Consider the following 144179-nt stretch of genomic DNA (forward strand, 5'->3'; position numbering starts at 1 on the left):
ATAAAAACTGTTTGTGCACAGGTTACTTGTGAAATGTGTGTATTGTTTTCTCGATCTTGAAGTGCAGGTAAATGGGGGGGAAAAAAAGATAGTCCCAGGAGGCCTTGATCTCTGCTTGATGCTCACAAACAACAGCAGCCAATTCCCCTTCCTTAGTACAAGCAGAAGAACTTGTATTACTTCATATTTACATAACCAAATACCAAACCGTTTAAGTAAATGTGTTTTTTTTCTTATTTTGAATCACAAATAATTTTCTAGGAGACTGGATGGTGAGGTTGTTTTCACCTTCCACAAGGTGACCCTTTGTCAATGGAGCATTCAGTCATTGAAAAGTCAGACACCATCGATATACTGTTTTGGGACTTAACTTACCTGTTGGTTTATGCTGCTTTATTTCTTCAACCAGCATAAACCAACAGGTAAGTTAAGTCCCAAAACAGTACCATTGACTAGGAACTATAGTGTCTATAATCACATGCTGGGCAAAAGTAACCTGCCTTCACTCCAAAAATATTGTGCAAAACACAAAACTGGAGAGAAAGTAATGAGAAACAGAGCAGTCAAGGCCCACATCACTGTTCAAACAATTATACATTTGCTACAAAACGTAACTATGTGCCATATTCTTGACCAGTAAGTTGCACCATTTACTGCATTGCAGAAACAATATCAATAAGGATTCAGAGGCCTTACACTCAACCACCTTCTTATGTATAAGAAGAAATGTTGACAGAAGCCTCAGAAATGTTGGCCAAGGATTGTGTTGGATTGTTATTGTTGTTTCATGCTGTTTAACCAGCCAGACAGATCACAAAGGTATTTTGCTTGACTTTGCACTTGCTTACATTCCTCCCTTATTGCAAGGGAGAAATGGCAAGGAGAAGCTAAAAACTTAGTAAATAGAGGTGAATTAACAGTTTGTCTAGTGACTGGGCTGTCCTGTGCTAATGAAATAAATTGGGGGTGAAAATCTTTCGGAATAGAATTTTCTTTATCTTTAGCAGATAATCACAAATAAATCAAAATATGACTCACATGAACCATCTTGATTTTGCAATGTTTCAGATGTCAGTCCGCCTAGTCATTTGAACATTCCTACATCATAAGTTCTTGAGAAATTCCTCATTAATTCAAGGTTCCAATTGCACTTCATGAGATACACAATATAATGTATATGACTGAAATATGCATAAAAAACCTTTACATCAGACAGAGATATAAAAACAAAGTTTATAGAAAATATTTGATGGCCTTATCTTCAGACTAATCTAGAGCCAGGAAATGTTGCTTCTTGGGATTGTGACTAAGATCAAGATGAATTTTAATTGATTACTGGTTACAGCAAGCAGTCAATCTTATGGGAGAGATCATATTGAGACAAACACTGTTGTTATTGACTTGGAACTTGTGCAGAATGATTTTGTTGCTTTTAATACAGTGGAGCAGTGTTGAGACAACAGGCTCGGTAACTGGGTATTTATGACTTTTCCATGATTCTAACAAAAAAAGTCTGTACATGGGCCATGAATGTAGGTCTAAGGATTATGAGGAGTTTGATAGAGTAGATAGGGAGAAATGATTTCCTCTAGCAGGTGGGTCAGTAACCAGAGGACACAGATTTAAGATAATTGGTAAAAGAACCAAAGGGGAGACAACGAGAATGTTGTTTACCCAGAGAGTTGTTACAGTCTGGAATGCACTGCCTGAAAGGTGGTGAAAGCAGATTCGATAGTAGCTTTCAGAAGAGAATTGGATAGGTACTTAAAAAGGAAACATTGCAGGGCTATTGGGATAAGTGCAGGGAGTGGGACTAGTCGGATAACTCTTTCAAAGAGCCAGCACAGGCACGATGGGTTGAGTGGCCTCTTTCTGTGCTGTAAGATTCTGTGATTATAGAATTCGACCTGTCACAATGTGACTCTTGTGGAAGAACCAAATGATTAACTATGGCTCTCATAAAATAAAGACTTTTATCCTGATAACAATATCACTTTAAGACCAAACTGAATTATGACACCATATGCTTGCTTACATGCCGGTCTCCCATTGCTAACACAATCAGTTGACTTTTGGATTCTGGTTAAAAGTACCCAGTAACTCCAGTGGCGAAACTCTGGACACCTGCTTACAATGTTAGATTATGAGTCTCAGTCGCACCTGACATTAACTCAATTATCAGCAATGAGTAAGCTTTACGAGTTACAAGTTGGAGGACAGATGATGTCACCGTGTCAGGACACTCCCTCATCAGAGAGTTCTGTGCCAAGCCACAGCTCTAGCTATCAGGCAGACAGCTAGATCTCAAGAGGACAGCATAGCGGGAACAAAACTGGATCCAGACAATGCAACAGCCTTACATTTGTATCGCGGCTTTCACCTCGGGAGGATGTCCCAAGGTGCTAGACAGACAGAGTTTTGGACCCGAGCTAGGGGTCAGGATTGGGGAGGGTGGAGATTACGGGGGGGGAAAGCAGGGTAACCGAAAGCACAGTCGAAGAGGAGGGTCTTGCGATCTGTCTTGAAGGAGGAAAGGGAGGAGGCGAAGGGACTGCGGGATGGAGTTCCATAGGGTGGGGGCAGAATGGCAGAAGGCCACTCAGCACCTATTATAATACCATTGTAATAATACAATGGTATATTAAAAAAAAAAATTCTCTTCAAACAGCAGTGTTTGTCTATTTTAAAAAGTTCTTTTTATTCAATCTATGCTTTTACTGCTACAGGATTAAGATTTTTTCTCTCAGTTATTGTTGAATTGGATTAACCTTTAATTCAAAAGGTGTTACTTGCATAAATGTTTTCATTTATCAAAGAATTCATTTAGTAAAATGATTGTTTTCATTAATAAAAGTGAGTTGGATTGCCAGTCAGCACTTAAACTCCCACGGGTGTATCTAGTGTTCGCACACTGAGAAATACCCGTACACTTGCTTTCTTTATTAACCTCTTTTGTTGTTAGGCAAGGATCACTGTGATACATTATCCTTTCCTCTTATATCCTTCCGCTATCATACACCATTCCCCAACCTAAAGAATGTGGTGGTATTGCAATAACAGGTATCCTGAATTACATGCTCCTCCTTAGCCCAGAGGTGGGTTCCACAAGGCTAGTTTTAGTGCCTCTACGTTTGAGATCAGCCGGGCAGGAATTCAATCTGGTGATCTTCTGGTCTGTTGTTTTATCTCATCTTTACTTAATAAGCTGTTGGAGGAAACCAGTTTCTATGCTTTTGCTAAACATATTTACCAATTGCACATTTATGATGCTCACATGAACAATGAGTCAGTGTTTCCATCAAAAGACAAATAGAAATTTCACGCAAGTGAAGCCTTTTATTTACATATAAGCAGTTCCTGTGTGATTCTGAAGAGCAGACCTGAGTGGCATTCATAGGTTCTGAGAAACCAAACAAAATCCCAAAGCTGGATTTGTGTTACCTGGAGATGAGAGGTGGTTGCATGACACAAACAACAACAAGATTACATTTGTATAGCCTTTCACGTCGAGAGAACAAACAGACTCTTACTAATGCATGATGTACTGAGGAAAGACAAGCCACGACACGTAAAGTAAGAGAGCATTGCTAACCTTTTGTCAAGGGCCACACTCTTGCTGCACGACCAAGATCCATGAAGGGATGAGTTGCAGTCTAGATCTGTGATTCCTCATCCAGTGAACTCCTGTGGGCAGTTGCCAAATGCACTGACTCACAATAAGCACAGGAGAAAAAACCTAAGGACCAAATTTATTAAGGCCTTGCTTCATGCCGACTTCCCCAACCATTGTATTCTCTCACTGGATATTGCAAAGAAGTGATTGCCAATTGAGTCAGTAATTCACACCCAGCAGCTCATGAACAGAGGCAAATGGAGCAGAAAGTGTATCGAGAGTCAGGGCTACAAATGAGTCTTTAGGCACATAATCAGTCCCATTTCTAAAAGTTATTGAGTGAATTGACTAAGATTTAATGATAGGAATCCAATGTCAAAGAGTTACAAACTAATCTGCCAAGAGTAGTGAACCACCTTGCTGGACTCAAACTACAGCAAATTGTAGTTAATAAAAAGCCTTTAGTTGTGAGAAAGACACAGGGAGGATAGGTGTTACTTTTACTAACTAGGGCACCAGAGGATCTCAAGCTATTTTTCCAACTAAAGGAATCATGAAATACATTCAAATTCATAAAATGCATTCACAACATCTCCAAACCGTGTGAAAAACAAAACGCACTATGATCATTTTTTTTTAATGCAGTTATTTTCTTCTGCAGATAATTTAGCAATGGTCAGCATATGTTGTGGAGTACGTGGGTGCAGTTTAAGGAAATGGGCTGGAATAGAAGGCAGCAGCTGTTGTTTTCATGCATGTAGTTCACTGAACTCTTCATGTGAGTGTGGAAAGGACAAAGAGAAAGTTGCCTCAGCTTACCATGTTATATTTTCACTTTACACCAATTTACTGTAACCGCAAATGGCAAAATATACAAGTCGATTAATTATTTGTTTTTGGGAAAGTGAAATGGGAACATGAAAGCCTCAAATATGTGCAGTTATTAACATTTAATGCAACATTGTTTTAATAATTACAACAAGACCTTCAGTTTAACAGGAAAAAAACACTCTACTATCCAGGTATTTGTGCCACATAATTAATCACAGACTATCACAAGATGAACATGTCAGAATCAGTATTAACATGTACAACTGTGGCGCTTGTTATATGGGTACTATCCCAGTCTATTGCAGGGGCACCAGTTCTCATTGTACCAGATGAAGAAAATTAAAACAACAACAAAATTACATTCATGTCAGCAGGACAGTTAGTGTTTTGGAGCTAAGCTGGGGGTAGGAATTGGGGAGGGCGGAGAGCAGGAGGGGAAGGAGGTTGATCAAAAGTATGGTTGAAGAGGAGGGTCTTGAGATGGGTCTTGAAGGTGGCAAGGGAGAGGGTGAGGCAGAAGGCCTGAGGGTGGTGGTGGGGGCAGAGTGGCAGAAGGCCCGCCCGCCAATGGTGGGGCTTGAGAGGCGGGGGACATGAATCAGGCTGGAGCATGCTGAGCGGAAGCAGCGAGCAGGATGATAGGGGGTAGGAGGTTGCAGAGATCGGGGGGGGATGAGGTCATGGAAGGCTTTGAAGGTGAGGACCAGAATCTTGAACTGTATCTTCTTTGTGATGGGAAACCAGTGGAGTCGGGTGAGGATGGGTATGATAGGGTCACGGATCCTGGTGCAGGAGAGGGCACTGGTTGCAGAGTTCTGGATGATCTGCAGCCTATGGCAAGAGGAATTGGGCTGGCCGACAAGCAATGAGTTTGCGTAGTCAGGCCTGCATGTTATGAATGCGTGCATGAGAGTTTGGCCGGCTGCGGTATGAGACAGTGGCGGAGCTGGGCGATATTGCGGAGATGAGGGAAGGCAGAGCGGGTCATGCCACGGATGTGGGGTAGAAACGATAGTTGAATGTCAAACAAGACGCCAAGCTTCCGGACTGGCTTAGTAAGGTGGAGTGTGCATCCATGGATGGTGATGTTGTCAGCGTCTGAGGTGTGGAGGCGCTGACTGGAGCCAATCTGGAGAGCCTCAGTCTTGTTGACGTCCAACTTAAAAAAGTTGGCTCTCATCCAGGACTTGATATCTGACAGACATTCTGTCAGCACAGCAGTGGTCCTGGAGTCGAGGGTGGAGGTAAAGAGAGAGTTCGGTGTCATCCGCATACATGTAGAAGTTGACCCTATGTCTGTAGATGATGTCAGCAAGAGGGAGCATATAGATATTGAAGAGGAGGGAAGCAAGGACAGAGCCCTGAGGAATGCCGCACGAGACGGTGCAGGGGCTAGAGGAGAAACCATTTGTGGAGATGAAGTGGAGGCGTTGTGAGAGGTACGATCTGAACCAGTCAAGGACAGAACAACAACAAAATTACATTTTAAAATTATAAATTATAAAATTAACAAAATTACAGAACCGTGAAGGTTGAGGTGAGAGGAGAGGCGGTGGATGAGGATAGAGTGGTCAATGGTGTTAAGGCAGCAGAAAGGTCAAGGAGGACGAGGAGGCAGAGGGAGCCCTGGTCGCAGATGGACAGAATGTCATTTGTCACTTTGACCAGGGCTGTTTCTGTGCTGTGGGTGACACAGAAACCTGATTGGAGGGGTTCGTGAAGAGAGTGGCTATTTATTATACACAAAATAGCTAGGAAAAGGATGTTTGTGAGGCCAGCCCCAAACCAACTGTAGTCGCTCACACTAAAGGTTTCTATTTGTGTGAACCAGCAGTTAGAGAGGAATAGCTAAAGCTAGACTGATAGTGGCACACTTCTCCTTTCATAGAATCGTACAGCACAAAAAGAGGCCATTCGGCCCATCGAATCTGTGCCGGCTCTTTGAAAAGAGCAATGTAATGTCACTCCCACTCCCCAGCTCTTTCCCCATAACCCTGCAAACCCGTCCTCCAACGCATATATCCATCCAACGCAAATATCCATCCAACGCATTTTTAAAAATTGTTATCGAATCGGCCTCCACCACCCTTTCAGGCATTTGGCTGAATGGGATTTGGGGAAAGGGTCAAGATTAGGTTTCTCCACTTACCTCTGATCTCAGATGAAGTACAGAATTGGACAAATTTCAGGGTAATTCAAAGGTTCTGTGTTAGTAAAACAATCCCAGAAAACATCCAAGCAAATGAAAAGAAGGTGGCAAAAGAATAAGGCAGAATTCAACATAGCTTTTCATATGCTGTTTGTAACATCAACAATCATTCATGCTCAACTGCAGGTGTTTGCATGGCTGGCTGTTTGTATTATATGTTAAATATGAGGTAGTTGAAGGTAGGTGTGTCCTGGAAAAAACTTTTGTTACACAGGCTCAGTTGTGGGCTAAAACCAGATCAATTTGAAATATAGAGTTTTATGGAGCACGTGTTTGGCAGTTCCTTCCAAAGTTCTTACAATAGATTTTTTCAAACTTTTTTTGTTGATGAGACAATTAAGCAATGGGATCTTTAAAAATATATATTTTTTAAAAAAGCACCTCAGGTATGCATGCCAAAATGCTGCTAAAATAGGTGTTTGGTTTTTAAGGTCTTGAGCGAGTTCCACATTGCTTGATTCCATTCTTATGACCACAACATTGTCCATTATTTTTGTACATGTTCTATGCCATCTGGTGGTCTATACATATACAAAAATGCATTCAGCTTTCATTGCAGCTGAATATATTTTTGTATATGTACAGCTGAAACCTTTCCAAAGCACCCTCCTTTTCAGTTAATACGCTAAACTGTTTTGGGGGAAGAAAAACACCAAAGATACAACCCATTAGTGAAACGAGATTTCTATCTTTAAAGTTTTAGGAACTGTAACCGGTTGAACAAAGCACAGTCTTCCAGCCACGGTGTGACATGAAGGTCACCTGCATGATTTGTGTCTTAAGACTGTTCCAGGTCAACTCTGGCCTAATGCCCAGTGTAAATGAAACACTGCCAATGATTTCCATGAAACACTTCACAGATCGCTCTCCGTCACACCTTAGCAGATGTGCACCCATATTTGAACAGGTGCTTTTTTTTATTACTGTGACTGCAAGCACACGTTTCTCAGAGCAACCTGTAAAATCAATAGAGTAAAATAATTTCAGATGCAGCCCCCATGTTGGGCTCAACGATGACCTAATGTTGTTCAAACAATGTGTTCAGATAACTGTGCTTACCTGAATCTGCTACCGATAGTCCTACTCTCATCAACTCTCTCCACAGAATTTCCGACTGAGGAACATTATTCTGATTAAACGTGCTTCAACAATACCTAATTTTCAACAGTCCAACAGCAATCTGTATGACTAATATGAACACAGAGACCGTTTTGCATTGATGTACTTTCTTTTAATAAGGTTCGCAAGATTCATTGAGAAATCAATTACCTTTGTCATATCACAACTATTGCAAGTTTCTGTCTTTTCAGTGACGCTACAGGATCTCTTTGTTGGCAAAGGATTTTCAATACAGATTCAGAACACTGTGGTAATGTCTACTGTAGAAATAACCAAATTCATTTACCTACAAAAGCAAAAAGATGTCTTGGTGCACTTACTTCTCTAAAAACATGATCTAGAAGTAGTTAATGAAAAACTTTTAAATAAGCTAATAAAAAAATTACAAAGGCTAACATAAAACATATGTGCAACTTTCTTTTTTCCGTGAGACCTAGAAAATAAGATTCACAAGTTGTATTTAAAATCGTTGAAAGTTTTTTTTGTTATTTTGGAGAATTTTTTTTAAGACTTTTCACGTGAAAGCAGATCCAAGGCAGCAAAGCAGCAGAGCACGTTGAGTCCGCGAATCAATGAAGGACTTAAATCGATTGTGACATTCAGTGCATAGCTTCTCTCCTAGCCATCTTCCACACTATCCTCCACACCATCCATCCTCCACACAGCCGTCTCATCTTCCCAGAGCCTTCCGAGTACTTTCCACATTCCCGAGTGCCAGATGCATTACGTTGTGCTGATCCTGCTCAATTCCTGTCTAATGGCTGTTAAACATTAAGAAGTTTGCGTTAATTGGGGAAGCCAATGATATTCACAGCTACTAACTATGGACCCGGAAGCTGACACCAACGTACACATGGACGAAGCTCGAAAAAGGGCAGGCACAAGGCAACTTTTTTTTCACAAAAAATAATAATAATAATCCTTGCATCTGATATAACGCCTTATCATGTCGTCGAGACGTCTCAAAGCGCTTCACAGAATATATTTTGTGGGCGAAACGGGGAAAAAGAAACAGTGATACAATTTCAAATTCTGGAAAAAAGTTAAAAGATACCATGGGTTCTACGTGGCCTGGTGTTGAAGCGTACATTACAACCCCCCCCCCCCCACCCTCTCATGCCAACGTGGCCTCAAAATGTTCACAATAAAACTCAATGTGGATTCAAGGAGTCACAGTGCTGCTTTGAAACGCAGAGAAAACCGAAAGCCCCACTGAGGGGCAGCATTGAGCAACAGCATGTTCAGAAAGCAATGGGACTGGGTGACAGGCTTTGGTGGTTCTTCATCTGGCTTCCAGGCGAAATCCACAAACATTCTTAGAAATAAAAAGTAGTCAAAGGCATTGGTGTGTTTTTTTTAAATGTAACCACAAAGCAACGGAATTTCAACCGCACTTCACTTCATAAACAATGGGAAGTCAGACCAATCTTGGTGTTAACAATACATAGTCGTGATAATCCTTGCGTTTGATACGGTGCCTCATCACGTCATCAAGGCACTTCAAAATGCTTCCGTAAAGTGGGGGTGATTGTGTATTTTGTGGACAAAACACCAATTTTGGCGGAACAAAGGGACAAAGATATGAGTTACAACAGCCCATGAAACTCCTTAAAGGGAGAGCTCATTAAATGGGGCCTTTTGCTGATATCTAAATACTGTTTAAAAATTACAGATGCCTCTTGTAAAGTACAATAGATTGCAGTTGACAAAATATTATGCTCACCATCAATAATCTCTTCCTTCACCTTGTGCAACTCTTTTACAACCTCCTCCAGTATCTCCTGCGAGTTTAGATGAGAGTTTAATATTTAAAATGTTTCATTAGAATTGGCCAGATTGTTCTAAAAACATAGTTAAGCATTTTTTTTGAAGGAGCAGAAAGGAATAGAATATAGAAAATATTTTACGTTAATACGGATGTTCTCATAAAATGACACCAATGGAAAAAAAAGTGACATAGCACTTACCTGCTTCAACCGATCAAAATCTAAGGCATCTGTGGCCACGTCATTACTGGTGCTGCTCACTGGTTTTGCTCTGCAGGGCGGGGAATAAAAAAACATAACAAACGGAAATTAAGCAAGTCTGTGCTTTATTGCCAGTTACTCATAGGCTTCATAGCTTCAGGACCCCATGGATTTGCTTTCCCGCAAGGAGTGTGCAATGCAGCTTTATGAACCAATCTTCCTGACTCAGGCAAATCTTTGCACTTAAACAGCATTGTTGAACCAGTCCTACATGGTTCAATGTCCAGTGATATTCCACAGCAGTGGCCGCTAGAGATCAATCTGAGAGCGAAGGAATAATAATTATAAACCTTGCATTTGATGTAGTGCCTTATCACGTCTTCGAGATGTTTCAAAGCACTTCACAGAATATACTTTAAAATGAATTGACTGTATGTTTTGTGGACGAGAGTGAAGGAATTCAACAGAGATGCTACAGATGGACATATTGTGGCCTCAGACACGTGATGACTCACAAAGCTCTGTATTACTTAATTACTTGGCTTGCGTTTCTATTGCTGAGGGCAGAATAAGCGAGGCAGAATATTTTGCAGCACACTGACTTGAAGTAAACCCTTCCTAAAGAAGAAATTTGTGGTGTTCCTCAACACATTCTTTCTTTTGATGAAGATAAGGAACGTAATAAGGAACACCGCCTATTTTGCCAAATTACTTTATTGAACTATTTTTTTCATAAGGGAATGAGTCTTGTAATAGGAGATAATAATATACAGATTTTTCCCCACATATAAATAGCGTATTGACAAACATTTGCATTGTCAGGGCAGCAGTGAGTTGCAGAAAGCTGTAAACAATGCAGGAGATGTCAATGCTTAGGGGCTGGACATACAGTCTGCAGTAGGCAAGAGAGTAGATAAGCTAAAAAAGAAGGGAAATGGTTTCTGCAGTTGATACCTAAGGGATGAAAAGGGCGACTGTACAACATTCTTAGCTTCAGGACTCTTCATCTGTGATACATTTCTAAAACAATGAGATGGAATTAAGACACAAGATAAAGTAAACACTCCGCTAACATTGAAATCTGTCTACAATGCTCTTAACTAATTCTTCCTATGAGCACTTGACTTACCCAGTACACAGCAGCTACTGAGTATCCCATATGAGAGAATAGCATGTGAGTACAGGTAAGGGTCAGTTGTAATACAGATTTTTACTCAACTACCCCAATCATGTACATTTCAGCTCCCCAAGCTCCACTCTACACTGCATGAACATGGCTTGGTATTTTTTTCCCAAAGTGTCAAACGCTATGGTGTTGTCACCTACTGTGCCAACACATTCCCTCCTAGAATAACTCCTGCTAGAATTCAAATGGCTCACATGGTACAACTCTGGATTTTCCCAAAATAGGAGACATGACTCGTTATTACAGGTCCAATACTTTGGTGAGTGTGTATTTTACACAAGTACAGAATACACACAATAACCAAAGTACTATATTGTACACTAAACCTGTTACTATGAAAGCATTATTAGATACTTCAATCAACTCCTAGTCCATATCTGCTCACCTTGAAACTGTTCCTGGCTTTTCAGCAGAGTTGGCTCGTTCCCATGGCTTCTTACCATCTGTTGAGAAATACTGACATGAATTTAACAGATTCATAGGCCAGCTGGAATGTATTCAAGTAAAAAATGCTTGTGGTACAATCTCATTAACCAAAGAATCTGAAGTTCTTTATGGTCTTAGCCAAAGATCATTGTCTTTAGATTTAATGTGGTGCAGAATGTTGGAAAATTCTTAAATTCAGTCTTAATTTGGAAGCTGTTTCTCCCCCAGTTCTTTGGAAGACAATTGTCTTAAACCATGGAATTTCAGGACACTGTTTGCTTGATATGAAGTTCTCAATTAAGGCAAACTAATAATAATAATAATCCTTGCGTTTGATATACCACCTCATTTCATTGCTGCAACATCTCCAAGAACTTCACTGAATATACTGTAAACATGGATTAACTGTATATTTTGTGAGCGAAATGCAGCAGCCAATTGCGCACAGCAGTATTCCACAAACAGTCGTGGATTGAGGCACCAAATTATTATAATTTTTTTGTGTTTGAAGGGATTATTACACCCGGAAAGTAATCAACCAACCGACTAATAACTGACTAAAATCTAATTAATATTTGTTCTGCTATCTTATTTTGGAGTTCTTGGTCCCTTACTGAATAATTCTTGTGAGGAACTGCTACAGCAGCAGATTGTTAGGACCTGCTCTTCACATTTTGCAAGACAGAGTTTACAAAACCATCCTTTCCTTTATCATGGTTCACTTTTGGGGTATTTCACGATTTAAGGTGTTGCCAAATTTGTACTGCATGGCCACATTGGGACGTTTTTCAGTCTACATCACATCCTATTGCAGACTCAGCCAACCATATCATGACACACAATAAATAAATCCCGTGTTTTCCATTCATGAAAATATCAAAGCAAAGAACAGTAGGCAGGATACAAGCCTGCTTTACAATGTCTCAGTGTTTCCGCAGACAGACAGCATCCAAAGAATGCATGGCTCTGACTTGGCTGTGTTAACCCAACATTGGAAAAAAATACAAAACGCGTGGCAAAAGTTCGGAAAGCAGAATAATGTCAGACGTAAATAGCGTCTCTTGGAATTCTGACTTTTTATTTTGCGAAATTTGAAGTCAACGCTGCAATTTCTCTGAAGTTGCAGTTAGTAAAGGAACTTTTGTGAATGCTGTATTTTCAATCTTAATGTCTTCTTTCCCAGGACCTTTCAAGTATAGCACTCTTGACCTCACTCAGTCCACTCTCAATTTTTAAAAAAAACTTTTTTTTATGGGTTTCTTTTCCAATTTTCATATACCCCCACCCCCTCCTCTCCTCGCTTAAAGATGTTAACCTTTGTTGGGTTATGAGGCACCAGCAAGATAGTAAAGAGGAACACAGAAAGGACACTGATTGCCTTCCAATAGCTCAACCAATTTACCAAGCCTAGAGAGTGAATGTCGATGGGCTATTCAACTGCAGGGAGAAACCACAGCAGAGCCTGAATCTTTCCTCATCAGACAACCACATGCTTAAGATTTATTGGATAGAGATTAGGAACAGGAACCATGGCTGCCTTCCCTAGCTCAGGGCCACTGAAGCCCAAACACACTATGTACGAAGTTCACAACTATACTAAAACAGCATGTACCTCTTGGCCTTCAAACTACCTGCACACACATACAAGGGGAACAGACTGTAGGATACTTACCTGTTGAATTCTGCAAACCAGGAGCTCGTGTCATAAGTGAGGGTGAAGTGCTTGTATCCTCCTGTTTAAAACAGTAATAACACAGGTTTATAACTTCTCTTGGAAATCACTGAGACAGTCTTCTATTGTTCTTTATTTTTAATCAATGCACACAGATAAAGATTCAGAACATTCTGTCGAGTATTGCACAGATATTGCGTCGTTTTACCCGACGTGAAAGGCGCTATACAAATGTAATCTTGTTGTTGTATGCAATTATTACCAAGGATATATGAACATTTTAGAATCTCATGCACTTTGACAAGTACTGTGTTACACTGGTTAAATAGTTAAATTTGAACTGGAAGCCATTACAAGCTTCAGAATGTCGTACAGAGCCTCTAAAAGCTGATTACACACATTCTGGCTTTCCTCCTCTTTCTTCTCACTTGGTTTATCCGTTTGCTGGGCAGCTTTCCTCCTGAAAACACAGGAACACAGAACACATCAGACTGGTCTGAAGTTAACAATAAAATTGGTTCACATCCATCCAAAGTAAAAGTTTTTTTTGTTGTGCTGATCAAAAGCAACAGCATCAAGTGTCCCAAAATCAGATGTACCAAAAGTTAGTGGATTCACGTTCAGAGGTAGGTGCAATTGATGTTGATGGGATGTTAAATTACTGCTCTCCTTTTAATAACCCAATGGTCCTCAATAACAACAATAACTACTTGGGTTTATAGAGTGCCCTTTACCCTGGGTAGGGTTCGGAGCCAACAATTGGATATATGGGTTTCACTTCTTTCAGTCATGATCCAAGATACTCCAATGCCAGCGCTCATCTAAGTCACCAGGAATGAAAAAAAACCTTTATCCTCAACCAGAAGGTTGCTCCAGGACTGGTGACATTTCTAATCTTGAAGCAACCTATCCATCCTCTCTGCGTGGAGAGGGAGCAAGATTGTGGCTTTACCTTTTGAGTCCCAATCCAGTAGGGGAAAAGCTGGTGCATCAGAACTCAAAGCAAGTCAACATTACCTTTAGTGATCCATGTGTGAGGTTCCCCGGTTGCTCAGTGGGTGAACGCTGTGGTGTGGCCCAGAGCTGTGCAGATTAGGAAGGTCCCAAGTTCAAGCCTTGGTCTGTGCTGAGTTAGCTGATGTCAGCCAGCATTGTGGTGGTGATGGTGATCTCTACAGTTAGCCTTAGTGTCCCCGGGCAGTTGGGAGGGGGAGTGAGGAAAGGCCAGATTTCACACTGTTGGTTGCTATTCACCACGATCTCTGTTAGAATTGCAAGTGCGAGGATACAATTTAATCTATTAGGTCTCACTTTGCTGTTTCGCTTGCTGATATCCACTGTTTGAGCTTACACTAGGGCAAGGTATTGGGGAGATAACGGTAGATCTTTTCCCCAATGTACAGCCAGTGCCGACAGGGTAGATGGAATAAGTTAACAATACTGGAGGGAAAAAATTGTCAATGAGAGATCTGAAACAAATTGGATATACGCGCCTTCTGTTTATGAACCTGATTAGAAGATAGACCACACTATGTAGCACACATAGTGGATGCCGTGTTGCTGCACCATCTGTGTTCATACCTATTTTTAAATTAGCGTCTAGTCTGCAGCACATAGGCTCAGCACGTACCGTCTTGCTAGCAGTTTATTCATCTCGTCCATCAGCCCTCCTCCTCCCCCGCCTCCACCACTGTTACGATTGGCTTCAGTTTTTGAAGCTCCACCAGGACTGGAACCGCCTGAGCCTTCATCGGGCTGCAGAGGAATTCAAAATAGAATCAATGACATGTTTTTCGACGAACCATTTGACACAGTCATCTTTTGGATGAGGCGATAGACCGAGGTCCCGCCTGTCTGTTTAAGTGGATGTTAATGATCCGATGGCACTATTCGAAACGAGAAGAGTTTTTCTCAATCAGGTGTCCTGGCCAACAATCCCAGAATCCAGATTACATTGTAACCATGTACTTTGCAGGCGAAACGCCCACCAAATACACCCGTTTTATAACTTAAATAGAATTTCCGACAGCAATTATAATCGCATTAGATCATGCGATTTCCTAACAGCTGTGAATAATAACAATAATAATCCTTGGATTTGATTTAGAGCCTTATCGCGTCGTCTCAGAGCGCTTCACAGAATATACTGTAAAGTGTAGTGACTGTGTATTTTGTATAAGGGGTGAGATGCCTACCTTGCTAACTTTCCTCAGTTTGGCTCCAGCGATTGCGGCTGCCAGTCCTGCTCCCGAGGCTGAATCTCCAGCACTGGTTCCAGAGCCTCCGCTGGGGGGCAGCGGAGGAGGGGGAGGAGGAGGAGGAGGTGCTCCTGCAGATGCCGGCGGAGGTGGGGGTGGAGGAGGTGGGGGTCCGCTAGCAGCAGGAGGTTGTGGGGTGCAGACGGGCCCCGTGGGTGGTCCTCCAGGAGGAACGGGTGGCCCTGAAATAAAAACAAAGCAGCTCAATCCAGCACGTGGGAAGCCAGACTCAAACACTGCCAACATTTTGCACCAAACAGTAACAGTAACAAGTTTAACTTGAGCAACGATTCGCAACAAACGTTAATGTTTCCGTACACTTTCATGTGTGCATATGATGAGGTTGATAATTTACTCAAGGCACGGTTAGACATTCAGCACAAATTATGCATCGAATGAAGGTTGTGCTATTTATTGTCCCTGATAAGAAAGGATCTTGGCTTGACCATTTTGCTTTCTATTGGCAAAAGTGATTGTGTACATTTCCTACAATAAGGGCAATTTTAAAGGGCTAACACAATAGACTTGCTATGCTTCTGAGGATTTTTCACTGAAATAGGAATGAAGAAGAAAATAATTTGCATTTCACAGTGCTTATAACAACAACAAATTGTATTTATATAGCGCCTCTAACATTGGGAGGATGTACCAAGGCGTTGGTGCTATAACCTTGTTGCATCTCAAAACCCTTTGCAGTAATTACTGTCACATGCAGTGACTGTTATTCCTGGCAATCTTTTGTAGACAGCAAGTTCCTACAAACAGCTATGACTAGTTAATCTGGAGGATTGCTGGCCAAGCTGTCAGGAGAAATTCCTTCCCTTTTCGAATAATCCTGTGCAATCTTTAACATCCATTCGAGGGACAGGCAGACAGGATTTTGGTTTAACATCTCATTTGATGCTGACACCTCTGACAGTGTGAGCTCCCCAGTAACTGCACCGGTTTGTCAGCCGAGATTAAATGCTTAAAGACAGTCACTTGAATGGTGGAAGTACTAAAGGGTATTGTGAAAGGACAGAAAGTTGGAATTAAACAATCTGTCCAGATCTAAAAACTGGTGGAGCGGGCTCGATGGTTGGAAAACCTCCTCCTGTTCTTATCTCCCTATATTCCTAAATAAGGAAAAAAAACATGAACAGGTGTGGTCCAAAGCAAGCACCTACTGACCCAGTCAGTGTTAGTTAATTTATAAACAAATGTTTGCTTACTTGCATTTGCAATGGACTTCACGACACGTTTCATACCTTCCTCTAAATAGGAGATAGATTGTGGAACATATTGCCCTGAGTAACACCCCCAAACCCTGAAGATAAAGCTTATCTATAGAGAGGACCTCCGTTAAACTAGTCATTTAAAATGTTGTACATTAATGGGAACAGGCAGCTAAGGATGAAAGAAATGTTTGCACATTCAAACCAAGCAGAGAAACAAAGGAAAGCTAAAGCGAGAGATGCAATTAGGCAAAGTGCACACAAATGCCACATGATGCCAGAAAGGCATCACTTACCCGGCTGGGTAATGGGAGTTGAGGTGACTGATGTCATGGGAGGAGGGCTCTTCTTGGACGCTGCTGCCTCAGAGAAAGCAGCGTAAGATGTAGGAGATGTCATGAAGTGTGTGGTGGACTTGTACAAATGCTGTGCAGGGAGCGGGGGTAGAGGTGACGGTTGAGGTTGGGTTTGGGGACTGGGAGGACGACTTAAGTGAGATACGGGTGCAGTTTCTAAACAGGACATGAAGGATCCCTCTGTGCTCTTTACTGGAGGCTTGGAGGAGGTCACGGGAGCAGTTGCCTGAACCTGATCTTCATTGTGGCCATTCAGGTTTACGTCGGTTGGAGCTACCTGGGCCATTCGATCCATCGATCCCCTAATCCTGCCATAAGGCGTGCGAATCGGTGGAACAGCTACTGGTGTGATGGGCTGAGGCCCGACAGTTCTCTGGGGTAGGGAGGTGATCATGACCGGAGGAGAAGGAGGAAGGGGAGAAAACGTAGCAGATGAACGGCAGGAGGGCTTAGGAAGGGGACGCGGAGGTTGGGCAGCAGCAGGAGGTGGGGACAACGCCACCTGCTTGATGCTTCGACTCGTGGTCCCAGAGTTAGGCTGCACAGGAGAGAAAGCAGAACTTAGGGAGGCAGATAACTGCGAGGCACTGGGCCTGAGAGGTGGGGAGTCAGAGAATGCGGTGTTGGATGGGAAGTAGCTGAGGCTATCGGCATCCACTGGCTCAGAGGAAGAGGAGGTGGAATCGCAGGATGTGGCTCTGGCATATGAAGGAGGAGGTGCTGGCCCTGCAGATGAGGAAGTGCTGTAGCTACTGTACTCGGGTGGTGGGGACAGGCTGTGAGAGGGGGACGGAGCAACTTTGATCTGAAGGGTAGAAACTATGCGATAGAACAAAAGAAAACAGAAGAGAAGAAAGAGTAAGTGGAACATGTTGCAAGGGCAAAAGGGAAAAAGCATGGCAATAGTTAAAAGCAAATGACCGAATGCTGTAGAGGCTAGAAATCATACGGACTGAAAGGGTGAATATTTACAACATTTTTACCCTTTTCTCGAATTTAAAGCATTTATTTTTTCATTTAAAATCATCGTGAAAACACAACACTTTGTCTGTGAATCCATTCAGAATAGGGAGAACTTGTTTCTCCCTCATATATTAGCGTGCACTAAAGAATGTCTGATGCTTTTTGGCCTCATGGTTATGAGAGTGTAGCAGTTCCGATGGTATTATAATAATAATAATAATTGCATTGATGTAGCACCTTATCACGTCGTCGAGATGTCTCAAAGCACTTCACAGGATATACTGTGAAGTGGAATGATTGTGTATTTTGTGGGCAGCCATTGGCGCTCAGCAATGTCCCACAAACAGCCATGAACCGAATGACTGAGTTAATTTTGGGGGGATTGTTGGCCAGGACACCGGGAGAAACTCATTTTTGTTTTCGAATAGAACCATGGGATCTTTAACATCCACCTGGATTGGCAAACGGGACCTTGGTTTAACGTCTCATCTGAAGGACAGTGCCTCTAACGATGCTTTAGGTGATGCTGGATGTAGGCACTCCTACACTCACAGGTCAACTTGAGACCAACAAAATGCCTCAGGCAAAAGATGAACACATATGGAACCTGTAACTTCATCATGAACAGTCATGTTCAGATATGACTGTAGCACAAGCAAAGCAGATCTTTATAGATCTGGAAAATAAAACCGCCATATAATAATACAGCTAAATCCTGATACGCACAGAAACAATTTTCTTGGGAATGTTATGCATGCTTCAGGATGATGCTTTGATTTTTATGCGTGAGTGTGTGTGTCTCTATGTGTGTGTGCATGTGTTTGTGTGTAAGTGTGTGTGAGTTTGTGTCTATACTGTACATATATATGTACCTGTGTACAGCTCTATAAAGAGGTGTATTTGACGTTGGCCAAATATATAAAGTCCAGATTAACAGCCTGTGCAAACCTGCAGTTAAAAAAAAACGCACCAGATGTAGAAATTCGGCGTTCTCGCTCCATCTGCTCCTGTCGTTGCTGTTCCATTAGTTGCCTAAAGATTTTTAAAATAAAAAATTCAGTGGAATGTTTTAATTTACTGTTTGCACAATCCGTCAAATTAAAGTTTGTTTAACAAAAATGAATTTAGGCTATGATCCATCATTGTTAATAGTCAAGAAGTGCAAATGTGAAAATACATTAGTCAGGAGTACAGCTAGTCACCCACCGCTAACACTGAAATTAGCATTTAGCCGTTCCAGACAGAAATCAGATTTTACAATTGTCATTTGCAAAAACGCTTAGGAATAAATAGTTTCTTGTGCAAAATTATGAGAAGATTATGGTAAAAAAACACACAATGGTTCAATGCTGAAATAACTCTTCTATATTAGGCCCTTCAGTTCTTCATGCTTAGCATTGTAAGGAATTTTTTTTTTGGTCAGCTGGGTGTCTGACACATGCGGAAACCCATCACCGTACTTAAGTCTCAAAACCAAACTGAGAATTCCATGAATTGTTAGGAGTTTGCTCTGACTGTACATGGGCAGGAGGAAACATCAGGAACTCAGCACTTACTTGAAGCACTTTAACTCCTTTGGAGAGCTTAGGTTCTGGGCAAGGAGAGATGTTTAGTTGGAAAGCTAAACTGAGCTCTCCGATACATCCACTGAAACCCAGGCTCTCCAATAAATACCACAACAGCTTCTTATTTATAATCCATCAGCAAGAAAGCTAATGTGTCATTAAAAAAACAAACACATTTTAAGAACAATTCATTTCCGAGATAGATTTCTGTTTAGAAACAATATCTCAGGATATAATATATAGGTTGGGACACGACTTGTCAAGCGACTGCCAGGATGGTGTAAGGAGAACTGGATGGACCTTGGTCTTCTTTCGCAAATTCTTAATGTTCTTATGAAATATTTATTTGTTATTATCAAGGAACAGTTTGGATACTCCTAACACTGACCTTCAGGCTTTACTCTGGTTCCCAGCTGTGAGAATAAAGCACAGAGATCAGCATTTTTGAAGAGCACACATCATATGCTTCCAGATGAGTGCTCTTTATCGTAACAGTTGCTGGACTAAAGTTCATGATTTGAGGTGGGAGTCGAACAACCGGCAAATTTGCTGATGAAATCCAAAATTATTTACTGGATTTGCAATATAATTTTCTCAACCCGGAGGGCTATCTCACAGCTCCCTCCTTTGAACAAGGTAGTGAAAGAAATGAAGTAGAGCAGCTTTAGCAACTGTCCTTTATATGCCAGACAAGATCAGCACAGAGCCTAATATTAGAACTCTCACTACTAATCTCTGCTAGGAATGCAGCAGAGGGGTCACAGAGAGCCTCATCGTGCTGCTCCCATAATCTATCACCTGTTTTTTTTAAAGATGTTATCTCTCGTAGTCACGTGGGGGATCATCAGCTGCCTAATCGTGCCATAAATGTCAAACAGGCGTTTTTTATTTTAAAACTGGGAGTATCAGATAACAATAAACTGGCACAAACTTTAGTCGGAGAGGTAGGGAGGCACCTCCCTACCTTTCTGACCTACTTAATCCCCAACCCACTGCCTCCGCTCGACTGGCGTGCCCCTCGTTCCCTCTGTTCCACCATCGGCGGCCACACTTTCAGCCACTATGCCCCGAAACACTGAGACACTCTTCCTCTTTCCTTCCGCGTTGCCCCTTCCTTCCCCATCTTTAGATCGCGCCTGAAGATCTTCCTCTTCAACAATGCCTAAGGACACCTCCCCCTTCCCCTCTCCCCGACTCAGAGTCTCTGGGGATGCTGCCCTGTGTGAGGGCCATTATGTAAATGCAAGTTGTTGTTGTAGTCTTGAGTAATCACGGCTTTAGTTTGATAATCGTCCTTGAATTGGTGCAATGCCAACGAGAGATAACATCTTTAAAAACAGATGATGGATTCTGGGAGCTACACCCTGAGGTTCCTGGGCTGCTGCAATCCTATTTCTACTTTAAAGTGACCTTAGGCAGGCACACTGCAGTATCCAAGGCATCTTTTTCCAAGAGTGGAAAGAGTTGGTATCTGTGAAGAAATCTTTCAGCGTTGCCTTTGTTTATTTTCAGTGAGACATTCGAAAGTGATCAAATACGTGAAGAATCACGGCATTTTATACCTCGATGGATGGAATCAGTTTGGCAATTTCTGCACCTTTAATTTTTCCAATTTGAATTGTTTCTATTTATTACCTTCTCTGCATCTCCTGATCTTCTGGGGGCGGCCCATTCTGTACCTGGCGTTGCACTGTTGGACCTGCAAGAGCAGTTCAGGGAAGCAATGTTAACTTTTACGTCTGCATTTTGGACAATGACTCCGAGCACTGGTAGCAGCAAAACAGCAATGACATTGATCATAAAATAGGATTGCAATTCCGTTTATTTAATTCTGTCATGAAATGCCATGCCTTAAGAACAGTTTTCGGTTTGGCTCAATCTCAAATTACATTTGGTACCATTTCCAGCTAAACAGATCCATAAACACAGTGGCAGTGCTTGAAACCGCCACTCTTCCATGAGAACAAGACCAGTTCATTTTAATAACTGATCAATAACATGACTTGTTTTAAGAATCAACTCCAACCTTGGAGGAGTGAAAATTATTGGGCTGTAAAGGTCAGGGCATATTTATCGCATATAATGCAATCATGATATTTGTTGCAGGAAAGAACCTCAACCCTTCTAACTGCCACTAATCCTTTTTGTACTGTAGTCAGGCAGGTCGGTGACTGTGGAGTAATCATATATCAAACATTGAAATGTTTGGTTGTTGTGTTAAATGGTGGATCTGGTGCTAACATCATTTGTGGAGTCCTGTAGCTCAGTGGTTAGAGCACTCGCCTCGCAAGCGAGAAACCTGGGTTCTATTCCTTATTCCACACACCTCTGTTTGCCTGGCAGTAAGTAGGAATCTGGTTGTTAGTCGATTGGCAGATCGCTTTTCCGGGGATAATAATAATAAAAAAAAGCATAATTTGGTCACTCAATCCAGGACTGTTTGTGGGACACTGCTGTGCGCAATCGGCTGCCATGTTTCTCCTACAAATATACAGTTAATTCACTTTGCAGTGTATTCTGTGAAGCGCTTTGAGACGTCTGGAAGATGTGAATATCAAATAATAATAATAATAATAATCCTTGCATTTGATATAGTGCTTTTCACGTTGGGAGGACGTCCCAAAGCCCCTCACAGAACACACTGTAAAGTGAATTGACTGTATATTTGTGGGCGAACGCGGCAGCCAATTGCGCACAGCGATGTCCCACAAACAGTCGTAGATTGAAAATGACCAATTTATTATTGTTTTTGATTTTTGGAGGGATTATTATTAGGCTCTGTGTGGAGTAAGGAAACTTGCCCAAGGTTTCGCCCTGACCTGCCTGGAATTGAACTCAGGTCTCCCGCTTGCAAAGCGAGTGCTCAAACCACTGAGCTACAGGACTCCAAATGCAAGGATTATTATTATTATCACTGTAAATGACACCGTTTCTGAAGGTGGTGCCGATTGTCAAGCTTTCCTTACATAAATGGAATCACTGACTCGTTGGCTGATAAATGAACAACTCCACACTTGGTTTTATGTTCTGTAATCACTTCTGCAACAGTACGTGGGCAGAGAAATATCAAATTGCAGAAAATGGAGAAAAAGAAAACATGTGAACGGCTGTTCACAGGCCTCAACTCAACCTTTAAGACATTGGACTCAGCTGTGTTCTAGGTATACTGTATTTTTGTGAAATCAACAATGTAATATTACAGAGCCTTGGTTGTAGTAAATCCTGACATATAATAAAATACCATCTGTAAAGAACCTTGTGCACTAAAGCAACAAGGCCCATGTTGGGAATGAGCATCTTCCCATGCTGGGTCTTCAACTCTGTCCTGTAGCAGATGTTTAAACAACAACAACAAACAACAATCCTCGCATTTGATATAGCGCCTTATCACGTCTTCCGTAAACTGTAGTGACTGTGTGTCTTGATGGGTTGTAAGTTCACAACCTGGTGCAGCACAAGTTTGCACGTCTCCCCAAGTCACTGGACGGGTTGCTTTACAGAAGCAGCTTTCCTTTGTGTGAGGTAAAGCAGGTTATTCACCTTCAGGCAAAGTGAACCTATTATACCATTTGCCATGAACAGCACCTCTCATTCTGGGAGTGACAGGGGGGAAGGAGCTGTCTGCCTGATTACTGTCTGCTTCAGGAAATGAGGACAAGGGGGGAGAAAAATAACTATAAAGAATAAGAAGAGAGGAAAGATGTCGGTCAGTTTCATGTCAGATATCTTCATCTAATTGACTTTGTGGAGTCCTGTAGCTCACAAATATACAGTCAATTCACTTTACAGTGTGTTCTGTGAAGCGCTTTGGGACATCCTCCCGACGTGAAAAGTGCTATATCAAATGCAAGGATTATTATTATTATATTATTTATTAAGTATATGTATTAAATATTAAGAGTCATTTATTTCTGTAAGGGTACCAAAAACTTAAGTCATGCTTGACAGTACAAACACTATCTATTTACATATAACACTATGCTTGCATGCCAATAATACTGTACAAACGCAATGCTTCACATTTGCATTTTTTTTCAGTCTTGAACTACAGGAGTGTAACAAAATTCACAGCTTGGATACCAAAAGGCATCTGCACAGAACCAAAGCTTTGGTCAAAATAATTGAGCAGAGTAAGGAAAACATTAAATAATAATAATAATAATCCTTCCATTTGATACAGCGCCTTATCACGTTTTCGAGACGTCTCAAAGTGCTTCACAGAATATATGTAAAGTGAATTAACTGTATATTTTATGGGCGAAACGGGGTAGCCAATTGCACACAACAGTGTCCCACAAACAGTCGTGGATTGAGTGACCAAACTATTATTTTTAAAAGATTGTTTTTTTTAAAAGGGATTATTACCCCGGAAAAGCGATTTGCCAATGATAAGAAGAAATTGAGAACAGGGCTTTCTTAATTAAATGGTCTTCCTCTGAATGAATCCTGTTGTGTAAGATTATGGCCTCATGCCTCTAAAACAACAACAAATAATGATAATCCTTGCAATTAGATATTGCGCCCTATCACGTTGTTGGGACATCTCAAAATGCTTCATAAAATGTTACTGTTTATTGAATGCATATTTTTGTCGGCAAACTTAAGACACCGAATAAACAATTTCACAATTAAAGTAGCAAGTAGTCCTCTGTTCTTGTCCTACAGATTTCTGGAGTCCCCACTGAGGAAATAATTTTGGCTCAATTACAATTCCTTCGTCCAGGAAAACCTTCCTGTTCCACTGCATACAGGCTAATTAGTCTCAATGACAGTAGGCATGCATGATAATAAAAAATAACTTTTTGTCTCGCTGTGGATTGCTTGGATTTGTGCCTCAAACTTCTTTAGAATTCCACCAAATATTCTTCATTAATTCAAAGGTAAACAACCAATTGGCGGGTGCAGGACAATATAGGACAGAACTTGAGAACTCTACAACCCGTATCCTCTCCCACTTCGATATGTGAGCACATTACTCCCATCCTCAACTGGTTCCAAACACCCCACCAGATAACTTCAAGATCATCGTCCTTACCTTCCAGTGCGTCTGCAAGGCATTTGCCAACAAAATACAGTCACTACACATTACTAGAATATCTCCCGTGAAGAGCTCCGAGACATCCTCCCAATGCGAATGAACGCCACATCAAATGTAAAGATTATTTATAGTTTATTCTTAAGACCTCGCCACACCCGATCTTTGTCATCTATTGACACCTCTGCCTATGCATCGCTCCCCAACTACTGCACTGGAATGTCAGCCTAGATTGTGAGCCCAACATGGGGTATGTGTGTCATGTACTTACCATGAGAATACCATTCAATACTATACTGATCTAAGAAGTAATAGCAACAGTGCATCAAAATTATTTGATAGAAGTCATAAATAAAATTTTACAATCTTTTCCAGAGTTACCTTAGCTGTGAAATACCAGCAACATCTGTTTTGAGGTTATGCAAGATCATTTTCTCTTCAATGCCCTTGCAGAAATCCACAGCATCAACACTGAAATGTGCAATAATCCATCTAAACCACTTCAGTGTCAAGTGGGATATTTACAACAAACTCTAAGGCAGCACTGGGAGGTGCCCACACCAATGTGCTTAGACAACAGAGAATTGTGCCCTGGATGGTTTAAGTCCTTGTTTTCCGTGAGGATAATTAAAGATCAGAAAGCCTCTCTGTTGACCGAGGGAGTAAAGGGGTGGGAAGCATCCTGATCATCCAATGCATCATAATTAGGAACCTGGTTGTTAGTTGACTGGCGTATTGCTTTTCTGGGGGTAATAATTCCTTCCAAAAAAATAAAAAGAATAGATTGTTCACTCAATCCACGACTGTTTGTGGGATGCTGCTGTGCGCAATTGGCTGCCGCGTTTCGCCCACAAAACATACAGTCAATTCACTTTACAGTATATTCTGTGATGCGCTTTGAGACGTCTCAAAGACTTGATAAGGCACTGTATCAAATGCAAGGATTATTATTATTATTATTATCATAGTCAGGCTGGGATCATTTTAATACTTCAATAAGAATTATAAAGTAAATAGCTGTGTTCTGCAAAACAGGTTGACTTACCTGATAAACCATTGGAACCCATTTTGTCTTAAGTGCACCTTCACTGCTGTCTACCCTTCTGTGGAAAGATATGCTAGTCTCCACCTATTTTTTGTAGCAGTCATTGGATCTAAATATATTTGCACGCTGTGAGGTGTTATTATGGACACAACTGGGCCACTGCTGAAAGGACTAGAATAGTAGTTTGGTTTAAGTCAGCGTATTATAATTGTGTCACAGCTCTAAAACAACAGGAAGTAGTGACAGTTGTTGAACCCCCACCATAACCTTAAACATACCTTTTCTTCTTCAAAACCTAATGTCACTCCTGAAGGAGAGTAAATCCTATTTTTCTCAACTAAAACTTTTGAAGAAGACGGAAAAACTAATGAACGAACCTTCAGACTCAGGACCATGCTGGCTCCAGGCACTCACCTGACTAACGCACAGCACACTATTATTTCTAGCATTTCCCCCAATTTCTTTCACCCCATCTACAGTAAGAGCTTTGCATTAAAACAATGAGCCAGATAAGTGACTGGACTGAAATCAAATGTACTTTTCACTGCATTTGGTAGCGCACCAATTATTGGAAGTAGATACTCAAATAGTAACTATTTGATGACAAACCACAAGTAAAAGCGCCATCTCTATATTAAGCTTCGATATAATGCAACGCTCATGACGTTTAACGTTATATAGGACTTGTAAGACGTGAAGTTGTCTCCCAAGGTTTCTTACACACTTATACATTTTTGTACAGTACTGAAAACTGAACACTCACACTTGAGATGTCACAGTAACAGAATGGTCTAAATTGCAGTTCAGATCCTGCGTCCGTTTACCTACAGGAGAGTCTGCAGAAGACGACACGGCTACAGTGGCAGGAACAGAAGCAGTGGCAAATCCACTCTCTGCTGAGCATGGCAGGGACCAGGCAGATCTTCCTCAGCAAGCTCTTCCATGCATTGTTATTCCCTAATCGTGACTTGACACCTAATACTCCTCAATAAGTCAAAGATACGACACTCAGGGTAACCATAATACTCCAGTGCAGAGAGAAGTCCGGAGAGTACACTCAATAATTAATTAGGATCTTTCAGAAACAGAGCATCCAATGTTCTGAATGGGCGATCTAATCACCCAACATACGGCTCCAAACTGAGCGAGGCAGAATGAACTATCAGCCAGACGCTGAGAGAGATAATTGAGTTGCGCTGGATGGTTAACATTTACGGACGCTTGTTTTCACTGAATGCATTTGGACGGAGTGCAATAAGGCTTCAGGTGAAGTGAGGCTGGAAATGTCAGAGAGTGGCTCCGTTCCATGAGCAGAAATAACCGCCCATCACCGGCCCAGGTGGGTCACGAACAGGAACACTGGGACAATTCGAATGGGGTTACGTCATCGAGCACAAAGGTTAGCACACAAGAGCTGTTTTCACATGCAGCACCTGTGTTGTTGGCACATAAACACAAAATAACCAGCAACACCAAACGGCCATCAGACCAGAATGTCACGCACGGTAAGTGATGATAATAATAATAATCCTTGCATTTGATATAGCGCCTTATCCAGTTGTCGAGATGCCTCAAAACACTTCACGGAATACATTCTAATGTGTATTCTGTGGGCAAAAAACACATTCTAATGTGTGTTCTGTGGGCAAAAAACACATTCTAATGTGTGTTCTGGTCCAACAGCCTACTCTAGCTCCTGTAGAAAACCTGTTTCTTGAGAATTACTAAGTAAGAACCATCCTGCTTTAAGAACCACGCAATCAGGAGTCTTTCTTGAGACACTGGACAAGTATTGCACCTGTGTGTATGTGTCTGTGTGTTTGTGTCTGCGTGTTTATGTCTTTGTGTGACTGTGTATGTACGTGTATGTTTGTCTGTGTGTGTTGGGAGTGAGAGGGGGAACGGGGACTACAGACAGCATGAGTTCAATGCCAGTGCACATGGCAAGAGATAACATTCATGTAGTTGGTGTGATCAGAGTGTGAGGAAATACAATGCAAACAGGAGATATGGAGCATCTGCACCTGACATGTCTATTTTTCACGCAGCGAGTTGTTAGGATCTGGAATGCATTGCCTGAAAGGGTGGTGGAAGCCGATTCGTTAACAACTTTTAAGAGAGAGGAAGATAATTATTTGGGGAGGAACAAGTTTGCAGGGCTATGGAGAGAGAGCGGGGGAGTGGGATTGATTTGGATAGCTCTTTTCAAAGAGCCGGCACAGACACGATGGGTCGATTGGCCTCCTTCTGTGTTGTAGAATTCTATGATTTGTAACTTTAGATTTTAAATTTAACTCAGTTGTTTTAATGCAGCCATTATCGCTTATTATGTTAAATCCTTTTTCATATTGGACCTAATATAAAGTATCATGGATGTACTGCAGTACTGCAGTGTTTGAAATGATAATTCTTTTGCTCCTGTTATATAAACAACGACACTACAATAAAGACTTTTACTGTGTCTAAAGGGCCTTCATTATGTACAAAAGTTTGCCATTGAAGACACAATTAATTCAATACAGTATTACATTTAATCAGAGGGAATTAGAGACATCCTAAAGTATATTCAATTCATCTTATTAACTGCTGCTGAATCGGATTTCTAAACTGATCATGTACCTCCCATTTGTACTGATATATGTTACCTGATACCTCTAAAATGGAGTCTGTTTACATAATAATCCTTGCGTTTGATATCGCGGCTTATCACTTCAGAACGTCTCAAAGAGCTTCACAGATTTTTGGATTGTGTATTTTGTAGTCAAAACGCGGCAGTCAATTTTGCACGCAGCAATGTCCCAGAAGTAAATATAAATAGCCGGAAGTAAAATCGGCTTCCCGTGGGAATTGTCGGCCAGGACACCGGGAGAAACTCCCTTCTCTCTTTGAACAGTGCCATGGGAATGTTAACGTCCCCTGCTAACAGACAAATGGGACCTCGGTACAACATATAATCCACCAGACAGCACACTGACAATGCAGCGTTTTATGCTCTCTCCATTCATCAGTCCAGAAGTACATTCTATCTCAATTCACTAAATGTGCACAGCAACATCTGTATTAGGCCATTTGTTCTTCCCAATGCAGCCAAACCTGCTTTTTCCCCTTGTTATGAGCTTAGCTGAGGTTTGATTACCAACTACATTCCTAATGGATGACACATTTTAAAGGTATCAGATTTTCTGGTCACACCACCATGAGCCAGCATTCCACACAGTTTTTTTTACTATTTGTTATGTGGGTTGTGCAACTTTGCACATTTCCTCTATTATTAACTCATGGTTTCCGTCAGTGAGCAAAATAGACTCCCAAAGTTACCTTGAACAAACTGCTGCCAGATGTTGTGGATATATCCCGTTATTAAAGGAATATATTGTTGCCATATCAAAGAGTTCTGCAAACCACAGGCTCTGATATCATGTTAAACCTCAGAGCGCTGGGTATGGCAGTCACTTTATGTTGCGATGCTGTAAATCTACCTCTCCTGTGAAACACTATGTGTCAGTTTTTTTGTGTGTGGTTTCTGTTTTTAGTTAAACTGTGTTAAAAAGGTCATCGGATTCATTGGATATATGAGCCATCACATTTAAGGTTAAGTGTTTGGTAATGCTTTGTATGAAATATTTTACCAGTAGGAACAAAGTCTTGTTCAGCTCATGACCAGAATAACATGGGCCATCTCTCCTTCAGATTCATTTAGACTAAAGGGTGACCCTCCCACCTCTAGTGTCAATGCCCCATTCTCACTTCTGAGTGTTTGAGTCTGAAAAGCACGACTGTGAAAACACGAGCCCTGTGAACAATTCACAATCCTTAAATACCTCAAACATCATTTTAAATCTAGCGACCTGCAATACTGTCTTTACGACATAGTGCTGAACTGAATAGATAGAGGCAGTAAACTTGGTGTACTGGTATTCTCCATTAATGTGATTGCCAACACCCACTACTGGTGGAGTCTACAATACGGTGATTTTGAACAGTATTCCTTAGCAAAGAAACCAGAAGTAGTGTCATCTTGTTTAGCCCACAAAATACAGTCAATTCACTTTACAGTATATCCTGTAAAGTGCTTTGAGACGTCTCCAAGACGTGATAAGGCGCTATATCAAATGCAAGGATTATTATTATCTGGCGTTGAGTTAACGCAGAGTAGTGTGATGTGTGCACAATGTATTTCCGGGTTTCCGAAATCTCGTTTAGAAATCGACACTTACTATACGAGAATCAGATTTTCTTCCTCTATTATTGTTAAGAGAGAAACTTAACCGTACAACCCAATCGTTCTACCACATTTAAAATGAGATTCAGCTGAAATCTGACTGCAGCAAATTGTTACAGCTTTTTGGACTACCTTATTCGCCTTCCAACTACTTTATTCGGTCTAGCAACAAAAGCAGTCCCAAAGGCTCCTAGATTTATAACAATCTTTGATGCTGTATTTTTGTAATTGAGGACACCTCCTCTACTTACTGGTTAAGGTAATAGTTGTCCGACTAACTCTCCGATCGAGGAAGTCTCGAGCCTGTTGAACCGGCATCCTGTGAGAGAATCTGCCTCCCGTGATTTCAACATTAAAGAGACAAGAACAAAATGCTTCTCTTCTTTCGCTGTAACCACCTGTTATTTACAAGATACACAGCTGAAGCACGATCCAGAAGGAACCAGAGTGTGGCGAGCATTAAAAGGAAGCACGACCTCGGGGAATCCCATGTTAGCCAGACTCTCCTCACTCCCCCCTACTTCACCCCCTGTCCCCCAAAGAGAATGGCTTCTTTGCAACTTGTCCTTTGGTTATTTTGGAATAGAATTCATCCAATCAGAGTTGTGGTGTCAGGAAAAGCCGGCATCAGTCCTCTTAGACCATATATGTATCACACTGGGCAGCCTTCAGTCAGTGGGAAACAGGAGAAGCAGCAATCAAGTGAGATCCTGCCTGAAGAGCATCAGCAGCACATGTCACTTGTCGAGGTAAAATGTGGCAGAGTTCAAATGTCAAACTGTGAAGCACTCGAACTACGTGAAGAGATCTGGGCTGAGTCAAACAATCTAAATCAGGGTGTGAAGCAGCAAACATCCGACAGGGCAGCAAAGCCCGGATCAAATGAAGATCACTGAACCTTTCACTGCCAAGTACGGGCTGTGTTCCTTCCCAGAAACTCCACGGATTTGTTTCATCAGGTACATGTCACTGGCTCAACATTTTCTATGATTTATTTGAATTATATCACAGCATTACAAGCTCACGGGATACGTTTACTAGAAGTGTGATAATAATAAGAAGAATAATTAACACTCAAAGTCAGTTTGATTTCGGAATGCGTGTGTGCACGAGTGTCTGAGTTGGTGCCTGAATGTGTGTACAAGTCTGTGTGTGAGTGCACGTTTGGGTGTGAGGGTACATGTACATCAATCTGTGGATATGTGAGCGTCAGTCGCTGTGTACGAGTGTGAATCTATGCGAATCCATGTATGTCTGAGTGTGAGTCAATTCGGATGTGAGTCTCTCTGTGTGAGTGGACGTCTGTGTGCACCTAAGTGTGAGTGCGCGCAGAACAGGACTTGTACTGAAAGCTGTGAAAGAAACCAGAGTTTGATCTACTCTCAGCCACCTACAGAGGCAACCACTTAAGGAGTCATAAGAGGGAAAATGACAGCAAAGAAAACAGCAGTGAAGTGTGTCACAAACATCAGCTACTTGACTGGACGTATGCTGAATGGTTTAAATGTACACACGGAAAGGGAGGTGTCATGTGCAATGCAATCATTTGAGAAACTAGTAAATTGCGTTTTATTTCTATACCCCCATATATTGTCATTGGTAAATTCTGATGAGGCTGCAGTTTCCGTCATCGTACATCACTGTCTAGTTTAGCTGTGGGAGTGTGGGAGCTGCAATTCTGGGTGCTGTGACAGGTAGTGGCATTAACAATACGGCCACTGATGGGACTTTCCCATTTTCCACAGTCCATCCAGCGTTGTCTAACTTGTCAAGGTCACTGCACATGATGCCAATGAAAATTTCAGGTGTAAGGAAGTGCCTTGAGATCAAGAGATCATTTGACTTTCAAACGAGCAATAACTGTTTCACAAATGAAATACAGGCACTGGACCCAATTGTTCCTTCCTCCTTTCAAGTATTTCTGCTAGAAAATGACATATCGGGATCCAGTGTATAGTTTGGGACATGACATGTTAAGCGACTACGAAGGTGGATGGTCTTCTTTCGCTTAGCGAATTCTTATGTTCTTTCGAGCAGCATTGATGACAATGGGTTACTTCACCCTCACCGGTAACAGTAATAAGCCCAGGAGAGGATGGCCTCTCTGATAGCTCAGGGTATGGGGAACAGTAACAAGGATTTCAATGTGTAAAATGAGATTGAGCAAATGATTTAATACTGGCTACATGTCTCCACAGCACAACCCAATCTAGAATTCGATACTCATTGACAGTAAATCAACAGCCTCACTCAGTTCTGTTGAGTTCTGTTTTGCACAAGATGCTAAAAATACCAACTTTGTCCATACAGAAAGTGCGAAAAGGATACTATTTTTAAAGATCAGAACAAGTTGCCCCGCAGTGAGGTTGCTGTTTTTCTGACTGGGTTTGGGAAGTGGAAAATTCACAATTATACTAATTTAGCACAATGGGTCAAATGGCTTCTGTCTTGACATTCTTACACTGGTGAAGAATATAATGATAATAAAAATAATACTTGCAACTGATCCACTGCCATTCACACTGGAAGGCTGAGTCACAGCAGTGTTTATCAAAAAGTAATTGGGGAAAGTGGCATGAAATTGGCTTTGAGCAGATAGTCCTCTCCTACGCGAAGGAGTGAAATGTGCCACTAATCCTAAAAATGTCAAACACTTAAACAAATGAAACGACTTTTTACAGGTTCAGAAATGGAATATTCCCATAATATTCACCACGTGTTAAAGTGCTTTATGCTCAATGCTTCACCACAAGGTGGCAGTGGTAGCTTATTCACCAAATGTACTGGTTGTAAATACAAGAGAGATTTGAGTGAAGAAGCTCCTTTGGTCCATTTCATCTCATCCTTCCAGAATACCCACCCTCCCAGACGATCGTCACAACAATAAGATTTTTTAAAAAAAAAAAAAAAATGATTCTGGCATCCTGGCCTCAACCATTCTCCACGTCCCCCAGTGGGCGTTTTGACTTCTGGGCTGTTTCTCAGATGAGAACAAGTTCATAAATGTCGGAATGCAATACCCCAGCTGCAAAACCGCTTTAGCAATCTTGATCTTCTTTGCCCCACTCTGTTTCAATGAATCCCACAATTTCAGTCTCAATGCCAGAAGTTGCCCTATTGCAGTGACTGCAAGCTCACTGATGTCATCTTTTCAACCCCAGTGTGATACGAGCAGACAACCGCAACCAGAGAAAGTAGGAAAATCATACCAGGTGTCAAAATGCATAATGTTTCCTGTCAGCTTAGAAATACCCAGAGGTTTACGAGCGTTTTCAAAAAATGTCTAGTTTATACAAGGTGAATAGCAGGAACAGCAGATGGCACTGCAGGGAATGTTTGTACGATCGCAGAGAGATGAGACAGGACAGGACGTACCTCCATCTTGTGAGTTCATCACGTTCAGAGCGTACAGCATTGCATTTGAAAACGTTGTTGCCTCCTCCTTGCTTGCAAAATTCAACCCATACACCTGGCGAGCATCACGCCATTGGTGGAATGTAGGAGTTGCCTGATTGTACTTCAGTCCTTTCACTATGGAATAGTTTATGACTACCTGGAAGTGAAAAGCACATTGAATCATAAGTAACACTGATAATCCTTGCGCTTGATACAGATCACCAGAAAGCATAAAACTATTGCTGGGAACCGTTGCTCTCTCTGCTGCTCTCAAACTCTCTCAAGTTAAGAATGTGTCCTTGCAAAGCACTTTTTAATTAAGGTAACTCACGTGGGTTGCTCACTACCACCAAGCATGTTGCAGTTAATTGGTCATATTTTCTATCTGTGCACTGTTAATTATTCTGAGTTTTAGGATAGAGCAGACACTCCAGGGAGCAGAGCGAAGGGAAACCCTTCAGATTGTAGTTCAAATCTACAACATTGGCTATAACATCTATAACAAATCTGTAAATTAAGCTTATTTCCAGATTAGTTGTGAGTATTCATTATCCCCCTCATTCTTCTATAACTGTTCCCACTACTGTTATATTACCCTCCGATTCCCCCTTCCATCAACGGGGATTGAGGTTAAATAGTGTGGGTTGTTACAGCATAGAGACTGGATGGTTTTATTGTTGTCCACAGAGACAGACAAGATTTTCAGCTCAAGCCGAATAAAGCTTTAGAGTGAAGCGCAGATTAAACAACACTATATACCTCTGAAGTGCAGACTTGATCTTCAATTAAATTTTTTTTTGAAAGTTTAGTCACAAAGCTAACCTTTCGACAGTGCTATGAGTAACAGTGAAGCTAATCTGTATCTGGTATTCATGACTGCAACAGTCCACACTGTTTAAACTAAACCTGAAGATTTCAATATAAGGGACAATTTTTTTTCTGGTGAGATAAGCACTAGATCTGGCTATGATGCTATTGCAACAGCAGCTAACAGCTACTGCTATTTTCTATGGGATTAAAGGGTGTGTGAGCATTACTTAGTAGAGTCCGCACTAATGCACAACATGATTGCAATAAAGTACTTCTGAGAATACTGTGAATTAAGGAACCATTCTCCGGATCTGGTTAATTCTCTTTTTGCAGCTTAATATTCAGCATCAGAAAGGATGGGCCTGGTTTTAAGTGAAAACCTCCAAAAGGTCTTCTGTACTCATAGTATAAACTGAAAATTAATCCGGTGCACGTGCAAATTCAAAACTGGTTACGAAGAATATGCTATGTTTCAGTCTCACTTTATCAGCCTTCAAAGACATTTAATTTTTTTCGCCAGTTAACAGCTCACAAGTCTGTAACACTTCTTTACAAAGCAGCCGACTTGACCTTCCCCCGAACGGAGAGATTACATTGTCTGCACCACAGAACATATGACTTTGGTTGTATCTGCCCCAAGTTTACTATAAGTCTGCAGATCAGCACTCAACTCAGTGAGCAACCGAGATCGGATGGGAATGCAACAAACATTGCAATCACTCAGCAAATTGTCACCAAGTTATGTTGAAGTTTCCATCTTGACACATGGGAACTATTTAACAGATTTATTCATCAGGATGCCAGAAATTGAGATAATGTGACAAATAAGGAAATACTGTAAATATTTGTGTTTTTGGAGGACTGGGAATTAACTCACGTGATCCAGAATTAAACTTTTCTTTAATCTTTATTTAATCAGTAAGCTAACATTTCAGACACATCTTAGGATCTTTCTCGCAGTTCAGTATTAATAAAGTGAAATATCATTTCAATGTTCTATTTCCCTCTTTCGGGTCTCACTCACATTCAGACATTTTGGTTAGTGCACTTGTTTCTTGCATTCATTCCTGTCGCAGTAAATGGCTTTTAATTATCAATAATTTGGTTTATACTGTAATTACTTTTATTTAAAGCTATATTTGCAACAAGTGATTGAATGTGGCCTTTCGGCTTGCAGCACATTTCGCATTACTCATCCATCCACGAATGATTCACGTGATGAATGCAAAAAGCTTTTAAATGTGCTCACAGCCTGATATGCCGCCTATGCCAAACGGCACAACTATTAGGCGTTTTCTAATGAGTATCAATCAGTCCCCCCAAACATTAATTGAGTATCAATCAGTCCTTTGATTTTTGAAACATTTCACAAGTGGCGTTTACTCATGTGTGTTGTCACTCAGTGAATGGGTGCTCTAGCCTAGAATGGTTCCAAATAAGTGCCCACTCACAGTTCATCAGATGACGCTTTCCCAATCTCAGCACTTTGCCACTGGGAGTGAGCAAGAGAAAGGCTGGATAGTTGTAAGCAGAGAAAGCTAGGTGAAAGAACAATATCTGCAATGTAGGACACCACCTGTGCTACAAAGAACAGGGAAGGTCATCTGATAGAATCCATTGATTATTTTAATGTTTCCAATGCTCTGCTTCACAAAGAAATGATTCTAACATTGAGAGAATAACTTTTCCTTAACAAGATCTTCTGGATGCAAGAGTTACATTTTCACAGAACTGCAAACAATTATTCATCTGTCAGACTCTGGGAATATTTGGGTCTCTGGATTTCTATTGGAAGGGGTACTTCAAACAATGAAAGGAATTGGCAGGTTAGGCAGTGGATGATTCTCCCCTTGGTAGAGAGATCCACTACAATGCAAATTTACATTTAATGCCTTTCATATAGAGAAGATGTCCCGAGATGCTTAAAATCAGAGCCAAGGCAATTCGAACTGAGGTCAGGAAGCATTGCTTCACCCAGAAGGTTGTAGAGATGGGGAATGCTCTGTCTCAGAAAGCTGCAAAGGTGGAATTAATAAGGAATGTTTAATCCAGAGATAGGCAAAGACTTGAGGTGTAGATGCCTAAATGTAGATGTTTGGCGAAAGGGCAAGATACTCAGATTAACAGATAAGGCAAGATCTAATAAACTGGTATGACTCATGTAGAATATGAAGACATGTGGAGTATAAACACCGTTATGGACTGGTTGGGCTGAATGACCTGTTATCATGCTGTACAGACTATGTAAATGTATGGTGGAACGGACTCGACGGGCTGAAAATCCTCTTTCAGCTCCTGTTTTCTCTCATTCCTATGTTTGTAAGCGAAGGGGGTGCCTTAAATTGAAAATGATTACAGTACTGTTAAAAACACTATATGTTTTGTCCACAAATATACAATATATACCTCAATTCACTTTACAGCATATTCTGTGAAGCTCTTTGAGACGTCTCTCGAAGACATGAAAAGCGCAATATCAAATTCAAGGATTATTATTATTATTATTACTATATACTTTGTGTGCTCTTAAAAAAAATTTTTGTGATTAAGTTAAAACATTTCAAACACCAGCCAAGGATCTGCCTTGACTTTAGCATATCTGCTCTCTCATGGTAAAAATGTTTTCAGCGTAACGTCAGCTCAGAGTCATGTGTTCGACCCTTCAAGGCTTCCAACAGGATCCCCCACATCAATGCATCATTTTGGATATGTATTTCATACCAGTTGGTGCAGTGTTATTTACAACCTGTGAAATGTTGCTTTGGATGATTTACATCACTTGTCTGCATCTACTGAGGGTTCCAAGTTGTGACATGTGTCTCTGGGACTTTTGACCGTAAATCAAACAAGTTATTTTAACCCTGTAGGACGTGGTGCGAGACACAGTTTGGAATCGTGTACAGTATTGGTCACTCTGTCTTCCATAGGTCAATGAGGGAATGAAGTGAGTAAAGAGGAGAGCAACAAGGATAATTCTGGGATTTCAAATTCTGAGACTTAAAACTCTAAGTTTTGAAACAAAGTTAAACAGAGGGAATGAGTTTTCACTGGATTAAAGAAAACTTTAAGGGCACGTGATGCAATACCAAAGGCAACAAATAGCACAGAAGCAGACAAGTGGTTTAATTATGATTGAAAAAAGATTAGAAACAAATTCAGAGTTAAACTTCAGGCCAGATGAATATGCGCTTGTGCAATGCAGCTGTTTAGAGTTGACTAATGTACAATGTAATGTTAGATGGATGACCTTTGACTGCAAACCTCTAATGGTCTTAGCCTTAAGACTGTTGTCTTAACATTTAAGGTGGTGTGGCGTTTTGGCAAATTCTTAAATTCGGTCTTAATTTGGAAGCAGTTCTTTTTAAGGCTAAGTCTTCAGGCTAAAGCTATAAAGGATTTCAGACCTCTGGAGTTTTTATTTAATTACCTTGATGGATCACAAGAGACTGCACACAGTCTTATACTGTGAGGGATATTCACCTCGCTTTGGGAGATTAGATAGGTTTGAGTTGTCAATGTCTCTAAACACAAGTATGACTGTTGTGTCTCACTTATCCAAAATTCATATCTTGCAATGCTTACAATGTTGAGTCAACACTGACAATTCTTTGCCACTTACTTGCTGGTCTTGTAGCTTCATCCCAACCACTCTGAAGGTGTTGTTGGACGTGTTATGGTAGATATTGACTCTGCTGAATCCTTGCTGTCCAGGTTTGGCAGGGACCCATTTTTTACTGGAATCATCATATACCATAACTGAGGCCCGAGCCTGGCAGATACTCTGTTCACTGTAAGCAAGGAGAATCCCAATCAAACACCAAGGCTCGAATAACAATTTAATCATGACAGTGACTAACGGAGACTAGGAAAATAAGACAATGGTCATACTTTATATTTCTACATGTCCTAAAAACCCAGTATCACTGTTGTGTCCTTCTGTATCCCTTCAACAACAACAACAAAAAGATTGCATTTATAGAGCGCCTTTCACATCGGGAGGACGTCCCAAGGCGCTGGACAATTGGGTCGGGACCCGAGCAGGGGGGAAATGGTCAGGGTGAGGGGAGGGAAGGGAGGGAGCGAGGAGGGGGTAGAGAGTCGAGAGGGGAGCTGAAGGCACGGTTGAAGAGAAAGGTCTTGAGACCGGCCTTGAAGGAGGAAAGGGAGGAAGCAAGGAGAAGTGTTTAGTCACAAGATGGCACTTGGAGGTTAAGGTTAAGCACTTAGAGCTTCAGCCAGGCATGATGTACAAGAGACCTAGTTGTTGGCAAGGGCAGAAAATAACTTGGGGCAGGGGTAAATGTTTTTTATCTTTAGATAAGGAAGTTCTGGGGCAGAATTGTGCTAGTTATCTACAATCACTCATGCTTTAGAGTTCTAAATTTGTGAAAATCAAAATAGTTCCCATCCCTGCCCTACCTCCAGGAAGCCAAAGCCTCCTTTAAGTCATCACATCAAGACATCACATCATCACACATCATGGCATATTTATAACTAGAGAGAGACTTGCATTCGTATAAGGTATTACATGAAAAAGAGACGCCTCTAAGTGCTTTACAGAATGAAATTTAATGATAAGTGAAGTAAATGTTTCTATGCAGGCAAATATAACAAATTTGTACTGGCAACAAGCATCAATGAAATGAGTAGCTAATTAATTTGAATTTTGCAATGAATTTGGATGGGGGGGGAGTGGGTAAATGATAGGACAAGATAACTGATAGGAATACGCCACTTTGAAATAGTGGCATCTAGCAAGAACAAAATATACAGTCTATTCACTTTACAGTATATTATATGAAGTGCTTTCAGATGTTTTCCTGCTTGAAGGATATATAAATGCAACTTATTGTTATTGTCTGAATGATATAAGGCGCTATGTCAAACGGAAGGATTATCATAACAAACCTGATTACAGAAACATACAGGACCAAGAATCGTAAGTCTATCACTGAACAGTATATAATTTTCATCAAGTCACAAAGGAATAGAATTTCAAGGGGAGTGTGGAAGGAATGAACAGCTGGAACTGCCGTTATATCAGATACTGAAGATAATATCACATCAGGGTGGATTAAGCCATTTTTGAGGTATCTCTGGGGGATGGTGGGAAAGAGAACAGGAAGCTATAACTGGAAATGTCACAACACACAGTGCGCTGACTTTTTTGTTTTAAAAAAAAGCTAAATAGAAGCCTCAAGGTCATATTTAAAGGAATTAACATCGGCATCAGAATCAACAATAATACCTCATAAGCGGGGAGGGGGTTTTACAAGGTGAAGTCTAGTGAAAATACGGCAAGATACTGTATTTTGTTCATGCACTCTGGGACATGAGGGGAGCTATATAAATACAAGCTGCTGTTATTTGTTTCTACCAAAAATTGGCATCACAAACGTGGGCAAAACGTCACAGGCCTGAGCAGCCTCTGGTGCTCCAGCACTCTCCTCCCTTGTTTCAAATGTTTATACTCCGGGTTTATACTCAGCAACTCGGGGGATTGAGTCTCACAGGCATTTTCTGATGGATTCCGTTTCTTCCAACATTTTATGCCATACTATACACAAGCCACTGAAGCCCTCTGCATTGCTTGAGAAGACGTTTAACACATTTTCCCATAAATTAAGGATCACCAAACGCAGAGTCCTCTGAAGGCTTGTAGACTGCTGAGACTGACATCTTAATTAAACACTCAGCAGCTACAATTGCAAAGCAATTGGCCGGTTGTGTCGTTTTCACAGATTTAGAAAATAGGCCAGTATAACCTTTCAATCCTTTCAAATGTTAATTTACGACCAGGCAACACATTTATCAAGTGAAACGGCAGCTCACTGAGAAATCTCCAAGGGAAGATAAACTTATGCTGTCAAGAGACTATGAACTTGAAAGTCCAGCACAAAACATCTCGTCTCGAGCCAGCCCACTGGACACAATAATACTATGATGCTTCACATTCGACTTTTCCACCACTTTTTACATTCAGGTTTCTCGGAGCTGCTGAAGGCATCTAGTGCCCACACATTCCTATTCAAACGCTCTCTGGGACACTGCCTGTGTGAAGGACACTATATCAATGCGAGGTTGTTGCTGTTATTTATTGTCAGATTTGTTTTTATGGCTTAAAGAGACAATACAAAGTGTGTATTTTTCCATTATTGTTGTAGGTTAACTTTTTGTTTTAGTATGAACCCTGTTTCCTCCCTCAAACTTGCTAAGGGACCCGAGATGATTATTCACAACTAAGTTTAAGACATTATGAATTTCAAGAACTAAAAGCCTCTTGAAAGTGAATAGATGTAAACCACTCTGTTCACACCTAGTGTAAATGACCTTTCAGACACACAAATGGTTAGTGGATTTACAGTGCTCCACAATAATAACTAACACAGGAAAAGGAAACACAGAACTGCCATACACACACAGGCGATGGGGGAAATTTCAAACTAACTACTGTACTGCTATTTCACTACTTTGGAAATATCCCTTCTTGGGACCTACATATATTATTTCAAGGGTTAAATAAATTAACTGAAATGAAACAATTTACCTGAGTAGCAGGATCTGTGAAGGTCACTTTACCGCACTAGCTTCCTGTGTTTTGAGTACTGTCTTCTGGCTCTTTTCTATAGCATTTAAAAAGTACTGTATTTCCCTTGACCCATCATTATGTTATAGTTATTATTTATTCTGATGAAAATATTACTTTAATCCTACAGTCTAGGCTGTGCATATATGCAATTTTAAATTGTAATTACTTAAACATTTTTTATTGAAAGCCAGAAAAAAAGGGATACCCAGAAGATATGTGCTACAAAAAGTCTTCAAAGGCCATATACTAATTATTTAAGCCATAAACTGTGACCAAAACTAGCTCATCACAAGAAGTAACTTCTAAACAAGTGTTGCTATATACAGTTCTGCAACTGCTATTTGTCCCTGTCGCCACTCAAGACCACTGCTCACTTCCATTTGAGACAACAACAACGTGCATTTATTTATATAGCGCTCTTCATGCAGGGCAGCGTCCAGGAGCGCATAGAGATATGCCTCTGTCTGGCTCCCTTCAAAGTCATCCTGACGTCTGCCACAGTTTGTGGGTTATCAAGGCCTCCTCACTTGCAATAACACTTTTTGTTTTAAAATGAAATGCATATTTGCTACTAGTAATATTAGAAACACTAGCACAATCTATATTCCACAGATATAGACTCCAGTAACAATTAATATTGGGTGAACGAACAGCTTACAATTAATAATAATTAAAATTATCATTTTAAACTAGCAGAGCTAGAGTGGATTAAAGGGCATTAAAGTGATTGTTGTTTATCAGCTATCAGTGTAGCCAAAACGAGGCAATTGTTTTAAATGTGATTATGTATTGGATATGACTGTAAACTTATCAGAAGTTTGGAGCAGCTTCTTTAGCTGCAAAAGGAGAGATAACTGCCTCTTTTGCAGGTGAATGCATGGGAGGCAGCTGTCCAAAGGTAAGGCTGGACGTATACTATACCAATAACCAACTATGCCCACAACAAACATCTGCATCCTGTTTTCACTGCTTATTTGGAGAACAGGTTGACAGCATGACAATATAGCTCAGTTCCTATTGTTCATTCATTTACAGTATCAATCGCTAAAAGATTAGACTCAACACCACTGCCAATAGTCTGGCTCCAATTTCCAATGAGCTTCACTAAGAAATGTCTTGAGATGCATCAACGAGCCAACTGTAAAGCAAGCGTGTAAAGACACAGGAACAAGGCACAATCTTGCAACTGCAGTCACTGTTTGAAGCGGTGAAAGGAGCCGGGGCTTTGTTTCATAAAGGTACAAAACAGTTGATAACCATATGAGATAACACATTGGGAGGTAAGCACAAAGAAACCAAGAAAGGAAGAACTCTTTACAATAATTATTGTCAAGTGTAATGACTATCTTTGTAGGCGAATTTAGCAGTAAAGTTCCACAAACAGCCATGAATATGTCTGAATTAAGCAATTCATCTGGAAAATGATTGGCCAGAAAAATGCTTTGCAAACAGTGGAATGGGATCTTTAATGTCCATCTGTAGAATAGACAGACAATATCATGGTTTAACATCACATCTGAAGGCATCCGAGAAAAGTCGCCTTCAACAATACAACATTGGAGTTTCTGCCGAGATTACGAGCTCGTATTAAGCGAAGTTTGAACACACAGCAAAAGTGTTAAAAACTGAGCCACACTCAGCCGGTCCTGTCAACTCTAAGAGAGGAAAGCTAATGAATCATCCTGTATAAATCGGAACAAAATATAAAATAAGAAAGATCGCGCATACTCTCAATCTGAATCAGATTTACTACGCCTGAAGCTACCAAGCACCAGATATGGAGATCACAGCTGATCTGACGAGAGCTGTGGGTGAATGGGTTTTAGTATTTTCCTCAGCTGGTGCCATATCGTGTGGACTGTCTGAAGTCAATGTTCATCAGATGTATAACTGGAGATCTAAACATGTACCATTTGTCACCCTATTAATCTGTTTAACCTTCCAAGGAAAATTGTACTGCCTGCAACAAGAAACATTTTTAATAACAATAATATTCCTTGCATTTGATAATAGCACCTTAACACCTTAATATGGAGTCCTGTAGCTCAGTGGTTAGAGCACTCGCCTCACAAAACTTAAAATCAGAGGCCAGCCCTTTCGCACTGAGTTGAGGAAGAACTTCTTCACTCAAAGGGTGGTGAATGTATGGAACTCACTACCCCAAAGGGCTGTTGACACTCAGTTCTTGAACATATTCAAGACTGAGATAGATAGATTTCTTATTGCAAAAGGGATTAAGGGATCCGGGGATAAGGCAGGGTCAGGTTATTAGCTGGAGTTAGATTAGAAGATCAGCCATGATTGAATGGCGGGGCAGGCTCGAAGGCCGAATGGCCTACTCCTGCTCCTACATGTTATGTTATGTTAAGCGAGAGACCTGGGTTTGATTCCTGGCAGGGCAAAACCTTGGGCAAGTTTCATTACTCCACAAGCCTGATAATAGTCCCTTAAGAAAAAAAGCAATAACAAAAAAATTGGTCATTCAATCCATGACTGTGAAAAGCACTATAGCAAATGCAAGGATTATTATTATTATTATTGGTGGGACACTGCTGTGCACAATTCGCTGCTGCGTTTCACACACAAATATACAGTCAATTCACTTTACAGTGTACTCTGTGAAGCACTTTGAGACATCTAGAAGACGTGAAAAGCGCTATATCAAATGCAAGGATTTTTTTATTATTAACATTTCATCGAGACATCTCAAAGTGCTTCACAGAATAGACTGTAATAAAGTGGTTTGCTTGACTGTGTATTTTGTGGGCAAAGCAAGGCAGCCAGATTGTGCACAACAATGTCCCACAAACAGCCAAGGAGTGAGTGACTAATTTAAATTAAATTTGGGATATTGTTGACCAGGATATCAGGAGAAACTATCTTCTCTTTTCAAATAGTGCCACCTTTAAAGTCCACCTGAACATACAAATGTGACCTTGGTTTAATGACAGCAACTCAACAATGCAACACCTCCCGGTACTGTATTGGATTATCAGCTTAAACTAAATGAGTCCATATCCCAATGTGGGGCTTGATCCCACAACCTATGATTCAGAGGTGAAAGCGCTACCACTGAGCCAGACGATGACACTAAATAACCAGTTTAATTTTCACTGTCCTATGGAAAAGGCAATAAAACTTAATTTGACATTCTTGTGATGAACTAGTACCTAAAAAGGGCATGGTTGTCCCTAGTAAAATTATGGGATGATCATTTTACCAGGAATTTGTAAACATAGTTCTGTCATGACGTACTGTATTAGTGCTCTCAGACCACTGATCATGTTCATAATTTAGGATTGTTTAAAGTAGCTGAGAAATAAAAATCACATTTATAGTACTTCCCTCTGCAGTAGATTAGCTTCTGCAGATTAGCATGAACCCCGGGGGAGGTTGGGGTGGGTAAAGCCCGTTTACTTGTCTACTTAAGTTTGCAATATATATATATATACACAATATATACACTTTTATATTATATGAAGGTTAGTAAACCTTTACACATTCAAAAATTCCTGTGAGGTCAATTACATTACCATGAAAACAGTAACCTCAATGTTGATGGTACTGAAAGCATTTACTATTTTAAACATACTGTAATGGAACATTCACTTATTTCCACACTGTGCACAGAAATCTAAGCGGTTGTTCATTTAAGTGCAGGCAGCAATCCAGTGCCTGGAGTTCAGCAGACGAACAAAACATGTATAGTGTCTTTGATAGGAGTATTGCTCTAAAATCCACCAATAATCATGGTGCACCTTTGTAACAAACACATTTTCACAGAGGAAATGAACCATTCTTATGGGCTTTTTGAATGTTTTCTCTCTGGAAAAGGCTGTAGTTTCTCCTTACACATATCTTTAATCTGAAATGCTGAGTTGCTTCTCACTTGGNAAAAAAATTAGCCTTGTTGAACCAAACTTTGTAAAGCATCATCAGCAGAGTATCAACGATTTACTAATTGACCTGCAGGAACTGGCTATCATTAAGGAGGTGACTGAGCTTTTGAACTGGTTTTGCACGATTTTGCTATGAAAAACAACTTCCCAATAGTCTAGAAATTACTGTATGGATTAGCTCACAGACCATAACTTATTGTATCTGCAATAAATAAACAGTTCTATTGGAAATCATGGGCAGGACTGCGATCACGTGCATGACAACAGAACTTCAATCTAATGTCCAGAAGGACACATGCCTATGGCAAAATACTTAGCAAAAAGCTCATGGCTTTTGTCTGTATTAATGATGGTTGGGTCAAACCCACTTTATAGCTTGGTTCTAATTTTTTTCTTCGTAACTAGCGATAATCGCTTCTCAGGGGTAAATTGCACATTGACTCGCATTTAGAAGTGTCAGACCACTGACATTTGACTGTCCAGAGGCAGGAGTCAGAGACTGTGTGAAGCTAAAGTTAGAATAACCAACTTTACCTCGACACCTGAAAGGTAGGAGTCTGTTCCAGCCCTAGCAGAAGTGCTTGACTCTGTGCAAGCTATTTCAGATGATGGAATAACATTTTAATTTCATGCAAAGCCATCCACAAGAGTGGTATAAATAATAAAAAACCTTAAAGTAAAAAAAATGCACATTTGGAGAAATAGTGTAAAATATTGATTAGCATTCTAATGTACTCTGTCACGTGTCTCTGAAGTGACTGGCAGGGTGCAACCTTAATCTTTTCTTCAGTTTGGGTTCAAACAAGCTGGGGGTAAACACTTGCAAATTGTGTCCTTGTCACTAGTTATCATTGTTATTGTTGCAATTAATGTTTTAAACATTAGTGATTTTTGAATCATTAGTTCACGTGCAGAATTACAGACTTAGACTCTTAGCTCTTTAAATGTTAGTCGAAATCCTGTTGAGCTCCTGTTCACTACATTAAAAGTCTTGGGCCATCTACTGCAGACAGAAGATCAAATTAAAAAGCTGTATAAACTACAGTGCCTCCTTAAGGTAGTCTCAGTAGTAGGGCTCCAGTGCAATTTCCTTCCAAATCACATTGTTGCACCGATTTATATTGTACCTTTCATAGTGAATCACACTGAACAGTCCAGTTATAAACACGGCATAAGCATAATGATTACTGACCACCAGAAATACTGCCACCAGTGCCCATCACACAGAGGTATGGCACACGTCACTGATGCCATCACCTGAGTCTTGCGCCTATGGGGAGGTGTCAAACCCAAGTATTAATGAAACATTGTTCTACCTGCGATGGGAATGTTATTGGCATTGTCACCTTGGAACGTTACTGACAGCATGTCACAAGATTGCTATTGCCATGGCTACTTCAGGATACATTTAGTATTATCACTCCAGCCCATTTGAAAATATACCTTCAAACTCTGGAGAGTTGTCCTAACATGTATTGTCCAGCGCAACCCGTCTTATTTACTGGCAAGTTCCTCCTGACATGAAAGGCGCGATACAAATATAATCCATCGTTGCTGTTTCCTGGAACAAAAGCCATCCAATTCACGTCCCCTTTAATTTCAGTGCTTTTATTTTTATTCAGAGTAATCTCACAGATCTATTTACTTTTTCCACAATAAGCCAACTACATGTTCTTGAAATGTTATTACATGGGGAGATAGCATACTTATCTCCATGTTTAGGCTGCAAGCTCTGAAATTCTTCTAACTACAGTGTGTGCGAACCTCTGGTGCACTAGTAAACTCTGGGTGATATTTACAATCATGTTTTACATTCGGTTCTTTGGTCTTAGAAACAGAAGCATTTTCTCAATCACTCCAAATTAGCAGAGTCAGAAGCAAAAGCAAAGCTACCTTCACTCTTGCCACACCATGGTTTCGCTACACCTTTATCGCCTATACCATTTGTGTGAAATTTTCCACCTCCTACACCTTTCTGCAAATATGACTGACAATTCATGCTGTGGGTTTCATGCTCACTAGACACCTCAGGCTCGGGTGCTCAAATTTTACTTCACATGGATTTTTTACAGGCAAAAGAGAACAAGAGAATTGTCATCATCCTGGACAAGATTCAAACACAGTTTTCAGAAGTGACAGGACAATATGCCAACTCACTTTGACATCCAGTCTAAATTCCCAAGGTAATGAATTGGCTGTTAGAGGACTGTCGTGTGACATCTATTAGCAGGATTAATAACAATTATGCAATTGAATCCTTTTGGAGTTTTACAAAGGCTTGTTGTGCATCAATATTGCAACCCTCGTCCTGGCCTGGTGTGAGCAGATGTGTGTAAACGTGTTGAAATATACGTTACTCGTGGTCTCTAAAACAAGCATCACCATAAACAAAAGCTAAACCACAGCACTGTGGTTGGATTCTGCACAGCAGTTAACTCCAGCAATTAAATCGAAACTTATTGCAATACTTTTGAGACCTGCAGAGAAACAGAAGAAACACATTATTATCTGAATCTTACTCAGAACTTCATATGAGACACCTGGAATTTCCACAGGATAACATTTTCCTACACTGATTTATTTCCTTAGTAGGCTTTTTCATACACAACACAAAAACAATCGCAATGGTTAGGAAAATAGGTTAAATATACTGCAACATTCAGTGGGCACATAAAGCTAAGCTCGCGGCTATATTTAGCAAACTATGGCTTTGCCAGAAGAAATCTAAAGCAATATAAACCCTGTGCTTTTTATGGGGTATAATTAAAAGTGGTCTCACTTACTTTCTCCAAGCCCTGGATAAGTATGTTTATTAATTGCACAACTTTTAGTTAATTTTCTTCATAGCTTGCAAAGTAAAATATTTGTTTGAAAAAAAGGGTTTGTTTCTCCGGAGACAATCTGCCTTAACAAAAAGATTACTGCCTTCTAATGTATAACTTATATTGATGTGTGTTGCTTTTCAAAAATCATTTATGCAGCCAATATTTATTGTCTGCACAAACGCAAGTGATCAGAGATCACTCAGATTTTTAAATTAAGTTAAATGATGACTGATCGAGAAAATATTTAAAAACTATCCAGTATTTATGTTGAAACGAACATGGAAATGCTGCTTTACTATCGGTGTTTGTTAAACTGTAAGTCTGTCACAGAGTGATAGAGGTGACCTTTGTAAGCAAGGGAAATAATGTACGGCTGGAAAGACAACAAGATGCCATCCATTAAAGCAATGAAGTACTGTACTTGCTCTTTGTGCATGAAAGCAGAATGACACAATTAATGTGCTTCTCACTTGTATGGTAATAAAATACCGAACGTCCTATAGGGCACCATTAAAATGTTGCAAAACTGTTGTCTGTGCTGTGAGTTCATCTATGCTCCATCCTGCATGAACCTTCTGCTGAAAGGCACTATACAAATGTAATTTGTTGTTGTAATAACATAATATATAATAATAATTAATAATGCAATCTGTAATAATAGTCTTTTCTTCTTCCAATAGCAAAAGCAATCAATAGTAATTGACTATGTTGAAATACAGTACAAGTCTTCCCAAAAAACATTAACTACAATATTGCCTGTTGTAAGATTCTTAATAACAGATAGGAGGCAGTAACTGCAGTATTTGTTTTCTATTATTGCTCGACCTATTCATATTGAAAATAGGACAGTCTCTTCTTGTAATCGGAGTCTGTGAATAATGAGCACAAAGTGCCTGACATTCACTGAAGTTACAAACAGATACTTTTTAAATCATACTCTTCTGACAAGAAAGAATGTTGTGCTAATGAGTCATACTGAATAATGTGCACTGACCCACAAACTAAATACCCGATGAAGATTATTCAATCTAACCACAAAATAACCCATTTTAAAATGTTGATATTGGTCAGATGCCACAACTTGGTCTGTAAAATTCTCACCATCACTGAGGATATTTATTTGCTTAATATACAAGAAGTTTCTTTAACCCTTAAGGCACGAGACCTTGGCTGAACCATCCACAGAGTCCGATTGAAGTTTTCTCTGACATTGACAATACTCGAAAATGTACTTTGCTTGGTGTAAATTGGCCAAAATTATTTTCCTGGCAAGAGTTCAAGATTTATTTCAAACATTTGTTTGCATTGAGTAAGTAGTGTGTATGCTTTCAATGGACGAAAGTCATTGCCCATAGCAGTGCTGTGATTAAGAACCGATTAGAACACAGATATAGCCAGCAACTCTACATAATTTGCATAATCCTCCCCCCAAAAAAAATCCCAGGCTACGTTCTTGCATTAATAAAAGCTGTCTGAACCAGAGGCCAGAAAGTGCTAGTCATACCACTGTCTTAAAACTCACGATTGTGTGAAATGTTCGAAATTCTTAATTTGGAAGCTAAATTTCCTCTGTTGTTATAAAAGCAGTGTGGAAAGCTGGCTTCCATAATCAGGACTCAATTTAAGATTTTTCCAAAACTCTCCACCATTTAAAATTGTAAGGCAATTCTCCTAGGGATAAGACGGTGCACATTTTCTGCTCTGCAAGCAGTGGACAAGCACCGAACTAAAGGGACAAAGGGAGAGGTTGATTTCTTCAACGACTGATCCAGGGCCTGACTTGAGAGAAATAAGGAAAAGAAATGAATGTAACTCCACAGCACATGTGAGTTTGTGCTTTTGACAGATTCTTGAACGGCCTCTGATATGCCACTTACTACCAAGCTTTTGAAAGTGGCCGACCCGAATCGTTTCAAAACGTTTACTCTTAGATCACAAAGGGCTGCTTTCACAACATGCTGGAGTGTTCACGTTTTCCTCAAGACTGACTTCTCTAGCTGGCTTGCTCTCTAGCGTTGGATATTTATTTTTCCACTGCTGCCAAAAGTGCGACTGAACCCCATTAAGGGCTCTGGGATGCCGTCCGGGGAGAAGGGCGCTATATAAATGCAAGTTGTTCTCATTGCTGTTAACTTTGCCACTTGCGAACAGTCCTCCAGGTAAGGAGGGTGGGGGACAACGCTCCTAAAGGTATATTTGAGCACATCTGAAGAGTCACAGCCGGCTCCAGTAACACACTTCACTGCCTTAAGCAGCAAAGCAGATTGAATATCCAGCAGCGGCTTAATCAAACTGTGGAGTAGCTGACAAGACTTCACCTACGTTGTTGTTTTATTGATTCTATCCTGGACTAGAGAGCTTTGGAGCCTTTCTTACACCCATATGTTCAAACTTTGCAAACCGCTAGAGAAAGTGGCAGGCTCATTTGTGATGTTCCGAACATTTTTCCTCAGGCCGAATTATACTTTACCTTCTGACCCTAACTTAACTTTGCCTCTAGCCATTTAACATTGGACAGAGTAATGTGACATTACTCTGGATCACTGGTGGCCAACCTTTATGGTCGGCCAACAAAAAATATATATTTTTCTTGATTGAATATTTCTTGATTCAGAATCATTTTCAGATAAAAGCAGGAAAATTGTGAATGTCAGAGATTAACAAAAAAAAAACCCAAAATGCTGCAGATGCAAAGCATTTGGAAGAAAAAGCGCGGATTAGCATTTTAGGTGTTTTTCTTTTTCATGACTTCAGAAAGTTTGGGCTGATTTTGAGTGGCGATAAATTTCTGCAGCAAATGTCAAATTGTGTTGCAGAGAGTGTGCAGCTGCTCGATGGGGATGTCCCAGAGGCCCTGGCTGTAATATAGGGCAGCAATTTTTTTTATAACCTTGTTTTTAACACTGCATTGAAACACTCGGTAACATTACTTATCCTAAGGCAACTCTACTTCTGTTTTGGCCAGAGCTAACCCTTCAGGCACAAAAGTCTCTCTCTGCTAACATTTGTTCGTTTGAGCAGTACGCTTTTTTTAAAATTCGCTTTCCTGAATAAACTCTGACTCTTCGGAAATGGGATTATATTACAATGCATTGAGCACGACAAACTCTTCCACATTATGTCATACATCATCTACAATATACACAGTCATTACACTTTCCAGAAAATTCTATGAAGTACATTGAGAGGTCCTTCCTGAAAGGTACTATACCAAATGTAAGGATTATTATTATATCCCAGCACTGGCGAAAGTACGGACTACCCAAAGGAACTCCAACCAAGGAATGTTAAATTACTACTGCAGAAAAGATAAACACATAATGTCCTAAATGTTATTATTCACAAATGTGCAAACAGTAACTGATCTATGACAGAATCATAAAATGTTACAGCGAGGCAACAGACCATTCAACCCATCAAGACTATTGGTACTTTTCACCACATAAGCCAATGTATTACCACTCTCCTGCTCGCTCCCCAATATTTTGAAAATGTATGATTACCCAATTCTCTTTCAAAAGAATATATTGACTCTCTCTCAGCTACGGTTCATGGCAAGTGTATGCCACATTCTCACCCCTGACTGTGTAAGGAAACTTTTTTGAGCTTACTTTTTAATTGCTTTTTGGTCATTACCTTACATTTCATAGAATCACAGAATTATACAGCACAGAAGAAGGCCATTCGACCCATGATGTCTGTGCTGGCTCTTTGAAAAGCACTATCCAATTCAAACCCACTCCCCCATTTGTTGCAATATTCCTGGTAAGATGGTGAATGCTGATACCCTGCTTGTGTTCTCATTGTTTGAGAGTCACACATTAAATATTAAAGAAGTATTTGCTATATTTTTAACCAGTTACTCTGAATTGCCTCGTCTCGACATAATTATTTTTAAACAGTGGAGTCGAACGCAGAGCTAGTATTCAAATTGGTGAAGTGTACCTACAGCAGAAGAGACCTCGAAAAAAAAATAACGTTACAGGCTGCAAATAGCTGGTTAATGCACAAAAACCCATTCTTTTAGAATCAAAGACAGAAAGCAATGACCATTTAGAACAATTTCAACAATAAAAGGCACATAAATAGCTATTTATTTTGTATTTACTTACCCGGCTTGCATTATCAATTCTGTCAAAAGTGTTTTGTATATATAAATATATATGTGTGTATAATCTGTATCTGTCAGCAAAATCTGAGCAACATCACACTCAAAAATAACGTGGTTATTTGCGTCTCTCCAGTTTAAAGTCACAACTGTCGTGTTCTATAGGTTGAGAACCAAACAGGAAAAGGAAATAAGTAGCTGCAGAAAAATGAGCAGGAAGTCGGAATTGGTTAAGAAGACAAACCTCACTGAGATCTAAAAGGAGAATAAACTTTGCAAGCCTTTTTGTAAGTGGTTTTTGAACTGTGCACCAGATAAAATCAAACTACGAGTCCAACCATGATCGATGGATGTATTCCAGTTTCGCCCACAATATATTTGACTGCAGTGCAATTGAAAAGGTGTGAAAGAACTACCTCCCCACTCCACCATTAATCAGATTAACATAAGGTTTGTCATTATTGTTAATCATTCACCGCTGAGGTTAAACATACGTCACCTCCAACATAACAAGAGATGTTCAGATGAAAAAGGCCCTTTGGTGCATTTGATCTCATCTTTCTAGAAAGTCCACCCCACCATCACCTCATCATTCTGTGACCTTCTGCCACTCTGCCCCCACCCTCTGGCATTCCGTCCTGCAGTCCTTCTGCCTCGCCCCCTCCCTTGCCTCCTTCAAGACCTGTCTCGAGACCCTCCTTTTCGACTGTGCCTTCGGTCACCCTCCTTCACCCCCTTGCATAATAATCCCTCCAAAAACCAAAAACAACAATAAATCGGTCATTTTCAATCTACGACTGTTTGTGGGACAGTTGCTGTGCGCAATTGGCTGCCTCGTTCGCCCACAAATATACAGTCAATTCACTTTACAGTGTGTTCTGTGAAGCGCTTTGGGACGTCCTCCCGACGTGAAAAGCGCTATATCAAATGCAAGGATTATTATTATTATTATTGCATCCAGCACATAAGGAAGATGTATCAGGAAAGCCTGAGAAACTCCAGTATCTTTTACCCAGGGACAAGGACACATGAGTAAATTGCAGTGAAATTCTTCTCTGGACAAACAGCTGCTTTGTGAGTGCACCGAGACACAGAACGTCTACAAAGATGCTGAGAAGAAGCTATGCACACTGACATTAATGGAATTCTGAAACATGCTGCCACTTTCCTTCCCTTTCTATTGCATACCCTTGACATGAAGAAACACATTGGTTTTGCCATTTTTTCGGGTTTGTTGCCATGGTTATTCTCTAGTAGAATGCAATTAGAGCTTTATTGCTGATTCAGAAAACACCAGTCGCAAGTACTCATATGCTATCAAGAGAACTGCTGCCTCAATTAAATTGGAAGGAATTCGTATTTAGAGAAGTTTCTGGATAGAGAGTAATTCAAAAGCTTCGTCGTACATTTGGTGGCATGGAAACAGGGTACAGCCAGAGACAAATTGTCTCATAAATTTGGCTTCAATGGTCGCTGGGAGCACCAAAGGAGTTGAAGATATTGCGATTAACTGGTAAGTCATAGATTTCCCCTGGCTTAAACCATTGTATCATGATCTGGCCTCATCAGAACCATACACTCCGGGTTTGCCTGTGATACCGCAACCAAATGGAGGTGAATGCCACAAGTAGAAAAAAATTCTGTGAAGTTAGCAATTGAGGGGTGAAACTCTGGTCATAATCTTGAAGGAGCTGAGTCTCTGCAGATGTAGGACTCTTACACAGAATGTAGTCTTCCAAATCTATTGGGTTTGATGGCTTCGGACTATATTAAGTCAAGGATCGAGACACTTTCATCACGAGGTGAATGTCGGAGTCTGGAACACTGAAGATACTCATGGTGGCAAGCAGTTCCAAATTTCCTAAGGATTCCAAGTTTTCCAATTAACTTGGTTTGCTTCATTGTAGACACTGGGATCAAAACTGTTGTTTCCTGAAAACAAGTAAAAGTGTGTTTCGAAATATCTTTTCTTCCTGCCTTCTGAATAATGACAGGACCTGAATAAACGCATATAAAAATGCACTGGGCACTGGACACCATTATTCTGCATTCCTGCTGGATCAGGATCATTTTACATTACCCAAAATATATTTTATTAGCTTATTAATGCAAGACTGGATCCGATTTAGGGCAGAATTGCATAAATAATTCTAGCCACATAGTTTTCTGTGCTCAGGAATGCAAGGGAGGAACAAATCTTTACGCTGAAGTCAAGGGAGGGGTAGTATTCACTCCCAAAACTGTAGATCATATGCTAGAATAGCACATCTTCTGTCAATTTATGGTTATAGTGTCAAACATGGATGAAGCCCCGAAAAGGCATGAATTTATCTTCAGGTTTCAGTTTTTATGAGTTCAGCACAATATTTGTTGCAGGGTTAGGAGTGTCAGGAACAGGAAATTAAAAAAGTTGAATTTCAACTGAAAATACATTAACAACAATACAATTCATGATTCATGTATAGAATTATTTAATAGAATTTTAAGGATTTCATTACATTGAGTACATCATTTTCGAATTTTATAGGAATAATGCATCCATTTGTCATTTTTTATTATGAAAGTAAAATAATATGTGGTTTGATTATGCGCTGTATTTGAAAGTCTAAGAGACTGATTTGGTAAGGCAATATATCACATTGTCACAACGTTGGGGAAAAAAAGATCAGTGACGCTGCAGGATGTGTATATGTGTGTGTGAAACTCTTGTGCCTCAGCGATGAGTTCTGAATTCAAATTGGCATTTTTAAATTCATCTTGCGTACAGTACTGCATTAAATCAATGTTACAGTTCAACCATCAAGCACTCGGTGGTGGTAATCAAAATATTCTCTAAGGAAATGTTGCCGGTATTTCAGATGGATACCTGCACAGAACAAGGTTAAACACTGTGGTGGAGTGGACTATAGGGTTTGGGGTTGGGGTTTAGATGAAATGGGCCAGAAAACAATGCAGCCTGAATGTGTCTGGTTTGATTGAGGTACACCAACAATTGAATTTACATCACATCATTGCAATGTAAACTTGGCTGGTTTCCCCATATGCCTACTAAATAAAGCTACAAAAAAAGCTGATCTTCCTGAGTGCCAACATTGCAGGCTATTCACTGGTAATGACATCTGGGGGCAACCAGAGGTCTATCCCCTTGTGGAAAATGATAGCGAGAAATTTTCTAGATAAATAACCAGGGAAATTTTTGGGGGGAAAAGGCATTTGAATTCAACCCAAAAATGACAATATGGATTTTGCCAAAAAATAACAAGGACTAATTGGCCCTTTGGAATTTTTCCTTTTCTTAAACCGCAGCTATGTGACAATTCAAAGTAAGATACTTCATATTTTAAAAATAAACATTCGGGAGATGTTCAAATTCCAACCTTGAATTCAGTATAAAATGTAAATTACTTGTTGCGCATGGAATCAAGTGGAATAAGATTAAGTGCAGTTTGCTGATCGCTGGTTTAAACCTGGTTGGTAGGTCATGAGGCCAGCAGTTTATCACAGCATCAGCCATAAGACCATCAACTTAAATTTTAAGATGGGGCAGAAGTTTGCAAGAATTCTTAAATGGTCGTCTTAATTTAGAAGCCACATTCTTGCTGGATTCAAAATGAATCACTGAAGGAAATCTGTTCGGATATCAGAAATTTGGAAAATTTTCCTGTAATCTAAAATTTTAAGATAACGATCTTGAGACTGGTTAAAACCAAAAAAAATATTTGTGGGGGGGTGGGCTTCAGATTTGGATCGGCAGTGCTGTGTCAGGTTTCCCTTCACGCATTTCTGTTTGGATGTACCACAGTGGAATTCAGACTTAAATAAGTAACAGCTGTCTAGCACACCAGCGGCAAAAAAATCCATCTTGCTTCCAAATGTGGCATGTCTGTCGCAGTGAGATTATGATGGGGTTTCCAAATTCCAGGCTCGTGTCGTCAAAGTAGCTACTTAGTGACCTGAGAAGTTTCACACCTCAGGTGTATGACTGTTCATAAAGTGCAGTAAAACATCACGGCTAATTACCTTTGTTTCTAAATATAAAGAGGACAGATTGAAACTAGTTTGACCGTTGGTATAAATGACTGATTTTGTACCAACAACTGAACTCATACCTTGTGATATCTGAACTAGTTTTGGCTGTGTTGAACTCCTGTAAGATATTCCTAAAACCTATTGTCCTCGATAGGCACAAAATAATTGCAACTGATGAGGTGTGCTTCCGTATAATTATGTCTTATTCAAAAGAAAATGTTCAGCCTACGTTTGCAATAAAAAGTTAAAGTTATTAGTGTTAGAAAAATAATGATACCATACCTGAGACAGTCACCTATTGTTCTTTCAGACGCTGATTGACCTGCTGTGGATTTCCAGCATTTGTTTTTTCAAATTCAGGCTGTGCTAACTTGAGTAGTAACTGACTAAAACTGATAGGCCTGATGAATATACTACATGTGGGTCAGTGCTTTTCTATTTATGGTCAGCTTAGTGATAATGCTGAGGGAGTAGTGATTCACTGTAAGTAGTCCGACATTACTTTCTGCCCATTGGAGGTAGTTCTCTGGTTATGGTACTGATAATTCTATGCATTTTAAATAAGCTTGTACTTTTAAAAACAAGATTTTGATGGAAGGTGGCCCAAGAATTCTGCCCCCAAAATACACAGTCAACTCACTTTATAGTATCTTCTGAGAAGTACTTTGAGACGACTCGAAGACGTGATCAGGGGCTATCTCAAATGCAAGGATTATTATTATTATTAAGATAATTACAGATTGTTTTTCCTATACAATATTAGTGGTTTTGAGTTCAGAACATGCAACAAAATGGAAAATCTTTGCCTGCCTATTTAAAAGAATACTGTATTTGTATTGTATTGCAATACTGTTATAGTCCCTCATTTCTTTCCTGTTATCCTCACAAGGTTCTCCTGTGATATGAGACCTCATATTCAGAGTATAATCACAGGATTAAAGGGCAGTGATTATAAACTATATGCCTTTGTGTATGTACCTCAACAACATCACGTTGCTTTCTATTTATGCTGCTGTACCATTGTGATAGATTGCTGAACTTGACTGAACAATGCAGCACAAACAGACTAGAAAAACACATGTAAGTTTTGAAGGTAATGGCTCCAAGGGTTACAGCAATGATCAAGTCAATGATAATGCCAAAGACAAAGAGAGTTATTCTAAGTATGATTCTGAATGCTAAAATGCAGTCTTACAGTGGATGATGTACAGTACATCATTACAGTGAATACTGTATCTTCTGGGTTAACAAAGTAGTACCGAATAAGCAAATAAAGCACTGTAATTGTATTAAACTATTTGTACCAAGTTTATATAATTACACTGCTTCTGTGACCGTTCCAGAAATTTAGGGCTCTTTAAATGGAAGCTTGTCGTGCAGAAGCTGCCTTTTGTATTTTTGTTCTTATCTCTATTCCGAGAACAACTAGGAGTAGCATAAACACCTCAATGTGGTTGATAGAGTGGTGACTGCTTGTCATTTGTTATGGCGGTAACATGATAACCTCATTTTAATTCCACTAACTCATGGTTTCTTACTTATTATTATACTTTATTCTTATGCCAGGTTCACCTGAGATTATTTGTTCCTTACACAGGAAAGATGTTTTTAAATAAATCACAGACACAAGTATAGGTCCTGACCGTTTGTCATCAAAGCAAACTCACATTTATTCCAGAGCTAAAGCATTCACTTGGCCTGCCAAACAGGTGCACAACAGGACAGACAAGCTGGAGGCTTTGTTCCTGGATTATTAATAAACCGAACACCTGGTTATGGACATTTGATACAAGCTGATAGACATTTTACAGTGTTGCTTGTTTGTCATTCATTAAAGGTCTAATTAAAAAGACATGAAAAATGTTCACAGGACAGGTTCAAACACTGTCAGTTTAATTGATGGTGCGATCCTCTTAAATATTATTCAAATGTATGGATACCTATTCCTACATCTGTTACCGTCTCTCTGCTCAATCGTCAATGTTGAACAACACAACCACTTGCGTTTACACAACACCTTTTATTAAAAAGGACTTGACGAATGTTATGAAAATGAGAAATTGCGAACGATGTTTGACCAAAGACTTAGAAAGAGATATGGATGTAGGAGATTGTTGAGAGTTCCTGAAAATAGGGGCATAGGGTGGTTGAAAGGAGAGATTGTAGGGCTGTGAGCAAGCTCATGCATTGTGGTGTGCATAGACTGATGAATAAACATTCCACTGCTGCAAAACCCATTTGCTTCAAACGTCATTCGGAAGTCACAACTTGAGTATATGGTGGGGCACTGTCCACTGAAACTGCAAACCACTGTGACATACATAAAGGTTTCAAATGTAATTTCATGCCAGAGAATTAACTACACAGTCAGTCCCTTCTCTTTCTGCTGAGCCACCATCGAGAATTGCCAAGCAGAGGTCAGGAACCATTCCCTACTCAGAAAAGAAGGATAATTGAACGGTCACTAGTGACCACTCTCACTTGTCTCCTAGCTGCAGGTTATACAGTAGTGTTAGGAGAGTTAAGATAGTTTTAATCTGTTTAAAACTTTTTAATATTTTTAAGCAAGAAAGAAAGAAAGAAAGAAAGAAAGAAAGAAAGAAAGAAAGAAAGAAAGAAAGAAAGAAAGAAAGAAAGAAAGAAAGAAAGTCATCATGAACTCCTCTGAAACAATAGCTGTACTTCGAGTTTGGATATTGATTTGATACTGTATTCCTGAACCGTTACATATCTATTCTGAGCAGTGTAGAGTACCACCAATTTCATTTAATGGACACTGTCTGTTCTTCATTCAATAAATCAATCAGCCAGCCCACAGTTAAAATAACAGTCAAGGCGCTATCTAATATTTGGTTATTTGAAAAGTCTGGATGAGATGGAACGAAATGTTGCTAAGTGCAAACTTGGTAGGTTGTCTGATCAACAGCAATAAGGGTACCAAAATCTTCAACTAATGACTTTACTCATATTGGCAGTTGTTGGCAGAGAAGAGATGCATGAAGGAGGAACTGCCTGTTTCTGCATCAGTTGTTCTGACAACAGTAGAGCGACATTGGTTGCATAAGTCTTCCAATTCCTTCTTAAGAGCACAGTGAAATGACTGAAGATTAACAACTCCATTTCTAAACCAAAAGACAATTAATTATTAAAGAAAAAAGGTTAAGTGCTGCTGTGGCTGCAGACAATATTGATTCTGGAAGGCAATGAGGCAATTTTACAGCACATTGGAAGTAATCTCACATGTGGGCAACTATCTGCAGGGAACTATGTGGAGACTTGGTATTGTTGGCTCTTACCTATGAAATATTTTAATGGTGGGCTGGGTGTGCATTGAATTAAAACATTTTGTGTTAATCTCTGAAACCACATCCAGAATTTAGATCATTGATGGAATAAGCTCTCTTGCCTATTGACTACACAGCCTATGTGTAATGTGTTTGGGCACTCTCAACAAGCCTTCAAATAGCCACAGATATGAGTACTGTAATTTAGCACTGATTAGCAATCTCAGTTGGAGAGTTCACAGTTGTGGCTGGCAGGGGCAATGGAAATATTGGGAGAATGGAATGTGACAAATAGTATTTGCGACCGCGCCTTTGGTCACCTTCCCCCCCCCTCGGCTCGGTCCTGGGATCCGTTACTGTGAAGCGCTCTGAGACGCCGTCCAGCGTGGAGGGCGCTATATAAATCCAAGTGTTGTTGTTGTAGTATCAAATGGGCTTATTCTCCTGAGGTCCAAATCTGAATACACCCAAGATTGTGGATCAAACTCACACCTCACCTAATGTGGGACCAATGGAATGGTTCCATATTATAGGCCGTTCTATGGGTCCCATATTAGGTAACGTGCCATATTACATACAATCTTCAAAATTAAAATATCACAAAAGTGTTTTTTTTTAAAAAGGGGTACATAGAACAAATCTTCCTATTGCTGATTTAATTGTGGCTGGTGCCAAACTTAATCCTGTTAAAAGGTTGTATCAATCCCTGATGGGCTCAAACAGAGTAAGTGATGTGCCTGATGACAACCGCAAATTAAGTACAAAGGAAGCAGATGAGCATCCACGAACTGCAGTTCTTGTCGAAACACTCATTTTCATTTCAGAATTTGAGCTAAAGAAAAAAAAACTCAGCGTGCAAATTTCACTTCATGTTGAAATGATGTACGTGTAGTGCTTCGAAACAGAGAGAGACTTCCCATAAGATATTCAGTATTAGAAAATGTTCTGTGCAAAAGGAGGCCACTTGTCCCATCATGCTAGTGCCAACTGCTTTCATCATGAAAGGTTATTACAGGATAATAAATTCCTGTTAACTACTGAATAGAATAAAAAATGATACCACATACAACCTGTAAATCCTCCTAAATCTCAGCAGTCGACTGTCTGAAAATAGGTTTTTTTGTCTTATGATGGAATGTTAATCTATCACTATGACAACCAAAATGAAATAGCTACTGGTTTGGTTTGTCCTAGAAAAGAAAGGGCTGACTGGTTGCATATTGGAGTACCAGCAGATGGTAATATAAATTCAGATTGCAGGTTTCAACCCATACATTTCTTCACTGTAGAACATCAAACCCTCATTCGGAGATTTGATCTTATTTTAATTTCATTCTCTAAGCACCTTAGATTTTGCTGAACTAAGTGCAGTCTAATGCGTCTCGCACAACTAACGCATGCCATGAGTAATAACTCTCTACAAAACATTGTCTATTATATGACCTTTCTTGTCCAGTTTATGCAACTAAATGTTATGTGACTGGATGATACTTGGAGTCGAGGTAGTTAGTCTTCAACTGTGGATACCCCACTCTCTGGAACTCTCTTCAAAGTTCCTCCACTCTTGCTACTTCCAAAATCCATCTCCAACTGCACCTTTGGCCACCTTTCCCCTGACCACCCCTTGCCACTCAGACTTTGTAATTCACAGCAAATAAAAGTACTGTAGAATTATAGTAAAGAAACCACAATAATCAGATAAATGTACAAATATGTGTATGTATAAAATGACATATTCTTACCCATAGATTATGTTTGGAAGGAACATACCTACAAGTCTGAATGGTAAATGATTCCCTACCCAGACAGGATGACCAGTCAATATTGTCTCCAAACAGCACGTTATTTGGTTCACATTAGGCCAAATATTTCTCTTCACTAAAGTTGCAATGAACACATGATAATTGTTCTTGAACATTCAGGTACAAATAAAGCACTACAGTATCTAATAACAGATAGTTATTCAATAAAGTAATTTCTTTATGTTTCTGACCAGATACACATTGTCTAATAGTTTACAGTAATAATTATTTGATGTATTGTACTCTTATCACAAAGCAGATATTGCAAAGGATCTTTAATAATAATAATAATAATCCTTGCATTTGATATAGCGCTTTTCACGTCGGGAGGACGTCCCAAAGCGCTTCACAGAACACACTGTAAAGTGAATTGACTGTATATTTGTGGGCGAACGCGGAAGCCAATTGCGCACAGCAATGTCCCACAAACAGTCGTAGATTGAAAATGACCAATTTATTATTGTTTTTGGTTTTGGAGGGATTATTATTAGGCTCTGTGTGGAGTAAGGAAACTTGCCCAAGGTTTCGCCCTGCCTGGAATTGAACTCAGGTCTCTCACTTGCAAAGCGAGTGCTCTAACCACTGAGCTACAGGACTCCACTAACACTAGTTCACTGAAGTGCTATGGAATCATCAAAGTAACAATTTAATGAAATCATCCTGCTGATATAAGCATTTTATAGCAGAATTGTCACTGCCAAAGTATTAACAATAAATTTCACGTATATTTCATAAAAATTTCCATTAGATAAAGAAAACGTAGCCAGTGAAAACTAATCTTGTGCCAAATGCAACAGTTTGAGGACCTATAGCTGTGTATAAGCGCATTACTCTCCTTTTCAAGCCAAGAAGAGACTGGTGAATCACCACTTGTGTGTTTGATAGGATATTTGACCCTCAACTATCCTTTCTATTCCAGATCCATGACACATCCCGCTCTGCCTTCCCCCATCTCCGCAGCATCGCCCGGCTCTGCCACTGTCTCACACCGCAGGCCACAGAGACCCACACATTCATAACATCCAGACTCGACTATGCCAACTTCTTGCTTGTCGGCCTCCCGAACTCCTCCCTCCATAGGCTGCAGATCATCCAGAACTTGCCCAAGTTACTTGCCCATTGGTGGGATTGGAGTATAATGTGACTATTGGAAGCATTGTGACCATTGACCATTGATTCCAGGAATCACCCTTTTTGCTCTTATTTGGACCCTATCATACAATATTGTATTGTATCCCACGCTTTAAAGAAATCTGTCCTCAAAAGGAATTGCAGAAAACGGACTTCAAAATTAAGGCTGAAGGTGAGAATATACAGCACAGAAGGAGGTCATTCAGCCCATCATGTCTGTGCCGGCTCTTTGAAAAGAGCTATCCAATTTAATCCTACTCCCCTGCTCTCTCCCCATAGCCCTGCAAACTTATCCTTCCCAAATAATTATCTACTGCTCTCTTAAAAGCTGTTATCAAATCGGCTTCCACCGCCCTTTCAGGCAATTCATTCCAGAAGCTTGAAGGCTAAAGGAGCCATGCAATAGGTTACATTGACTGCGGTTGCTGCAAATGAACACAGCAGCAGGATTGTTAAAAGACTATGTCTGTTCTCTATGGTGGTTTTGCATATGTCACTAGGCCAATGTCAGTGTGGCACCACGGTAAAGCTGCAACTACAATTTGCAATTCTATAGCAACTTTCACATAGGGAGAATGGCTCAAAGCAGTTTACAAAGATCGAGTGGGAACCTGAGCTGGAAGAGACACAAGAGAGGACCAGGAGCATGAGGCAGGCCAGAGTCGGTGGAGTAGTAGGAGTAGCTGGGGAGTGGGGTTGCAGATCAACAAGGCTATGGAACCATATAAATGTGAGGATAAGTATCTTAAAGTTGAATCTCTGAGAGAGAAGGAGCCAGGGGAACCCGGTGAGGATGGCGGTGATGGGCTAGCAGAGCCTGATGTGGGAGAGGATATAGGCAGTGGAGTTCTAGATGGTCTGGAGCTTGCAGAGAGCGAAGCTAGGGAGCATGGCGGGCATTGGAAAGGTTGAGTCTGGAGGAGGCAAAGGCATGGTTTCAGCTGCATGTGGGGTGAGATAGTGGTGAAGGCTGGTGACGAAAGGTATGAAGGAAAGTTGAGGGTTGAACTTTCTGGAGTTCTGGGGAGGTTGATACAGTCAACGAGGAGGCACTGATAGTAGCTGAACAGGATAGCGTCCTGCAGGAATATTATTGTATATTGTCAGATAGTTTTTAATGGTTCTGTTTCTTGCTGGCAGAGATATATTGAAATCCTATGCAGTCGGTGGCTCCAGGGTTTTTTTCATACCACCATATCATGCTGCTAAGTGCATTTAGCTCCCTTGTAAAATTTACTGATTTCTGCCCATAAGTTATATTAATGGAGCAATAACACTAGAGCAATAACCACATCATGAAACGGCAACAAACCATATACTGAAGCAAACTATTCTCCCACACTTCACGTTGGAGCAAAAAAGAGCATTTGTACTAGTACTGTGCATGCAGCACAATATAATTTACATTTACATAGCGTCTTTCACCGCAGAAGGATGTCTCAAAGTGCTTGACAAAACTGGATGGGCATATTCGACCAAGCGCACACACAGAGCTCCTCTGCTCAGCAGCACCAAACTGGAACATGGTGCAAAGGCGGGTTATTGGGGTTGAGGTACAGATCAGCCATGATCTAATGGTAGAAAAGGCTCAAGGGACTGAATGGCTTACTCCTATTCCTATGTTTCCATCTCTCAGATGGTAATAGTTGAAGAAGGATTAAGAATGGAGCCAGCAGCGGTAAGAGATGGTTTTGGTTAGACTGGAAAGAGACATGAAGACACATTCCTTGAAGAACTGAAAGAGACAAGGGGTAAAGAGTTCCTTAGGACACTAAACGCAACAATTTTGATGATGTACATCACTGTTTGGCATTCTGCCCTGTTGATATTCCACATATCAACATAAGGAATCATCCCCCCCCGCACACACACACACTGCAAATCCATATCCTTCCCCAAGGAATTCATTGACCATCTGAAGGCACAGAGGAGATTACATTTAGTGATTCAACCATTGGACTGTGAGAGGAATGAAGGCTTGTGCATTGAGGGTATGTGATCTGAAGGAAGTAGAGTGGAATCATTAGCCAAAGAATAGATGGGATTGGATGATGAGAGGATGAGCTCATTGATGTGTAAAAGAAACATAGAAGGAAAATGAACAGAGCCCTGGGGAACCCCTGAGTTGATTGCAAAAATGAGTCGGAGGATGGAACATCAACTGTAGTATAAGACAGAGCTAATTGAGAGGAAACCAGATAATCCTGAATTATTAGACGATGATGTATGTAGAATAAAAGGCAACATCCGTTGGCAGAAGATGGTTTTAAAGGGTTATATATTTTTACATATTTAAATATGTTTTTATATTTTATTTCAGTACAGTCCCAGAATCTGAAAGTGTACATACTGTGGCTGCCTCTCCTCCCCCGTCTTATGTGAGAGCCTCAATGATCTAAGGGCTGTATCTGGTGGCAACCTTGGAATGTAGCAACAGGTGAAAAATAAACTCTTGCTAGAAAAATAAACCCCTGTATTGCTCTCTGGTCCAGAGCTTGCATTAAGTTACATTAGATCATTGCTGAAACAATAGTGAGGTTTCAAGTGACTGCATTACAATGCCCAAACACTCAAAAGTATGCCTGTAAAACTGCCGTCATTAGCACTATTAGCTCGATCTTTTCTTTTAAGGTTTAAATCAGATTTACTTTGCTTTAGCAGCTGGCTTCACCTCATCCCAAAACAATCCACCGTCTGCTAAAAAGAAATCTTGATGCACGCACGACTTGCCCTGCTTTGTTGCCTAAACAGTGTTTTTGTAGGACATTGCAGTTTGACGGAAAGAAATGTATGTATCATGTGATACTGGAATTCTGGGTGTTTCACCAACAAAATATACAGTTGATTTATTTTACAGTATATTACAGTATATTCTGTGAAGTGTTTTGAGAAGTCTCAACAACGTGATAAGGCGCTTTATCAAATCTGAGGATTATTATTATTATTATTCCCAATGCACTAACAATATAAACCAACACGGCCACTTAATTATGTTTTAGAAGTAGTTTGTAGGTTGATGGACAAATTGCAAAAGTAAATGTGGTCCACCAAGATATTTTCAATAAGCTTTTTTCCCTATCATGGCCCAACTGGGAAAAAGGTACAGGATTTTGATAAAAATGATTAAATTGTAATGAACATTAACAAAAACCTCTCCTTCTGCTCCAGTCTATTTTACTTAAGTTTAAGTTATTTAATTAAAATCTTGCTAATCTTTTGAACTGGATATCTTAATCTAGAAATCTTGTTTAAAAGCATTTGTGAGTGTTAGCAACATCTCTTTAATACAGTATCTTATCCTAAGATAAGGTTCTTTAAAAAAAACAGCGCATTTAAAATTGGAAGTGTAAGGTTGCCTTACTATGAGAATAACGTGTAGAATTTCGTTGAATTTCCCTTTGCCATAAAAATAATTAGTTTTAGTTAAAGGTTGCTGAACAAAATAAAATAGATATATTTATGGAGAGTACCTAGGTATTATATACTCATCATTACTTATCATACAACTAAATTACCCCAAATAATATTTATAATAATAAGAAATTAGTTAATGAATTAACCAACATTAATATGGTGATGGTATGTAGATGAAAAGACTTTCTGAAAATATAAACAAATATTAAAGCAAGATATACCTTGTCTCTACTGTACTTTATTCCATTCAATTAAAACTCACAACTATTCACAGGCTTTCCAAACAGGTTTTTTTTAAAAAAGCTTTTTGTTTAAGAATTCCACTGCATGCCTTACGACTGGTAGAATCTGTGAGCACACTGATATACTATTCTGGTCTCAACAACTGTCTGCTTTGAAAATAGGTCAGGGATCATGGTGTATGTGCTTTCAGCTGTGTTATATTCTGTGTGCAACTTCTATGCTGTTCAATCTGTGATCATTTGTGATTTTCTGAAATAAAGGAAATGTGTGCAAAGCAACACTCACTTTTGTATAAATGCGGTTTCACCCAAAAAATGGTTGCAATAAGTAAAAAGAAACACATTTCTATGGCAATATAAGAATGCCATAATAGTTGTATCATATATAGTACAGTGAAACTTGTATCATATAAAGTAATATTATTTGTTATTACAATCATATTCTGAAGTCACACATTTGCAAAATAATTATACTTCACATTAATACTTGTAAATGAGATTGAAAATGAGAATTACCAGCCAACATAGCAGAATAGGTTGCTGCCAATTCAAGGTCATCTGAATCAGAAAACCAAGTACATTGCATTGTACACATTAATTATATTCAAGGCAGGGAATATTCTAGCTGTGCGGTGCAAAGAAATTCCTCCTGCTTCAATCAATCTTCATGTCACAAGATCACAACAGAGGTTTGGATGAAAAAGGCCCTTCAGCCTATTTGATCTCAGCTTTCCAGAACCCTACTTTTTTCCCATTAGAATACCAAGTTATTTCTCAAATGCCAATTGATTTTGCATGTATCTTGGCATAAAATCATGATAGAGGTCACTGTTTTATGGCATCTGAGTAAATCAAATTTTTTTTACTGCATGGGATTAAGAGTTTTTAAAAAAAATCCTACAGTAAGTATGTTTGCGATCATATCTGAGTTTTGGTATTATATCTCCAATAATAAATGATGACAGCGAAACCAAGAAAATGGCGAATAAAAAAAGTTTACAAAAAACAAACAATTATTTGTGGCTAAACAGTATGTGATGGATTTTATAGCGTGTGGCTGTTAGGTGCAGGGTTTCAGAGCCTGGGAAGGAGTGCGTGAGATTAGGGCCAGAAAAACCAACAATTACAGCTCAGCTGTTAGCAGCTACGACATTTTAGGGAAGACTGGATCAGATGAGCCACTTTAGGAAATTTAAATTGCAGACAGCCGACTGCATTCATGATTCCATCCATTTTTCCCGTGTGTGTCCTCGGAATACCAGTGACCTTGATTAGGCTTTGTCGCCAAGGTGTTTGACACTCCCTCTTTCTGTCATGGTAATATTCATCATTTATAACGCCAGGTATTGATTGAATAGCCAAATATAGCAGCAGACCGCAGACAAGATTGATCAATCAAGTAAGTCTGGCTACTATAAGAATTAAATCTGTTTCAGCAACTTGTGTGAACATTTGAAATAAGAATTAGGTATATGTAATACAGTAACACAGTGTATCATTCCATTTATTCTATAAACTGCAGAGAGTTATAGGGATCTACAACATCTTCGGAATATCGAATGCAAGATTATTATTTATAGGATAATAACCTACTTCCAGACACTCATTATCTTATGCATTTATTTTTATATTACAGTATTCACTCAAAAAATACAGTAAAGCCTGTTATAATGCGGTGGTTTAGGGGAGGGAAAGGGGGGCATCAAATCCTAACCAGCTTTATAACATGATGTGATCATTGATTCCTTAGTCACTGCGCATGCAGGCAGAAAGCTAGTTCACTTCAAACTGCCGGACAGCATTTCTCTTCCTATAAATAGCTGCCTTCCAGTTTATCAAGTCTCCGCCAATATTCCTGAAGGCAGCTAATTTTTTAGCACTCCAAACAAAAATATTTTGTAAATGTCAGGGCTCATAACTCAAATAAGCAAACTCACGTTATGATGAAGTGCTTTATGTTCTTTGCTGGTCTTTGAGGTTGTATATTCCCACACCTCCCCCCACAGATCTACTTTGGGACTTTGAGCTTACAGTCCAGGCTGACACTCCAGTGCAGTGTTGGGGTTGTACTTCATTGTATAATCCTTGGGATAGATATTAAACCGAGATCCTGACTATCTGTTCAGGCGGATAATAAAGATCCCCTGGCACTAATCAAAAAGCATCTCCTCGGTGCCATGGCCAACAATGCCCTATGTAAAATTGGTTCACTTTATGGCTGATTGTGGCACCTCTATGGGCACATATTGGCTGGCATGTTTTCCTACAAATTATCACTGTCCTCCACAGTAAATCCTGTGGAATGCATTGAGATTTTTCAACGAGGTGATATCAAATCCAATGATTATCAAATGCATCGATTATTATATTCAACCCCCCCCCCCCCATTGTCTTAAATATTTAGGTCGGTTACTTTTATTGAAGGTTTGCTGAAAAAAAATATTTTCTTTAATTTAATTTAAAAAATCAAAACAAGAAAGAAAAGCAATTGATAGACCTGTGAAAAATGCTGCTTATTAGATGCACCAGATGTAGCTATAAGTATTACTATCCTATGCATTGTGCACTAAATGGATAGGTCTTTACTGTACTGCATTGCCAGCAGAATGAAGGACTATATTTAGTGATTACATCAACCAGGTAAAAATTCATGATGGAGGGGAAAGATTTTATTTTGCTAAAAAAAAATAATGGGGTCTTTTTGTGGTTCTGCTAATAAAATCACATACTATGATCTCAGCTTTCTCTTCCCTGTGCTCCGAGGTTTGACTATAAATTTACCTTATAATGCTTATTTGTAGCATGTTGATAAAACAGGGAGCTGTCTAGAATGTTAACCAAACAATGCCATCATATCCTGCATTGCAACTCATTAACCGCATTATCCTTCTCCCTAAAAATCTCTACAGCAATACTGTTTATTAGAACCAAAATGCAGATAGCATACAACAGATCCAACTGTTAAGGCAAGAATACATTCATCACTGTCCCCTCTCTATAGATATATGTTTCCCCCTGGTGTTTTCCTAATTAAATTACTGCAATTTTAAATCAGTCAATTTTCAGTGTAGATACATGTGGATAACTTTAACGAGAATCGCTGTACACAAATAACGGTTAAAAAAAAATCTTAAAACAATTGAATTTCTTACATCCACCAAGTAACAGCAAATAAATAATTTCACAGTGGAGTCGGTGCTAATCCATCGCATGACTTTTGAGGAGGCTTTGATTCTGCTAAGTGCATTTTTAAATGTAAATGAAAACGCCCTCAGATCTTGCTTGCTTTGAACGAGACAAATCTTACAGACGAGAACCCTTAACAGGGTCGATGCAAATATTCAAACACTGAAATGAAGCCACAGAAATCCTACCTGAATTCTTCAGTTGGATACATGGCCTAGTAAAATATAAATCCCTTTTGAGGAATCCAAAAAAAAAAAACCACACACAGCTCAGGATAAACACCTGCCTGTACCTTTTGGAAGCGGCTAATCCATAAATATGGGATTACAGCCGTTAGATGCACAAAGTAATGATTTTCAGAAAGACACCCAAACGCATGCCTGCAGTCTTCATTCCAGAATGCTGCACATTATAACCGGCTCGTAAGGAGTGAGCGGCTCAGAGACATGTGACCATTTCTGGTGAGTTTCATTAATGTGACAGCTGTTCATTCAGTGAAACCAGCCTTTTTACCGAGTTCATCCGTGTCTCTCTCAACTATTTCATAATTTCACAAATTTAAAATGATAACAGTGGCAGGTCGACCCAAGCATTTTGGACCTAAAGGATTTTCTCTTAACTATTTCATGCAGTGCTGCAGAAGATAGAATCGTGCAGTGCAATACTGTATCTGTACTGTGTTAAGATCTCCTCTCATCTCTACTTACTAAATCTGTAACTGTATCAATGTGCTTTAGGGTTGTGCTGGACATCTTGTATTTCATTATTATATTTGACCCGTGTTCAAAATGTAATTTTGTTCAAAAACCGTTCTGTTATATTTTACATCCCATCACTAGGTTTGTTGACATGCTTTAAACATAGATACATAACTTACCTATTGGAATAACAGACATCATTGTACCTTTGTAAATCAAACAAGCCTCTCGGAATATGTTCACAGGAACATCTCTTGTTTACTTTGCTTCTCCCTGGCCAATATTTAGTATCATCCATCCTCAGTTAAATTTAGGCAAAAGTTAATAACACAGTAGCTACCAGTCTATAGCAAGAAAGAAACTTGACAGCCTTACTCACAAAGGGTGTAAATATAATACGTTCAATGGAAATGTTTCTGCAGCATATCCTTTAACTTATATAACACAGTCTGGTATGATTTTCAAAGATAAGTCTCTCAAAAAACCTCACCAGATTCTATCAGCTGAAATAAAAGGAAAGCAGCAAAGATCGGGAACAATTTCTAATTTTGGGTGGTTGCACAACTTGATTATTTTTCAAAGTGGCCTATATTTTGTATGCATTTTCAAATCCAGCATTCCTGTTGCACAAAACTCATTGAAGTCGATTCAGATATACAGTAGCACACACACAAGTCAATGGCTTAAAGTCTACAGTATGTCACTTTCACTGTTCCAATTCCCAAGCTGATTTCAATCTTGAATTCTTTGAGGTTGATGTATTAAAATATGTTGGAATAATACTTACCAAAAAATGTGCAAATCTTACACATTTCAACAATGCTCTGTAGTACTTTACTCCAACATGTCCACTCTTCCAAAGTAGATTCCTCCAGGCTCCCAATTAGAATTAAAGATTCTAATCGGGAGCCTGGAAGAGTTCTCAATTAGAATTAAAGCTAGGGCCATTTGTGCCTTGTTTTAAAGTGTTACTTATTTAAGGTTAAGGACATTTGCTCTCTCAATGCATTAAGGAGCCAACACTGGAAGTCTGGCATTTGAACCTGTACGCCAATAATTTCTCTAATGAATGTGGGTCAGTTGGAGTGACTTTAAAAATCATACCCGAAAAACCCGAATCTCACAAGAGGAACCATCCTTCTCAACTACACCAGCGATAATTTCTCTCTCTGTATTAATGCTCCCTGTCCAATCGCTGTCAGATTTGGAAAATGAAGTGCTCAGTTAGTGCCAACCTGCGGGGAAAAAAAGAGCAACGAACATCCAACCTTGAGACTGTCAGGAATTCCCAGATTACAGCATTGGTGCCAGAAACTCTCGCTGGCTTTTTCTTATTGTAAGTCACTGTTGTCAGCACTTCAGCATCACTCTAGGTCTGGGACCATGGCTCTGGAATGTCAGAGGCTTTATAAAGACACCCACGCAAATCTAAGTGCTCACATCATTGATTCCCACTGCCGTTAGATCCTTTTGCAGCAATTATGATACTGGGAAGGAAATTCTTCATTGAAGAATTGGGGTTCAATGAAACATGAAAAAAAAATCTGAATTTAACATGATATTTTTCATTGTGAATTCGAGTTTGGACATATTCCTTGTCATTAGACTCAGTGCTTTATGAAAGTTAAGTGGATTGCAGACAAAATATCTGAAGTATATGTTAGGAGACGTGCATATATATATATATATAACACAAATAATCCACATCTAAGGAAATGTAGTGTAGATCCCATGATTTGCGTTGAACAGTAATACTTAGAATGCCTTATTAAGCATGTCTTTGGTAAGGTTCCTGGAGCACTGGCACATTGAGAGTAATGGACCTTTGAACGTTGACAGTCAAAGCACATTGGCACATTTTATATAAATATTGTAACACCTTAATAAAATTCTAATCATTTTAGTGCTTTCAAAACCTCAGCCGGATGCCGAGTCTCAGTTGGTTGCACACTCACCTTAGGGCCAGATGGTTGTAGGCTCAAACCCACATCGAGAGTTTTAGCTACTGTGTTAGTACTTTGTGATTCGATAAGAAAGCTGCATTATCCTCTCTCTATACGTTATGCAGTATTTAACGTTTTGGGATGAGAATATATTGCAATGCCAAGCACACTGCTAACTATCACAACAACTTTCAGTGCTACATCTCTGATCATTCTAAGATCTCAAATCAACATAAGTCTTGTTACAAGCCAGATTCTGTGCTCACTAAAATCTACTGGCAAGGCCAATGACTGACAGCAATAAATCATTTCTGCTTTCATGGCAATGCAACTACAGTATGCAAACTCATTCATCTGTAAGAACACATTACACAGGGATTATGATTCAAGTTGACATTAGCTGTCTTGTAAAAAAAATAGACCACTGCCTTCTATTCAAACTTAAGTATATATGGCATTTCTGTTTTTCTTTTGAAATAAAATGTTTTAATGTATTTACAGCAACATTTGAATTAATGGCACGCCACGTTATAACTATGTGCCTTAAACATGGTCTTCCTGAAGGCTTATATGCAGCCAGCAAACAGCCATGAAGTGAATGATCATTTATGTGGAGGAATTGTTGACCACCACATTGGGAGAAATGTAAAATGATTGTAATGACATTATTGCTGAAAGAAACTCTGATTATACTTTTGTTGAAACACACTACATGACTAGATTTGTTTCAAGTACAGCCGTTCCCAGTCTCCAGCGCCTTGGGACTTCCTCCCTACGTGAAAGGCACTATACAAATGTAATTTTGTTGTTGTTACTTGGAGTAATGTGTACAGATCTGTAACATTTTTGTGTACACAATTATCTTTGCATTTGATATAGTGCTTTTCACGTCTTCTAGACGTCTCAAAGCACTGCACAGAATATACTGTAAAGTGAATTGGCTGTATATTTGTGGACGAAATGCAGTCGCTCTAAATGGTGATAGAGCTTTTAGGCAGGGTTTTAACTTGGACCTTATTTTAGAATTTACAATGAAAGTGGGTGGTTCACTCAAAGGGCACTATAAATGTTTCATATTTTTTGATAACTTTCATAACTCCACTGAGAGTTCAAGAACACAGTGCAATTCTACTAATAGGTCAGTCCTCTGCGTAGGAGAATCAACTAAACAGCATCAAAATGAGTGCAAGCTCATTTTGAAACGCCGTGTTTACTTTATCTTAAGTTTGGAATGTTTAAAGAGAACTCCAGTGAAAGGTTATCGACCTGAAACGTTAACTCATTTTCCTCTCTCCATAGATGCTGCTTGTTCCAGCTGTGTGTTTCCAACGACTTCTGTTTTTATTTCATTTTTCTAGCGTCTGCAGTATTTTGCCTTTTATTCCTCAAACTACATTGCTGCCATCTTTGACATTACTGGAACAAAGTAACTTTACGTTGTAAATTGTACACCAAAGTGCGGATTCTAAGATTTTGTTTTGTCTCACTATTCATTTTGCAGGGTTTATCTGCCAAAGAAAGGTGAAATCCACACTCTTCCGAGCCGAAAGTTAACTTTTTCCCTATTGAGGCCCAAAGTTGTTGATTCAGAATTTCTGGCAGTGTGTTGTAATGTCCAACCATTGCTACATTTTTTATGGACAGTCTCAGCCTTTCGGTCATCAATCTTCTAATGCTTGGATCTTGTTAACACACAGATATGGAGTTTTGCTTAAAATATTACTTTAGTTTTGCTGCACCCAGTTACAACATTCATCACAATTTAGATGCACTTTAGATCCAATATCTCAACCAAACAAAAATTTGAAAGATTCTGATGATTTGACTGCTCAAACAGCATGTGTTAATACTCCACACAAGTCTTCACCCATTCCTTACTCCCTCCCATATCCTTCCATTCCCCTCTCCCTCATGTTAAAGTCTAGCTTCCTCTTAAATGCAGAGATACTATCCGATTGAACCACCGATTCTGACAGCGAGTTCCACAATCTCACTACCCTCTGTGTGAAGTTATTCCTCCTAAATTCTCTTTTGAATCCTCCAGCTGCTATGTACAAAAAAAAATTGGGAATTTAAGTGAATACTAATTAAAAACTAAAAAACACAAAACTTTCATTATATTTTAAAATACCTCAGATTAGGGTATGCCATTGCTTTGGGGGTTTTGTTGGGTAGAACTTTACAGTTGACTTCTTCCTGCATTTTATAAGGATGCCCCCAAGTGGTCATGGGCAAAACTTGCACAAGGGTGCCAAAGTCTATCATCCATTACCAAACCATAAATAGCGAACTAAGAAATTAAAGCAGTCGCGTTGGTGCACAATCAAGCCGTCTTTTCACACTACACGTGTGTGGCAACACATGGTTCCATCTGCAGACAAGCTCGTCTTGCAATGAAAGTCACAAGCAGCCTCCATCTCTGACACCGACATAATGGGACATGGGTCCATGCCTTCAGCTGTTGGGGATTGACTCTGAGCCAGGTTCATACATTTGCTAAGATTATTCCACGGTCCTGTGAAAGGCCCCTCATAAAGGGACTGCATTCCTGTCATTATTATCAAATTAGCTGGAAAGCTACGCATTAGTGTTAGAGTGAATATCTACGTTTTGAATCACCTTCAATTGAATTACACTCTGTAAACAGTCCACCCAAATGCAATACAACAAGACTCAATTTAATGAAATATTCCTATCTCATCTTTGTGAAGCAAAACTTGATTTGATTCACCTTAATTCACATGACATTACATTACTATGAATAAGCCTGATGGGAATGAAGCCTTAAGTGGGTGGGGAGGTGGAAGAAATATGTATATCACAAACCTATCAGGAACTCACTGCTTAACTTGAATGACGCTACTTGTATTGTCAGCAGTTGCTCAGAAATTTGGGAGAATGTTGACGAGCTTCTTTGAGCTCACATCATGCGAAGAAATAGATGGAGGATAATTTTTCCTTTGGAATTATTTTTAGCTGAAATTATAATTCTTATTTGAACAAAAAATTCTTCTCCACTCTCGGCAAGAAACAGGTCTGCGAGATGAGCTGTAACAGTGAGCAAATAATTAACCATATGGAGAAGCCCACAGAATGGGATTTGGACCAGTTCTTGGTAACACTGACTTGGTCAGCACTTGTGTTTAGCTGATGATGATCCCAGAGCAGATCTGTGCAGAGGGAATCCACACAATGCTTAGTCACCAAGAGTTGAAACAGGCAAGAAAGAAAATATAAATCTCACTAGCCAAACACCAGGACAAGCAAATAAAATCAAAAAATAAAATCAAAATAAAATAAAATAAAAATCAAAAAATAAAATCAAAAAATAAAATAAAATAAAACAAATTAAAATAAAAAAATCAGTCCTCGAAATATTGAGCTTGCTGCATCCAACAGAACAAGTTCAATTTGCATTCTTGAAGTTTCAGTTTGTTCCGTTTCCTGAAGGAGGCAAACAATCCAGAAGTAACTTATTAAATTCTCCCTGAAATTATTCAAACAAAAATTCCAGGATATTAATCTAACATTACACCCTATTTATTCAACCCTGACTGGCTACATTCCACAGACAACATTCCAATGGTCTCCCCGGACTGTGACTATTAGAGTTCCACTGCACATTTTATCATCGTTCGCAGAGCTTATCCTTACGATCTGCAGTAACGATTGAATCAAATAATCAATATAGTATTAATTAGCATTGATGTCGCCGCCGCTTACATGGCTCTACTTGGCTGTGCAGACTTTATGAAACCTGTTTTACAAAAACTGACCTTAAATAGATTTCTTCGGTAATGTGTACTCACTCCCGAAAAATTCTTGCAGTCAATTGCAGTACATTAACAACAACAAAATTGCATTTGTATAGCGCCTTTCACTTAGAGAGGACGTTCCAAGGCGCTGTGCAGTCAGTGTTTCGGACCCAAGCTAGGGGTCAGGATCTGAGAGGGCAGGGGAGGACTGAGGGCACGGTCGAAGAGGACGGTCTTGAGACGGGCCTTGAACGAGGCAAGTGGGGGACGAGGCGGAGGGATTGTGGATAGAGTTCCAGAGGGTGGGGTGTTGTGGCAGAAGGTCCGCCTCCCCATCGGTGGGCGGGCGAGGTGGGCGACGTGAAGCAGGCCAGAGCCCGTTGCACGGAGGGAGCAGGCAGGTTGGTTGGGAGTTAGGAAGTCACAGAGGTAGGGGGGAGCAAGACCATGGAGGGCGTTGAAGCTGAGGACCAGGATCTTGAACTGTATCCTCTGTGTGATGGGAAGCCAGTAGAGTCAGGCGAGGATGCGGGTGATAGGGTCTGGGTGCCTGGTGCGGGAGAAGATACGGGCTGCAGATTTCTGGATGATCTGCAGCTTATGGAGGGAGGAGTTGGGGAGGCCGACAAGCAGGGAGTTTGCACAGTCGAGCCTGGATATTACGAACGAGTGTATCAATGTTTCTCCCTGCACCAGAATATGGAGACCTGTGATGGGTGACTGAAAAAATGTTGCACAATACAGGATTGTGAACTCGAAGTGTTGGAAGAAAGATTTCATTTGATTTATCAATTATATTCCAAGAAGAAAGTGCTAGTCTCGTGGCTTTAAATTAAAAATGAAAGAAGTTGTCAAGGCTGTCAAACACCAAATGATTTAAACACGAAGGAGTCCAGTGTCATCATGAAATTTCGACGATGATTGTACTCATGTGACTTTTGTAACCTTGCTAGACATTCTTTTTATTTCTGATGTCTGCTTTTGTACTCATAACTTGCTTACCTGCTAAAATTGACTAGTGTCTGTCTTTCCTTTATCTAATGTCCTTGCTTGGTCTGGTTATGTGGGAGAAAGGATACAGGATGTGAAAGATGGAATGTATGTAAAAGATGGTCTGTGTTATGTGAAAAGTAAGGTGAGGAATTGATGTATTTATGTGGACTTGCAGTTCTTATTTACTGTCAGTCATGTACAGAAAGGAGAAGGAATGTTTTAATAATATGGTCTTTGTGGGGTGAAGAGTAAAAACAAGGAGTCGGTATCTGTGAGATAAACCAAATGGTCTTGAAGGTCACAAAAATGTGTTTGTTGATGTGTATAAATATTGGGCACTAACGAACCTGAGGTTGGAATAGAAAGAAGATAATGAACACTTCTAAGAAAACCTCTGCAACTGTATATTCTTTTCTCTGGATTGGTAACTATACATTTTTGAATGATGCACACTGTTATATAAAGGTTATAAAATTAATTTTCACCTTTCTGTGTCAGCTTGACTGTCTCGGAAGCACATAAAGACTCACAAATTCCGGGTTAACAATCTGATTTAAAATGAATTAGAGAATGGATTCATTGCAGTCAACAGTTAGAAATGTTTGACAAATTCAAAAGTAGAAAAAATGTCAATAACGTTTCCAACCACAAAGCATTGGTGCAAATCTGCTGCCAATAACAGTAAGGCCAGTTTGGAGTCACAACTCTAAACAGCTGGAGAATAGGAAAGGGAAATCATGATTCTCTTGAACTTAAGGGATGTCATTACAGATGTTGCCAAAGGGCAATGAACCTATAGTATCCTATTGCACGTGGAGAGCAAACAAAGCGGCAAAATAGAAAGTCAGAAGTCAGATTTCCTTTGTAAGTGTGTTTCAATTTCATGAGGATTTTTTGAATTGGAGCATTGGGTTTCCTCATACTAGTTGGTTTCTCTCTTACCGGAGTCCACTCTAATTCTTTCATACTTTAGTTCAAATGGTTCCATACTAGGCTTTCCCTGTTCATGAGTACAAGACAACTCAAGGTAATTTAAATTCAAACAAGATCAGCATAAACGAAATACAATTTTACAGTCAATATAGAGTATTACAAAAATTGGATTTTTGGGGGATCCCAAATTTCTATTGGTACTTTGTTGAACGCTTACATTCTTGTAAGTGTTCTGGAGCTGTATTCTGCTAAGTAATAGGCAACATGATATTGCCACACAGAGAAAATGGCATGTATCTTTTATTGCTCAAAAGACAATTTACCCATCTTGGGTATTAAAAGGAAAGATGGGGAGAGGGGCAAGGAATAGGGAAAGAATGTGAGGAATTAACCCAGATAGTAGTAGCAATAGCAGTGCACTAATCATGGATCATTTGGCCACCTTTGCACTCAGAAAATGGGTGAGTAATGCAGCAAAAAAATAAAGAGAGACAAATAATATAGGACAATTAAAAAACACATAAAAAAAACTAGTTATACAAGACTTTCATTGTTTCGTAAACCACTCTTTCTGGCAAAGTTTTTTTTGGTTGAAAAAAGGCTCCTTTTGTGCAAAAATCATATTGCATTACGGAATCGTACGGTTTGGATTTCATTACCAACATTTATTGGCAAAAACTTCCACTTTTTGTTACTTTGTGAATGTCGAACTCAGCAAACAATTTAATTCAGTTGGCATTTGCAACATAATTGCTGTTTAAAATTGACTGTCATCTCCAAGTTCTTAGTTATTTTGCCAAATTGATTACCAGCAAGTCAGGTTTATGTTATAAAGAGCGTGTCACTGGCAGCTTCATATATTGTAATTCAGCATCCATTTGAGAGATGTTTCTGCAAATTATTAAATGGCATTACACACAATTTACACGAATCCGTTCAGAGTAAAATGGGATGACTCAATTTAAGGTTTCAGAGTTTTCTTAATCAGCGTTGCTCGAATACTTTACATTTGTGTTGTGGTTCACTTCGTGCCCTAGATCTCCCTACTTCTCAACCCTTCTGCATTTCCCTCATCAGCCATTACGCCCTGAAACTCTGGAACTCTCTCCCTCAATCCTTCTGCCTTGCCCCCTCCCTCCCCCACCTTCAAATTCCGCCTAAAGACCTTCCTTTTTGATCGTGCTTACTGTCACCTCCTCCCTCCCTCTCCCCCGGCTGGTTGTCAGACTCGGCCACCATGAAGCGCTCTGGGACGCTACCCCGCGTGAAGGGCACTATATAAATGCAAGTTGTTGTTGTTATCCTTTCTGCTCCACCATCAGCTGTGCTTTCAGCCACTATGGCCTGAGACTCTGGAATTCCCTGCCTCAATTCCTCCATCTTGCCCATCTCCAGATCATACCCGAAGACCTTCCTCTTCGACAGTGCCAAAAGGTGTAGTACATTTACAAATAGCTGAATTCCTTTTTCATAATAATAATAACCCTTACATTTGATATAGTGCTTTTCACATCAAGATATCCTATATCTTGACTGTCTTTTTAGTGGGCATGACAATTAAGTTGCACAATTTACACAAGTGCTTTGCGAACTGTTTATTTTCTGTAATTCATGGCCACTCGATGCACAGCCTTGGTTTATGAGCATTTTTTTTTCTGTTCCTGAAAGTCATGATGAATTTATCTCTGTGGCCATTTAGATAATTTAACTGCTATGCAGTTGTTGTTCTGCAATTTATGTCTCCCATAACTTACTGAACTGCATTTATTGTTGTTTGAGTCAAGGTTGCTGAGAGGAACATTGTCACGTTCTAAGGGATTTCTATCATTTCCGAAGTAAGCCATTATTTTGTGCACTGAACTGGGGGACTTGATAGGATGCTGGAGCTGCAAAGGACAAGTATGTAAAAGGGGCACGTATAAAAGTGCATAGGGTCACTATGCATCACTTGAGAGAACATTAGAAAGGCTATTTTTTTGCAATGTGCTACCAAATTTCAGCTTCTTTCAGTGGTAGCACTCTCAACTCTGAGCCAGAAGAACGAGGATCTTGAACTCAATCCATTGGGGGATGGGGATTCAGTGGAGCCGAGCCAGGATGGGGATGATAGGCTCGTGGAGTCTGGTTCGATAGAAAGACTTGCTCCCTTGCGTTTGAGAATATGGTCTTCAGGTACTAGAAATTCCTGTGGTCGTTAATACTGGTATGCAGTGTGTATAATATACTTCATTAAGAAATGTTAAAGTTTATATTCACCCTATTATTCCTCAATCAAGTTGTGGGAAGAGTGATGCTGTTAGTGCTAATGAAAACAGACAATAATGGGATTTCCCATTCCAACTTTACATCGAAACATTTGTAACATGAAATGGAGCAGAACAGCCTTGATAATGTAAAACAACCTGTATATGTATAGTCCCGTAGTGTCTAAAATGTCATGTGAAGGGAAACTACTGGATCAGTACAAAATATAGATTTTATAAACAAACTAAAAATGGTTATTTTATTTTAAAGATCCTGCAAATCACTTTCAGCATTTCACTTTATTCATTATATTCATTGAGCAAAATCATCCTATATTTGCAGACAAAAACACAATTTACATATTCTCTTTAACATAGGGTTTCACACATACCATACAAGGTTGATTCTATTGTGGCGCATTGTGGATCTGTGTAAGCTAGAACTGCTGATAGAGTCTTGCAAGAAAAGATCCCGGAGCCAAGTTCAACCTCATACACTATATTAGTGTTATATTACTAAAGGCAAGGGAAGAGATTATAGGGGAGCTAAGACTGGAATTGTAAACTATGAGAAAGACCCTTTAAAATAATTTTGGTGAACAACTGTCCTGCCTCTCTGTATGGAGCATTATCGGAAAATCGCTAACGACAACTTAAAGTTCAGTAGTTTGATGCATTGCTGTTTTACATTAACAATTCATTTAGAACAATAAGATAATGACACTTAATGTAAGCACACAGATATCTCTGTTGCGTTACATTGAAACATGTTTCAATTGGTGCTGAAAAGAGCTCACAAGCAATGCCATTTACAGTTCTGTTCTGCAAACCTGTATGACCTGTGATATTTAGACATTGTTCCTTTTATGGTGTTCAAGTGAAATAAACATTTTATTCCTTTTCCATTTGTCAAACACGGTTCCATTTTTGGACCATTTTGTTCATCAGTTGCCGCCATTGGTGGATGGGTTGATGATTGTTCCGAGGCTGAATGGATGCGGATCTCAATTTGAATGCAGTTTGTTTGAATGCGTTTGTGTCCCAAAAGACCTTTTATATTCCTGTGTGTTTGAAGAATGTTCCTCCTCTTTACTATACATGGAATATTTGCATGTCTAACTATGTGGAAAACCTCTGGTTGAACCTACCAAATTATGACGGGTTCTGCTGACTTGCAGGAAAAGTTAACCATTTGAGGAACAAAGGTATCTGTGTGTTCTTATTTTTTTTAAAAAAGGGGCCCATTGTGTATCTTGTAACTTCCATGAAATGTTTTTCAACACATTTTTACTATAAATATTTCTAATCAGAGGCGTACTCGATGCCACAGTTCTACGCTAAATCACAGCATAGTTCAATAATGCTGTAATGTTTTCATTCTTAGACATTGCCACAGCTTTCAAATGTTAATGGATTCTCTAATTTCTCGCTTTTAACATAGATTAGTTTGTAATAGAACATCAATCTACTACTAAATGCTGAGCCATGAAGTAGAATGTGAGAACAGAAAACTACATTACACATCTTCAAATCACCATTATCTTAATAGATGTAATTTTTAAAAATTTAAATCATGCCATTTTGTGCCACTGTGCCTCTCAAACTTGGGATTAAATCCTATTGATTTCTGGTGCATTGACACAATGGGTGTATTTAACGCGTCAATTCACTGAAGCTACTTATTTTACTTTGAGGGTTTCGTGCCATTTTGCACTTTGAAATCATTATGAATGCCAAAACTGTAATCAGCTTTCAGCCTACGTTTACATCGGAATTTCATCAGGGAAGTAAACAGTCTCACAGAGTGCATAAAAAAGGAGACTGTTTTAGAACACCTAATCTAGTATGGTCATGTTCAAAAATTAAACAACTTGTATTTAGCGCAGGCGCTATTCAGATGCCACATTAAATTGTTTTCATTCCCCTCTTTAGTAGCACATAATAAGGCTGCATTTTTCTGTTGCCAATATACTGCCCTGCCATGTTGTGCTATGGTTCCCTCTCTTTTATTTTTATCAACGAGGCTGTACATCGTGTGTCAACCTAGACTGTGACAAGGTATTGGTAAGGCATTCAACTGCAGAGGGCATCTTGTTGTCATGTGAAATCTGAGATCATCCAAACACGGAATCAAACATTGGCTTTTCCATGTGGGTATAAGTAGGTTGCACACCAGGCAACAGCTTTACCAAGTAGACCATCAGAAGAGCCAGCCATACGGGTTACAAATTTAATATACCAGAGCAAACTGAGGTGGCGCAGAATACAAACGACCATGTGAATCACAGAAAAGTGCATTTGCAGTGTGCGATTCAGAGCAAGTGTATCTACCCTTGATACCTGTGAAGCAGAATTTTCTCATAAACACACAACTGGACTGATATCAGACACATTGTTTGTAATGTTACCTGTTTTCCAAAAATGAACCAAACAAGTTCTAGATGGCAGCAAATTAATTTGAAAAATCCAAGAATGCAAGATGCTACATCAAATGCAAGGATTATTATTATAACTAGGTTGTACAGGTTCAAATGAATACCCATTCACAAGACGAAGAGCTGTACATTTACCAGGAATCCTGCACCAGTGTACACCAGGAACCATCCTGATAGCAGACCATGCTCACTGCATTACGTAGCACATGTAGGTTTTACATAAATTGTTTCTGAAACCTGTAAAGGCTTAGCTTCTATAAATTCTTATGGACCAGTGCCTTGCTTATTTTCCTACAAAGCTGGCAAATTTCACAGCCGCTGGTACTGCAAGAGTTGTGCAGTCAATCTTCATCCCCCAAAGAACTTTCCCAGATTCAATTACACTAAGTGACAGGAGAAAATGTAAAGTACTCTTGATGATAGGCAATGCAATAGTGGCACCTCCCTACCTCTCTGACCTGCTTACTCACCAACCGAATACCCGCTGCCTCTGCTCGACTGGCTCCAGCCTCCTGCATGTCCCTCGTGCCCCCGCTCCACCATTGGCAGCCGTGCCTTCATCCGCTTCATCCTGAAACGCTGGAACGCTTTCTCTATCTCTCGGCCTTGCCCCTTCCCCATCTTCAGGTCGCGCCTGAAGACCTTCCTCTTCAACCGTCCTTACAGTCACCTCCCCCCTCCCCCTTGCGCCACTTTCAAGCGTTGGGGGGTGCTACCCTGTGCGAGGGGCACTATATAAAATGCAAGTTGTTGTCGTGTTTGGTGCAATAGTCTACTGCAGAGCTTGGAATTGAAGTTTTAAGACTGAGAGATGGCTCATTATTGGGCTTAGAGTCAAGCCAATTGCGTCCCTCTGTAATATAAGCTTGTGGGTCAGAATACAATGCACAGGACAAATGATACTTCCTATACTGTACCTGTTTTAGATCGAATACAATGTACTCAATCAGCTACACTATGATAATTTGTTTCCCCCACCTGGACTAAACACTTAACCGTTACACCACAATCTAAACTCCTTTCAGGCATTACTGTCTAAATAAGAAATACAATTTATATTACATCCTTAACCTGTAACATTCAGACCACAAAATACCACAACACAAGCTATTTACAATTGAAGTAAATTTCATGTCCATTTCAATTCAAAATGTTGCAACCGTCACGGAATTTGTAAACGACGGTAGCACTGTATACATTTAGGTTGTTAAATAATAACAATCAAGTAACACAGTACATGACAAGGGTTTGTTTACCTTACAATATACTTCTGAAAAAATACACTACTGTATCTTTCTAAAATATATTCATAAATAGATTTATGTAGTGTTAAGTTCAGCACCAGATGATTGAATTCTTAGTCAGAACTGCCACATTATGGGTATTTATGGACTGGGTACAGAAACATAACATTTTTGTTGCTTTCCCTCCACTATCCCCGGCTGAAAATCAGAGCTAAACAAAATAAATCATGGTGTTTCTGCACCTTACCGTTAGAGGCAATGAAAAATAACAATAGTAACTGGATCCGGAATTTACTTTTCAGAACACTAAAAATATGGGAGTTATTATCACAACATATTTTTTATATATGTTCCATTCTGGGTGAGCTGGATTTGTAATACGTGCGCTTTTAAAAGTTCAAAAATTATAATAGTCCTTGCATTTGATATAGGCCTTATCACGCCTTTGAGACGTCTCGAAGCGCTTCACAGAATATACTGTAAAGTGAATTAACTGTATATTTTGTGGGCGAAATGCATTCAAACACCGCTTCATCTCATTGGGAAATTGTATCACAAGGTAAAACAAGAATGCTTGCCCTTGTATTTAATGCTCCCTCATGCTGCCAAAGTTTATGAATGAGAGTGTCTACTGTGTTATGTCATAAAGTGTAATTATGACTGGAACACAATTACTTTCCTTAAATCTTAATTTTGTTATTAAAATCTGATTTGAAGTTTCCCATATGTCGGTGACATCAGTGCCAATTTGGAGAGCACAAAGGCCATAATTTGATCATTTTTTACCCCAGGGTAAGATTGACCCAAGATATATAAGAATAATCCTTGTATTGAATATCGCACATTTCATGTTGGTTGGACATCTCAAAGTATCTCACAGGATTTACTGCAAAATGTAGTGACTGGGCAATTGTAGGCAAACATGGCAGCCAATTTTGTGCACAGCAGTGTCTTGTAAACAGACATGTAGTGAATGACTTTTTTTTTAAATGGGGTGAGACGGAGGGAAATCATTTGCCAGGAGAAATTCTATTCTCTTTTTGAATAGTACCAAGGAATCCTTAATGTCCGCTTGAACGGACGAGACCTCAGCTTGACGTTTCAAAGGCCGCAAATTCAAAGTCCTGATTTGGGGCTTGAACCCATCACCTTCCGACACAGAGGCAAGAGTTTTACCAACTGAGCCAGACGGACAATACTGATGCAATTAAACACCTAAAGCTGAACAAACCACTGCAATAATGAGTCCAGGCATAATCTTAAAGTACTGTACAATGAAAATCTGCAGTCACAGCCATATACCTACAAATGCCAATTCATCTGCGTTTGCCACGAGCACTGACAAAAACTGAGGATCTAATGTAGATTAAATCTCCAAATATTTGTATGCTTTTCCGACACTAATCACATCCAGATCTGATTTGATTTGCCCTGATAAATAGGACATGGGGGTGAATGAATACCAGTGCAGAAAGCTGGAGCTCTGATGTTAAAGCACATGTAGTAATAAGAATAATCTTTGCATTTGATACAGTGCCTTATTATATGGTTAAAACGCCTACTGTCAGGTACAGGTAGCAGGAACTGCACAGCAGCTCCTTTTCCAAAAGGAAGAAGACCCTACCCTCCCCTCCCCACCCAAAAAAAAAAATTCTTTAGCTGCAGGAGGCAGTGTTATTGCAGACTGCACATCGCATCTGGTGTGTAACTTCATTCAAACGTCTGACTCAAAGCAAAGCCAACAAGGGGAAGGCATTAATTTTACAGCTAAAAAAAGAATTAATAGCGGTGGTGCCATGTTCAGTTTATATATATATATATATATACACAGTATATAATAATAATAATAATAAAAAGGGCCAACCATGACTTTGGGCTATGTGGCGTATGCAAGTGATGAAAAATGGGATGTATTTTTTTTTGCAAAAAGGCGGTGTGCTGGAAGTTGGCACACGCCTATAATACAATAAAATCAATCTGTCGTCTTGTCTGCCACCCCCTGACTTTGCAAAATAGCAGGAGGGAGGGAGGGAAGGAGGGAAAGAGAGAGAGAGAGAGAGGAGGGAGGGAGGGAGGGAGGGGGTGGATGGATGGATAAAACGGTGTCAGTATGTAATGTGGCAGATGGATGGATGGATGGATGGAGCATAACACAATCTCAGCACATTTATGTGTGTGTGTGTGTGTGTGTGTCTGTGTGTGTTTAGCACCATCAGGGCAGCCACAGACAAACCAGGGACAGGGGAAGAGAGGAGAGGAGATGCCTTTCACTGGGAACACACACCATTGAGACAGAGAGAGACACAGAGATAGAGAGAGAGAGAGAGAGAGAGAGAAAAAAAGCATAGATCCTCCTCACAGATACACACACACACAAACCTCTCCCCATCCCACTGTCAGTGCAATATACCACATTAAACACAGAGGCTTTTATCACTGTACTCCCTTTACTTTATTTGTGCAAAATCAATGTAGCATTCCCCCCCCACCACCACACACACACACACACACACACACACACACAACAACAACAATAATAACAATAACAACAATAATAATAATTGCAATCAGAATCTTACCTCATTTTCAAGCCGTCTGGTTTTTCTGGTTGGTGGCAAAAAAAAATCCTTTCGGGGAGTAGTGTGTGTGTGTGTGTGTGTGTGGGGGGTGTTTTATAGCTATTGTGTGGGTGTATATATTATTATATTATATAGATGTGTGTGTGTGTGTGTGTTGGGTTGGAAAACAATATACTCTCTCTCTCTCTCTGTGTGTGTGTGTGTGTTGCTGTGTGTCAGACCAGAGGCTGTGAGTGTTTATACAGTACAGCTGTCAGCTCTCAGCCACTAACTACACTAACTGACTGCACTGACTAACTACACCAACTGCACCCACACACACGCCCTCGGAAGGGTTTTGTTTTCTCTCTCGCGTGTTATTGTGTTCAGTGGGTTATCTTTTACACACACACACATATATATATATATCTATATATATCTCTATATCTCCGCATTTAATATCTCTTCTCTCTTTTGCAAAGGGTTGAATGTCTCTCTCTGTGTGTGTGTGTGTGTGGTGTCTCTCTGTGTGTGTGTGTGTGTTGTCTCTCTGTGTGTGTGTGTGTGTGTGGTGTCTCTGTGTGTGTCTCTCTCTCTCTGTGTGTGTGGTGTCTCTCTCTGTGTGTGTGTGTGTGTGGTGTCTCTGTGTGTGTGTGTGTGTGTGTGTGGTGTCTCTCTCTCTGTGTGTGTGTGTGTGGTGTCTCTCTCTGTGTGTGTGTGTGTGTGTGTGGTGTCTCTGTGTGTGTGTGTGTGTGGTGTCTCTCTCTCTCTCTCTGTGTGTGTGTGTCTCTCTCTCTCTCTCTCTCTCTCTCCCTCGGGCCGCCCTGTGCCTACTCCAGTCTCCCCTGACATGTTTGCATCGCCACATCTGCCATCGCTCTGCTGTGGCGGCTCCTCACGTCCCGCAGTTGCCCAGTTGCCATATTTTTTGCTCTCTCTCTCTTTCTTTCTTTCTCTCTCTCCTTCTCCTCTCTCTCTCTCTCTCTCTCTTTCCCCCCCCACACACACCACCACCTCCTCTCTCTCTCCTCTCTCTTCTCTCTCTCCTCTCCAATCTGGGGCTCGGCTTCACAATGCACCACCCACCACCCAGACCCAGACCAGACCCAGACCAGACCCAGTCTCGACTCGATTGGACCCGACCCACCGCCTCTGCCTGGCTCCCACTTCCGCCTGGTCTGCAGACAGAGAGCCCAGACAGACAGACAGACAGAGAGAGAGAGGGAGGGAGGGAGGGAGAGAGAGAGAGAGAGGGGTAGACAGACACAGCAACAGGGAGACAGGATGGGGAAGGGTGAGAAGGGCAGAGCCACTGCTGCAGAGAGACAGAGGAAGAGACAATACACACACACACAGCACTGCACAGTGTAGTGATGGGAAAGGATACACTGTGGGCCACACCGCCTGCTGCAGCTCACAGGCACAAGCTGCTTGGCAGGGAGCAGGGAAATTAAATGTGTTTTTTATATATATATATATATATATATACACACGCACCGACAGGGGTTGCTGCCGCAGCGAACGTTGTGATTTTGATCGAAATATACAGGCGATTTCGCTCTACGGTATATTCAGCGAAGCGCGTTGAGACGACTCGATGACACGATAAGGCACGACATCAATTGCAATTATCGTTATTGTTGTTGTTGTTGTTGTTGTTATTATCAAACCGTCTACAGAACTGATTTGGAACCATTTCACATTTCAGGATTTATCAAGACAGGAGTTTCTCCCGATGATCTGGTCAACACATCCCCCACCACCTCCCCCTCCCCCTCCCACACACACACACACACACACATACTCCTCCACAAAACTGGACATTCCAGCAGGATGACTGTTTTTGTGAGACATTGTAAGATGTAAATTAACTGTCACATTTGCCTAAAAAAAACACAGTCACTACACTTTACAGTACAATCCTTCGAAGGACTTTGAGATGTCTTCCTGAGAAGAAAGGCACTCTATCAAATGCAAGAATTATTGTTGTTGATTATCATTATTGTTGTTAAAGGGTGATTGTCATTGCCTTCAGGACATGAGCAGAGAAAGGTTGGAACAGATTGAAAAAGTGCAGCTGGATTCCACATTAAACCCCTTTACCTGAAATTAAATTATGGTAATTTTAAAGTCTTTTAAAGATATTCCCCGATAAATTCCCAATTTGGAAACCGTTCTGAATCAGTTTCTGTTGGACATTTGTTCAAAATCAAATAATAATAATCCTTGCATTTGATATAGCGCTTTTCACGTCGGGAGGACGTCCCAAAGCGCTTCACAGAACACACTGTAAAGTGAATTGACTGTATATTTGTGGGCGAACGCGGCAGCCAATTGCGCACAGCAATGTCCCACAAACAGTCGTAGATTGAAAATGACCAATTTATTATTGTTTTTGGTTTTGGAGGGATTATTATTTGGCATGTGGAGTAAGGAAACTTGCCCAAGGTTTCACCCTGTGCCTGGAATTGAACCCAGGTCTCTCGCTTGCAAGACAAAAGACAAATGACTTGTCAAAGAAAAATCTCATGTGACTGAGCATTCCAGGAGCTGGTACATATGCTGTACATTCAGGAAGGTGTAGTCACCGCTGGAAAAGATTCCCATTTACATAGACTGACTGACACAGCGCGGAAACAGGCCATTCATCCCAACTAATATTTATACTCCACATGACCTTTCTCTCCTCCTCAACTTGTCTTGCACTTCTATTCCCTTTGCTCTCAAGTATGCAACTCAGATACGGTTTCATTGCAGACCTAATGTGGCAAGATTTACGAAAAGATTTGTAAATAGCGTCTTCTAGGCCAATCCTCAGTTCTGACTTTGTTGCAGAGGATCATTGGCAAGTCATCCAAGATTTGCTATTTGCAAATCTTGTCACAAATCTGGTGATTTAGACCCCGAGGAGGAAAAAGTAACGTGGGATATTGAAGCAAGAAAAACGAACCTATTCCAACAGCCAGAAATCTGGTTTAACTGACAAAATGTGTTTTTTTACCCTGATTTTCACTTTTCACAAAAAAGCAGAAATTTACAATCCACACGATTTTTTGAATAAATCACCATACAAATAAATATAGTAATGCTCAGTCACGTGTGTGTGTGTGTTTTCATATTTTACATAGTAAAAGAGGTGATATGGAAATGAAAGTATGCAAAATCACTTTACTAGTGGTGCAATGATACATTGCAAGTTGCCTTTTACCTTATTTCTTTTTTTAAAAAAAATAAAATGTAATCTCCCCGGCAATAAAATCAATAGTTTGGGTTGCGGTTAGTACATTGTCTGCTGGGCTGCAAAGATGCTTTGACAGCAAAAGTGTCAGACATCCAGGAGAGTTTTACAGAAGAAGAGGTTCATAGCCTAACCCACCCCCTGCCCCACACAGCAACATAAAAATATCCACAGCAACAATGATCCTGTAATCACATGGACCAGAAAAAACAGCTGATCCTAATCGGATCAGGCCACAATATCTTCCAACAAATTCCTTTAAATCCAGGGCTGTCCCTTGTCACTGCCCTATTCTTCCAGAATCTAATACTTCCTGCTCTCCCATACAACTTACAATCAGGACTGAAACATATCTCAAATAATTGTTAGGAATGTCCATAAGGGCCCACAATGACTTGTGATACATTATCTGCAATTACAATGCAGTGCCATTCTTTTCCTTCTTCAAAACTTGAAGCCTGAAAATGCACTGTGCGAAATGATTGCCCGTGTCTGAACTGCAATGTCCAGTCACTCAATCCATTACTATTTTTGGGGACACTGCTGTGCACAATTGGCCATGTTTCACCCATAAAATATAGAATCAATTCACTTTACAGTATATTCTGTGAAGCGCTTTGAGACGTCTCAACGACATGATAAGGCCCTATAATCAAATGTAAGGATTTTTATTATTATGATTAAGTCATCTTGCAATGTGTATCCAAATAGAGAAGCTATATTTGGTTCAAGAATACCTTTAACTTAAATATTTAGACGTATTATTCTGAAGTTGCATTTGATGCTCATCATTTTCGGGTTGAGTGTTCTGTAGAGAGAGATGCAGCATGAGTCAAACAATAACTCTGGAGTAAAGGTTTGTCAGCAATCGGAGCCAATTGCTTTGAAGAGAAGTCATTATGGCTTGTATGGACTCTCTTTTATTTCACACAGTATTTATTCTCTCCTCAACCTCATTAAATATCTTCTTAACTCAGGTCTCAGAACTGAAAGTACATGTGCTACAGCTCTGTGTGGCACTGGATAAGGACCTCACAGGCACCTTTGTTTCTTTCCAGCAAAATAATAAATCAGTTAAGAACGTATGATTAAGAAGCTGTTTGTAGGACAATGCTCTGCGCAAACTGCTGGGTTCACCTCCCAACAATCACCACTTTACAGAAAACTCTATGAAGCCCTTTGTGACATTTCAATGTGATAAGGCACTATATCAAATGCAAGGATTTTTTTAAAAGCAAAGTGCTTACCTTGATAGGGCTGGGTTTAATACGTATATATATTTTACTCTGCTATAAACGATGATGACAGAGAGAACAGAAAGTTTGCAAGGTTCTTGCAAACACTGGTGACTTGTTCATGAGCCTAATGATGCACTTCCTTCCTAAGGTATAATCACTAGCAATTGACTGTTTAAATAATGTGGTAACATTATACAACAACCATATAACATAGTTAATTGAAATTGTATTAGAGCAAACTGTATCTTCCTCTATTGGTCTTACATAACACCTCTGGGAAGTGAAAGATTAAATTTATTTGTTGAGGACAAAATAAGTTATTAACTACTCTTCAGTGACATCATGTGAAATGTGAAGATAAATATATCCAGACAATAAGCTAAATTGACTTAATGAATGAATATGTATACCCCAAAGATAGGTTCAGCCAAATAGCATGAAGATACAACTTAATGATATTAATGTAGAGTCCTGTAGCTCAGTGGTTAGAGCGCTCGCCTTGCAAGCGAGACACCTGGTCAATTCCAGGCAGGGCAAAACCTTGGGCAAGTTTCCTTGATCCACACGCCTAATAATAATCCCCCTCCAAAACAAAACAATAATAAATTGGTATTTTCAATCCACGACTGTTTGTGGGACACTGCTGTGCGCAATTGGCTGCCGCCTTTCACCCACAAATATACAGTCAATTCACTTTACAGCATAGTCTGTGAAGCGCTTTGAGATGTCGAGAAGACATGAAAAGCGTTATATCAAATGCAAGGATTATTATTATTATAAACCGAAGCCAAACTTCAAGTATATTTCAAAGCAAGAGGGCATAGCTTTGACAATTTATAGCAAGTTCCAGGATGGCTTGATCCAACAATGTGATTCTAAGATAACGAGGATTCTGTGAATCTAAGATCATGAGACCTCAATGGTTAAATTATGAGAGCCCTGCAGTGCTGAACTTGTTTTCAATGGAAAAAATTAAGATTGAGGGAAGATAACAGTCGGTATTTGAAATGGTGAGAGGCGTAGATGAGTTAGATATAATCAAATGAGCTCACTCAGACTATCAGAGAAGAGCTGGAGGGCATAGGTTTCAAATTAAAATGTCTCACGTGAGCCAAGAAATTAGGAGAAATATTTTCTTTCCCCTCCCATAATACTCGTGTAGAATAAGAAATTCTCAATGGCCACTAACGGAAGCCCCACGATGCGAATAAAGGGTGAGAATTTTTTTTTGATTACCCAGTTCTGCTGACATTTCTCATCTCAATGACCGACAACATTGGCCAAAATACAAATTTTTCTTTTGCAAACAAAATTGAAATTGGGAATAGACCATACTAGAAAATTATACCTTTATGGTTTGCTTTCATTGTACTGAGGTTGAGATGAAAAATGCAATCTGTTAGATTAGGGGGGGAATAAAAACTGAAATTATACCAGAAATGTCTTAATTGGCAACCTCTGATCCTACGGCTGTGCTGGATTGTTAAAAGTGCCAAATGTTCCATAACTTCACAACAGACCATAAAAGAGCTGGGCAGGAGATTAATAGAGCAACTGCAAGCAATAGCCCACTGGAACAGGCAATCCAGCGTCACTGTGTTTCTAAATAGATAGCCACAGGTTTAACCTTAACCTAGACAAATGATATTAAAGTGTCATCTCTCTCAACGCTGTCAAGAGTCCTGAGTAAAATAAATTGGTGCTGTCTCTATCCAGCTCTCAGCAGATAGAATTCCATCATAAAAATTTAGGGTAAGGGAAAATTAAACTGGGATAGCAAGAAAGGCATTTTCTTTAAAATTAACAGTTTAGGGACACAGTCCTTGTAAGGTAAGAAAAGCTTTATATTACATTTGGCTGGTTTTCTTTGGGAGATAAAACATTGCTCAACTGGTCAATGAAACATCCACCTCCACTGGCTGGTTGCTGTAATCAAGCTAAGAGTTCTAAAGGCAAGTCCGTCACCTCCTTTGGTTGCATATAGCACTCAGTTCCCTGCAACAGGCTTGCAAAGTTTAACACGTTAACTGCTGCTTGCTGTTCGTACCTGTTACAACAGGAATCGATATGGAAATGTTTCCATACAATTCAAATGAAGAGAATTGTTATTAGTGCGTGTAAGGGTGCCCCAGATAAAATTGACCAATCTCATCATGGCTGTTTGTGGGATAATGCTGTGTACAAATTGGTTGTCACGCTCACCTACAAGATACAGTCACTACAAGTTACAGTAAATCCTGTGAAGCACCTTGAGGAATGGCTGTGGTGAATGGCTCTAAATCAAATGCAAGGATTATAGGATTATTAAACCACTTATCTGAAGAGAAGGGCGCCACCTGCTAGTGTTCCTTAGAGCATTCCTTAAATAAGTTAAGGAATGTCTTAAGAAATACTGCCATTGTGATCCTTTTTTGTCAAATATATTCTGCATACCACTGAGTGAAGTTTAATTGAATAAAGTCAACGGCGACTTCATTTAACCGCTCCAGTTTTATTAAAATAAGGCTTGCATGTTTTGAATTGACATAGGGAAATTGTCATACCCAATTTCCATATGTAAAGCAGATAAGAATTACATCATTCATCAATCTATTACTCTTATACGTGCTGTAAATTATTAAGGTAAACGTCAAATCAATTGTAATGTTGACACTGCAGTACTTGATCCTAAACTTTCTCTCCTCTTCGCGTGAATGTAGTGACTCATGCTGCCTTATAATAATAATTCTTGCATTTGATATAGCGCCTTATCATGTCTTTAAGACGTATCTTATGGTTTAATGGAAACCTGCAGCCTCAGGTAACTCACTTAAATTACCATTCTTCATTACTCAGCCTAAAATGGTGAGTGCCAGCAGCTTATTTAACCATAGGGGACATCACAGATGAAGCTGATTCCCTCCTTATCCAATTTCCACACATGTGCATTTTCATATTAACTTGCTCAAACTCCAAGCAAGGCTGGCAAATTATTAGAAAGCCACCTGGCACCATGGAACAATACCTCAACATTAGTCATGATCTTCAGCAGAATAAGCTTATCCTTAACATAGAGGAGAAATTATATTTACTATGATATAGTCCTGGCCAAAATGCTTTGCTTTATCAACACGGTCCGAGATCTTGGGACTGTGCTGATAAGGTCTTTGGTCAAGCCTATCTTTAAGCTTAGAATAGATCAAAAAATATCCCAAAGTGAGGCCGATGTACTGCATATTGATGTAATGTGACGTGCAGTGAATTAACTTCTCAAAACAGTGACCAAAAATTGCTCTTCCATTAATGTCATGATTAGGACTGTAGAGAGGAACCTTTGAATTGTTTAGTGTGTGTGTTCTATTCACTGGTTGACAGCGTGCTTGCTAAGGATATTTTTTTGTTGTTTAGCAAAGGCTTTTTTGTCATGTGCGAATGAAAGGAAAACAACGGGTGGATTTGGTGCATTTAGCCATGGCCCTATCAGGAATGAATTGTGTCTGAGAGTGTTGGCTGTTGCCCTGCAGGAGAGGAGACAAGTGTTGAGGACGGGGTGTTTGATGTTTTGGAATGGGTGATCCCAGCCACCAGCTCAGGTGTGGATCCCTGATTGTCCAGCACCTTGGGACGTCCTATTGACGTGAAAGGCATTATACAAATGTAATTTGTTGTTGTTGTAACTTTTACTATTAGCAGTGATGTTTCTGGGACTATGTCTGACGTCTCCAAGAGTATCTTAAACAATAAACAGCCTTCCTTCCATACTGTGAGAATTAGTACACTGTTGGATGTTTCTGGTCCTTGGCAGAGCTTTTGATTCGCTCTGTGAGGGGAAGGTTATACAGAGCTATTGGAAGGACTGTGGCTTCCAAGGCCCAGATATGGCTTTAGCTTTGAGGCGTTCTCCTGATGTGAAAAAAGGAAGGATGATTTACTATAATGCTTAGGATACTGATGGATAGAATTAGAAAAATACGTTCCATAGTATTTCACTATGGGTCACAAGACATAAATTCAACTCCCATCTGAGTTTCAATCTTTTAATAATTGTTTGAAAAAACAGCTGGATTCATACTACAGCACATGTACTGTGGACATGTGAAGCAACTACAATTTATTCAACTCACAGCTCCATCTGGTGATCAGTAATATAGAGCATGTTCACTTTGCTGTATAGTGAAACAACATTTCTGTTCTAATCTTTTATACAGTAGTTGTAAAGCTAATCCACTCACTGAGTCCACCCAGTGGCTTCCGTGTGCAGAAAGGTGCCAATTCACTCTTATCAAAACGCCCAATTTCATGATGCCTTAACTTTACTTTGAAATGACACTCCCATCAGTTTGCACATCACACAGAGCAAATTGTCAGGTTTGCTGAATGCATTCATTGCATGTGATAATTGTGAAATGCTACTAATTTACCCCCACATTATTTGTCAATTTTTTTTATTCTTGAAAAACAGTTCCTGTACTTTTGTTAATTACCTCCACTCATCCCAATACTCAAGACAATCATTAAAATAGGAAATGCAGGCACCGTAAATTCAAAGTATGATCTTGAAAGACTTGTAAATAGGAAAAGGTTCACAAATGCAACTTTAAAGAGCTTTCCCAGGAGTATGCTTTTAAGGAATGGTCATTCGAGTGGACTTTCAGAATTTGATTTCAAAATCAATGGGGCTACTTGTAGTATCTGTTGAAAATCATATTGATCGGGTCAACTTCAACCTGACTTACTCCCAAAGGTCCCCTTGCTATAAGGTTAGGACCAGAATTCGCAGAAGATAGAAGAAACTAGTGTGACATTTCCAAACAGGTAATCCTATATATTCCAAAAATATGGATGTCCTTCCAGAAACCAAACTTAAGGGTAGCGAATTTATGGAGTTCTCTACCCCAGAAGACTGTAGATTCTCAGTCCTTGAACATATTCAAGACTGAAATTGATAGGTTTCTAAAGGATAGAGGGATTAAGGGATATGGGGATAAGGCGGGCAGATGGAGTTAGGTTAGAAGATCAGCCATGATCTTACTGAAGGGCGGAGCAGGCTCGAGGGGCCGAATGGCCTACTCCTGCTCCTAATTCCTATGTTCCTATGTTAAGATAGTTTTACAATAGCATGGTCACTCCCTCTGGATAAATTCAGTCTTTCAAATATTCTGTTTATGTCTATACTGTTTTCTTTTTCTAAACATCTGTATAAAGTTGATTTATCTTCATTCCTTCGTTAGTACATTTTTCAATCCTCTATCTTATAAAGTTTGTCTTATACTTTTATTTCCTTTTTATTTGATCGGTTATAAAATGTTACATTTAAGTTAATTTATCTTTTCACCTTCTCTTTCTCTGCCCTGCTCCTTCCTTTCCTTGGTTGTCTTATCCTGCCTCTTGTACATTTTTTATACAATGTTTTTCGCTAATTTATCGCCTAATCTCACTCTTTGTGACACTAACCCTCTTTTGATCTTTCCCTCACTGAATAGCTGTCAGAAAGTGATGTGGAGGAGGCCGGGGACAGATTAAATTTAACTAATGAGTGCTGGTGAGCAAAAAAAAATCAGAAAAGCGGAACAGGTCAACGTTCGCCTGGCAGCTATCTATAACCCCGTTAAGTAAAGTGAGAAGACTAGACCAGAACTATTGTGATGTGTAGCTCAATGGCCCCTTTTCTCATTGGGAAAATCCTAGAACTGTAAATCATGCAATCACAGGCAAGTGAACCCAGTTATAAGGGAACCCCGAATAACCGTGTGAGCTACAATAATTCATAGTGCTTGTCCATTGCAACATCACATACCGCTTCATGTCCCACACATGGCAAAGGTCAGCAAACGAACTACATCATTGTACCATACTGACAAGTCACATCAGTCACACTCTACAGACTATTTATTGCAGATAAGAATGAGCACAAAACTCAATAATGATGTTAAAATCAAGTGCACACTTTAATTATTTCCTAAAGCAGGTCCTAAACATTTCCTTGTTGCTAATGATGTGAGTGCTGTCACACTTTGCTGCCATTGTCTGGTCACCTGAATCTAGTCATTAACAGCAACCAGGACACGACCCATAGAGTGGTGCTTTGTAACGATAATAATCCTTGCAATTGATACAGCACTTTTCCTGTCAGGAAGACATCTCATAGGGCTTCACAGGATTTGCTGTAAAATGTAATAACTGGATTTGTAGGCAAACCCGGCAGTCAATTTGTGTACACTACTGGTCCCAGAAACAGCCATGAAGTGTTAAAGAAACAATTTTATCTGGGCAATTGTTGGTTAGGACCCCAGAGAGACTCTCTTCACTTTTCAAGTAATGCCATGGGATCTTTAATGTCTACCTGAAGAACAACTTGCATTTATATTGTGCCCTTCACATAGGATAGTGTCTCAGAGTGCTGTCATGTAGCACTTGCAAAGCACTGTATTGAAGTATTATCTTGGTAGCCAGATCAACAGGGCATCTTATGCCAGAACTACAATTAACCTGCCAAATGCTGCCCCCCTTTCTTCCCCAAAACCAAGTCCCCTAAAATGGAGGAGTGGGAGGAAGAACTGCAACAGAGGAAAGAATTGTCACATTATTTTGAAAAAGTAACATTGTGAAAATATGCGCTGAATGCTCAGTGAGTAGGAATGCACTATAGAAAACAAACCAACTATAATGTAACCCTTGTGTCACCGGATAGACAACTCTACATAATGTCAATTAGTACAGTTAGAACTGTTGTAAATAAAAGGTGTAATCAGTTCGCGTTGGGAAGGGAAAGCAGAGAATAATAGTTTACTGAAATGTACTGAAGAATGCAGAGTCCGATTGGGTTTAGTGAAGGGAGAATTCAGTAAATAATCTTATCGATTATGTACAGCACACGGGAATATTAGTACTTTCCTCCCCTCAGCTCTGTCAGCTGTGCTGGTGAAATACAAGGAACGTGGATTTTGTGGTGATTTTTTTCATTAGTTTTTAAGTGAACTATTCAAAATCATCTTCCCTTAAATGTAAAAAAACTTTCATTCTTGACCAAGAGAAAATTGCACAAAGCTAATAAATACAGAAGATAAATATTATTTAAAAATGTTTGCACTTGGCTCATGTCTAGATAACAAAGGACTGGACAAAAAAATGTCTTCTCTCTCGCTGGTTAAGAATTGTGAATACCTTCCTCTCACACTACTGTTGTCACCTTTTATTCTTGTTCATTTTCCTTTCAAGTGAGGTGCCGAAAGCAGAAGAGGCTTCTGTCTTATACGAACAACTTTCATTTCATGCTCAATCTTTGTCCTTTGAGACTCATGATATCAAAGCTAAGCTGTACCACCAGTAATTGATTCTCTCAGTTTTGTCTTTGTAATCTAGATTCCAGTAATGTTCAGAAGCAAGGATATCGTTACTGAGTTACACAAATGCACTTCCGTCTATTTATATATTTTACAAATGCTTTTACGGTCTATGTTCCTTTCAACTGAGGAATTTCGGAAGTGTATATTGTAAGGATCCAGAAATCAACTGCACAAGTCAACTTGAGCCAAAGCAATTTGCCAGTCAGTTACCATTATCACAGAAAATGACCACCTACTTACATGAATGAAAATTGTGAGAAATGTCACTTCAAAATGACAAGAGTATATTCTCAGATCCATCATACTATAGCGCTGAGGTCACCCAAAGCAGTTCTCAATCCTGATTATCAAAGAGCATAATGTTACCCGTCACTTTGTAGATAGACCCATTTATTTGAATACAAAATACAATCACTGTTTTATCATTGCTATACTTTAATGCTCAAAAATCAGTTTCTGGGAAAGGAGTAGAAAAGGGATTGCAAATAAATGTGGTCCACATTTGGGTGAAGGGCGAAAGAATGCAGACTCGCGGTAGCAATGTTTCCGATGGATTCCTGGTTTGGTGAGATGTGTTCTGTGCAGTCTTGTACTAGTCATGTGATTGATTCAAAGAAGTGAACAGTAGTTTAGTTGAGATGGTGGAACTTCACAGGTGTTGTGGGTGAAACTGATGCTTAAATCCCACCCAAACTGCTGGTAATTGCAGTTTACCTGCATTATACGCTTTGGACTCTCAATACAGTTAAATAAACAACAACAACTTGCATTTATATATCGCCCTTCACGTGGCGCTTATAGTGCAAAGCACTGAGGTCAGATTCCATTGAACACAACAACAATAGACTCCCACGTTTCTCATTACTTCTATTACTGCATTTGCGTTTGAAGAAAATGCATCACTTTTATCAAGACATATTTGAATATCAAGGACGCTTGATTTCTTATCAGGTTTAACATCTAGTAGATAAGTGTTCATTACAAACCTGTCTTTCTGTAATTGTGTTTAATTAATATACAGTTACAAAAGATGTACACCCAAAGCAGATAAACAGAAGTTTAAACAAGGTTACACTTTAATAATTACTGTTTACTTCATTGTAGGTGAGGGAAAGGAAAGTAAACATACACACATATTCACATCAGTACCTTTCAGCAGTTTTAATTTACTTTCGGTCAGTCACAAAACAAGTGCTTGAACCTTAGTGTTGTCGAAGAATGTACCATCTCAAAATCTCTACAGGCATTCTGAAAGTAAACTGGACATTTCGTAAACCTGCTGAAAACTGGAGCTGTTTCACCAGCCAGCCTGTTCTTGCACCTGTCCTGCTTTTTCAGCACAAGCAGCCTGCCATTCCGTTTACACTGGGAAAACATCGATGCACTTGATCTATTGCCGGGGTTGTGGGAGAGAGACTTGAAGTCACACAATCATAGATGTGCAGACTTGTGTCTCAGTGACATTGGCCTCTGCAGGCTTAAGAGTGCATTCGGCAGCATTCCTTTAGTGAAACTATAAGTCAACTGTTTCTCAAGGCTTAACTCCTGGGAAGAGGAGAATGTGGGGAGGGAGGGAGGTAAGGGGGAGGGGTGGAGGGGTGGTGGTGGGAGGGAAGGGGAGAGGGGAATCTACAAAGCAATTCCAACCAGCAGGACAACTGGAGTCAGTCTCCCCATGCTTTAGTAACGGACTGACACGTAGATACAAAACAGACCGCAACATAGATTTAAGACATTATTATACACAATATCTGCTAAAGGCTTTCAGTACAAGTTTAGTGCACACAGCATTGATAGTAAACAGTTCATTTTTACAGCTTATCCTTAACGTTTAAAATGACATTTTTTGTGTTTACAGACATTATGTTGGGGGATAAACGTATAAACAATACTGTACATTAGTATACAGATATACCCTCACTTTACCACAGAGAAACACATTATTCGAGCCAGTAAAAACCAGGAGCAAGTCTGTCTTTATTTTCTAAAATAATCAGAAGAAACTGCTAAAGCAGTCACAAACCACACCATGCACCAATAACTTTGCAGAGGCTTTAGTTTCCTGAGGTTTGAATAAAATTGACATTTGAACACAAATGCCAAAGATAGACTGCAAAAGCGCAGGAACTTCGCTTGTTCTTGGATGCAGTTTAAAACTCCCGGCAAAAATTCATTCCCATTTTAATGTTATACCGTATTGGCTGTGACGTCCAAAGCAAATTCCATGTTAAAGGGGTCAGTTTTAAATCACCTTCCACTGCATCACACTCATGTCCTTCCCACCAGTGGAGATCAGCTGACTGTCATTGTGCAGGAAGTTTACATTGGTGACATGGCTGCTGTGCCCTCCGTACGTGTGACTTGGAGCCTGGGAGAAATAAACAGAGAGATTCTTTTTGGATCAAATGTCAATCAAAAGGTTTCCTGGAATTGTTTACTCATCTTTTAGGATTAAATTACCGAAAACTGCCAGAAGATAAACATGCCTTCAAATGGACACTCACTGCACTTAACAGCAACTGCCTGTGAAGCAATTGGATATGTTTTGATATTATGTACGCTATATCAAATACGAGGATTATTATATATTATTTTAAGCAACAATCTTCACCCATGGCCTGAGCTCATTCTAGTTTTGTGAGAGCAGGGTTCAGGTGATGTAAGCAAGTCTGTAGGAACCAGCAAGGTAGTTAAAGGCTACCCCATTGTCTCTGAAACTGACTTGCCTCATCCACTGAATAAAATGGGTCATTCCTTGGATAAGGTACTGATGTTCCTACTTGATGTACATTACAGTCAAAACTAAGCTGATTCCCCCCACTCTTCCAATCTACTGTATGGTGGGGAGGGGAGAAACAAGCTATAGATCCCATGGCACTATTCAAAAAGAGAAGGGAGATTCCCCAGTGTTCGGGCCAATAATTAGCCAGATAAAATTGGTTACTCACTTCATGGCTGTTCGTGGGACATTGTTATATGCAAATCAGCTGCCGTGTTTGCCTACAAAATGCAGTTACTACACTTCAAGGGTATATCCTGTGAACCACTTTGAGACATATTAAGGATTATTATTAAAGATTATTATTAAATCAATCTCTGCATCGATTCCTGTGAAGTACGTGAATCAAGGTTGGGTTTCATTCATTTTATAACACTTCATTACAATGTATATGTAAGAAAAAAATTGCTATACCCTAGCCTGTGTGCATGGAGATGAAAACAGATGGACTTTGCCAAAATCATCTCCTGTAGTCAGAATCTTTTTGTCATAGGATCTGCACAGAGCATTGATGTCAGTTCCATCTGAACCCTCAGGCCAAACACCTGCAAAACAAGGTACAACGGAAGGTTATTTAAAGTGGAGGTTTCTGCGCAGAATTCAATAACTGGGAGGTATGCAACAAAATGGTTGAATGCTAGAAATGAAAGGGCTACCCATAAAACGATTGGTACTAACGACAGAGAGAGGACTCTTATGCATTGTGTTTTGTGTAACCGCCCTCCGAGATTTAAAGCAACTTTAATTGTAATAATCTTACAGTAAGGTTTGGTTCATGGTGTCACTAGCGAACACCACAGAAATATGTAAATGGTACAGGATACTCACCAAATACATTGAATCCTAGCGTGCAGGTATAGGTGGCCCAATCCGCATCCCTTACGTTTTCAACACTGACCACTTGCTTGCAGACTGAAGGCATCCCTATGCCACATGAGCAAAGCAAAATGTGCATCAGACAAACTGGCTTTGTGGTCAGTGGTTCACAGTGATGGTACAGATAAAGTTTCAGGCAAACAAAATTGTTCCCTCCTCCCGAAAGAAAACCTTAGAAATCCGAAATCAAGCAAACCTTCAAGGCAAATACAACACATGTATTCACTTTACAGTACATTCTGCCAAGCGCTTTGAGATGCCTTGACGACATGATAAGGCGCTATATCAAATGCAAGGATTATTATTATTATTATGTAATACTCACAGTAAAGGATTTCGTAGTCCCCAGAATTGGATATTAAATATTGAGAATCAATCGACCAGTCTAGATGCGTGATAAAACTAGAGTGACCCTGCAAGTGGAATTAGATTGATTTAGTGGGATTTAATAAATCAGCTGCGATGACACGTATAGAAAAGTATGTAACTCTTACCAAACCCCATACAAATGGAGGCTGCACTATTGTTCCAAGAAACAAGGTGTGGCCTCATTTTTCAGGAGGAAAGTCCTGATCAGTCAAGTCAGTCATCAAGGCTGTAGGAAGAAATACCACTAAACTGAAAATGACCAAAATGGTCATTCACTTTGTGTTGGAACTTATCAAGTTTCTGACTGTAGAGAATTTGGAAATTACATGCTTAGCATTCTATCACAGGAAACAGCTGCAATACAGACCTAGGAATTCAAATGAAATGTGACTTACTGAGCATTTACCAACACGGCTGTATTTTCTGCCATTCTCATTGACTGTGTAGATGTAAATGTAGTTGTCATGAGAGCCAATAGCTAGATAGTTTCCCTCTGGCAAAAAAAAGAGAGGAGGCATGACGTGTGATAAATAAAGTAAAAAGCACTTTGGACAAGTACAGAGAGATGTATACACTTTGCTGATACAACAGTAATGCAAGCTCTTTTTTCCTTATTAAAATACAGACAAATAACTGTAAGTTAACAAAATGGACTGTAAGTGCATTTGTAAAATATGTAAACAGACATAAGTGTGTAAATTATTTATGATATCTTTGCTTCTGAAGATTACTGGAATCTCGATTACAAAACCAAGACGGGGAGAATCAATTGCTGATAGTAGAGGCTATCATGCAATTGCTTTTACTGTTTAAGCCCAACACTAATCCTTTTATAACACTCTCAGTTTAGCGGTTTTGTAGGTTTATTAAGTTTGTCGTTTTCAGCAAAGAACTTACAGGAGACTAGCTTCCAAACTCAGGCTTCATTTATGAATTTGACAAATTCTGTATGTCCTAAAATATTATTGAACCAGGTAGAATTTCCACCCCATGGTTCGTGTTGAAAGACTAAGCATACTATTCCCTCCCTATTCCTTCCCTAAAGGCATGGAAAGGACAGCAAATAAACAGTCGACCTTTCAAAAGTGGGAGGAAGAGAGAGGTAGATACCTGGTGAATAGCGCATGACTGAGAGCTGCTCGTTACCATCTGTGTGAACGGTCACCAGATCCTTGGTCTCTGTCTCCAGAACAAGCCATCTGTTAATGAAAAGAAATTAAGTCTGTGTCAATGCTGACCTTGGAGGCGTTTGCTAAGTGTTTGCCTGCACTTCCCCACTACAGCACCAGCTGCTGTCCTGAACCCACATTGTCATATAGTTGTTCGGTGCTGGCAATCACCAATTGGCTGCAGGGCTGTTTAAATCACAGCTATGGGAAGCGCAACATCGCCTAAGCTATGACGTCTAAATAAGAGCAAAGTGTGCAACGCAATGGGGTCACGGCATTCCCCTGGAGCACCATTGACAGATCCAAAGGCAGCCAGTAAACGGCAAGTGAGGTCCAAGCACGAGAGCCACAAGCAAGGCTGGTTCTCTTCATATAATAAATAATATTCCTTGCATTTGATATAGAGCCTTATCACATAGTTAGGACGTCTCAAAGCAGAATGTACTGCAAAGCGAATTGACTGTATTTTGTAAGCGAAATGCCATGAACAGCGAACCCACAGCCTGAACTCGCCATGAACTCCGGTGATGCCTGTAATCCCTCTGATCACCAGAAGGTTTCACTATGGTTACACAACTCACTTAACGAAGTGCAGCCTTTCAAGCCTTCCTTCCTGAGCCTGTCTGTGTTCCCTGACGTGTTCAGTGATAAATTAATAACGGTCGTTGCAAGCGAGGGCGCATTTTAAAGCGATTAGATGTGAGTTGCTTCCAAATCAAAGGAAATTTCCAATTAACTATATTCCCATTACCACAAATTACTCCCAAACATGTCCAGAATCATAAAAAATACATTGCCCCCAGCGCTGGACATTAAGTTCCTTATGCAAGGAATTTTCTCCCTTTTTTTTGCTGGGAGCCAGAACTTGCCCTTAGAATATAATAACATAGCAACGGCAATAAAGGAAAACGAGACATGACTCGACTGATAAAGGAACGCACAGAAAAGCAACTTTGTCATACTTACCTTCCAGTTTGCGTTCCTATAGCAACCACGGAGCCTGATGGATGGAAACCAGCAGACTGAGCCGGGTCCTATAGTGCAGAGGGAGAGTAACAGCAAATGATATTCAGAACAATACAGTGCTGGTAATGAACTAATTGCACTGCACCATGCTGAAAGGTTGTAAATCTCAATTGCAGTACGGTAATTATGTAGGTGGAATGTTTCCTGTCAAGCAAACATTTACTTATAAAATTACAGTGTTTTCATAATTAAACTCTGCTACCAGCAAATCTTGACACTGTGGTACAGAGGGCCAGCTTTATTTACTCCACTGGCACAAATTAGTTGGGTCCAAGTAAAACAAAATTCCCATTAAATCGGAAATAACGACCAAAATATATTCATATCATAAACATTTATACTGGGCGACTTTGATCCTCACTAAGTACCCCAGAAAAAGATTATTCTCTGCTTACATTGTAAATAAACTTCTTACGTGGAAGGCAAAATCATTTAAGCATTTTCATTAAAATTCACTACTGGAAGCTGTGGCTGCAGCAAGGAGCATGAATGTATTTAAGAGAAAACTTGATGTATACATGAGGGAGAAGGGAATTGGGGAGTATAGGTGCGGGGAATAGGAGGGATAGGACGGACCAGCTAAGTCGAGTGGCCTGTTTCTGTGCTGTATCGCTCTTTGTACCTCTATGGACCCTAACTGCGTACATTTGGAAAAATAAGACTACTTGTTACCTCTATGATTTTGCTCCATATAGGTTGATGAGCGAGGGCATCCCAGAGAGTAATATGCTTGTCATGCCCGCATGTTAGGAATTGTTCCTTGTTTGGATGGGTTGCTAAACCCCACAGTTCATCGGTGTGACCCTGCAAAATATTACACATTGTTCATTGTTGAACAAATAAAAATGAATCAAGTTAATTCGTAAGGCGGAAATTAAATGATGCCGAGCCTCAACAGGTTAATAGACGATGAAGTTTAAAGTAAAAGTACTGGAATTACTTTGTGATCATTTGTAAGTTTCCAGTACAACATATAGTTGTCCACAGTCATTATTTTTGCTCCAGTGCAAGTGAAAAACATGTGGCAATGTGGGACAGTCGTGACTAAGTCTATGCTTCTTTGAGTGGAATATTTCATTCGCAGCAACTAATGGGTCAGTTCTTCTTTAGTTTTACTTAACAGCCTGCACCAATGGTTCCGAAAGGAGATTGTTGGGGAGAAAGGGTAAATCACTTGCTTAAGGACAGCCCACACAAAGAGGAACAGATTATCCAGCTGACAAGCTTGTTCGGGCGCCGCTCATTATTGGTTAATGCAGAGACTTATTGACTACTTTTGTGCGGATTGTGATAAAACAAAAGCCATCTCTCAAAGTGCGGTGAATGGAATGTACAAAGGGAGCAATTAAAATTCACACGGCTGCTTAAAAGGTGCCAGTTATCTTTCATAGCTTCGCAAGACAGTCAAGAACATTCACAGACATTGAGAGCAGTTTTAGGTCTTCACAGAACAGACAGTGTAAATCTCAAGCTGTCTGCGGGAGAGGGATTTATGATAAGGATTAATCAGGAAGATTGAGTGAGCTCGATCTGCGCACTATTAGTGTCTGTGATATTCATTGATGGAAAGGTTTTCCAGGTAACTAATGAGGAAATGAAAGAGATACAGAGCGAGTCATTGTCAGATCGGTTGCTTTTACCTGGGTGATTGGGTGAAAGTCCCCAGATAAAGTGCCTTGTAGGATGAAATTCCTCGTTGTGCCAATGAGCAAAACTTCTCCCCTCTCGTCAGTGACTGTCCTCACTGGGCCAAACTGTTCAGGAACCTGAATTTCAAAACAAAGGGAGGGGATAACGTCCATAAGACCATAAGACGTAGAAGCAGGAGTAGGCCATTCGGCCCCTCAAGTCCGCCCCGCCATTTAATAAGATCATGGCTGATCTTCTAACCTAATTCCATTTACCCGCCCTATCCCCATAACCCTTAATCCCTTTATCCTTCAGGGGAACTTCAGAATATGGTCCCCCACAAATCTGTCCAGCAACGCAACTGAAAAACCAAAGGGTCAAGAAATATCCTGATGAATCTGATGCAATGGATCCCAAGAGAGGTTTGGATGAAGAAACTTCTTTGGCTCATTTGGTTTCATCTTTCTAGAACGCCCACCCTTCTGACCTACAATTACAGTATCAAGCTTTTTTTTAATAATCCATGTCCTAGCTTCAACTAACTATCCTGGTAAACCATTCCATTGTTAATTACTGTCTGGTCGAAGAATTAAATACTGGTGTCTGTCCTGAAATGGCCCTGTGTAACCCTAGGCCCTCATGTTTTGTTGTCTCGACACATCCAAAAGTATTGTTTTGAGTTTACCTTCTCAGCGCCTTTTAAAAATTTGGATACCTTCATAAAGTCCCATCCGAGATGTCTCTTTTCTAAACTGAAGAGTCCGACTTTCTCTACTTGTTGCTCATTATTCCTTTAACACTGGGGATTATTCTCGATGTTGTCCTCTGCACTACCATTATGACAGAGTATCACATCTGCGGTTCTGAACTCACCGGATTTAGCAGTAAACCCAATAAGTGTAAGTGAAGCTTATTTGCCTTGAGTATTCCGAGGTTTGTGTTACTGAGGCAACATTATGAAAACCCACTTGGTAGAGTGCATGCACTTTTGTGCAATCGAACTAAATGTTTGGCAACATGACAACTTTTGGTTACTGTCTAGCCTCTAGGCTGCCGGCCAATATTTATGCAGCTTATGTAGTCAGGATCCACAAGCCGACTTATTTTAGCAGATTTAAATTGCAACTCTGCAGCAGGCTGTGCTCTTCAGGTTATGAGCACAGCATATCTTCGTCAGAAAGTATTACCCTGTTTCTCTGAACGGTAAAACACAAGCAGAAACAGCAGACAGAACAAATGTCAGGATTAATTGCTTACTGTGAGATTACAGGCAAACACCCAGTTCCTTTGATGTCCATTCAATTATCATCACCATACAAGCTTTTGTGTTCAATCTGGAGTCATTACCAAGGACAATGCTTGAAATGTTCACTACATGCTTTTGTTAACGACAAATGCTGAGGTTAGATTGTCAGTGCTGGGGAGCATGGCTCTTTTCAGCAATCAGGTCAGGTACAGTACCTTGTCAGATACAGAATAAACCTCCCTCCCTCGGTGCTGCCCAAAAATTAATTTGTTTTTTGTTTAGCATTGTTTTTTGTCTCAATAGTGCACATGAGAACAGTTTAATTTTTAAACTACTGTACCCACACTGACAATGAGATCTCTCAAAGGCTATTTACAGATTTTTTTAAACAAATATTGATTCAACTAAAGGCTAAACTCTGCCACTGTTAAGCACTCTGAAACGTTACCTCAGGTGAAGGCCACTATATAAATGCAAGCTGTTTTTGTCGTCGTAATTTGATAATCCAAAGGTGACGAAACATTACAGAGATTTTCTTTCAACTAGTAACCTGAACTTGGATACAAGGATTTGAATAGTAATCCCAAAATAATTGGCACACACATCCTATCAATAAAAACATTATGGTACTTTATAGATAGCAGAGGCTTAGTTTTAATCCAACAGCATCAATAAATCAATATCAACAATCATGAACCAAGCAATAATTTCTTTCATTAAAGCAGGAATGATCACAGTTGCTCAAAGTAGAGGGGTCTAATTTGAGGTATTTCTTAACCAGATTCCATATGAATTCCTTTTAGAATTCTTAGGATCTGGTGTCTCCCACCCACTATTTAAGGGACGGACAAATTTAAAGAATGATAAATAACTTAAGAAAATATAGATGAGATTTATAGACAGTATATTCGGTGAAGAACTTTGAGATGTCTCGAAGATGTGATAAGGCGCTATATCAAATGCACGGAATATTATTATTATTTAATAGAAAGATCTCAATTTATTGCACAGAACGACAATTATCAGTGAGTAATGATGCAAATAAAAGATCTGGAGTGTGAGAGTAACTGTACTCCAAAAAGACCAGATTTAATTTTTGGTTCCTACTATAATTTTTTTTAACACTTGGACCTCACCAGACTATTTTCCCCTGAAAGACTTATTGTTTTGCACCGCAGTACAGAGGGCCCATTTATAAGAGGTACTTGGGTAAAGTTTATCTCGTGTAACGTTACCAACAGTTTAACATAAAAAAACATTACTGGGAAGAAATTCCACCTCAGATTAGATTTACTCTGTATATTCAGAGCATCTAGAAATTGTTGAATTCAGTAATAAGTCCTGATTTTCTGCAGATCTCAAGAATTAAGAATTTGCCAAATTCTGGATGCCCTGAAACGTAAATTAGAGTAAATCTAGACCCAGGTATACATTAATAGACATGAATGTTTGAGCGTTTAAGACCAGAGTCAGATTTATAGTTGTAATGTAATAATTTTAAATGTAATATAACAAGCAGTATTAAGGGACTCAAAGACTTTAGCACTGCAGTTTACTCTGGAGATCACCTTAGATTCCGTATTGTACCTGCATTTGCTTCTTTCATCAATATTTGACAGAACACTGTTAAATCTCTCCTCCCACCCAAATGACTGCTAGCTTTCCTAATTAGTGAGTTACAACAAGTCTGGGAGTAAATTTGAAGTGTGTTTATTGTCAGGGTGATTTTGTGAAGATAATTTAAAAGGCTTAACATCGATAGAGAGGGGCAGTGCAGAGCCTGCAGACATGGAGGGACGGGATAGAGAAAGGCTCTGAGCGTTGAAATGTGTGGAGGCGAATAGGAGAGTGTTCAAATCATTCACTCGCCTTCGTCTTTGCTCTGTGATGGTTTGGGTCGCATTGCGAGCCCTGCCACCATCGCTGGTTTGCTTGTTAGTCATGAAGAAGGAATTGAACAGGTGAAAGAGAAGAGAGGCACTGAGAGATCCAGAGCAGAGCAAACTGGCTTTCTTTTAATTGAAAATAAGGGCAGTGTTTCACTAATATCCTAAATAGGATGCAAGGATTTGCTTTAACATTATCCCAGCAACTGTGCAGGTCATTGCGTGTGCAACCAAGCAATACTTTCACAGGAATAGCTTCTGTGCTCCTCCAAGGCTTATTTTAGGAAAGTGAGTGTCTTAGTTCTCAAGAGAAATGACGTCTAAATGTTTTAAGAGTGGTAGTAAAAGTGTAGAAATTTATGCTACACCCTCCTGTGCTTTCATTCACGGTAATGAACTTGCAACACAGACTTGTTTTACGATTATCAACAATAGTTCCAACAAGCTAAAAATGGACACCATTACACTTCATTAAACTTTGAACCGGTCAACAAGACTATACATTGAAGAGAAAATGGACAAATTGTACTCTCCCAACAAAAGTGGTTAATTCTGCGTCATTTAGCTCTTTCATTAAAGGGAGTGAATGAGTATCAGCTTGAGAACATTATAGGGATAGGTGCGGACTGAAATGAACAAGTATTCCAAGGAACACAATGATTTCTGTGTTGTCAGGGCCCTGGAGTGGGGATGGAGGAGGTGGGGGGACAGATAGGGGTGTCTGTCGACGGAAACAGTTGAATTGTGGAGTGGGGAATGAACGACTATTCTGTAGTCTTTGCTTCACTGTCTTTGGGTTCCAGAGTGTCTATGGAAACTTTTCCCCTGGGAGATAACTGTGGCTGTGATCCAGCAGTTTTTTTTGATGGACTGTGGAGGAAGTGGGCTTGATGAGCCAAATGGTCTTTCCTGACCCAATGCTTTCTTAGTTTCTTTGTTGATATAATTAGGAAGCTGGTATTGAGAAGAGCAAATTAGTCCTTATTGACAGCCTGAATAATGCAATGGAGTAAACCCTTGAGTTATCCAGAGAGTACGATTATGTGATGTGTGGTGATTGGATGGATGTTTGGGTTGGAAATCTCACCTCGGTTTCTTGCATCTTCTGGAAATTCCGGTCCCAGGAGATGAGTTTACGGTCTTTCCCTCCACCAGATACCAGCGTGCCGTCCCTCAACATGCAAAGTGCAAAAATACCTCCCTCGTGAGCTCCCTGAATAGCATAACTAATCCGGTTGGTACCTGGAAAATAAATCATTACCATCATTGTAAAGTTACATTCAGATGCACAAAGTTACTTTCTCAAAGAGAAAATAAACAAAACTATCCATCTTTCGTAATCGAAGTTGAACATTTGTTTGCAAGTTAGTTGGCAACTTAGCAACAGATTGTCAGATGTTACATATTTAATGCAACTCACAGTATTCCAGAATACTCATCAGAACATAAGAATTGCTAGACAAAAGAAGACCAAGCTCCAAACAGTTTGCCTGGCAGTCACATGCACGCGTCATATCCCAAACTATAAACTGCATCAAGATGTCATTCAAAAAAACAACTTGCTGTGTTGATCTTACCTTTTCCCCAAACCAAAATATTTCCACTCGAATCACCAGTTATTGTGTCGCCGTTTTCAGCAAAGGTCACACACAACACAAACTTTGGTTTCTCGTGTTTCTGTGATGGAGCAAAGTCATTTAGAAAACATTTGCCTTTTAAAGTTCAGTCGCAGTTTCTGGATTAAATATTGATTTAGAAAACCATTTTTGCATCGCTAATGCCTCATTTATAACGTCTAAATTCAAGGGATCTTACTTGATTGTAAAACAACCTGAAGAGGGAAGCCCATTTTATATTATGTAGGTGCACACGGCTGCCAATTTACACAGCAATATCCCCCAAACATCCATGAAGTGAAACGACCAATTTTATCTGGAGCAATTGTTGGCTGGAACTCCCTTAATACTTGTTGAAAGGATATTTAAAACTTTGGTTTTGGAGCAAGATACAAGATCTTCGCTGTCCTGTTTATATTTGAACCCAACCCATTGCTTTACTGTTTTATACCACACAATCTTACCTCAAATAATCCTTGCTTCTTTGAAAAAGACCCTCCTTCAAGTGTCCAGAAGTAAATGTGTGATTTGCCACAGGTGACAATGATGTTGGTCTCTGTTGGATGGAAATCTGCTCCAAATACTGGCTCGTTAGAACACTGGGAGATGCAAGAAGGTTATACATTCATTGGATGTTCATAAGAGATTATCAAGATAACAAAACACAGATGGCTTCACAGGAATATTTTGTGCTCCTTCCCTGCTTTAACTCACTGTATATTTAATAAATTTTTTAAATTCTCTTTTGAGAAATAAGAGGAATTCCACCCCATAAAAAAAAATTGTTAGTTTATTTTCTCCCCCATCTTTAGACACAGGACAACTGAAACAAGATCAAACACAAAGGATTACAGAGGTGGCAGCTGCAATATAGATAATCTACATGATTAGCTAATGTCAAGGCCGTTACACCACATCCTAAAAAGCCATGGAAATGTAATCTCTGCAATAATCCAAACACGTCATAAGAATACTTTGGCTTTGGCACAGAAAGGAAAGTACCTTAATATCAGCCATTTTTTCTGCTTTCTGCCAGTCCCACACGGAAAGGACATGGTCATTGGAGTCATCCACTGCACACAAGAAGGAACCTCCGTTCTGAGAAAAGACATACAATTGATGCGCAGGTTACACAGTGTGTAACAGGACCAACCAACACAAGAGCTTGACGTAAAGAGATTATACTCAGGGAGGGAGTTCTCAAACTTACGAATTTTGAGAAGGCGAGGCAGCAGACTGCCCGATCAAAGAACCCGGTTCCAATGATGTGCATTGTGTTCAAGCTTACAGAATCCCAGATTCGAATATGAGGAGCTGCTTGCTGTTGCGAATGAAGCAGAAGGAGTCATTCATTTCACTCCGGTCAACATTACAGACAGGGCTTTCTTAAAAAAAAAGCCTCAACAATAATCTGTGGTGGAAATAATAAAAGGTTTTCCCTTATGGTTTCTTCATTTGCCCAACATTGCAGTTGAATTTACGAATTTCAAAGCCTCGTGACGTTTCCAGACGCTGGTGAAATCCACCAACCCCTCCCCTCCCCCATCTGTCTCTCCATCCAAAACTGACGAGACACAGTAAGTATCTGTGTTGTATACTTTACGTTACATACTACTGTGCTCAATGAAAAATACCACACACGTTTCCATCCTTGGTTATCCCTGCAACCTGGCCCGTTGCTATGGTGATCCTGTCAGGGTGGACAGCAAGGCTGTGAAAAAGGAAACATCTGTCAGCTGCTGTGTTCAGACCAATGCATGAATCACACATTACTCCTAACTAGATTTGCTAATGCCCATGATTTCATCAGTGTCATTTGGCAGCCTGATAATAATGGAATAGCGTTACTTTTTGGAATTACATCCTGAGCACTGCTGCTGCTGAAACAAAGTCACAGACAGCGTGTGTGATAGAGGATCATCCAGCAAATAAATCAACATTGTGATCGCTAAAGCGCTGTAACCCACAGTTACCCTCCAGCAAGGCTTCTATTAACGCTAAACTCTCGTTTGCAGCAAGCTATTATGGATCAATTGCTTTCACACTACACACTATGTTCATCACAACAGGCACAGTTCAATAGAATAAAATATTTTGACTGTGATTTTAGTAAAGATTACAAAAATACACATGGGGGAGAAGGGATAGAAGTTTAATCACCTACATGACATGGACTGGTTGGGCCATATGGCATGTTTCTATGCTGTATATTGTACATAAATCTTTGTACAGCTGTGGTTGTAACTGTGGAGTCTTTAAAACTCACCACTTGACATCATCATTGTGGCCAGTGTAATGCCTCTGAAGCTGTTCCTCCACATTGTACAATACGACCACGGATGCAATGAAATATACAATCTCCCCAGTAGGTAACAGGTAGAGGTTACAGCGGCAATCTCGTCCTCGGTAACCGTAACTGGCATGTTCGTCAAGGTCGTGTACTGAGATAATGGCTGAAATGTCACATTATAGGCCAGGATATCAGCGGGTTTTAGTGCTTCATGTGCTGGCAAAGCTCTCTAAACCTTGCATTCTAGACAAAGTGTTGCAATGTAGTATTCACCAGGAGGTGTTGATTGCATCAATCTACATTGCAACTGCCTTATCTATTTATATAACATGAGCTAAATAAAACAGCAACTTCCTGTAGGTGAAATAAGAGCCGCAGTAACAAAATATGGTAGCGTCCAAAATAGTCAGTCGCACATTATTACTGTTGCACTTTTCAATGTCCCAATGGTTTCATTAAACCATTCATAAAACAGAGGTCTGTGTAACTTACTATACCAAATCTAAATGGATTTTTTTTAAACAGTCAGACAGACTCTTTTTAAAGCAGTTTGACAAACTGTATATAACCATAATATTGAATTCAAAGTGGTGTATAAAAATAGTGTCCATTCACAAAAGTTGTCTCACAGAATACGTGGGTGGTGGGGGGGGGGGGGGGGGGAGAAAGGGGGAGGAGGAAAAATCTAGGCAATACATTAAACTTATTAAACCATTTTTCATCATCCCAATTGCTGATGTTTTTTGTTCACTGCTGATGTGTCCACAACAACAATTTATATTTATGCAACCCTTTTCATGCCCGAGAGTGTTTCCCCAGCTCATTGGGCACCCAAGCTGGAGTGAGGGGGTGGGTGGGGGTGATGGGCTGGGGGAAGCCAGGAGGGTTGGGGAGAAGGGAGGGTGTGGGAGAGAGTTGACCAAAAGGCGTGGTTGAAGAGATAGGTCTTAACGTGGGCTTCCAAAATAGGGAGGAAGGGAGGGGGTGAAGTGGAAGGACTCTTTCTGGGATGGAGTTCCACGGAGTGTAGGCAGAATGGCTGAAACCTCGGCGACTGATGGTGTGGTTAATCGGCCAGTGGGCGAACGTGTAGCAGGCTGCTATTGGCAGAGTGACAGCTGTGACCTGGATAGTGGGGTAACAGGGAGCCATGGAGATACAATACAAAATTACTGTATATAACGCCTTGACATCGGGAGGACGTCCCAAGGTAGGGTGGGGCCAGGCCCTGGAGGGACTTCAATGCGAAGACAAGGTATCATTTACAAGGTAAATAAAGATACAAGAACTACAGGAATATATAACACACAATACGGAAAATATACAACGTCTACAGAATGAAGGATACACCCAGTCCAGCTTCAGCTTTTTGGATGGGAGTTCAGCTTTATCTTCCAAGCTATAAGTTTCCCTAAGTTCCTGGGGCATGTACATGGTGATCGGTCGACCTCGCAGAAACATTTTCACATATCCCTCTTCTAAAAGTGAAAGGAAAAAATTAATGCTCCCTCCACGAAAGGTTTGCTACTGAATGAACATTGGATAAGGTTATCCGAGATGAAAGAGAAAGAGAGAGAGATTAAAGTACAGCCAACACCAAAATCCAATTCAATTTAGAACTGTCTTTATTACTGATAGAGCATAAAACGTTGACATACAGTGTTGTTACATGCAGTGAATGGTGCTAACGTTAAACAATGAAGAAAGAAGAAAAAGATGCAGTTATCCCAAAGTGCAACAAAAAGACATTCCACGTGACCGGAAGAGCATTAGTGGCCTAACATGCCATTTAACTGACATACAGTACACACCCAAAAATAATTATTAAATACAACACGCAGAAAATTTGCAAAAGAAAATAAAGACAGAGACACAAGAAGACATACATGTATATATGGCAGATGTTACAGGACAGATGCATTCCCTCTCAATTATTGTCAATTATGTCCCCCATCAGTTATTAGGACATAATGGAAAAGGAGTTTAAAAACAGATTTGGAAGTACTGACTAGGAGACTTTATTGGGGCTTTAAAACTTGGAGACCTTGACATGTCACTGGCACTGACTATGGATGTGTGGCTCAGGCTGTTTGAAAATGATGAGGGCAGAGAGGGTGTCTTGCGAATTCCAGGTTTCCCAACAGCATTAACTGAGGTGGCTCCAGATTCTTGGCCAGGTGAGGGCTGGCTCAACATTACACCAAGGAGGTCAACCTTGCTCTCAGGCGAACCAACCAGTTTTGGAGTCTGACTCAGAAATATCTGCATCATTACTACATGGCGTTGTCATGAATATGGATGATCAGAGGGGGAGAAGTGATAAAATGATTACAAAATATAATGATGGAGGTTGTTTCAATTTTTTTTAGAAACAAAAATATAAAGAGCAACTATCTCAGTTCTTATTGAAATAATATAGATCTAGGCATCTCAACATTCTCTTTACCATAAAGATTAAATAAATCACCACCATTACTAAAATCTAATGGACAATGATTCTATTGTACAGTTTGATTACCTGCCCCTTGTTTTCAAACAGATAATCTAAGCAGCTACCCATTAACTAACTCCTATCGGTCCTGTCACATAAAGGAACTAAAGTAGAAATTAGTGCAATGTTGTGGATGCTGCAGGTTTGGGAAGGGCATGGTTAAAGCCCACAACTTATTTGCTCAGCTTTTCATTACAAGAAATGATGGCTCTTTGACAAGAAAACAAAACTGAAATTGATATTTATCTAGGATAGATAGCTATATCTACAGCAATGCAGTGTATGATAGGAAATATAGTTATAATAAGTGGGGATGTAGAGTACGATGGCTGTATTGGCCAGATGGGATTACTAAATGAACAATGCAGAGTTTTCTATCAGAATGACAAGTCCAGCTGAATACAGAACTGCCCAACAGGTCAGTTAAAGTATGTCTACTGCTGTGTCTGTATATCTCCAAGATAGCACAATGTGCAGTGTTTAAAACACTCAGTTTGGACATCCTAAGACCCACGTTCACCCAAACTAGTTTTATATCCAACAAACATTGCATAAGATTTACTGTTTGAAAAAAAGCCTGTGATAAAGGAAGATCAAATCTGAATTTTGTCTGCTCACAATTATGTGGCATTTGCAAGGTCATTATTCACATCTGTTTTATAGTATAATTTCTGTTTATAATCATTTAAAAGTGTTTTTAAAATATCAAGACATCTATTTTGACAAACTACTGCAGGTGTGGAAAACACTGAAACTATAGCAAAAAGGGTCTTTTTTTTCTACAAATGCTAGTTAATATATGTAGCAAGTTATCAGGCAAATCAGGACTGCATTATATGTTGTATAGCTCCCTGTCTATACCTCATATAGTACTTCAGTCACACGACTCACAGGCCATTGAGACACAAAGACAACACAAGAGACTGTGAGTCCTGAGCCCACTCCATTAATTCAATTTTCTCAGAATGACAGAAGAGTTGAAATATTCAAAATCCAGGGAGGTTACACTCGAAGGAAAGACGTATTAATGCAGTTGGAAGTTGTGGCTGGAAATCATTTGGAACGTTTAGTATTTCAAAGTGAAGGCAAGCATGCTTGCAGAAGCGGGCTGTGAGTACATGTGATTAAGTCTGGGTGGTTGGGGAATGGGCAGCTTCAGAGAGCTAGAATGGTGCACAAATGAGACCTACCTTGGCAGTATGTCACACGGCGCTTCCCTTGTGATTACAGAGACAGAGATAGAAGTGCTAGATAAAGACGTGTATGAGGAAAGTCAGCTTCACCTAACACCTGTACTAACTAACGGCTGTGCAGCCATTGTTCATTTACAGCTTCTGACTAACCTCTCGCAGGACACAACATTTCAAACATCCCTCAATTGCTTTGCAACAATAAAGAGTTTCAAAAAGGAGCCAAATATGTTTCCTGAAATTCCCAGAAAGGATCCAGGGTAGATGTGGTGTGTCATTGGAGGCTGAGGGCCTCCTACTCTGTTTCTATTGAGTTTCACACATCAGAACAGCTGGGATTCCAACACCATAGACAATACAATTAGACATCACAGGTAATGGGTATCCAGTTGTGTGTTAGTGTGAAGCCTCACTCATGGGTATGAGACTTCTAGGCATGAGATATACTTGCATTTTATTAACCTTACATGCAAGCATGCAACCTCACACACACACACAACTGGATTTTTTTGCCACTGGCACAAAAGTAAGATTAGAGTCAGAGAAGGAAATAGATTGTCACAGAGATAGAGAAAGAGAGATAGAAATATGGATACACAATGAGAGTGAAAAGCTCAAAGACAGCGAAATAGAGGCCAGCCTCCAAAAGATTTTCTTTTTTGTTTAGCTCTCCTTTTATTATTAAAGACACAAGTGATTCAGGGTCACACATGATGAGTTAGATGTTTTAAAGGAATCTGTTGAGAAGTTGGATGGGTAATTAAAGGGATGCACCAATGATCGACTTGTGCTAAAACTGCTGTGTTGTTAATTACTTAATTTCTCACTCAACCTCATTAGATTGAGACTTTGCAAACAATGTTTCAAAACTAAAGTTCACCAACCATACTTCTCTCTGACCATACAATTAGTACATTAAAAGCGGGATGGATGGGTGGATGTTGTCCAAGTTGAGCCAAAATAAAGCATGATTCTAGACATCTCAATTTTAGGGGAGTTCTTATTGGGATGATTTGATGTGCATCCGAGTAGCATGAATTCTCCCGAGCTAAGAAGGAGAAATCAGCCAGGGCTCCCATTCCTGATTTCTACATTGTACCCTTACTAGAAAGTGCTCTTGTGAGGGTCTGCCAAAGACTGGACTGGGATCAGCTTTGATCTCTCCATTATCAACCAGCTAGTCAATGTGAACGGCTTAGACATGAATAATGGGCAGTTTGGAGCGTGCTACCAGAAGGTTACTGGCATCTGGGGAATCATATTTCAGAGGAGAAAATTTGATTCACCCCCACCCAACACCACAAAAAAAACAAAATAGCTTAAAAATTAAAACCTATCTTTATAGAAACAGTCACTGGATACAGTTCCTAAACAATGCACTTCTGATTCCAGTCTAATCAGCTAATTTATCCCTTCCGCATTGGTACTTAATGGAGAATTGTGAAGAACATTTTCTCAGTGCTCAATATTTAAGTCATTTTCATTGTTTTACCCACTCTCTCCCTTGGAGACCCACTGTGTATATTCAGAGAGAAGCACTCTAGTCTGGATGTAAATACCAATTTCAAACTTATAAAGGAAGCTAAAGGCCAGTCATTGCTGAAACTGCATCACCCTCTTTTCCCTCTGTTGAATGTAATCTCTCTCATTTAGCCGTTGCAAGCCCCACAAGTGAATACATTGATTACCTGAGTTGCTAGAGCATTTTTGCCGACTGAGAATTATGAGGAAAGGAGGCAATCTCAATGCTCCCTTTGTTAGAACCCTAGATGTGGAGTGGTTTTAGGCAGCGAAATGAGACATTCCTAGCTCCATACAAGCAGCGAGTGAAGGATAAGGGAGAGAGAAATAGGGCAAACACTCCAAAAAGCACTCACATGCCAAATTGCATAGTGGTTGTGCTCTCAGTCTATTAAGGAAAATAAAATAGGATACATTGGCAGAGAGTCGCAGAGTGACTCATTTGTTATTCATCATCTAAATCTAGAATTCTTAGTCATACATCCATTCACTAGGATCACTTGTTACCACAAAAGGTTCAGAATATCTCTCTCTCTCTCACTAATGCCTGATGTGGATGACACACTGTTGGGCTATTTGGACTGAAACCATTCAATGGTTCCCAAAATTAGACTTTAGGTGGAGATTGAAAGTGTAAAGGTTTCTGAAGACAAATGGGATGAAAAAAAGACAACAAATAAATTTTTTTGAAAGTTGAAATGATTATTCTCGCCCAGAAACCTAACAAATAAATAATAGTTTGAATGCCACTCACCTGCATTGAAGAGAGGTTCCTTGGATTTGCTGTAAAATATAAATAACAGAGGACTGATGTCAATATCAACAACTTGTAGAGGCTTATCGTTCAATGGAATTAAATTATTCTGCTTTTTAAAAAAATAAAAATTATTGTTCGTTTTAAAGTGACAGAATTAACAAACAGCCATGGAGTGAGTGACCAATTTTATTTGGGGGAAATTTGTTGTCCAGGACACCAGTAGAAACCTTTTCTCTTTTTGAATAATGCCATGGGATCTTTAACCTCCACCTGAGTAGGCAGTTGGGACCTCGGTTTACCATCTCATCCGAATGATGGCACCTGCGACAATGTAACACCCCCCCAGCACTGCATTGGAGTGTCAGCTTAGACTATGTGATTTCAAGTTTCAAGGTGGGGCTTGAACTCACAATCTTCTGACTCAGAGGTGAGAGCACTGCATCTGCGCCAGACTAACAACACTTGAGGAATACAGACAGAAATACTGAATGAAACATTCAGCATGAAACATTAACCTATTTTGCCTTTGCAGTTGCCAACATCCTGTGGATCTACAGCAATTGCAGTTTCTCCCCTCTTTCTTCACAGTAAAAAAAAAGTTGCTTGGACAAGTTTGATTCCAGGGCAGCTAATATATTCATATTCGCACTGATGTTCAAAATACCCACTCCTAAGATCTTCTTACCTTTCAACACATTAGTTCCAGTCCACCTTCTAGTGGGATTGCATATGACTGCAGTATGGATTTTTTGTTTTGAAATGCTTTTACTTTAATTAAAAAACAATGCCAGAATTCAGAGAAACTGAACCTTTTGACCCTGACATCACCCTACTGTAGAATAGGTCATTTCTTATGAAGTCAGGTTCTGTTATTTATGAGCAAAAATACAATTGCATTCTGATTGACAAAAGTGTGCTCCCCCACCACTAACATCATTTTGCTTTGCTGTGTCAATGTTCAGCCTCCTCTGTTTTGATTGTGTGTTCTGACCTTCTACTTTCCAAAGGCAAATGTTTGTCAAGCAGATGATTTATTTAGCGGAGAGGACCATCTGTGGTGCTGCAGATTTATTTCAAGTATACTACACTGGGGCTCTGACCAGCTTTAATTACAGGCATGCATTGCCCGTCAGCCAATGGGAATCTCAATAGTGACCCAATGTCCATATTCCTTAAAAGGATTAATCGATAAGGTTCTCTATCAGAAATCTTTGGGAGTAGCACTCAGAGTCCCTGTAGTTTGGTTTGCAGCACATCCACTTCTCGTGCCTCTCTGCTGTTTGTGTAACTCAGATTCTGGAATGCCATTAAGAAATATCACAATTAAGAGCCCACAATTCATTGACTGAAGACCATTATTTTTCACATCGGTTTTATACATAGTTTTTATTCATTGCCATTTACGTTCTCTGGTCTTACTTTTTTTTAGGGCCCCTTAAAGTTACAGTCTGGGTTCACCTATCCTCTACATGTATTATACACATTTTCACATTTTGATGAGGTCTTTCCATTCTGTAGTTGTTACTTCTTTACTGTATGGAAAGGGCAGTAACATCATTAAAGGTTATTTGACACTATATATTGTGTGTTATCTTGGTTACGATCTAGCGTACCTATCACTGGTCTTCTTCCCGCTCGAACCACTGCTGGTCGATCCCGTACGGGTCCTGACGTTTTTGGAATCTCCAAAGCTCTCTCGGCGAGCGGCTGGTGGCACCCGATCAGAGGAGTTGCTTCTCTTCACACCACTGGGTCAAAAGAAAGTCGTGAGTTAGCTCTTCCTCAAGGTGAGCTTGTGTCGTAACACAACACTGTCAATGTATAATTTCCCTGAGCACTTCCAAAACCAATTGTCTTCAAATCATCACTCTCTTTTGCGAAAGAGGCTGAGTCAATTCAGTGCAAACACGCACACACAAAATACGAGCTGAATGGCCTCCTTTTATGCAATAAACTTTCTGCAAATCCATAATTCTTTGACTCTATGCTGCAATGTCAACAAAGCAGATTTTATTTTTTTGAAAGAACATAAAACAAAAAAAACTATGAAGCTATTTCAAAATTAGAATGCCATCTCTTATTAAGCACAGTTAATTTTCCACATATTTTTGAATACACTCATCAATGGTTATACTTGCACGAAGGGTCAAACTAGTTTGAACATTAATTTCTAATAAAATTCTGCTCTACATTACCATTAATCAGAATGTAAAAGTGACTGCCTATACTCTTGCAATATTGAATAAATAAGGTGTGAAACTGACCTGATAATATGAATGATTGTATGATGAATCATGTGCAGGCGTGAAAATGAAAAGGGGTAGATTGCAGAATATCATCTTATTATTGTATATTGCAAATTAAGAAGAAAAAATTCACAGTTGGAGGTTAATCAGTTTATTAGATTGCTGTCCTTTCACCTCTAGGGCCTGATTTTAAATCCCCAAGAGATCTTGGGGATTTTCAAGATCTCCTTTTACCAGTTTTAAGTGTTGTACATAAAATAATTGTACCCTAACACAATTGGTAGTGAACATAATAATAATAATCCTTCCATTTGGTATAGGATTTACCAGTTTTAAGTGTTGTACATAAAATAATTGTACCCTAACACAATTGATAGTGAACATAATAATAATAATCCTTCCATTTGGTATAGGACTTTGCATGTTGGGAGAACATCTCAAAGCACTTCATACTGTAAAGTGTAGGATCTGTGTATAATTTCTAGGTGAATGCAGCAACTAATTTGCACACGGCAATGTCCCACAAACAGTGATGAGGTGGGTGACCAATTTTAATTTGGGGGATTGTTGGCCAGGATACTGGCCAAGAAAACAAGTAGAATCTCAACTTGAGCAGGCAGACAGAATCTTGGCTTAATGTCTTATCTAAAGGACAGCGCTTCTGACAATGCAACAACACACCTCTAACATGGCACTGGAGTGTCAACCTTGACTATATGAGTTCAAAGTGCCAACTTGAACTCACAACCTTCTGACTCAGAGGTGTGAGAGCTACTAACTGAACCAGGCTGACACACAGATGTAAACCCAAAGCAATAAACTGCCCTTAATTTGACCGATAGAAAGATAGAGATAAAATGGCAACTTTGTAAATTACTTTTGCAGGGAATACTTGCGCCATGCTGATGTAGTACAATAATGAGAACGAGGTGATGAAATACTTATGAGAGAGGCTTAAGCACAGCTAATTTACAGTAGATGATAAACACTGTTTCAGTCCTGTTCATGTTATGCATGTTCTATATATCATAGATACATACCATTGTACAAGATTTCCAATCACCAAGATATTAATGTGTAATACAGATAGTCATTCATTCGCACAATTATTCCTTCTGTTCTCCTGGAATATTCCGATAATTAACTGTTCTATTAGGGATTCGAGATGTGATAATGAAGACTCTTGAAATCATTTACCTAAGAGCTTGTTTTATATGATGAGTCAAAAGACACGCAGAGCTGATTACATTAACTCAGCGTAAAATGTAGTCTCCCTGTGTCATGTCTGATAGTCATTTAGTGTGTTTTAAATAACAGGACTGATAACAAACCTTAAAAATTGGTGGAATTAATGGTGCTGTGACCAGATCTAATTCAAAATCCACAACCAGTTTTGCAGGAGGTGGTATAAAATTGGGCAGAAAGATGAATGCTCTTTTGGGTATCCAGAGTTGGATGCATTTACATTTTCAGAGATCATGTTTGGGCAATAACTAGTGAGAACTCGTACATCTTTTGCATCACTGCCTCCAGAATTGGAGCAGATTTACCTAATACTGTATGAAGCAAAGCCAAATTGTAAGAGTCATATTCCTGAGAGAGTGTTGAGGGTTCATGTGTAAAAATAAAAAGATAATTTATGTAAGTCTGCAAAAGCTTTTCTCTTTGAATGGAAAAACACTCTTGATAGCTAATAGACCCAAGTCTGTACATACAGATTATTTAATTTTCACTGTTAGCAGCACCTAGAGCAAATCTTGATTATTTGTGAACAAAACATTATTCGTCATTTAATTGCATGAAATAGTTTACGTTTGAATAATATTCTCGATTACTGAAGTGCGGAAGAAAAGAAATAAGTATTGATTGTTTTGTAACAGATGAGAAGCTTCATTTTGTTCGTCTAAAGAATGGCCAATAACCCTCATATCCAAGTCCAATTTGCAACTGGTGCTGAGAGAACAAAAGGATTTTGTTGTTCTTTGTACATCTTGAACTCATCGTGTTACCAAAACCTGATATGGGAAGTGATGTAGTGATTTGTGTGTCAAGCTTGGCTCAGTTGGGAGCCTCTGAGTGAGAAGGTTATGGGTTCAAGTCTCATATCAGGGCTTTAAACTCACATAGTCTAGGCAGACATCCCAATACAGTGCTGGAGGTGTGCTGCATTGTCGGAGGTGCCATGCTTTGGATGAGAAGTTAGATCAAGGTCCTGTCTGTCTGTTTAGGTGGATATTAAAGATCGCCGTTAATGTACCATTCAAAGAGAAGGGAGTTTCTCCCAGTGTCCCAGTACAACTATCCTGCAGATAACATTAGTCATTCACTCCATGGCTGTTTGTAGCATATTGCTGTGTGCAAGTTGGCTGCTGCTTTCACCTACAAAATATTCCATAGTAGTGCACAACAGTAGCTCTATGATAGTAATGTAATCGGAGGTTCAACCAAAGGGGTGGCGGGGGGAATGTGTATTATCCAACCTATCTAAATAACAGCAACAGAGACCAAAAGCAAAGAGAGCAAAAGTTTTCAATATTCAGATACATCACCCAGGTCTCACTAGCATTATTTAGAAGGCCAAGTGATAGTGTGACATAGTATCTATATGATTTAAGATATCTGATGTCTCCTTGGTACATACTCAGTGAACATCAATCTTTGCAGCGTTGGAAATACAGACTAAACACAGCACAAGGCTTGCAAACATGAGTATGTTAACAGTTCCTTTTACACAGGTCAGCTCACACCTCCTTATTTAGCTCAGTTAAATTCTTCATAACATGTCCTGTATAACGTAACTATCGCAGCTACAATGTACCCGACATGCCATTTTTAATTCCCAGATAAGTGTGTTCTGTAATGTGGAAAATCAGATGTGTGCGGAAGCCTCGTGAACTGTTTTTGCGATAACCTCACCTTTTGGGAATTCTATTCAGTTTAGTAATACTAGCCAGACAGCTCTGCCTGCTATATCCAGAAATGAGATGCGTTATGGAAAGAGAAAACAAAAAGAATGAAATGCTGAAGACACGAGTGAAGATCTCATGGAAAGCACGAACGCGACACATGACAGAAAACAAATACTGCGATGATAAACTAGGATGACAGTAGCATGAAGGGCAATTGTTCATTATCTGTAATGGTAACTGCACCCGTTCCAGTGAAATAAAAAATAAATCTTCGCGGTGATATATTACTGTATCATGAAGATCAAAGAACTCCAACTGGGTTAAGCACAGAACTATTAGCGAATGTGTCACTTCCATTAACACATGACCATTGACAAGAGGGGTTTATGCACAGCACACTGTAAGGCAAGGTTTTGTACTCTTCTATCACATTCCTTGGAATTTTGTAGAAACAATAAGGTTTTGCACAGAGGGAATTATGGAGCAGCCACATCCAAACCCCGTGGGGCAATTGAATAAGAGATGAAAAGAAAAAAAACATGTATGTTAGAAACCTGAAGAACAAAAAAACCCCAGAAATGGTTGGAAATACACAGCAGGTATGTGTGAGGATCTGAAAAATAGAAACGCGTTAGTGTCGGGTGTGTTCCTTCATCAGAACCTGAAGGATTGGGCACTGTTAGTAATGGAATGAAGAGATTAAACAGGAGTAGACAAAGAAAACCAGAGAGAAATTCAATAAGTACCTTTTGAACATACACATACAGCAGTTATAAGGAAGACAACCGGGTCTAAGAGGCAGGATTCAGAACGGGATCTGAAAAGAATTCCGAAAGATCACCTCCCGCAGGCAACAGATATCCATTATAGCAACAATAAATTGCATTTATATAGGGCCTTGAAGTGGGTAGGGTCTCAAAAGCAGTTGTGTGTACATTGACACATAAAAACATAGCCCTGAAAGTGAATGTTTCTGAGCAGAATTCCTGTGAGTCAGTGTGACACACACACACGGTTATTGACATGGTTGGATTTTCACAGATCCTGGTACACATGACGCATTTCGGACCTTAAAGGTTAAATTAGGTAACGACAGGCTGACATTGACCTGCAGTCTGCAGTTTGGTTCTGCTGCAGCTGGTGACCCTGTGAGTAACAAGAAACCCATTGTGGGCGTTTGCAAAATAACCTTTGAACATTATCATTAAAGGAATTTCCAAAAGCAAGGCAACTTAGAATATGATGAGATGTTTCCTTCTATGAAAGAAGACAATATTTGTAACAGTAAAACTGCATAGTAAAATACATCCATCACCTCCAATTTTTAATATATTTTCTCTGCTCCTTTTTATCACGTGCTGCAAGGCCACACAATACTCCTCATTCAAAAAAACAAGTAGGTTGTGAAGCCCCTCCTGGCAATGTTCTTGTAAGTGTGTGTGTGTCATTTGTGTGTCTGTGTAGGGCGCAGGGCATCCTGTCCAACACTAACTGTCTAGTTCTCTGCTAGAAAAGCGATCTGCCAATCGACTAACAACCAAATTCCTACTTTGTGCTAGCTAAACAGATGTGTGTGGAGTAAGAAGACTTGCCCAATGTTTCACCCTGCCCGGGAATCAAACCCAGATCCTCTCGCTTGCGAGGCGAATGCTCTAACCACTAAGCTACAAGACTCCATGTACAAGGATTATAGTTCCAAGGATTTGCAGCCAGACTTATTTTAAATGTAAATGTTAGAGCTAATGGCAGAGACCCATCTGAATTCACACCCACTAATGATGCTCAAAAATCTCTCTGTATTTAACAATTTCATCTAATTGGCTGAAGTAAGATTGCCCTTAATGATGACTCATAATTTATCTGCCACAAAATATTATCTTGACTGGTAATTTGTGGCAGGCCAGGCTCTGATCAGGTCCACATCAATGTAATCTTTGTCAGTTTCATCCCAGTGCTACTCCAGCTAATCTGTGTAACATTCATCTGATCAGATGGAAGAGCGTTTGCATAAACAGGGCTATTCCATCAGACTTGAAAGAGCAGAGTTTTTTTTGTCTCTTTGGGAACTGATTCAAATATTAACAATGACCTTTAAGTCAGAGTTAACTATACTTGAAAATTATCCGTGGACTGCTGCTGATAATAGTATCTTTGCAGTTATGTATTGATGTGGAGGACCACGCTGACATTTTTTTGTCCATTTAGTCATTTTCAAAGTAATTTAACTTTGAATTATTCAGGCGAAGCTGTTCTGCATACATAATCAGCAAGTCATTAAAGTTATACTCCACTGTCCAAACCAGCTGGGAATACCCTTCTCAATATAAATGACATGAAGAGCCTTCTTGGGAAAGATGCCAAACAAATTTAGACCTAACTGTCAGCCAAAATAAAAATTTGAAGACAAAATGTCCTTTCTTTTAAGGAGCAAATGAAAATGTTCAGATACAGAGGATTGCGCTTAATAATCCTTGCATTTTGATATAGCGCCTTATCACGTCGATGAAATGTCTCAAAGTGGTTCACGGAATATGTTGTAAAATGGAATGACTGTGTATTTTGTGGGAGGAACGAGGTAGCCAATTGCGCACAGCAGTGTTCTACAAACAATCGTAGATTGAGTAACCAAAAGGATTGTATCATTAGCTGGGATACCAGAACCTGTGTAATCTCACAGCTACAAATGATGATCCTAACCACATATTCCTTTAGTCAGTGCTTGACAACTGAGTCAATGGTTAGCAACAACAGATCAAAATTTAAAACCGACGATTGTACAAAATAGTACCTGCCATTTATTTCAAGAAGCAGCAGTATTACTGAGGGTTCCCCCCCCAACAAGTGTAAAATAAGTACTGGTGTATTTTCAGCAATTCATGTGCTGGGATATTGTAACCATACCCACTACGTGCTGGATGTGTGTAATACACTTATTCCCTCAGTGGTCATTATGTTTGCAGGAATCTGTAATTACAGCTATTAAACAGTGATGCAGAATTAATCTAAAAACATTTACCCAACAATTCACATTTACTAAAGCCGTGGGTTTGCTCCACAGACTGTCTCGCCTGTACACACACAAAACCTTGGCAAGCTAACGGCTGGTTCAAATTGCGTCTCTACAAAAGATCTGAAGCTTCGATTTGGCAAAGTTAATTTTGCTGTTTCCTGCCCTGTTCATTGCTGACAGTCCAGTTCTGTGAAAACTGGCCTTTCACTGGTGACTGGCAGAAGTGTCAGCCGGAGAGCAGGGTGCTGTAAATCAGGGCAAAAGCAATTTTGCTCTTTTTTGTTCATTTATTATAATCTAATTTCAAATAGTATTCAAGCTTTAAAACACAGACCCAAATACAATGGGAAAGTGCAAACTTGTATAAGAGAACATTGATCGAATTTAGGTGCCCATTACTAAAAACATCCTACAAGTTATAAAACCATCACATAAAATGTCATTGTTATAAATTCCTGGTGTTTTCTGAGATTACACTGTGAATTCTATCAAGATTCATGACACTCTCTGAAGATCTTTTATTAAAAATAAGCTACAAAGTGCTATAGACATCTAGTCATTGAAATGTCTGTTATGTTAATCATACATAAAATTACCATACACAATACAAGTATGGGGATTGTGGCAAATATTTGTAACTGCAATCATAAAAATGTTTGACATTACACTGAATGGTACAATAAAGCAAACAATTAAAGTAAAAATTGTGGGGAATAATACTGTAATAGAAGGGATTGGATTAGGTTATATTAGGCCTCTCCTGGAGATAGCTCAACTGCCTTCAAGTGTCGAAAAGGAATTTTCCAAACTTCCCCCACCACCCCCGAAATGGCCTTTTTTTAAAAAAAAGTTTTCCTCGATTTTTCATCTCCCCAAAAGGAAACTGAGTGACCAGCCAAAAGGAGAGATGTGTGGTTCCAGTGGTGGGTGGAGGTAGAATGAGGGAAATTATTCTGAGAGTGGACAAAATGGGTCTCTGGACTATCTCCTGCTCTTTTGTTTCTCTACATAACAAGTGCACATCGGGAGTTTCTGTAGAGGCAGCGTTTCGGGAAAATAATAGCCCTGCATTTAAAATAAAATCATGGGTTTATCAGGATAAAGTAATGGCGGTATAGAGAATGCATTCATTTTATGTTATTTGGGACATTGGAGTTATAGATGTTCTGGGTGGTGTAATGGGCTATTGTAAGAGGTGCGTGATATGTTAGGGCTGTTAATGTTAACTGCTGCTTTGCAGTTGGAGTAGCTGCTCACCTTTTGGTTGCTGGTGATGTGTTATCCTTCCGAACACCAGATGGAGATGGTAGAGAGCCACTTCCTTTCTTTGGTAGTACAGTTCCATTGTTAACTGTAGGCCGTAATGGTAGAGCTTGCACTAAGGGTCTTGCTGCAAACCAAACAGAAGACCTATTACCATCAATGGATGAACAGAGGGAAATTTTACTCTTGTCTTTGAAGTAAAGGATCTTTGAATGTTATCTCCAAAATACACTGCTGTCACTCTTCCATCACAAACTCTATTCATTTTGGAGATGAATACTCTGAGGAAAAGGTGCTTTGTGGTAATTTTCAGAAAGTTGGTTCAATTCCAAAAAAGCATTGTACTCATTCAAGACATGGGCAAAGCAGCGAGAATTCAAAGTTATTACTCTCAAAAATTGTATGGGAAAGTAAAATTTAAAAAATCCATTTTATGATGCCTTGTCTGTTAAAAAGAGAGATGGAAATAAATAATTTTCGCTTTATAGTGCCTCATCACATTGAAACATCTCGAAACACTTTACAGTTAGTTACCTGAAGCAATATGAAATCCATGGTCCCCAATATTTCAAGATGAGCCAGGCAATCTTTCAGTGGTAGTCAATGCATCGGGACATCCCAAGATCAGGGAAATCTGGCTGATCTTCCTCATTCCCAGTCTGGGGCCGGGAAAGCATTTATAGCATCTGTTTCACAACACTTGCTAAGATAAGCCAACTGACCACCAACAGTGGGAGTGAATGCGATCTGAATGGCTTTATGGGGTAGAACCTTTACCAACTCAGCCATGAAGAGAGCCCAGTTTGTTGAGTCACCATAAAAATCTTATACAGTACCTTGGACAAAGGTTGATCGATTACAGCTTCTCAGAGATTGAATGTCCAGAGCAATAATTTCCTATTTCTTAGGAGTGCTTTTCTATTTGTTGTCACTTGCTGACCACAGGAGTTTCAACCGTAATGATTGAATTAGAAGCAATTAGAAGACTGAGCAAGTAGCAACTCTCTAATCGAACATTACTTGGCTTTGTGTGGTACGGTGTAATATATATATTTAAATTGTGAAAATTACTAACAAATCTAAAAGACTTTTTTATGTTCTAAGAATGATAGAATGTGATCTCAACCAGAAGGCATTTTGAGATGTGAAAAATCAGACTTTGAATGCAGCTACTCTCGATAAGTGTAGTGTGAGCCTCGAGGCGACTTCTGCTGGTGTTCAAAGGTTATTTCCTTTTGGTCCTTTAACAAGGAACGATATTTAGACACAAGTCTGAAGTTCTCCATTATCCTGTGACTTACTGCTTTATTGAATGCATTAATTAAAAGGATGGTATTGTTGCTTATTAAGGATTTGCCGTCTATCAGGGGACGTCTTTTTCCCTCAGTGTCAGATCAGAGTGCCATTTGCAAACCTCGCTTGTTAGTGTGTCAGTTGCTAATTCAGGGCAAACAAATCAGCAGTCGTGATGTGTGGTGGCTGCTTGCCAGGACCCTCTGTGTTTAACACGCTTCCAAAGCAAGTAAATAGGGCAGACAGGAGCAGTGCAAGGGAACCCTTTGGGTTAGACTCGACTTTGACTATTAACAGACATATAATAGCAAAGGAAAAGATAGCACGGGACAAGAAAGGGGCACTTGGCCTTTAAGCCCACAGATGAAGAGACCATGCAAAGCCTATGGACTTCATCATAGACTTCAACTCACCCACTGTAATTATCTATGATGAGAAAGGTCAGTGCCTAGAAATTTCCTGATCCCAAATATATTCAAACAAAAAGGGGCAGAATATTGAGGGGCATAAAAGAGAAAGAGAGAGAGGGTTTGAGTGAAAAAACAAAGAAAAAAAGCAACTCACCAACTAGGGTTAAAACAAAAATTACTATTGAGACACCAAGGTTTCATTAACTAAATACACTGTAAGATATAAAAAAAAGTCCTTACGTTGAATCCATCATCATTAATTAATTATCGAGTCTGCAGGAGAAGCAAGCCAGAATTTTAATTGCGTGGTTTTCAACATAAGGAGTGTAGCGGTAACTGGATTGTCAGCATCTTCTACAAGCACCCTCAGTACACTATAGGGAACCTGTCTCTATTGAGTTGAGGGGATGTGAAAGTCCACTGCTTACCTGGTTTGCTAGCACTGCCCTGTCTACCAGCTGTGGCACTGAATGCTCGTTCAGATGCGGCCTGATCTAAAAGGTCCAGAACGAGGAAGGTTTGGCAAAAGAAGAAAGGCAGAAACAGAAGGGAAGGAGAAAATAAAATGCAGAAACGTGACTGAAATACAAACAAAAAAAATCCAGAACTATAAAGCGAACAGCATGATCCAAGTTAAAAAAAAGATCAAAGAAATAAGCCACTGAAAGTATCTCAGCAGTAGGAGAAGGATAAAAGCCCCACAAAAACCCACATTGGCTCCAACTAGGTTTTATTATTTATGCTAACTTATTAAAATCATCAGGTCAGAAAGATAAAGGCTTCGACTGATTGTTACAACGAATGCTCACATATCCAGCGTCCTGTCCTCCATGTTAATATAAAGGGGTTAATGTTGGTAGCTTTGAAAATCAGTATTTCACACAGCACTTTCATACATATTTTAATTGTAGGTTTTGATGCATTCATCAAAACATCCGTGTGGTCACAGAATAAAAACAGAAATATTCCAAGAGCAACGAAATAAAGGGAAAGAGCAGGGAATTGGGATTTAAGTAGTTATCTCCAGTGGATAAGCACAGTGACCAAGGTAGGCATTATACCCTATTATGTTTAAGGAAATACTGTACTTAGGATAAGGCTCAATTCCTTAGCCTCTCTATTCACAAGTTAAATTTTAAAACATTGCCACAGATTTCTGACATCATGTCACTCCCGGTTTATCAACAACAACAACAAATTGCATTTTGTAGTTCTTTCATTTCGGGAGTACGTCCCAAGACGCTACAACAGAAATGTGGCTCGGATTAAGAAGCACGCCTCATTTTGTAGCAATTTGTAGTCAATAATCCTATAACTCTAAATATTTTTAAATAAAATACTGGTTTCTTTTATCAGAAACATACTGACCATTCGAAAGTCTAATCGTGGTCACCGAATTAATAGCCTGTTTTAATGGATCTGAATGAAAACCTGTTTTAATGGATCTGAATGAGAACGCATCCATTGTCACTCGTAGTGTAGTGGTGGGAATGAGATCAATTCCTGATGGTCTCTTACCTGTACATACCTGAGCCCCTAATGGCTTAGCACTTGCCATGTATCTGAACCCTTATGGTATAGTGACTGCCATGTATCTGAGCTCCTGTTGGTTTAGTTCCTGATGTATCTGAGTCTCTCATAGTCCAGTATGTGCTTGAGTTTAACTCACAACCAATTCACACTTTGTCAGGGATACTTACTAGCATATGTACGATACAGTGGGGACTTACAGAGACACGATGGATAGCCTGGTGAATTTGCATCCTTCTACGGTACTCGCTCAGATTTACCTTTGGTAGGTCCTTTTCTGGTGAGCATGGCCTGTTGCTCCTCAGAAACATTCAGGCGTCGGACTACATCAGCCAACGCCGACTTCAACAGCTGGATCTCATCCTCCTGCATCTGGACTCGCTGCTCCAGAGAAGCAACCCGATCAGTGACCTCCATGCTACTGGCTGCAGAGGCACTATCATCTAAGGAAAACAGAGGGGGAGAAATCAACAAAGTGAAAAGAATTAAACGGAACAGGTACTTTTAGCTCTTTATGAAAATATTTTTATATATACACATTTCCTGTGTATACTTTGCAGTCCTTTGATACATTGTAATAATAATCCTTACATTTGATATAGCACTTTTCAGTTCAGGACCACGTCTCAAAGCGCTTCACAGATCTTTACTGTAAAGTGTAGTGACTGTGTATTTTTGTAAGTGAACTGATTGATGAAATACTTTACAGTGTTCCACTGAATATGGTCTACACCAAAACAAGAAAAATTGCAAACCTGTGTTTCCTATTTTTTTCAGTTCCTATTGGAAAGAGATATGCAGTGAAATACAATAATAAAAAGGAACTTTAATCAGCAACATTCGCTTAAAAGCTACGGTGAATGGCTTGCACTTAACAGCAGAACCAGAGCAGTGTTTCTCAATATTTTTGATACCAGGGATTGTTCAATTTCTTGTTAACATTTGGGAGACTGTTAGTAAATGAGTTCGTCAGGTCAGTCGGTCTAAAGAGATGCTCTGATATGGACTGACCATCAGGTTGTCAATGACCAGGGCTGGTCTTCAGGCCTTAGTGGAGACACACTGAACTAGTCCCTGGAGTTTGCCACTGAATGTATGTTCTTTTTACCAAAATCGAGCTTTTGAGCTTGTTAACTTGTCACCAAGATCGGACACAGTTTATTCTGCAAATATTCCAATGCTTTGTCAAAAGAAACATCAACTGGTAAGGTTGTAGAAGCCAGCGGCTTTATTTCAGGGGGTGGAAATGGTTAATGCTGACCCTGAGGTTGGCTAAGTTTCTTATATTATTTTTCCGTTAGATAGAGAGTCAGCTCAACAGGTTATCCCACCTATGTTGTTATTCAATTCCACAGGTAATCACAGACCTAACAAAAAAAAAGCAAGTTGTACAATAACGTACTCTCTAATAATAGCTCAGGAGGCAGACTTTCATCTCAATACTAATTAGTGGCATGGAGAATATCTGCTATTTGTGTTTGAGCCCAGTCTGCCACCAGCACACCAGAATCTAAAGAGAAAGCCTGTTCAGCATTGCCTCGAATCTGTGTCAACTCAGTGCTTCTCACCGACACTCAGTGCATTGCGCAGTTAGTGCTGTGATCTGAGATCCTCTGCCAACTGCTAACCCTTCTTATTTTCTCGCACTGTTCTTTACAAACAGCAGGATATCTTCTACTAGAGCGTTGTTATCGTCAAGTACCATATGATGCTTTGCTTGTTGGCAAGCATGCGTCATTGTGTTGCTGCTACCCTGTTGCTATGTCAGATTCTGTTTGGTTTGGTACAGTGCATCCAACCCGTCCCTAGGTCTTGCCAAGCATCATTCAGCTGTGCTTTTTTGTACCATGAGTGCCTGCATGCTATCATTGAGTCAAGTGGCATCAAAGTGTGCCAAGCATTCTGAGCGAGGGGATTCGGTGGGGGTGGGGGGGGAGGAAGGGACAATGGCTCTGCATGTGTTCCCATCTACACTACTCCGAAGATGAACAAAAAGAATTCAACAGAGCATAAATCCAAGTGAGAAAAGGCGTATAGGTGTAAGGCAGTGGTGGCCAACCTTTGTGGTCGGCCAACAAAATACACTTTCTTGCTTGAATTGGTGTAAGTACTTCAGGTTCAATTTTGCCATATTTCTAAAGAAATGCAGAAGCCTCACAGGATCGCTTCAAATTGGTCTATTTTCTGAGCCGGGATCCCTTGAATTCATATTAACTTCCTACATCTGGTTATTGGAAGGAATCCTCAATAGATTTCGCAATTAACCAACATTACAAAATTGACCCCAATATTTCAAACTATAACATGTCTCAAACGTTGCTTTGCCTTCAAACAGGTCAATATTATTTTCTTCCAGAAATCGTCCGCGAGGAGCAAAAACCCGCATTGAATTGTTGCGCAGTAATGGATATGAGGGGTGGTGCCAGCACGGTAATGAAGTGAACGAGGCAAATGCAGCTTTCATCCTAACAGTTACTGTTGCGTTTCCAATACTTAGTGGCTAATGGGATGCTCTGACATTGGCAGCTGCTCAGGTTAAGGGTTTCGATTTTATTTATCATTACTTAACCTTTTACAAAATACAAGCTGTCTAAAAATAGTGGGTTCCTGAATAACTGGATTTATCTCTCACAACGTTGTCCTTCCAACTACGAACCTACAACGTCTTGCACTTCTGCCCTAGGAATATCGGGGAGAATTGTTCCGGGTTAACTTCCTAGTTTATCTAATGGTTTTCTCGAAGCTCATAGCGCTTGGTGGTGGGACCCTTAGACCATACTGACCAGAACTGTACACAGAAATTGAGTTGCCGCCTTGATGAAATAGACGCAAACTTGGGTAGCTGTGTCCACAGGGGAAAAAAATACACATTAGAATCAGAATGCAACACGTGCAAGCTTTAGGAGTTGGTAAGGAATATTATTCCATTTGTACATGCGTTTTTCTTCAAATTTTGTTCCCACTGTTATGCAGCCTCCACTTGCACATGTCTTCCTGTTGATAATGACAGCATGGTCCTGATCTGCCAATGACGGGTACCCTAATGCCCCCCACCCCCTCCTTCCTGAGATGCTGCGCCTGTAGACACTAATGACACCTCTCTGTTGAGGGGAATCGGACTTAGATCAGCGGAGTCTAGAATTTAAACTCAAGTCTTTAAACCCTCCCCCCACCCCCGCATTATCACCTTCTGTGATATCTTCTCTGTGAAGTAGTTCAAAGCATATAGAGAAGAAAAACTACCGAAGAGCCCTGTAATAACATGTTTTGTTATAAACGATCTTTGTTTTACAACTCTGGTTTGCTTAAAACAATGTTACTTTGTAGACCAATGTGTCCAATAATTGGCTGACTTCTAGCCCATCAGTCTGTCACCTACATCACTTCCACAGTAGGCAAACGCACCCGGTTATAATCTTTTGGTTCCGCAACTACTGCATTATAATGGACCCTCCTGCATTTACCTTTGTCTGGTCCAGAGTGAGTTTTACATATTACATCCTAAATTTGAACAACTCAGCAAAGGATTGCAGAGATGCTATTACAAAGAAATAACCAATCTCTTTTCTTGGGAGCTCTATAAATAAAATATTGTTGTGAAACATACTAAAACATTTTTTGCTAGATCCTTCAATGGCAGTCAGAAATACTCTCGAGATGAAGGGAGTTGCTTTACACTGTGCACTCTAGTCATGCAAAGTGATACTGAGATACTGAAAGTGAAGCAGGCATGAAGGAGCAGATGGTCACAGTAAACACCTCACCAACTGTTCTTCCTGAATGGAAGGGACATATGGCCAGTGACAACAAAACCAATATTCTTAAATATTTCAAAGAAGGGTCGGCATTCTGTTTGCCAGGATGGGGAGGCTAGTTCAAAGAATGACAACACGTGTAAAGGCTTTCAGTATTTACCTTCTGTTAGTTGTACTAACAGATTTAATACAATTTAGAATTATTTACTGGGAAGGTTGGTGCTCCCCACAATTCCACACTAGACTCTCGGTCTTGTGCTGTCCTTTTGGTAGCGCTCGGGGGGCTTAAACAAGTTGCAATGCTGTAGAAGCTGCTGTACGATGCTCAAAGAGTGAGAGCCTTAACATTCCTAACAGTGGGAGCTCCCAAGCCACAACAGGGTTCATTCAGAGGATCACCTTACATCAGAGAATTCCTGCTTCTCCCATTGGCAATTGAAACTTAAATGATTTTAGTGATTCACTACCAAGAAGCAGTCCTCCCATCTGGTCTACAATACATATCACATCAAGGCTGGGGAAAGCTGTATAGCTCATCATTTATGCATAACCTCAATAGTAAACTCTACCAGTAGAGTCTGAATGCATTTGTTGTATCCAATACTGCAACTGTTGATTTTCTTTAAAGCAGAAAATCAATAGAAATAATAGCAAGCTTGACAATGCTGCCAGGATACAAGAAGTAGAGGGTTGGATCTAGGCTCTTTGAAACACACAAATCATGCATGTTTCACATTGTCATTCTTTGTAGTGCTACTCTTCATTTTTATACTCGTGCTTGCAATTCAGAAAACCTCGGAACTAGACACAGCATTATAAAACTGCAGTAAGATATCTCACAGTTTTGAACTCAATTGTTTGAGCCACAAAATGTCAACACAACTCACCATTCAGGATTAGTAAACCATGTGGGAAGAGGGCTCAGAAACCTCATACACAATGAACTGCTTCCTGGTGGGGTGAATTCATAACATAGTACTGTACCTGTATAACCTGTTGGAAAAGTGGCACATTACCTGTGTAACTCGATAGCTGAGGTGAGAATTTCCCAGTACTTGTCTAATCTGGTAACTCTTAGCAAAGTATCATCACAGTAAATGAATAACCTGGTAACCTAGGTGAGAATTGTGACGTGCCTGAGTAACCTGGTAACCGGGTGACAATTGTCACAATATCTGTGCAACCTGGTAACTGGGGTAAGAATCATCACCGTAAGCAGGCTGAGGATTACTAATAGGCCAACAGAGTCGAAAGTATGCAAGTGCAAAGCGCAAAGAACATGTGTGAGGATGCAAAAATGATAGAAGACAACATTTTTGCCAACCCCTGGCAGAAATGGCTAAATATTTGAATGTGGTTTCTGACTTGTGAGTTGTGTAAACCCTGTATAGGATGGATTGCTGGTACTTTTAATTAATGTGAATTAACAGTAAAATTGCATAATTCATTAAATTGGTTGTTGACTACGTAATGGGGTTGTGCCTGTAATTCCCCCCGCGCGCATGGTTCACACAACATGAAGTATTCGACCCTAAAATCACAGCATCATGCATCACAATAGGGGTTATTGTTCCCCCGATGTAGAATGGAGCATTATGCACATCAGGATGCAGTGACCCCGATTATGTGCCCCAGTCCAAGGTATCTAGGCTTTGGTTGCCATGTTCGTTTACAAGTACTCAGTCACTAAACCTCAATAGAAATTCCCTTGGAAGCGCTTTGAGAAGTTTCATCATTAGAGGCACTAAATCAAACATAAGGATGAGTTTTTTGTGGCCTCACCAGTGAACCATACAGGAATATCATAAGCATATCACTGCTTCTGACTACAATCAAACCTTCTACATTCGATTCAATTCACAAATCACATCTAGTTGAGCTCGATGCTTGAATCACAACTCTTCCAATTTATAGATTTCAAAATCAAATGCCTAAAAATTAGTTATTTCACGCTTTCAATAAAATTCAACACTGCTGTACACGTCAATCACCTTAATGTCATGTCCCCTGATACATCTTCTCAACTAGGAGCTGGAAAAATATCTTATTGCATTTAATTGCTCGCTTTATAGAGCTTTACCCCTGACAATTCTGACAAGCTTAACACAACGCAGAAAATAAAAACACATTTGTACCAGAGTTCTTACATTCGGTTTCCTCAGGCAGACTGCGATACTGTCAAAAGTCATCTCTTAGTACATAAAATAATAGGAGGAATTACCAACAAATGAACATTCAACAAAAAGAAAATAGTAATATTCATTATTATTATTATTATGCCAGTGACTCTTGAATATTAGAATAACAATTATTGGCCACAACAGCAAGTGGAACTACATATATCATATCATTGATCTTAAGAAGTGCTTTGAGACATCTCGGAGACACGATAAGGTGCTATGTCAAATGCATGGATTATTATGATTATCAACAGCAATACTGTGGACTATTTGAAGCCTAGCAATGAACCATAGAAATGATAGGTGGGGACCACAGGGTGTGCGTTGGGGGTCTGCTAATGTTTACCCAGCTAGCACTACATAACATAGATCAATATTATGACAAACTAAGAAAAATCATTTTTACGTCCAGATTTGATCTATGCTAAATCAACCAAGTCCTATTAAAGTAGAAAAATCCAAATTATGACATCTTCTGTTGAGCCTTAAGGCAAAGAGATGTATGACATGCTTTCGCTAATGACATTAATGACCAATAAATTCAAATTAAGTAGGTTTCACCTCAGGAAATTTGTTTTGGCTAAATTATTAATAACCAAATCAAAACTGAGGAGAAGATTGTATAACAAGCATGCACTGTTGTTGTGTGGCACACTGAACACTGGTTGAAGAAACTAAGTTGGAAGCATAGCAAATTAGTAGCAGAGCGAAAATTAGCATCTTTTCCTGAACAAGGATTATAACTTTATTTTGTGCAACATTTCGGCTGTAACTCCAAAGAGCTCATGGCTTATATTGATGGTGTATGCACTTGAGACAAAGTTTGTCAGGCTGATTGTACATGTGCCTTTGTGTTAAATAAATATCAGAGTGAAAGGATTTCCACCAATAAATCGCAAAAGAGCCGATATGTTACGTTTCAGCTTTTCGTCTTTGATTTATGGAGAGAAAAATCTCTAGTGTTTCAATTCAAATTGTGTTGTATTCAACCATTTGGATCTCGCCGGGGTTCAGAGTGAAATGGTTGCTGTTCCCTAGAGTTGACTGTATGTTCTATCAGGTATGAAAATCTTAAACTCAGGCACTGGGTTTCCAGATCTGACATAGCTTTTTGGCTTCGTTCCAACCAGCTAGTTGTAAAAGCATTGGATTAACCATGTGGATGCTGAATAGTGAGTTGAGTTATATTTCAAGATGCTATATAGTCCATTTACCATGGCCAGTTTCAGTAGGCGTGAAATACTGAAGAAGGCACAGGAATAGCAATGAAAGAAATTTCACGGGAAAGCTGACTAATAATGCAGGCTTCAGATAATGTCTTAACCCTGACCATAGGCATAGAAACAAAAAGAGCCAGGGTTCCCATTCTTGTTCACTGTTAAGGGAAGATGCACATGCATTAATGTCAGATGAGAACAAAATTGGACTCCCATATCCTCCAGAGTAGAAAGGCTTACCAATCCTCACGATCACAGCTCACATGTAGGGAACATCCCATACTTTAGGAATAAATTATAGGAATAATTACAGGAATAAATCGGCTTATTTAAATTTTTTAATTCTTCCTGTGTTTGTAAAATACAATGTTTTACAATTAGTTGAAAATCTTGAGCTCCTAGAATCTTAAACTAAATTGCGTTCTTTTGACATGCGCTTCTAGAGCGCGTTATTTTAACGAGTGCCTTTTTTTAAAAAAAAATACACGATTAAAGAGTAAAATAGGAATGATTGTGAATGTGTGTGAACCAGAACTAAAACGGAAAAGAGGGCATTGCAAGAACATGGTTATAGAAAGGGAGAGGAGGCGAGACAGAGAATTTGACAATAATGGAAAGTGAAATGGGGAGATGGGATTGGATGTGTTTTACTTAGGACCCTGACCTTACCATACCTCTCTCCTATGCAATTTACAGATGGGGGTCAAAGAGAGTAAGAGAAACAGGAGGCTGTTTATTCTGTGCATTTCTCATGGGGCCCCTAAAGCTGGAGCTTTGTTTTTCACTTTCACTCTGAATTAAGTTATACTTTGCATACGACACAAGACTCCCAGTTCCCTGAATCCAAGAGGCACGTCAGATAAAGGTTTCCTGTGAAGTGCTTTAACAACAGAATGAAACAATAGATTTTAAGATTTTTTTGCTTTTCTCAGTTGTAGGTAGCTCAGAAGTAACTTCTATACATTTCGCTAACATAATATACAGTCAATTCACTTTACAGTATTTTCTATGAAGTGCTTTGAGATGTCTCAACAACGAGATAAGGCGCTATATCAAAATGCAAGGATTATTATTTATTATAGGGAACTGGAATATATAAAATTGCTCAACTTTGAGCAAAATAACTGTCTTATTATCCCCTAGATTCAGTAATACATAATTATACATTGTAGTATACATAGTTAGACTCTCATTCACTTTTAAAATAATCGGCTCAGTTCATCATTTATCTGACAAAGCTGCTTTGGTAGTTTTAGTGTTTTTTTTAAAAACTTAAAAACTTGTGAGCTCCTGAACCTAGTGACAAAAGAGCAGAACTTAATTTTGACTGGCTAAGATTTTTAAAACTAATTGTGGAACAAATTGTTTTGTGTAAATCTACAGAGCAGTGGACTGAGTATGGAATGTTTCCTGATCAAAGTGGGGAATAATAATAATCCGTGCATTTGATATAGCGCCTTACCACGTTTTCGAGACATCTCAAAGGGCTTCACAGAATATACTGTAAAGTGAATTGACTGTATATTTTGTGGGCGAAACTTGTCCTACTCCATATCAAATATGTATGTGTGTTTGTGGAGGAGGAGGGGGGGGGGGGTCTATAACTGATCGAGGGGAGAATGAGCATCGTGAGGACGCCTCTCAATCTGATGTTACATTTTACCTGAACTCACCCACTGTCAGCAGAGTATATGAAATGCTGTCCAGATCCACTGAGAAACAAGTGGGTTTTCCCAGTCCCGAGAGAGAGTGAGAGAGCAACATAAGCTGTCAGCTATCAAAGCAATGCAGGCAGCCATTCTCTGACCACAGGCAGGTTGAGCTTGATGCACCAAAGGGGATTTTACCAGGTTACTTTGTATCCTAGAGTCTCATTCCTTCAAAGGAATGGATAATTTGTAGTTTTATTTAAAAGAGAGCTCCTGAAGATAACAAAAAGCCTGGGGTCCATGTCTGAAAGGGTGGTGGAAGCCGATTCGATAACAACTTTTAAGAGAGAAGTAGATAATTATCTGGGGAGGACAAGTTTGCAGGGCTATGGGGAGAGCGCGGGGGAGTGGGATTGATTTGGATAGCTCTTTAAAAAGAGCCAGCACAGACACGATGGGCCGGATGGCCTCCTTCTGTGCTGTATAATTTTATGATTCATTGCAACTTTCTTATTTATCGTTTGCATAACTGAACTACTGACAGTATCATTGAAATGCATTACTTTACCCTAACAGAGCGAGTGTTAGGAGGCCTGCCTGCCCATTGGGGTAAGAATGATGGTTGCCAAGGAACATTAATTACAGAGTATGTGAGGGACTTTCCTTAACTCTACACATAGATAGGTTATTATAGTCAAAAACGGTCATGAGAGGCGGGATTACTGTATAATAAGCTCTCTGTCAACCAGCAGTCTGAGCAGAGTGGAAACCCCAGCCACAACAAGTCTCCCAATTCAAGCAACTGAGAAACTCACAAAAAGTTTGTATTTGACAGTTCTGGGGTCTACAATCTCTAACACTGGGGTGCCCACAAAATATACAGTCAATTCACTTTACAGTATATTCTTTGATGCACTTTGAGATGTCTCAACTACATGATAAAGCGCTATATCAAATGCAGGGATTATTATTATTATGATATCTCTCTGACTCTGAGTGTAGACTTTCTCTGTCTCTCTTTTTCTCTCTCTGACTTTGGGATGCACAATGTCTCCCTTTCTCTCTTTATCTCCGAGTCCAAATCTCCAAGTCCAAAGGTTGCACAAATTAAAAGTGACTTTGAATATTAAAGTAAGGAAGCTATTCTGTGATTCAGCGCTTTAAAGGAGGGAACCTTGCGATTCCAGCACGGCTGCTATTATATCCATATGCAGAAATCTTTGTGTGGGTTTAATATTCTTGTTAAATTTAACACAACTTCAGAAAGTAAATCTAGAAAGTAATTTGATCTTAACACACAGCACCTTTCGCCATGATTTATCTAGCAGCTTTCATTGCAATTCTTATAATTTCACCAACATAGGATAAAATCAAGCACGACTGTAGTATCCATACTGGAAGCAATTTCAACAGCCTCTAGAATACTTTGGTGCAATGATATTTAATATTTCCTTATGCCCTAAACTGGCTGAGTAATAGGCACTTAAATTCTCACAACCACAGTACTGGATGGCTGATTCCAGTCACTTAGAAACAATTTCTTGCGTACGTCAGTGAAATGATTGCATTTAATGAAGTGCTAGGAACTAGCTATTCGGTGCATTTAGCTGCAGGTTAAGAGTTTGAAGCTGGTCACACATATCATTCTGGAGTTGTGGCTCATTACAGTTTATGGCTGACTTTTGTATTTACAACCCTTAGCTTTTCGTAACTATAGTAACCCCAGCTGTTAGCCAAGACTGATGAAATCTTGGGGGAGAAAGAACTTAACAACTTGTTTGGAAATGAGTTGGGCCTCAAATCCTGTAGATCACTGCGAGTCTAAGCCTGAGACCCTCCCTTTGACTGCAGTGCATTTTGATCTCCGGCCAGTTGTTAAGTGTTGTTTGCGGGAATATCACTCAGTATTGATCCCTGTTGATAAATTCCTCTTTGTGCTATCACAGCTCAAAGTAAAGCAAAGCCACAGGCAAATTACACTGCATTAAGTTGGCAGAGGATTTCATATCTGGCTCAGATCAAACTGGTTCCCGTATAGTCTGCAACTGCGATTCATAACATTTCCCTGAAGTCTAAGTCACCATTTGTGATTCTTTTCTAAGGCACATTTCTTTTCTAATTTCTGGGGTAGGTCTGGTCTGGGCGGAGGCGGGGAAGGGCAATGTGCAAGGAATATTGCTGGTCTAGGCTGAGCCCAAAAACAAGCTGTATATCTTGTGCTGTTCAACACCAGTTCAACATGAGCTGCCTTGTCTCACTCACAGCACTGTGTCCATCAGAAACGGATATAGTGCAATGAAGTTGAACAGGAGTATTGATTAGGACGTGACTTCTGCCGTGTAATGGTGAAGCTACCATTTTGAGTTAGACACTAGGCAATGAGGGCGGCAAGTGTAGGTAAATAACTCGTTATCAAGAACTCCAAAGTTCGGGTACAATAAATTTAGATGGCAGATTATCGTTCCTTTCACCCTTCCCCAATAATACCCAACATTAAAAGAGAAGGCTTTATTAGACCTGATTTCCATAGCTTTGTAATGTGACAATTTCACATTATTACCAACAGAAAGAGCAGAACTACATTCCCGTCCATCTAGATTCAAAACAAAGGTTCAGAGGTGTTTGGACTGTCTCACCTATTTCACATTCCACTTGGATTTATGGGGGAAGAGATGAGAATTTGAGGAAATTACTTTATTCGTTTGTTTGTCTAAGCCACTATGTAGCCCAGTCCTTATTCCTTTGGAGACCAGATTTGTTTTTCAATCCTCAAAGTAATAATAAAATAACAGCCATTCCTTGCAGCCTAGGATCATACCTAGGTCAGGAAAACCTGACGATACTAACAAATGCTTTATGTACCAGCTGAACGTAAATGAACGTTGACAGCAATGCTTGGAGCTCAGACTTTTGTCTGACCTCTAAACGGGACACAGCAGGTTTCTTTTGCCACCCCATGCACCATCAATAAAATATTATTCAGGAACTTTAAGCACAAAATATTATTTTCTCCAGAATCCATGCAAATTGAAAAAGGCAGAGCCTCTGTTTATTGCTATTGCTATTAATAGAGTGCTGTGAAATTCACATTTATTATTTACTTTGCTTAGCGAGTATTCCCAAACCAGCGAGCTAGCTGCTGATGTTAACATCCCTGAAAGAGTTACTCTGACAGCTCGCAGGGAATGAAAGCACACTGTTACACAAGATGCCCAACATGGGGCAAGATAAATTCCCACATAATATTGACAAGTGACGGAATGATGCATAATGCTATCATGAAAACATTAAATAACCTTGTTACGATCTAAACAGTATGTAGTCAGTGAACTGTGTGATCCATTGCTGAAAGACGACTCCTTTTGGGTCCTATCTACTTGATAAGTACATAATTATTCTTTGAAACTACTTACACCAGTGCCTCAGGGAACTAAACCAATAGAAATTCCCTGTTCTTTTAAATAGTTCATATGTTACAATGACATTTCAACTATGCAACCTATAAAATAATAAGCATTCCAACTGGCTAACCAACACAGGGCAAGACAAGTCATCAAATTACATTGGCTACGTAAAAGACCTTTGGAATTTTAAGAATCATGTACAATTTATTACTTTCACCTCTCCGCTTACAGTGGCAATGGAAAGTAACATTAACATGATTTGGTTGCAAAATATTCAGAAGCAACTATGAGCAAAATGTACTCAAGAAAAGCAACCGATCCTTCTCCTATTGACAGGGAAAATAAAACACTCCAACCAAAACCAAGTTAATATTGAATAGCAACGTTAAAAGATGCCACGTTGCTATTCAAAACAAGGGAGTATCTCCCAGTGACCTGACCAACAACAACAACAACTTGCATTTACATTACGCCCTTCATGCGGGGTAGTGTTCCGGAGCACTTAACAATTCTTCAGGTGAAATTAAATAGCTGTTTGCAGGCTTTGCAGTGCACAAATTGGCTGCTGGGTTCACCTGCAAGTACGGTCACTATGCTTCATCTAAACTTGGTGAAGCGTTTTGAGCAGTTTTGAGTTTATAGGGACTACAGGAATTTTTTACTGTCATCACTTCTTTTAATTCGTTATCAAATTCTAATTTAATTTTTGTAATTGAGCATACAATTTTGTAATTGGGAATTTAACAAAAGAAGATTAGAACAAGGTTATCTGAGTTCACTGGAGAGTTTCCCTGTAAGTGACTCTTAGTTAGACAAGTGCTGTTTTCAGGACCACGAAGACAGACTTTGTTATTTGACTCTGATCCAGCCCTCCTCCATAAGCTTCGCGTCCCAGAGGGTTATTGGGTGACAAAGGGAATCCAGACTGGGTGTGGAGATAAAAAAAAAGGTTTCTCCGGAGCCACAATAGACCATTTCTTTGAACCTTTTGAAGCGGGCAGTGATTTATTAAAAGTATCTCAGATCTGTAACATGATATAAAAGGGACTGAAACAGAGATGTTCAGGTAGGCTTTAGATATAATGGTGGGGTTAAACAAAAGAAGTACTGTACAATGTGGCCCAGAGTAAATAGCAACGAGCATTTACAACGACAAACTGAGAAAGCAGGTATAAAATACAGAAAGCTTCACTAGTTACTGATCACTAAACCAACTGTCCAGAACCACTCTGCATTTCAAGGGCCTTGCTATATCCATTGCACACTGTCTAAGTATCAGATTGATAGATTTACATTTCCTCTCTGCCCTGGTGCAACAGTATAATGTATAAGATAATTAATGCAAAAGAAGTTTATTAAAATGGTCAAACTATGAGGTGTAAACAGATCAGCAGATTACCTCATAATAATATAGTTCTATTTTCAATAGCACATCCCATAATTACAAAATCATGTTATGGCCTGCAAAT

The 144179-nt window shown here is 39.7% G+C and overlaps 2 protein-coding genes across 12 annotated transcripts in view; both read right to left on the reverse strand.

Moving 5' to 3' along the window:
* Positions 1 to 7862: 7862 nt before the first annotated feature.
* On the reverse strand, positions 7863 to 85300 carry LOC103175330 (ena/VASP-like protein). 8 transcript variants are annotated; one of them, XM_007888321.2, is made up of 15 exons: positions 85220 to 85300; positions 37507 to 37675; positions 33057 to 33234; positions 21015 to 21078; positions 18785 to 18846; positions 16792 to 17670; positions 15219 to 15463; positions 14654 to 14778; positions 13423 to 13483; positions 13024 to 13084; positions 11311 to 11368; positions 10694 to 10759; positions 9740 to 9809; positions 9496 to 9553; positions 7863 to 8533 (listed from the first exon to the last, which is right to left on the reverse strand). In XM_007888321.2, the coding sequence occupies exons 1-15, from the start codon at positions 85222 to 85224 to the stop codon at positions 8496 to 8498; spliced, it is 2139 nt and encodes a 712-aa protein (XP_007886512.2). In that variant the 5' UTR covers positions 85225 to 85300; the 3' UTR covers positions 7863 to 8495. The 8 variants fall into 8 exon arrangements, with proteins under 8 accessions (XP_007886512.2, XP_007886510.2, XP_007886511.2 ...); XM_007888319.2 differs by lacking the exon at positions 85220 to 85300 and adding an exon at positions 68585 to 68677; XM_007888320.2 differs by lacking the exon at positions 85220 to 85300 and adding an exon at positions 51313 to 51448.
* A 12694-nt stretch (positions 85301 to 97994) lies between these two features.
* Positions 97995 to 144179, reverse strand: part of eml1 (EMAP like 1) — a 52665-nt gene continuing 6480 nt past the window's right edge. For 2 of the 4 annotated variants that reach the window (XM_007888314.2, XM_007888316.2), the window contains exons 2-23: positions 130766 to 130948; positions 127267 to 127399; positions 119458 to 119592; positions 117842 to 117870; positions 115567 to 115593; positions 113234 to 113363; positions 111862 to 112011; positions 111237 to 111306; positions 110806 to 110916; positions 110598 to 110693; positions 110060 to 110194; positions 109557 to 109656; positions 109067 to 109221; positions 104859 to 104984; positions 103891 to 104022; positions 103159 to 103226; positions 102134 to 102222; positions 101419 to 101516; positions 100980 to 101067; positions 100607 to 100702; positions 100193 to 100323; positions 97995 to 99367 (exon numbers count right to left, since the gene is read on the reverse strand). In XM_007888314.2, coding sequence (XP_007886505.2) covers positions 99242 to 99367; positions 100193 to 100323; positions 100607 to 100702; positions 100980 to 101067; positions 101419 to 101516; positions 102134 to 102222; positions 103159 to 103226; positions 103891 to 104022; positions 104859 to 104984; positions 109067 to 109221; positions 109557 to 109656; positions 110060 to 110194; positions 110598 to 110693; positions 110806 to 110916; positions 111237 to 111306; positions 111862 to 112011; positions 113234 to 113363; positions 115567 to 115593; positions 117842 to 117870; positions 119458 to 119592; positions 127267 to 127399; positions 130766 to 130948 — 2408 coding nt within the window. In that variant the 3' untranslated portion in view covers positions 97995 to 99241. Of the gene's footprint in view, positions 99368 to 100192; positions 100324 to 100606; positions 100703 to 100979; positions 101068 to 101418; positions 101517 to 102133; positions 102223 to 103158; positions 103227 to 103890; positions 104023 to 104858; positions 104985 to 109066; positions 109222 to 109556; positions 109657 to 110059; positions 110195 to 110597; positions 110694 to 110805; positions 110917 to 111236; positions 111307 to 111861; positions 112012 to 113233; positions 113364 to 115566; positions 115594 to 117841; positions 117871 to 119457; positions 119593 to 123745; positions 123853 to 127266; positions 127400 to 130765; positions 130949 to 144179 lie in introns of those variants that run through there. The other 2 variants (XM_042337983.1, XM_007888318.2) reach the window with 2 other exon arrangements.

The sequence above is a fragment of the Callorhinchus milii genome, unplaced genomic scaffold (genome assembly GCF_018977255.1).
Source record: "Callorhinchus milii isolate IMCB2004 unplaced genomic scaffold, IMCB_Cmil_1.0 Scaffold9, whole genome shotgun sequence".
Classification (NCBI taxonomy): Eukaryota; Metazoa; Chordata; class Chondrichthyes; order Chimaeriformes; family Callorhinchidae; genus Callorhinchus; species Callorhinchus milii.

Coding starts and splice junctions, on each gene's coding strand:
- LOC103175330 (XM_007888319.2), bottom strand. CDS start 68,607: ATGTATCCAACTGAAGAATTCAG. Junction 14,779..15,218: donor AACTGAGGAAAGTTAGCAAG/GTAGGCATCTCA, acceptor ATTCCTCTGCAG/CCCGATGAAGGCTCAGGCGG. Junction 11,369..13,023: donor TGGTTTGCAGAATTCAACAG/GTAAGTATCCTA, acceptor ATTTCTCAACAG/ATGGTAAGAAGCCATGGGAA.